This window comes from Silurus meridionalis, chromosome 17 (genome assembly GCF_014805685.1).
Source record: "Silurus meridionalis isolate SWU-2019-XX chromosome 17, ASM1480568v1, whole genome shotgun sequence".
NCBI lineage: Eukaryota > Metazoa > Chordata > Actinopteri > Siluriformes > Siluridae > Silurus > Silurus meridionalis.
In genome coordinates, this window is record NC_060900.1 from 14,070,709 (window position 1) to 14,192,604 (window position 121,896).

Sequence of the window (121,896 nt, forward strand, 5' to 3'; positions counted from 1 at the left end):
TATATATATATATATATATATATATATATATATATATATATATATATATATATATATTTATTTATTTATTTTCTGCCAGCAGTTTGATTTACAAACAATAGAAATGCTTTTATTAATAGAGTCACTGCTCCATATATCCCATGACGATACACACGATGCACAGAGCAGCATATCTCTGCTTGCAAAAGAAAAAAAAAAAATCCTAATTAAAGTTTACAGCACAAAGACTTTGTTTCGCTTACTAAACATTTTCAGGTACAGCAAACTTTCAGTAAGCTTTCTTGAAGGTTAAGTAAAAAACTTATTTTTAAGTTAAATCTAATTTTGATTTATACTAAATTTTTGACTATGTTTACATTTGATGGCTATGTTTTGAGGTATAGTGAGCTTGTGTAATTAGGCACATTAGAATTAAGCTAGAATAATTAACAGTTCTGACAGTCATAGTCCAGTACACTTCCTGTTTAGCGGCTAACGCAAACGCTATTGATTCTTTAGCGTTTTCATTCTCATGTGCAAAACAAATCTTATTTCCGGTACGGAGTGAGTAGCCAGAGTGACATTGCACTAACTCTAGTTTATTTTTTTTATACAACTGCCATTGTTGTGAATGTTTTCAAGTTTAATAATATATTTTTAAAAATGCAACCTGCCACCTAATACGTTCTTGAGGAACGCAGATTTGACCTATGTTTCACACGTAAAAAGGATTGCATTCAGTACGTGTGCTGAACTGAATGCCTCCCTTACATCACCCTTACACACATACCATTAACTACATGCTAAGTTTATGGTATTAACCCTGATTCTCAACCTCTGTTCGAGATCTCAAGAGGTGAGGACTTACTAACCGAGGTTTGTCCTTTAAATAAATCTAATATTGACTGTCTGATGTATGTAAAAAAAACAAGAAGTTTCTGCGTCAAGTGTCAAGTGTCAGCATAGTGATGGGATTTTACTGGTACTCATGATATCAAAAAACATGATGTTGTTCACAAGAGTGTTTGAAGTACAGATAAATTATGTATAATACTAATAATATTCCTTTTCTTCTTCTTCTGCCTCTAATTATTATTAATATATTAGTACATGATGTTTATGATCTGTGATGTATCTGGACAGTGTCATTTGGTACCCTGAAAGATTCTTAATTCTTGATTATTAAAATGAATGAATTATTTTGAATAGAGGCAAAATATGGTTTAAGACACATTACTTCACAAACCTTCACCTCAGTGTTCTAATTAATATTATTAGCATTTGAAAGCGTAGCTCAAGAATCATAAAAATAGATAATGTTAATCTCAGTTGACCTCTGGTTAATGCTCTGGACTTATGAGATATCAAACGCTAAAGAAACAAAATGTCAAGCACATGCTAACAGATTTGTATGGCACTTCATATTTTCCAGAATACTACTGGCCGATGCCACTGAGCTGATCTAGGTGATAATGTGACTTAGACCAATGTCGAGTACAAAACCAGGCCATTGTCCAGTGGGTAACCACAATAATAAATCTCAGGTGTTGTATCTGTTTCTATGCTTGGGCTTGCCTGAGTTTAGAGTTGTGCTCACTTTCTTGTTAATATTTTCTGTTGTAAACCAGTTAGACTATAAATTGTGTTTAAAGGGCTTAAATCACTATTTTTAAATGACATATGCAACATCCCCAATGTGATACATTTGCCCCATTCAAGTAATGCAATAAGTCCAGGAAGTGTCTAGATATTAATCTTTGGCTGTAAACATCAACCTGATATAGACATCAGTTGTTCAGCCTTAGTAATAAGATCCAACGCAGCAGCGTTGCTTTGCTGCTTGTGTATTCTCATTTGTCCTGCCAGCTTCTTGTGACATGATGTGCATGTACAATAAAAGCTGATGCTGAAAATCTCTTGTGACACTTAGCAGAACATGCAATGCTATCAACCCTGATACTGTACAGTGTACATAACTTTGTGGCACCTGTTGAGTACCGTAATACTGTTATGGGCTTTCACTAAACTAAGTGTCAATGGATGTAACACACTGCACACTGGGAATTTGTAGCATGATTCCACTGAGGCTTCCAAACATATCTCAATCATTTTGTTCCTTTGCACAGTTGATTCCCTGCGCAGTCAATAAATACACTTCTCTGGGAAAAGAGCTTAAAAGGTAATCTTTTGATTTTAGAGACACTATTAGAGATATTTGTGGTTACACAGGATAATGAGAGCAAGAGCGAGCTAGTCATCATAAGTTTTATCTAATTCTGTGTTACTTTGCTGATATTAACCAGCAATAAAAAAAAGATTACCGGGTCTAGCGAAAACCTAGAGTTAACTTTGCATGTGGAAACGATTTTTATAGTTTAGTTTATATAGTTAAACGTTCGATTTGATTATTTGATTATTTTTGCTTGTCTCCAGTGTCTCAGGAGTGCAAGATCCCAAAACCGAACATGAGTGCAGCACTAATCCATGACAAATTATTTATCAAAGCATATTGGGAGAAAAAAATTTCAAATCATGTCCAGATCACAGAGAATGAAGAATCTAGGATGAAGAGTAGTGCTCTGTCAAAGTAAGAACAAAACTTTCTACATTTGATATTATAATATATAATATGTAAAAATAAATCAATTATAATTACATTGCTTTTCATATTGATTTATTTATTTTCGAATAATAATAAGTGTTTAACAGCGTAGAATAAAGGATTTGCAAAACATTTTTTAAATATATTTTCACTTTTATACTTATATATAAAACTTTTCAAAATTAGCATACTAATAATATGAAAGATGCTTTGTAAATGCTACGTATTAAACCTTGTTATAGTAATAATAATAATAATAATTATTATTATTATTACTGCTACTTCTACTAAACTAATCCAAGAAACTAATCCAAGAGATGTGAAAATTAGATGGTGCCTGTTACAGTTCAATAAAGTTTATATGTTTGTAATGTATATTATTTTAGAATAATTTCAGTTGGCTATTCATATTATTTTGCATTCTGTCATTCTGTCACTGGTTGACAACATATGTCCCCTGGATAAATGCGACACCACGACGTAAATGTTTATTCTACTTTGTGTTTATCTAGGCTTCGTGACGAATGGCTAATGAGACTTGAGAACCAAACAAAACATATCAAGAACATCAATGACACGCAGGCCATGTCACCAAAGGTCAAGCAGCATGATCAGGAATGATTTAAGATGAGCTTCCCTTTACACATTACTCTGGATTACTGGCTATGGAGCAGATAACAATATAAAATAAAAGTTAATTTATTCATACATAACATGTTGTTTATATTATTTATTGAATACGTAAATGTTAGACATTTATGTTTGTTAGTAAATGTCTGGTGTTCTAGCTGGTTGGGCTGCTTTCAATAAACTGGTACACAAGCATCTGCTCTCTATATATATCTTGACAGTATGTCTGTGGCTCCTACCTTTATTTGAAATCGCATTCTGAATAAACTGGCAGCACATTGTCTTACAGTCTTACATTACATTTTTTAGACCTTAACAATAGTTTCAACTATTTTCAGATGTTAAAGAAAAGTAATGTGCTTTAAATACATCTACCTATCTATATTTACCTATAAACATTTTAATAGAATGCACATCTTTCAGTTAAATTTGTAGACAGAATTGATACCTGGCTTATATACTTTAACAATAAAAAGATTACCACTACTGAATAGATATGAAAGATGCTTTGTAAATGCTACGTATTAAACCTTGTTATAGTAATAATAATAATAATAATTATTATTATTATTATTACTGCTACTTCTACTAAACTAATCCAAGAAACTAATCCAAGAGATGTGAAAATTAGATGGTGCCTGTTACAGTTCAATAAAGTTTATATGTTTGTAATGTATATTATTTTAGAATAATTTCAGTTGGCTATTCATATTATTTTGCATTCTGTCATTCTGTCACTGGTTGACAACATATGTCCCCTGGATAAATGCGACACCACGACGTAAATGTTTATTCTACTTTGTGTTTATCTAGGCTTCGTGACGAATGGCTAATGAGACTTGAGAACCAAACAAAACATATCAAGAACATCAATGACACGCAGGCCATGTCACCAAAGGTCAAGCAGCATGATCAGGAATGATTTAAGATGAGCTTCCCTTTACACATTACTCTGGATTACTGGCTATGGAGCAGATAACAATATAAAATAAAAGTTAATTTATTCATACATAACATGTTGTTTATATTATTTATTGAATACGTAAATGTTAGACATTTATGTTTGTTAGTAAATGTCTGGTGTTCTAGCTGGTTGGGCTGCTTTCAATAAACTGGTACACAAGCATCTGCTCTCTATATATATCTTGACAGTATGTCTGTGGCTCCTACCTTTATTTGAAATCGCATTCTGAATAAACTGGCAGCATATTGTCTTACAGTCTTACATTACATTTTTTAGACCTTAACAATAGTTTCAACTATTTTCAGATGTTAAAGAAAAGTAATGTGCTTTAAATACATCTACCTATCTATATTTACCTATAAACATTTTAATAGAATGCACATCTTTCAGTTAAATTTGTAGACAGAATTGATACCTGGCTTATATACTTTAACAATAAAAAGATTACCACTACTGAATAGATATTATTGATGATGGTGGATGTTTCTCAGTGCTGCAGTGTCACTAACTGTTAATGTGTGGTTTTAGATCACAAAATTGTGTTTTATTTAAAACAGTACTCCTACAATGTATTTAAACCTCCTGGACCTCACCCACTACTATTTGAATCACTGTGATATGAATGATCCATCACACTAATAACATCTGTTCAGTACTGATCCTATAGCAGACACTGATGGACTGACAACAGGGAAATTTACAAATTGTGTACAGTTCAGTTGTATAAATGTAATTATAGTAACATGCTCTCAATAATCGTAACTTACAAATGGCATAATTGTATACATGAAACCCAATAAATATTTCCTCCTGATAACTTTTTAAATGAGAACTTTCGCAAAAAAAATTCTCTAGTCACCAAATGGGTTTTAAAAAGCCAAAATGCCACAAAGATCATGCACAAGATTACGATTTACCACAATTATAAAAAAAAATATATATTTCTGTAAAAATCTAATGTAGCCAAACCAAATGAAAATGTAAAAAAAAAAAAAAAAAGTGTGCATAGTGTGTGTATATTTTATATATACACACACACACACACACACACACACACACGTTTCATATTTGGCTTCTTAACAAGAAGAAAAATCAGATAATGGGGAAATAAAAGATATTTACTCAAACAGCTGCTGGTGTATTTTATTTTTATTTGTTGCTCAAAAAGACATTCATAGCTGTATGAACAATTACTCTACACTTGCAAACAAAGCCCTTTCTATTTTGCTTTCATTTGAAACATGTTTAATACTTCAATTCAAGCACTAAAAGTTTAAAGGTTTTCAAATAATCTTGGGATTTTGCTTATAAGTTTTTATCATAAAATTATAATGTCAACAAAGATTTTACACACAGAAGTGTTCTGGTCTGGTCAGTACTGGCGAGACACGCAAGAGAATCAAATACAACTGTAAAGACAAATCTTCAAGTTTACATGTAAAGAGTTTTTTTTCCTTCGGGAGCATACAACTACTTCTTCTTCTTCTTTCCTTTCTTTCCTCCTTCTCCTTGTTGTGCTCCTGTTTCATTTCCTCCACTCTTCTGTGTTCTTGTTTTTAACTTTGGAATCATCTCAGCCACGTAGAACATAATATCGTTTTCTGAAAAACAAAGTAAATATCACATCACCATAAAGCACAGACAGGAAGTGAAAATCCCTAGATCCACCTTAGTAGCACTCTTACAGTTACAGCGTTTTGCACAGGTAACACAGACCAAACACATTTAACATGGGATAATCAGTAAGAGCATTTCCCTTGTTGGTAAGTGGTAATAGATACATGCATAAATTTGGTGTGATTTATAGAGTTTTGGTGTAGATCTTTAACTAGCATTAAAAATAACACCATACTAACAGAACAGACTCCATTCTCATAACATGGATTACATAAAATGTTGGTAACATTCCTTCGAGATTCTGGTCATGGAGACATGGTTACTTCATGGCTTTAATACATGTACATTCATGCTGCTAATCACCCATTCTTCCACATCTAAAGGGTGTTCTTTTAGTTTCAGCTCTGATGACCAGGAGACCACTGAAGAACTCAGGAATCATGGTCATATTCATGGAACTAATTCAAAGTGACTTTTGCTTTCAGACGATCGTGCTGAAATTAAAATGGGTAAATTGTGGGCATGATGACATGCACATGGCCAGCGACAATATTTAAATAGTCTGTGGCATTCAAACAATGCTTAGCTTGTGCTAAGGGGTGCAGTGTGTGCCGTACATCAGTACACCACCGCCAACCATCCAAACTGTTGACACATGGTAGGCTGGGTCCACGTTGATGCCAAATTCTTTTGCAGAAAGTGATATTCGCCAAACCAGACGACATGCTGTTCTCTCTGAAATGCTTTGATTCTTACTATAGTAGTCAAGAGTATAATCTTTGTATTGAGTTCAAGCCAAACTCTGATGTGTTATCCCTTCCTAGCAGTTTGTTTGGGACACAGCAAATTGAAACAATTAAAAAGGATTTTAACCATGAGTTAATCATACCAATGTAGCATTATTTAAAAAATAACCACGTAAAAACAATCAAGCAGAAATGTCGTAATTGCAGCCCAAATTAGACATTTACACAAAGATTCACGTGAACTACTGCAAAACAAAACAAAATTTGTCACATCTAACTAATTGATTTGCATCATAAGCTGAAACTACCATATACAATAAACCAGTGTTTAAGGAAGCTACGGTCACCCTGTGGTTAGAGTGACACTTAAAAGGGAAGCTAGTAGAAATTAGCATTTAATCCAATGCAACAGGCTGACAAACTAGTATTTTAAGCGAATTACAAGGTTTCGGTGTAATGGCATCTTCATATGGATGTATTTACAGGTCATTATAATTTGTTCAGTTCTGATACTGGGAACTGTAGTAAGAACAGTGGTAAAAACCTTCACAAATGTAAACACAAACCTGATGCTTATATAATGCAAGGCAGGATATTATTACCTCATCAATCAGAGTTTTGGCATATGCAACTGATTTTTCACAATACCAAGTCGAAATAAAAGCTGGATAAAATACTAATATACAGAGGGGTGTAAGTAATAATATAGTATTATGCTAGATTAAACACAAGCTGCATTGACACTTACTAGAGGTGAATTTCTCCTGACACAAACGTCCATCCTCATGTTTGATTTGAACTCGCACTCTTCCTCTGAACTGTACGTCTCTATTCCATTCTCTTGGATACAGTTTGTTCTGTATGTGGGAAACCCAAAGAGAAAAAAAGAAAAAAAAGATCCTGTAGATTAGATTACAGAATGTATATATAAATAACAACTTAGTACAGAGAGTATATCTTAATAATAATAATAAAAATAAATAAAACAAAACGTTGTGTACGTGAATAACCTGCATACAGTACCTCAACTCTGACATTCATCCCTGCTGCAGTTAAGACATCCTTGATTTCAGCACAGGAAGGGTTTTCCACAGCCTTGAAGAGAATTTTGATAGATTAATATAAACCAAAAAGTTACAAAATCCAGAAAGATAAAATTTCTGACAAAAGAAATAATAATGTACAAAAACATATGTGCTTAAGTATATAAACTTCACACAAATTTGTGAAATCTAACCACTGCTTAAAGAAAATGTTTTATAAACAACCCCGCATACAATGATGCTTAAACGTTTGTGACCTCTTTAAAAAATATCTGAATAAATATCAGATTTTCAGTACCCAATTAAACAAATGAGACAGAAAATATTATACTTGGTCATTTATTTACATACAATATTACATGTGAATTGTAAAATTTAAACTCAGGAAATGGCAGTTAAGTTGTAGGTGAAATAAAGGTTGTTTGAAGATTTTATCAACAGGATGACAATCGAGTGTGAATGAACATTTACCGTAATTTCCGGACTATATAGCGCACCCTTGTATAATAATTTTACAAATATTTATATTTAACATAAATAAGCCGCACCTTGTGTATAATGAACTTTACACAGGCTTTACCGAAAGAAAGTGTCTGTTACACGGTGTAACGGGTGAAATATGTTGTGGCTCCTTTAAGAGCAGAGCGGCATTTTGGGAACAGCACGTCACTGCATTCTTCCGGTGTGTGCGTGTGATACTGAGGATTATGTGCTCATTATTTTCTGATGCTCATTTCTAAGTTTCTTTGACTAACCCGTAACGCTGTAGCCAAGAAAAATAAAAAAGCATGAGTTTTGGAAACCTGTCTGTGCTTATATGATTTCTGTTGCAACTGGAGTTAGCGAGCTCTCCCTTCACCCAGACTCAACACGTTACAACGGCTTGTATCTAAATAGTAGCCGACCAAGAAAGTCATTGTTCACTGTCTTCCTCCTTCCTTTCACAACTATTTCTCTCAGGAGTTTATCGTGTGCGTTTAAAAATCACCATCGGTGGAAGTTTTTTTCCTGAAGCCGTGCAGCTCAGAACACAGGTGAGGTGCGTTTTTTCGTTTCCTTTCGGAAATTTCATTGGTCTATTGTTATGGGGTTCAGTTTTTTGGCTTGAAGTTTGTGAAACCGGGAAAAACCCAGTAAAAATCCATAATTTAGCCGCTTCGCTGTTTAAGCCGCGGGGTTCAAAATGTGGGAAAAAGTAGCAGCTTATAGTTTTAAATTTTTTTAAGGAACAAGGATCTATGATTGCCTGATCTTTCACAGGTATGTGGACTATTGGATTTTTTTTTTCATATAATTTTTGTCTTTCATTTGCCCATTTCTGGGTCTTTTTTGTCTACTTGGCACCATATCTTAAAATGCCTATATGCACTGTTAGGGAAATAACGATGTGTAGAATAGGGCAGTATTTATTACCCCATGAACAGTGAGACGGCTAGTCAGAGACAAAGTTACAAAAATAGTAGTGTTTCAAATGTGCAAAACAGATAAAATGGTAGTGTTTGGGGGTCCCCAATGATCTGAATATACAATTCGACACCACATAACCTCTATGAAACTAATTATCTGGAAGGCCTGCCAAAGTAAATTTTCCTTGATCTGATCTGATAATTCAAGTGACTTTTTTTTCTTTGAATCTCGTTCATCAAAATTAACCAATCTTTTTATGAGTCATTTAGTTCATTTCATTCCTTTGATCAAAAATGAAATAAAAATGTTACATTTTTAAAAAGATGATTCCCCCAAAACGAACTCTGACTATAATTTCAATAATGAATATATGCATGCATTTTATATCTGCATATCGTATATAAGTGTCCCCTGAGAAAAGATCGAACGACTCGTACTGGAAGAGTTGAGAACTAAAACTACTCCATTCTGTTTCTTCTACATAAACTACAGAGGTCCTGCGATGCTTTGCTCATGCGCGTAAAGTGGGAAAAATGAACGAATCACTCTTTGGGACTCGTTCTCCTGAGTCACATTAAAGACTCGTTCAAATTCAACGAATCGTTCACATGAATCAATCACAGACATCAAAAATGACAATAATTAAGAAGCTGAGTATATTATCTCTGGGTCTTACCTTCTCAACTGGTATTCTTCGCCCCTCTGCTAATGTCTTTTTACTGTTAATGTAAGCTGGGTATAAACACAAGTACCTGCAAGAAAGAATGGTGATTTTTAGTCAAACACTAGCACGAAGAAAAACACACACACACACACACACACACACACACACACACACAATCTGTGTTTCAACTCTGCACACAGACTTTCCATTTTCTGAATGTTTTTGCTAGCTTTTAAAACATTTAAAAAGAGACACTTTGTACCACACATGTCGCCTGTGTTTTTAGCCCATTTTCATGTGAACAAAAAATTAACGCTGCATATGTTGTATTAGGATCTTTTCTCTGTCAAATCAACCTGCTGATAAATTCGCTTACCTGGTTTCATCAGCAGGGTTGGTTGTTAAATAAGCCATCTTACGTTATATTAGGTTTCTGGTGTAAAACTCTGATATTGGACGAATATGTTGCCGGAGCGACACGCTCACATTTCTGAAAAGCTACATATACCTCATCATTACAGAAACAGGAAGCGGCGTTGCTTCTGCACGCTTCCTCTGCTCAGTCCACAGCGCCTTTGCTGGCCAGGAGGTGGTATTGCGCCGGGACAAAGGGGTAGACTGTGTATAGCTTTGTATAGCTAAACCATTCCAAACATTAGCTGACACAACTTAAACTTAAGGTAGGTTAATAGGGTAAAAGGTTAGGTTGATAATAACTATTTATAAGGTTTGTAAAACGGTTGCTGTGTCAGCAATATTTGATTATGACAGCAGGCAAACCCTAACTACTTCAGCTGTGTATGTAGCAAGCTAGTTACCTTGCTAGCTAAGCTAGTGCAATAAGACTGGATGTTGAAGAAGCAAAATCATATTTAAATAAAAATGTTGTGTTTGCAAAATAAATATTTCATGACTATTGCTTTGCTCTGACTTTAAAGAAGAAGCTTCGGGATTGAAGGAGACGAGAGCTGTACAGTGATTGGATGGATGGATGTGTGTTTACACTATAGAAGTGACCAGAAGAAATCGAGTGATTTGGTGTCTATATGTGAGAAGGCCCTGGAGGACTTCCCTCGACGTGTTTTGCCGTCATTTACACCTTGGTTTCCTTCTACTAATGACAGAAACTGTGCACTTAAACCTAAAAAATCTCCACCAGTTATTACATTAAACCAGCAGGAATGGTTTGGAAATGCCCCTCATCAACCAGATGTTTTTTCTTCAAATCGCTGTATAGATGATCAAGAAAAATGTGTGAACACTAGTAAGAGGAAATCGATATCATTGCCAGTAAACGTTGACACACACTTCAAGGCAGATTCTGAAAATGTGGCAAAGAGATGTAAACGCACATGGTGTGTCTTCCCACCAAAAACAAAAACACCTCAAAAAACACAAGACCTCTCTAGAGAGTTCCACAAAACTGTACAGAAATATGGACTCGACCTGCACCAGAGAGCGAAATGGATCATTTCTGAGCTGAACTGTGCTACACAGAGCATTGAAGAGGTTTGGTCTAAACTCAGCCATGCTGTGAAGCACTCCAGACTTCCGACATGCAATGCCAATTATCAAAGAGACTTGTTCCAAATCTGGGTGTACTGTGACATAACATACTGTGAATATATAGGAAAGTTCTTGCTAGAAAATTTCCAGCTCTCAGGGGAACTCACTTTAGCTGTTCATAAACTAGGAGACATTTTTAAACTGTAATTAGTTAAACATGATATTTTATTAGTACAAGTGATGAAAACTAAAACATTAACTCCACATTTGTGCATTCGTTCAAATAAAAACAAACAAACAAAAAGCAAAAATGGTAAAATTAAAAAAGTACTTTTTAATGCTCCCGTTGAGAGCTTTATTATAATGATATATGATATATTTAAAGCATGATGCTGGGTGGTACATCATCATATCCTTTTTTAAAGCAGTTTTAAATTCCTGATTTACTGTATTGTCTGTCTGCTATGAATTGTAAAACATTTTTAATAAAAATTATTATTTTTTAAAGATCTTTTGTGGAACTTTGTCTCTTTGTGGATCTTTTGTGTTTAAAAAACACCTGCAACAATTCAGAAAATTAAAATAATTATATTATTGGGAGATCATAAATTGAATAAAAAGACTGCTTGACTATCAATCATATTTCAGAACACAATGGCTTAAAAAAAATTACATAAAGTACAATACATAATTTGTGATTTTTTTTATTGGATCTAAATTAGAACACATTGATGCTGGGCAAAAATGTATTGATTATGGTTTAAGATGGTAAAAAGTGACAAAGCTGAACACTAGAATTTGCATTTATTATTGTAAAACTTGGCAGACACCCACCGCGATCAATATACATTTTGGTTCATTAGTTCAAAGAGTAAGAAAAGGAAATATATATAAAAAATTTAAGGACGTTTGGAAGAGGTAGGTATTTAGATATCATTTGTAGACAGCTGGTGGCTCAGCTGTTTAGATATGAGAGAGCACTGTTTCCCAACCCGGGGGGTTCGCGACGCCCACTAGGGGTCGCTAAAAATGTTCAAGGAGTCGCCAAGCGCACTCTTGATTTATTGTCATTTTTTTTGTAATTAATTTGTTAATTTCAGTTATACAGCAAAATAAAAAAATATTTTTGTGCATACAAAGTTATTGTTGTGTTTTAACTGATGTATGTTTTAAGTTTTTAGAATACAAAACAACAAGTACAATAATGTATTAATTCTCTGATTGAATGATATATATTTTTAGAAATGAGCAAACTGCTCTGTAGCACTGTATCTGCAAAGAATTTGAAGTAGAACTGCCAATTTGAATATTAAATAAACAACACGTAATATAATATGACATGAGCTGTGAATGGATGAGCCAAAAATAGGTAAAACCTGTTTAAATGTGGGGGGAGGGGGGAGCACTGTGATAGACAGAAGGACTGTGATAGACAGAAGGCATACACATATCCACTTTCATAATGTATTTGATTTTACAGTCTATACACTCTTGAGAACAAACTGTCTATTGATACCAGTAAACGGACCAGAACTGGTGCTGGCACATTGGTTTTGCCTTGCCTCAGGTTAGGTCCTGCAGATGCATACCAAGTTCTGTGTATATGTGGAAAGTCTTTGCAAGTTTTCTAGGCATTACCCTGAAAAGACATATGCAATTGGACAAATTTGTTGGACTAGCAGAAAGAATAAGAATTAACAAAGTAAAATAAAAAACAGGGTGCTGTTTGAGACAAGAACAAGAGACGTAGAAGTATCTTTTTCAGGATTTATTATGCATCATCAGAATGTGCTGTTTCATGTTAGAGTCAAGGCTAACTAATGATACACACATTAAGAGTTTATAGGCACTGAGTGAGCAATCCTTAAATGTAGGAAAAATAGAACTGAAAAGCCAAAAGTCCTTAAAGTGTCTTACCAGGTCCGATGCAATTAACATAATAATATCAACCTCAGGCTACTTAATTCACAATGGTTTCAGAAAGCAAATTAACAAAAGCCCATCTAAGAAAAATGATGATAGATATAGGACAGTGTTTGCATACAGTTGGATTGTATCATCTTTATCTTAAATGCACACAATGTATGTCTCTTTGGTGTTTCATGTGACGATATTGAAAGAACAGAAGGTCAACTCATTTTAAAGTTGCCTTAGAGTTTGCTTAGTGCCTATTCACCGTCAGTGTTTAACCCTCTAATAGGAAAAGGTATGCTAAGCTATAATGCTTAAATACTTTAAAACAGGGGTCACCAACATGGTGACTTTTCTAAAAATAGCTCACCATAGTGCCATTTACCAGTGAGCTGCATCTAATTTTCTTTGTTGCTATTCTTTTTTTTAAATCACACTTGCATTGGTATGAAGTTTTTTATATAGTTATATAAGTTAATATAAGTTATATAAATAAAGCTTTGCATATTGATATTTATTTGTTTCTTACCCTGTTAAATCATTGTTGACAATTATTGTGAGAAATTATTAACATGATCGGTGTCTTCACATAGATGAATATCATTAATTATTAATAATAACATATAATTAAAGGTAAATTGAGCAAATTTGTTATTTCAGAAGTGTGTATCAAACTAGTAGCCCTTTACATTAATCGGTACCAAAGAAGTAGCTCTCAGTTTCAAAAAGGTTGGTGACCCCTGCTTTAAAGGATGTTACTTCACCAGTCTACAACGATCCACAAAATCATGCCCCAGTCTGCCACACAGTGGCGCTACAAATGGTTTTAACTTTTAAGACCTTAAGTGTCTTATATCACTGAAATCCTTGGCAGTCCTTGGCTTCATAAGCGGAAAAAGCATATAAACATCGTTATGTGTACAATATTGGCTAACTGAAATGTTCCCTAGGTGTCAATGTGTGAGATTTATGCCTGTCTTGTGCCCAGTGTTCTTACAAAAACACAACAAGCTTTTTAGCATAATAGCAATCAGGTGCACTTTGAAAAGAGATTATCACAGGATATGACACGTTACACCCTCTTTTTTGGTAAATAAGGTTTTTATTTTAATTACATTTTTATGTTTGTTAATTATTTTCACTAAATTGTTAAAATGGAGCTAAGCAACAAACAAATCATATTGTAATACATAAAGGTAATTGGTAAAACAAAAAATGTAAATACTGCATATAATTAACATTTTTAGAAATAAGCAAACTGCTGTATCTACAAAGCATTAAAAATGGAACTGCTAATTTTAAGAAAATAAACAGCTCAAAATAACGTATGACATGAGCTGTAAATGGATGCGCAGAAATGGGTAAAATCTGTTTTCAAAGATATACAATGTGTCTGCAGTAAAAAAAGGGTCACTCATGTACACATCTTCCAAGAAATATTAACATTTTACCTCAAGAGCCGATTTTAGTAAATACATGTTTATTTTCTTTGAGACTTACATTAAGTGTGCTGGTATTCAACTAACTGTTCAATGGAATACTATGTTAGTTGCATATCACAGGATCTGGCCTCTAGAATGAAAAGTCATGGTCTTGATTCAAAATTCTTTCTCATGAAACACGCAATTCACTGTAATTGAGCAACACTCTAACCGTGCTAACCACTGAAAGTTTTCAACAACTCACTCATTACCGTTGTCCATTTCTTGGCTGTTCCACTCCGGATGTCAGATCATAACAAGTAGGGCAAGTAGTTTTTTTTTATTTCCTTACCTTTTAGATTAGATTTTCTAAAGCGTTTTTTTCTGGATATTTTGTCTGTTGGTAAATACGGAAAATACAAGTTTGTACAAAATATTTCAATCGTTTAATTGTTCTTTGTTTACAGATGAGTAAAATGTCTTTGTGTGTATAAATTGCAATGAAAACAACTCACTTTTGCTGTTTTATATGTAATTTTGCAAGGAACAATTAAAAAAAAAAAAAAAGTGCTTCTAATTTCTTAACTTTACTCTTAACCTTAAACTTATGTATGTAATGTCATAATGTTTATGCCACAAACTTATTATTTCTTTAAGGTTGCTTTCAGTGCACAGGAAGATGTGCAGATGCACTTTCGGCCTGCTCTTCTGCATCTTCTCTCTATATCAGTGTAAGCAATATAGTACTGAAACTAGACAAAAAAAAATACTTCAATAAATACTATATAATATTTCAAGTCTAATTCTTGTATATTTGGAATAAGTAGATGGAGTTCCCTTAAAGTGGCATGGAAAAGAACTTACACAAAATTATGCAGGTAAACACTTATAAGCTCTGTAAGCTCTTAGTTAACTTTTGGATTGAAATTCAGGTCAAAAATTCAAGCAGTGTTTTAAAAAACTGAAACATCTGAAGAACTTGGAACTTAGTTTGATAGAGTATAATGTACTATGGCAAGAAATGTGTTGTGTTAAAGACAACCGTGCAGCAAAAACACAATGCAGGTGCTAACACGCGTAAATACAGGTAGACTGATGTGTAACATGAAAGTAATTAAATAGTATTTAGCATAATACACAATACACTCAATTTAATGAATGATCAACTATGTACACAGAAATGTACAAATATATATTTCCAGGCATTATAAGGAAATTGCAAACAAAAGTTTTGGGGGAAGTTAAACTCTAATTGGTGAAAAGTGTAAACCACTTTGACATTACAGCAAATGTTGTTTTACAATAGGCTAAATATATAGATTTTACCAGATGATGTGTTCTGATCTCATAACTTAGATGATTTGTAATTCGTTTCTAATGATATAAATACCCAATGTGCTATTTCTTTAGCTTTTTGAAATGGAAGAGTTTAGAAGTAATTTTAAAATGTAACTACTAGTTATGTTAATGTTATGTTTTTATTGTTTAAAGAGCTTACTGTGAGTGGTAAGCACCTGAAAAAATGCGAGAACCACAGAAATGTGTGCGTTATGGATACAAAAGACTGTGCTTCAATAACACCACATGGGCAGGGTAAACAGTTTTATTATTCTTGATATATATTATTAAATGTACAGTTTACATTGTGTGTTTTCTTGTTTTGCTTGATAAATATCATCAGTATATTATGATTTATTTTGTGATTTTGTTAATTTCCCTCTAGGCTGAATATAGTGGCCTATCAATCAATCAATCTATTTATTCAATCCAGTTAGAAGTACAGTACTGTAGTTATAAAGGCTGGATTTCATCATTTTTTTATACTTGAGCATGGATGTCATACAGTTGCTCAATTGTATTTTCACTCCACCTCAGACAGGTTTTTGAATACATCATGCCGTTATCATGTTCTACAAAGATCCTTTGGCTGCAAATGGATTTATTTAAATAAACGCAAAGCCAAAACAATAAACTCATTGATTTTCAGTCAGTAAGTATGTATTTCGTTGTTTACCTTCTGAATGTTATGTTTTGTGCATCTGTCCCACACTGTCTTGTGGTGTCTGTCTGCACTGTTTACACTAGGTTTTACACGATGCACTTTATGTGGCAAGGACACTTACTTTAGTCCTTGCTCTGTGTTCTGTTATGTAACTTTATGTTGTGTGATGTAGCTCTATGTTGTTTAATGTAGCACCAGGGTTCTGGTGGAATGTTGTTTCATTTCACTGTGTACTGCGTCAGCTATATATGGTAGAAATGATGATAAGAGCCTCTTGACTTGACTTGAATATGTGATACATACATACACAGGAGCTGAGTGTGTATTTCATTTTGGGGAAAAAACATTATTTTTTTTTATTTTACATATTTTATTCATAAACATCTATCAGAAAAGAATTCATTTTCAGAAGCTTCTGTATCTATGCTTTCTATTGCCATTTTTCCATTTTTAATATCACTACAACCAAGAAAATTTACAAAATTTGTTGGCTTCTTTCAGACGTAAAAACTTCATACATTGTCCAAACATTTTTAACCCAGTTGCTGCTTTTAATATGAATATAATATCAAAGGATATCATCAACCAAATACAGTTCATCTCAGAAGCCTACGCAGTATCCCTAAAAGCAATAAGTAAGTTCACGATTCTTATAGTTGCACTGAACATATCTCATTGTGTACTCATTTTACTCATATTAATTTATTTCTGTCAAATAAATGTATAAATGTATAACAAATGTGTGTTTTAGCACAAGCGCCATGTCCTGTCATCACATCAGTGAATCCAGCAGTAACATCATTAAATGTAACCTGGAACACAGGTCACTGGCACAGCACGAAATGCCAAATCCATTACAAAAGCTCCACTACAGAAGAATGGACAGTGGTGCTTTTAGTACTAAAGGTAGCTGAACATCTTGGCAAAAGAAATATACAAGAAATGCAGTTTGTTGTTCTAAAAATGAAGATTTTTTTAAATTATCAGACCTATCCATTTTCAGGATTTACACTCTATCAATGACGAAGAAGAAGAATATAATTTTTCATATGTAATCGATGGCCTGCAGCCTTTTAGCCAGTACAGCCTTGCTGTTTCCTGCAGTGGGGGTTATGGGCTATGGAGTGATTGGAGTGAAGAATTTCAAAGCAAGACATTAGAAGCTTGTAAGTAGAAAAGGAAATGTTAAAACCAAAAATAAACAAGAAGAAGTTGCTCTAAAAAGTTGATTTTTGTTTTTAGTTCCCACTGCAGCACCTTCTGTCAGTTTTTATGTGGAGCCCACTGGCAACAGATTTAGGCGTCAAAAGCTGACACTTATCTGGAAGGTAAGTTCAAGCTACACTGGGCCTCATTTATTACTCAACTTGTTTGAAAAAATTTGTTGTTCAAAAACAATATCTGAATCCCTTGGGAGTTTGTATACATTTGCATATAAGGCTTTTATGTCACATAATTGGCACAAGTTGCTGCAATTGTATTTCTAAATTGCATTTTAAGTTTATATCAACTGCACATATACATTTGATAAAAGCAAAGTGTAAAACCCAGTAGACCCTGTAATATTGTATTAATTTAATAACTATTAAATATAAAAAAAAAGCATGGATGCAGAATAACACAAATTAAAACAAATATGACTAGTCATTCTTTTATGTGTTTGTACTGTATATGCAAAGGCACAGCTGATATTGGGTGGTTAAAAAATTATTAGGCTTGGCATTATCTTTTAATGCTGCACAACACGTTAGAGCCAGCACTAATTCAAAAAGCAATTTAAGCTATTTGCCAGTCTTTGATTCCAGTATAAATTACCCTTTAAACCTCTGGTTTGTTGTGTGCCATTAGCAGGCCACTGAAATTGCATTGGGAAGAGAGAGCTGCTTGCTAGGTCATTTAAACATAGCAGTTTTCTTATGTAATGCTCATGATCACTTGATTTGTTTCATTTTTATTTCACTTAATTCACACCAAATTAACATTTGTAAAAATAAACTCCATATTTGATCATGTATAGGTGGTAATATGGTGCTAAATAATATTTTTAAATCACTGGCATAGATGTGATTCAAAATAACTTGATTTTGTGCTTTCAGCTTTCTGTGACATTCGCCTTTTATAGAGTTTTGTGGCTATCGTTAATTACAAATCAATTGTGTGGTGAATATGCTTTTAACTTAATGATCAATTCCCATTCATAACCCAAGCATTAAAGCAAAAAGAAAGTCAGTGTTACAAAAATTTAAATCAGGCAGTATCCTACTGTATTCGCTGTATCCTACATAAACATCTTCACAAAACATTACTACACAAATGTTGACTGAGGCCCAATTTGTGTAAATGGGATTACAAGTAATAATAATAATAATAATAAAATTTTCACTACATGTTTAACTATAATATGCTGTTAATCCCTGTACATTAGGCTTTGGAGATAAAGGAGGCCAGAGGAGTTATTCTCGAATACGTGGTAACCTACACACCTACCAAACAGCCAGGTATGAAGAGAACAATTCGTACTACGGATCAGAAAGCAACCTTAGAGATGACTGCAGGTGATTATAACCTGACAGTAGTGGCCTGTAATAAAGCTGGACAGTCTCCTTCAGCTAATCTTCAAGTCAGTGCTGGTGTTTTTCAAAGTGAGCCTTTTCCTTCTCTAACGATCTAAAAAAACCATCACATTTTAACACATAAGGTTACTTTTCGGTTTCTGCAAAAGATGTTAGATAAGATCTTTAACTGCCTTTTAGAAGAAACAGCCCTGCTTCCTGTTTATGCAATACAGTGTCATGAATGTTATGTGCCTTTCAAAGGGTACAGGATTACTTTCAGTTTATATTATGGTTTATAATGTAAATTGAAATTGGTCCTTTCTGATTTACCTAAGTATTATGTTCTAAGCCACTGAAAATTTATGAAACCAAGTTCAAAATGCATGCACACTATAAACAAACAAAGAAAAGCAAAAAAATAAATAAATAAATAAAATTATAACAATATTACTTATAGGTCTGCCTAAGGTAAAAGGACTCTGGGCCAGTGGTGAAACATTTTCACTGAAGATTCGATGGGAGACAACAGCTGTGAATGTTAGTGAGTTCGCCATTGAGTGGTTCTCTTTTAGTGATGTTGCCTCTAAACAATGGAAAAGACTAAACGGCTCAACGTTTTCAACCGTTCTGACAGGTAAAATCTGCAACTGATAATTCAGGAGTACACCAGGAAGATGAGTGAAAATATTTTTTTATGAATAAATATGTGAATGTGCGCCAATATATAACCTTGATACCAGCACGATTAAGCCAAAATGTCACAATTAGGTGCAGTTGCTGCAATCAGATGCTAGAAATTACATCCACTGATACAAAACACAGTGTCTTCTCTGCATCTTTACATACATAAGTACAGGTGTTCATTTTGGAACACAAAAATAGTACATAAGCCCTGTAAGGAGAAAGAAATAGAAATAACTTATGCCTACCAAACAGTCAATTATTCTTGCTTCAGCATGGATTAAATTTATAGAATTTAATTGGTAAATAATCATAAATTACATAGTATAATTTGTTTTACTTTTAAAGGTTGTGGTAACTGAAATGGGTTCAATATCTATTTCTGCCTCAAATTGTATTTCAGGTAACATCAAGCCCCAAAATACCTACAGCATCAGTGTATATTCACTTTTCGGGACTCTGTGTGCACCTCCAGAAACAATTCATGCCAGTGTAGAGAATGGCAGTAAGTAAATATACACATATTCCAATACTATATTATGTAATTTTTACTAAATTGTGATGTGCTAAATATTGATGAGGACATTGAACATAAAACTACACCTACAGTACCACCAATGATCCACTTGATTAGACTGTCAAAGATTTAAAAAAAAAAGCTAATGTGCCAACTCCTTAGTGTGTGTGTGTGTATATATATTATTATTATTTGTATATATTGTTTTCTTTCATAATACTTACAAAAATGGTCCAAAAGAGCTATGATATTTTACAAAACATTTAACATAAATGATTTCATACAAATATAATGTAATATATGTTCCAGAATTGATTTATAAATAAAAAAAAAAAAAAATAATTATTTATTTTGTCAGATGTTGTTTCATACAAAGATTATTATCACATCTAATAATCTTTTTGAAGTATATCAAACAAGTAGCCTTAATATTCTTTTGCACTTCTGCAATCACTGATGTATAGACACATTTATTGTATTTTATTTTTGTCTTTTTTGTTTGTTTTTGCATTTTTGACTCTTATATAAACTACTAACATATTCCAAACACCCACTACATCTGTAAAATATACAATATCATGTATACTACTACTATTATTATTTTTAATAATAATAATAAAAATAATAACAATAATAATAATAAAATGTATACAGTATAACTTGCACTATTTCCAAACCTATGTACATAGCATGCACACACATTTTTATCTATTTCTTTCAGCCCTTTTGGACATTGGTCACCTGCAACCTGTAAAAGTGACAAAAACTTCTGTAACTGTCAAGTGGGTGTGGCAACAACAATCCCTAACCACAAATGTCCTTCATTACAGACTTGTGTTAAGTGGTGCAGATGGAACAAGTTGTAAGTCTGTAGATGCAATATTTAATTCAAACTTACATCCTAATACTGAGCAAACTGCGTTAAAAATGATTTTATTCTTTTATTTAGCAATAACAGTGTTCCCACATCAGTGGCAACATTCATTCCAGAACCTACAGACAAATGCCAAGTACATGGTATCTATTTATGGCAAGACTACATTTGGTACCTTTTTAAAGGCAAATGCTGAATTTACAACACCTCTTCTTGGTGAGTAAATCCTCTATGCAATGGAGCAATGTTGGTAAAAACAATACATTTGATTATTTTTATAATAAGTGCGGTTGCATTTTTATGATTGTTTTCAGAAACTGATGAAATAATAAAAGCTACTCTTCCAATAGTAGTACTTATTATTGCATTTGGCATTTTCTCAGTTCTCTCCAGATCCGTGTAAGTAGCCTATTGTGTTTAATTAATTCATGCTTTCATACTTATTCAGTCTTGTTCTCTAAATCTGTTGATTAAAAATTTAAATCTGTATTTACATATTCTAACATTCTTTCTCACAGCTATAAAGATTATTTTTTCCCCAAAATTGCTAACCCTGGACATAGTCTTATTGGACACTGGCTGCTAAATTCTCCTCAAAAGGTAAAAACTTCTTGTGTTCTCATTTCATCTACAGCAGTGATCAATATTATATGAATTGAACTATATGTTCTCTCTTCTGAGTTTTGTGTATGCATGCTTTTTTTAATCACTTGAGGCAACTTTACTGTGGTTACAGACATCTGTTCATTTAATTTGATTTGTTTGACAGTTGGAGGCTGTGGAGAATGTGCTGAAACTGGAGGATTTCTCACTGAACAGTCACCTGATTGAAAAAAGCCATATTCAGATAGAGCCAAAAATGTCCTTAGATAGAGAGGAATTTGATGAAGACATGACCATATCCAAGATTTCCCTTTCAGACAAGAACCCAATTGAAAATGAAGACAGTTTAGAGAATTCTATGCCTGGTTTTACTGAGTACGTTGACATGCCTATGCTTCATGCCAAGTTTGGTTATGTTAAAACCTGTGAGATTCCAAGAGAAAACAAATAATTGGGCAAAAGCATTACCAGCAGTTCAGAAACCTTATAGCCAGTTATCATGGCTTCTTATTATTTTGAGACAGGTTTGATTTTATTTACTCAATATTTTCTGTATATAGCCTCCCATATCCATTTTACTCTCACTTTGTTTCCCATTCTAATTTGTATAATATCCATTTAATGCTATACATTGTTAATATACTACATGAAAATGCAACTACACTTTACTGAGTGTGCATTATCACATCCCAAAGTGTTTTATTTCTGCTATACCACAGCAAGTTACAACTTTACAATTTTTAATAAAAATTATTTACAAACAGTATGTTGTTTTTTCTCTTTTATAGATATTGATAATTTTATAGAACAATACTGTGGTTATAATACTACATTATAACAGCTACAAATGATCTCTAATTACAGATCATTTCTGCATAATGATTTATAACACACTGCTGAGTTCTCAGATATGAAGGTGTCAAGTTATAACACTAATTGTGAATATAAAACATATAAGATGTATGTAGTTTTTTACATTTAAAAATAGTAATCCCTGGAAAACTGCTGTGGTATGTGCACATTCACATATGCTGTTATAAAACAACAATCAGCTTCAGACTGGTAATTTCCCTCCGCTTCACAAAAGGATACATCAGTCAATCCTTATAGCAGCATATATTACACAGTGTATGATGTATACGTTTCAAATGACCTCAAGTTTTCTTTAATGATTTACACATCACATGACATTAAACAGTATAGAGTACACACATTTGCATCCATTTGGAAAAAAATATTTAAAAGGTAAAAATAACTGAAATAACATAGTGAAAAAGAATTCAGGCCCATCCTTCATCCTTTGCTGTCAAACTGACCATAGTTGGAAAGTGAAGAAGATGGGCATCTTGGACTATAGTGTTGGCAAAGAATTCTGGTTTAGAATTCAGGACTACTTTTCACAGAGTCACCATGAGTCAACATCGACTCAATGATAACCAACAACAAAGCTGTATGTATCGCTCTATGTCCTGCAAGTGCCAGTGTAGCCACTAATGTAGCCACTAATGAAAAGATACAGCATCAGTTTACACCAGATCATAAAAGTAAAGCAGAGTGGTGTAATATTCTCCTATAAAAATTTGTAGTCTTCTCAATTATTCATGGCCCACGCAATGTACCACTCATGTTCAGTCAGTGCTACAGACCAGTACACTCAAATCTCGTGAAATTTCTATGTAGTATACTTATTTCTAATAGATTTTTGGAATAAATGTCCTAAGTGCAGCAGTAGAGACAAGACATATGATATCAGTGTGTAACATTCTCTTACAGGCTATGCTTTTTCTTATTTGTGTAATAAATTGAACAAACAGATTTTCTGCTACACTGCCATGTTTGTTGTCTAAGATTTCAAACGGAATCTTTATCTTATCTTTCTCACAGTCTCTCCACAATCCTTGTCAATTTCACCTCCTTCCTCATTTTTATAATTGATGTTTATTGTTCATTTATGTTATTTATATTGTTATGGTTTGTATCTTTATTAAAATGATGTCTGAACTCATAACCTTAGACCTATTGCTTGTTTTACAGTTATTTAAAGTAGCAAATCACAAGGTGTCTTCAGGGTTGAGGGAGCAGTGCATTGTGGCCTAAGCAAACTCTGGTTTCTACACATAAGTGCTTGTTAATTATATCTGTACATGGTGGAACAGCCGAGTCATTTGCTTGAGTAGCTGTACTATGGAATGGATTTCGCCATTTATCAGCTGTTAGAGGAAGTTTAGTTTTGACAAGGCAGACCCTATAACCCTATCAATTTACAACCTCAACTCCTTTATATCAACGAGTTATAGGTTACCTTGTCATGATTTCAAGAGATAACCTTGCTGGTAATACCTTGGAAGAAAATGAACAAATGCTAATTTTAAGAGAAAGCTGTAGTGATTTTTAAAGACTTTTAAAAGGATAGTCTGGTCACTTCTATTTCTAAAGCAATAATACAATTTAATTTATAATTATTATATGAATTTAATAGAGATTTGGTTTAAGATTACGGCTGTAAGATGCACTTTTAGGTCCCATCTCCCACTCTCATACTACACAAACATAAAAAAAAAAAACCTCACTAAATTTCATTCATTTCATTCTGTTAAATTTCACATTAACATTTAGTTCAAAGGTTTGAGTTCATACCAATCCAGTGTTTCACGAGGTAATGGGCAATAGCTTGTCTTGGAGGCATGGAAAAAAATGCTTGTTTACCATTCACAAGAGCGTCTATTACCTGCAAAATGTAATATGTTAATAAGTTTCTCAAATGTATAAAAATAAAAAAGTCAAAAATTCAGACACTTACCTCTTGCCTTGTGAACCAGCGAGCATCTTCGATTTCATTGTTGTCCACCTTTATGTCTGTGGATTCTGCTACTGCAAAGCAACCGATCATGAGCGATGAAGGCATTGGCCATGGCTGACAGGAAATATATTGGACAGGGCCAACAGTAACTCCACTTTCTTCAAAAACCTCTCTCCTTACTGCATTTTCAATGCTCTCACCTGTTTTAAGAAGAACATCAACCTAATCAGTTACAAAAAAACACCAGATGTGGTAGTTTTTCTGTTTTCAGGTCTGGTGTCATTACAAGAGCGACATCTAGAGGCGAATCATCGCGTGCTGCCTTTTTTGTTTTTACACGCGAGACTACACGAAGAGCGCTGTATATTATATTTGTTATTTATAATTTTATCATTTAATAATTATATTTATTAATTTCTTCTTCCTCCTTCGGCCCAATTTTCACCGGTACCCTGTTGGCTAACAATGGTATTTATTAATTTATATATTTTTATAATTCACTAAGTTTTGTTTTTTTTTTGTAATAAAGTTCAGCACTATTTTACAAGGAGTGTTTGTTTTTTATCCAGAATCCATTTTGAAAACTATTGGTTGATTTTTTTCGGTTCGATCTAACCTAGCTATCGGTATCAGTAAAATCCACTGTCGGTCTGCTCCCTCAAAAAAAAATACTTAATTAAAAAGTAACACTATTGACTCTCCCTGATTTTATAATAAGTATTTTTTTATCCCATTGTTATACTTAAAAGAGAGTCCTACATTTTGTGTTTAGTGCAAACTTCTGATTTTCATCTACCTGGTTCAATGAACCCAGCAAGACATGAAAACATTCCTGGAGGAAATGCCTTCTTTCTTCCTAGTAGGCACCGATTTCCATCTGGGTGAAGGACCAGCATGATCACAACAGGATCTGTAGTAAAGAAGCCGATAAATCTAGTGATTATTTCACTAGTGAAGATCATGATTTTTGCTAGAGAGAAGAAACATGGAGGTTACTTACCAACTCTAGGATAACAGGTATTGTGGATTCCCTGGAGACTCCTGCAGCCTTCTGTTAAGCAAGTTCTTTTGTAACCTCCTTCATCCACTTTGGTCTTACCACCACATGTTGGGCAGAAACTGTACCGGTTGTGCCATGCAAGGACAGACCTGGCTTGTGCGATGATACCTGTGCATGTCAAAGAATTAAATGCAATGATGTGTGGATTAAAAGAGAAAACCAAGTACAGGAGATTCAGATACATGGAATTACAATTTTTCAGAAGTTACTGCTAATATTCGATCTTCAAATGTCACTTATAAAGTAAAAAAAAAAAAGCAAGATATAAAAAACATTTAAAAAAGCATGTAGACCTAATCAAAAAGATGGCCCACCTGCTTCATCTTCATTTAGCATTAAGAGCCTTGGCATTGGTCCTGTAAGGAAGAAGCTGTTTGAAGCTGTGACTTTAAGATTTTCTGTGGGATTCTCCCTGGTATTTAGAGCAAACCACGCAATGAGTCCGTCTTCCTTCAACACCGGCGAAGAAGTAGTACACTCCCGCTTTTCTACTCCCAAAAAAACAACCACTGTGTCACTTTTTTCGAGAACATCTTTCACAGAGTCCCTTCCAAACCTGTAAAGCTTTAACTTGGACTGAATTTCATTCATTTCTTCTTGCTCTGTTTTAACAAAAGGATCCAAGTTATAAAACACAATGAACACAGTTTCAGAAGAAGCCTGTTTAGCCGAAAGCCATTCTGTATCAGTCCTTTTATCACTCATTCTGTTGAGATATTCTCTACTGAAGTAACTTTCATTCTCTGGAGGTTTATTGCTTGGTAGAATTCCATTAAGCGTGCCATCTCCACTGCTAGATAAAAAACGAGCAATGTGTCGGTGTCCCCAGAATTTCGCTATGTCATGGGCAGTCTGGCCAGACTTATTCATCAAGTCTTTATTACACCTGTCGACAAGAAAGGTTTATTTTAGTCAAGGAACTTTACACTTAACACTATCATTAAATGTTTACACAGCTGAGAGACTCTGCCTATCTAAGATTTATATATATATATATATATATATATATATATATATATATATATTCATCTGTATATTATGTTTTATATATTATATGTATCATCTTGGTCCAGAAGGAACGTTGTTTCGTTTCACTCTGTACAAGTTGTGTCGAGACAAAACTTTAAAAAATCCACTTTATATTATGTTATATGCCATTTTTCTTCAAGCAGTGTGATGGCAAGTGAGGTTTAGGTCCTTGCGTTACAGTCTCTCTGGTAATGCTGAGACTACACACATACCTTTGTGTCATGAAACAAACGATTATAAGGAAACATTAGAAAACGTACCCATTTAAAAGTAGCGCTTTTACCACATCAAAGTGTCCGTTTCTCGCAGCCAGCATTAAGGCTGTCCATCCTTGTCTCCCACTTTCATTGAGTAGCTGACTGGAGTGAGAGATCATACTGGAAATTGTGGCCAAGTCCCCCCTGGAAGCATAATCCAGGAACTGTTCAAGCAGCTCATCCTTAGCACTCATCTGAACACTTGTCATGTCTTAAGTACTGAAACAAAATAATAAATAATAATTATAAAAAACATTGGAGCATACATAAATGGATGTTTAATTGTATGTTTATATATGCTTAGTAGGTTTTAGGCATAAAGTATATGCAAGAATATGTTTAATATTATTAAAAGTTAACCGTTAACCGTTCAAATCTGACTCCAAAGTCGCAAAGAATGTACTATGCACCATGGTATAGGGTTGCATAAGTAAGGTGGACTGTTTCCGTCTGAAATGGTGCCCTACTCCCTATTCCCTACAATGTGTTTACACTATAAAGGTTATTGCTTGGACTCGAACCTATTTTATTGTGTAAATGTAGAAATGTAAATAACGTCACCAGATATTCTCCACAGTGTTTTAGACGGGAATCAAAACAATGCACAAAAGTCCACAAAAAGTGCACTATGTAGTAAATAGGGTGTGATTTCAGACACTTGTAAACAAGAGTCGGCCGCCGCATGTTGATGACGTACACATCACGTGACACATTGGCCTGGCAAGCCAGTTCACATGCGGACCCTAGTGGTTGAGGCAGGGGTCTGACATTTTTTTTTCTGTGTAGTCCATCCAGATGGTCACGTTCAGGGGACACTAACATTTTATTATGATTTAAAATGCATTTATTATGCCTCCTAATGCTATTATTTTGTTATGCATCGTACAGACAAATAAACATTACATATAAAATGTATATATATATATATATATATATATATATATATATATATATATATATATATATATATATATATATATATATATATATATATATATATATATATATATATATATATATATATATATATATATATATATACATATATCTTAGAAGAGCATTATTACTCTGTCATAATGACATTTTTCTTATTCATTGCTATGAAAATCAATATAAATATATGTGTGTGTGTGTGTGTGTGTGTGTGTGTGTGTGTGTGTGTGTGTGTGTGTGAGTGAGTGAGTGTGTGTATGTGTGTGTGTGTGTGTGTGTGTGTGTGTGTGTGTGTGTGTGTGTGTGTGTGTACAACAAGTAAATAGTTATAAGGCAGTGGCAGTAAGAAAATGATAACTAATAATAATAATAATAATAATAATAATAATAATAATAATAGTGGATTTTACCGATATCGATAGTTAGGTTGGAACTTTATTAGAAAAAAAATAATAATAATAACACTACATGAAAATGTGCTAAAGAATATAAATATGAATATATTCATGAATAAATATGATTATATAATTATTAATGAATAAGGGAAATTCAAGCTTGAAAGCCAAACTTTATTATTAAATACTGATATTATATGAGTTGAAAATTAAATGTTCAAAATCTATCACTGGCATTGTTCAGAGGGCCGTGGTTTTGGTCCCCTAATGTAAGGCACCAGGGCACATCTACTTCATTAAGACACAAACATGTTTTAATCAAGAATTATATACAGTATGTACATATCTGTAATGTATTAGAAAATTAAAGGACAAACTACAGTATGTGTAGACCTTATAAACAATATTTAAAAAAGCATTAAAGCATAGGTTACATTAGAAATATCTCAATTAATAAAACACATACAATGTTCACAGTCTGTTTTAGTGTTATAAATCTATCCTTGCGTTATGAATGCATTTTCTTTCATTTACATAAACATAAAAGGAATTGGAACCCTCACTTTCACCTTTACACAAACAAGGCATGCATTACAGTGTGTGGTATAAATTAGGCAGACCAGCATTTCCAGCATAATATCTTTCTACTGACTAATATACAGTATAACAACATGACATCTGTCCTTATTGACTGCATAATGGGGATTGACGTTATTGCTCATGGTGTTTTGAACAGCTGAACAGCGTGTGAATCAGAGAAGTCACAAAAGAACAAACAAGCTCATTGAAAGCAAAGTAACAAGCCACAAATCACATCAAATGTCATCATTAGTATGCACAGTATCAGTAAAACCTCTAACCTCGTTAATAAGACTTGATTAGACACCAGTGTTTAGGGATAAGAACAGAAAAATCATGTCTCTAGAAAAAAACAAAATCATTAAAAAAAAGCCTAGTTAGATGAATCCAGATTCTTTTTTATTGTATGAGAATGATCAGAATTTGGCACCAAAAATTAAGTTTATGGCGCCATTTCTGGTGTGTACTAGCCAGTGCTGACAGCTTTTAATGTTTTTCTGGCAAACATTTTCGAGTGAAAATGTTTTGCTGTAAGACATTTGGACCCCAATATATTTCGAAGAACTTCTGAATGAGACACAAAAAAAATAATGCCTTTATTTTACACAAGCAAATACAGCAATGCAGTCAAATTCTTTTCTTCACATACACTAATTTATTAGAAGGTTGTGGTTAGTCATGATAATGACACTTGGAATAGGGAAGGTTAAGTGCCTTGCCCAAGTATACAACATTAGAAGCTCAGTATTACTGGGGTTTGAACTTCTGACCTTCTCCTCTGTAACCCGGAGCCTTAACCCCTGAGCTGCTAAAACAGACTTTCGCTTACAGATGGCCACAATTATTTAGTGCATATGTGTCTAACTCAGCAAGTTTTGTTGTGGCAGAAGAGAAATCAGAGCCAAATCAGCTGGGCCATTTACAGAGGGAGAGTTTCTCAAGAGCTGCATGATGAAGGTGTGCAACGTCTTGTGTTTGACAGGAGATATTTCTATGGAGAGCAAAATATTTTAAGTTATTTCAAGTTTAAGTTGATTTATTCTGGAATAATATCCCTGTCTTTTTTATTCATACTCATGTATGAGTGTTCAATAAATGTTTATCCTGCTCGGCCCGTGACCTAAAGTGTGCTTCGAGTTTTGGCCCCCTGTGCAATTGAGTTTTTCCAGCCAAATGTGTGTTTTCTGTACTTAGATGGGGTAGCATTACATTTCTTTTCGCTTAAAGTAGTAGACCCAAACCTGTTGGATGACCACATCAACAGACATTTGACACAACGTTGTGCCTCCAACTTTGTTGTAACAGTTAGGGAGGAACCATATATGGCTGGAAGAGTCAGGTGTCCCAGTACCTTTCTCCATATAATGTACATGCATCCATCGTAAAGAATGTCACTATAGCAACATGTTTATGCCCAACACTGTGTCGGCACAGTGAGGTAACTTTTTCAACAATTGGGAAAGTGTTGATTCTTTATAGCCATAATAATGTAATACTCCACTATATTTGTGTAAATGAAAACATCTATGAAATGTGACTAATTCTTAAATAATAAACAAAATAAATCATAATTGTTGTCAAATTGCTTTAGTATAAAGAGAAACTAAACTCTCCAAATATGATTCTATGGCAAACTTTAAGTTGGTAATGGTCCTCTGCTTCTCAGCAAGTTTACATATTATATGTAATGTATACTATATATTACAAACCATATATATTTTGTATAATAAGGACATATGTAACTCAAGATATCCTTGGTGTACTCGACATGTACTGAATGTGTGCCAGTGTATGTACAGAGAGTTTTCAGACCCTACAATCTTTTTGCAGAAATGTAACCTTTACCCACAGTAGCCACATCATTGTTTGTCATTTTAGAGAAGCAAACAAATCACTTATTAACTGACCGCATTTGGGTCAGAGACCTCCCAACTGGCTTAAATCTAATAACACAAAAGGGTCTTTGTAAATAAATGCTCATGAAGGAAGAAGAATCATTTTATACTTTTGGGGATGGAAATACCTTTTAGCTGTGCAGATTCAGTCCTCAGAAACAAAACGGATTCAATAAGACCAACATGTTCTGTTTTACCCAGCCAACAGAATGAGCACAAGCTGCAATGGTAAGTTCAGATAATGTGTTTGATTTGACATAACTATATATTTTTAAATGTATTATAAGGCAAAATCAACCAATTTCACAAAGCAAAGCTACAACAAATGGTAACAAATCTAATATGCTGTGGTCTTGCTGTAAAAAAAACATCTTGTAACTGAATTTAAATAGCGCACAAAGATCAATCCACACCACTGTATTTGTTTTCTGAAATAAAAATCTAAATTTTGAATCAGAACTCTAAATCTAAATTTTAAATAAAGCAGACACTACAAGACCCACAGCCACTAAATGTTTGTTAGAGGTGCTGTTGGGAGAGCCCCCCTCCAAAAATTTTTTTAATTGTAACTAAAATTAAAAATACAATTTGAAATCACAGATTCAGCTTCTTATTGCAAGTTTTTCATTTTCAAACAGTTTATATTAGATATATTAATCACTTTTCTTTTTATCATACATACTGCAAATGTGTATGCTTAATAAAGAGGTACAGCTTCTGTTCTTTTCTTTACCTAAGTCATAATACTGAAAATGGAAGAGATGAGAACTTAAGGAAAATAATCAAATCAAATGTGCCCATGTCAGTGGACTCTCAATCTGAAATCTTGGAAAGAAGAGGAAAACCAACACTAATTAGGTATAATGTATATATGACTAGTTTAAGTAAGAACAATATCATTATTTTCATCTAATGCAGCTCCTATTGATTATGTATCATATTTTTAAAAAATTTGAAATAATGCCTTATAATAAGACATATGTAATTTATTCGGTTTGTTTCCTTTTTGCAGGTCCAGAACATTTGATCCCTCATTATTGTCACATGGCCAAAGTGACACAGAGTCAAAGACAGAAAGGAAAAAGCAACAAGGTTGCAATGTGAGTGACCGTGTGTATAAATTATGGTGAAAACGTTAAAAGTTAATAAAATACTTTTTTTAGTACTCATATTCAACAAGTAGGTTTGTGCACTTGTCAAATAACTTTAGATGGACGCTGGGATTCAGATCAAATATTATCATATGATGTTTCAGTTTCCTCGGACAAACACCCAATACCATAAAATTTTCAAAGACGTTAGTGAGAATGAGCTGCTGAAACAAAGTAAGCAAACATTTTTTATATTGTTATTAAAGTTCACCTACTTGCTTCATTTTTATGTAATTTTTTAAATGGTCAAATTTGTCAACATCTAGTAAGTATTGTGTCCACAGGTTACACATGTGCACTGCAGAAAGATATTCTCTATCAAGGGAGACTTTTTGTGTCTGATAACTGGATCTGTTTTCATTCCAAAGTCTTTGGTAAAGACACCAAGGTATTCAAATACCATTCGCTGATAAGTTCTGCATCAAGAATGCATCAGAATGTTAGATTGGTTTATATTGGGTTAAAAATTTGAAAGTCTTTATTAGTTTTGTAGTATACGTTTTATTGCATTTATTTATTTTTATACATTTTGAAAGATTAGGTGTCTATATTTTTATGTAGTTTGATAGAGCTTTTATCTTAAATTTCATGTGTTATTATTTATTTTATATTTTAGGTTTAATTTTAAGTTTTTTCTAGTCCATGGCATGACCTTGATGTGCAGTACTTTGGTAAATATCTCATTTGTTGATCTATGTTCAGTTATATAATTAACCTTTACTCAATTCATTACATGTTCCAGATTGCCATTCCAGTTATATCTGTATCAGAGATAAAAAAAACTAAAACTGCCATCTTAGTACCAAATGCACTGATTATTGCCACAGCACAAGAAAGGGTAAGTTTGCTTTTATTTGAGTTGTAAATCGCTAGTGAGGAATGAATAATAATTAAGTTTTTAATGTTTTCACAGTTTGTTTTTGTGTCATTCCTGTCCCGAGATACAACATACAAGGTTCTGATGTCAGTGTGCTCCCATTTGGATGTAAGTGTCTGAAACAGCATATTTCATATTTTGTTTTAATTCCATACATTCAATATATTGCTGGTTCCTATAATCAGGGTAGCATCTCATTTGCTTATTTTGTCACAGGACAAGTGTCTGGGAAGCATCGCTATTCATTCCTCTGTAGATGGCAATTACACAATGTTACCTTCCAGACTTCCCATGGTACTTATGCAGAATATATTTTTCTAAATGTGTAAAAATTTCACTTGGTACTTGTCAAATTTCATTTCACACAGTTGTCTTGCTTTTGGATTTGTCAGAATTTCTCAGCAGATTTGTCAGATTTGGATGGTCCAGTGGTTCAAAGGAGACAAGAAACTGGATATAGCAGTAGCTCAGACTCTCCAGATTCACCAGAGTATGAGAAAATGCCAGGTTTGTTTTATTATTTTAGGTCTCTAAAAGATTATATTGATGGAAATTCTACTTCTGAGTAACATTTAATATGGCACCTGAAAACAGCTATAAATATTTTAAAAGTTGTAAAAATATTTATCAGACATAATATGAGAGATGTAATATTAAAGGAGTTTTTTATTGTCATCTAATAACATTTGACAATTCAGACAAACGCAATGATCAGCTGATAAATGTATGTTTATCTATATTTTTAGAACTCAAACAGAAGGTTTATGACAGTAAAAGACTGAGACCAAGCTTACTTAACATTCTTCTGATGGTGTACCTATTGCTGTGAGTCATATGCCTTATTATTCAGTTTCTGCTTCAATCAGTTAAAAAGAAATGTATAAAATTATGTAAAAATGTATCAAATTATATATCAAATTAAAGAAGGTTCATTTACAATTTTGGTTTCTCATTCAGCATCTGCATTTTGGTTTTATCTTCGTGTTACATGGCTTTCAAGATCGTCTCTTTGGAAAAGACGTTAAACTCTCTAGGCAATATGGCTGAATTTACTTATGATGGGTAATAAAATAATTCCAATTATACCCAATTCTATAATTAAGATGAAATACATGTTTCTTGATCAATTGGATGCTATGTGTCATTTACAGAGATGAATACAACAACATATACTCTGAGGATCCATCTAGGATCTATTCTGCTGTTTCCAATAACCTTGTGAAGCTGGAAAAGGTACATAATTGACCTAGTGAAAAAAGTGGTTGGTTCTCCAAGAACTGTATGGTCTGCAAAGTTTTGTGTGAAAATGTAGCCTTTGCTAATAAAAGTGGTCTTAATTTTCTCTACAGATTCAGAGAGGCCTACAGAAACTACTGGATACAACAAAGTGATGCTCGATAATTCCTCAGATATCAGTCATCACTAAGTGCTAAGGTCTCTGTGTATTGGTATTGCAAGTCTGGTACTGTCCAAATATACAGTCTAACATAGTGAGTGTTTTTCTGTACATAAAAGCACAACAATCAACTTTGTTATACTGCTCACAACAATGTTGTTGTTCTTTTCTTATTATAAATGTTTTTTTGTCTCTGAAAAGCATGGCAAAAGCAGGATTGTTTGCATGCACAAAATGCTTTGTAGGATTTTGGTTTAATCCAGGAAATTATCATTTTGTTCATGCATGTGCTAGAGATACACAATGTTAGACCAAAGTGGGTTTTATATATATACCACTTCACCATTGAATGTCTAACCTTAACAGCTGGGTGGGGAAAAAAGCATGCTATACAATAATGCATTAATATATACTTTAGACACTTCCTTAAAATATAGTAGTGCACCCATACTATTGAAAAGGGACAGATTTAGTTATAATACGGTGCAAATCTATAAGGAAATAATCTACTCCGATAAAATTACATGTACATCGTATTTTTCCTTCTTTGTTTGGATTTTTGTACTATATAACATATTGTGTAAATGTAAATATATATGCCGTGTCAATATGTTGATTTTGTCTTATCGATGCTAGAATCAGTCACAGTTCAATTCCCAGAATGCAACACAGCCTACAAACTTGGACACCGCGAGCAACAACACCTAAAATACGCATACTCGTGTTCACTGTTACCATCTTTATAGTCACACACTTGAACCAATCATGAACCATACCATAAATCCACACACAGCCCTAAAGCTAACCGTAAACAATATGATGAATCTGATATATAGAATTTTGATCCTGTTTGTTTTTTTATGGGTTTTGATTCTTACCTTGCATTTGCTAATCACTTGGCAATTACCTGTTTCCTGTTATGAGTTTGCATAGTGATTTGGATCTGTTTTGAGTTTTCTAAATGAAGCTCATGCTTTCATCCTTGCTGCCTGACAGATTGAGCTGAATTCCTGGAAACTCAGTACAGTATTTTAGCGGCTTAATGAATACTTGGACAGAAATAGCCATAAATTAAAAGAAGTCATGTTTATCTTGAGTAGGTGTTTTACTGTAATAAATGTAACCACGTTATAAGAATTGGTTATTCAGGTTCCGTGTTTCAATATGTAATGTACATAAAGCATGTATACAAGCTACAGAATCCAGTCATCCAAGTGTCATTCTTCTCAGATCACAGCTTCCTACAAATACTGTATCACTGAATATCAACAGTTGTCAACAAATGACATCTATTTAGCTATTTTGGGGGCATATCATCTGTCAAGAGGTTTACATCAAAAAGACCTAGATAAAGGTGGCTTATCCCCAGCTTGAAATGCTACAAAAGATTTCTTAGATTTATCAATTTCTTATAAATAAAATAAACCAAGACAGTCATTTGGAAAAAAGCCATTTAGGCCTTTAAAAATGTAATTGTCTAAAACATAAATTTGCACACAACAATGTCAATAACGAGTTCTGCTGTAACGATGGCTGCATACTTTGATAAGGTTTGGGTACTTTGGCATTCAAAGAACACAGTAGGTGGTGATTTATTGTGGGGTAAAACGTTAAATATTAATAGTCAGGGAAATTGCTAATTTTAAATTATCAAGTCCAAAACACAGTTGCCTCGAAATCATTAGTGATACAAAATGCTAAAATCACAATCTAACTCGATGGTAATCATCAACCATTGTTGGTAACTTAGCCCTCTTACCCAAACCATTTAGCCATCTTGAAGCAGAAGGTTTTACAGCATGCGTCAATTCACTAAGGACAATTTGAGGGCAGTTTTCCTCTTTATTGATAAACAAATGATTAAATATTAAGTTAAGCTTGAACCATAGGCAATGCATTAAATGTAGAATGCTAATATCTCAGGCTCCAACAGTTCCTATGGTCCATTTATTTTGTAGGCAGAATATGTACAGATATATTTATTGTTTTACTTTATATATTTCCTTTTAACTCGTTCATTGCCTCCACAGGTATGACATCATTTTAAGGCCCTATACGTCATGGTTGGGGCACTCACAGATGTACTGACTACTGATTAGTGAATAAAGCACAGTAAGCAGATATGTGCCGCAGTACATATATGCATTCAGCAAGCCATTTGACGTCAGAAGGCCCACGCTGATTGTGACCAGGACAAAGGAGGTGGTTGTCGACATGTAAACTAAGACTACGACTCCATCCAGAGACGTGAAGTTCAAGTTTTTTGACCAAAATACTCTCCTAAAGACCTGTTTGTTGCCCATGAAAAGCATACTTCTTTGGAAGTAGGAAGCTGTCTGTACTATATGGAAGTTTGGGCAGGCTAATAGCCTTAGGGCAAGTTTCTGAGAGGTATTTGATGACATCCTTAAATCTCAATACAGGATGTTTTATGGGTTTTTTTTTCAATTATGATTGTGCTTTACATGCGTTCAGACTCGGCACTGAAATATTACATCTAGATATGTACTAACATCTGTTGATAAAAAGTTTAATAAAAATTGTCTAATTTCGCAATTAATTCCATGATTGTCATGAGTTAACTCATGAGTAATCGCAACTTTTTCACATTTTTATAACATTGTGAATAAATGTGTGTTTCATTAAAGGTTTTAATTTTGCCTCTTTTATATTTTATATACATTTTTAATTTTTTTTAATAAAAATAGTCAAACAGAAAAGTGCACTGCATTAATCACGAGTTAATAAAATTAGTGGCATTAATATTAATTATTGTTAACGCATTATTAACGATTTAATTTGACAGCCCTAATTGATACATATTAAAATATATCTATTAAAGATCAGTTCCAGTTCTGTTTGGAAGAAAGGCTGAAAAGGAGTGTTGTGCTCGATGGTAATGGGCATTTGTGTCATCTTCCCTCCGTACAGAAAACAATTGTATTCCTCTGACTTGCAAATGCAAATGTGAGAGCACGTGGGAAACGTTTAATGTTTCTCATTTCTTTATTTCGTATCAGGATGGAAATAACTATTAAGTTGTTCATATGGGTTTCATTGAGGTAAACTGCTAAATGAGATTGTGTGTGTGTGTGATGAGGATGCACAAGTACGCACTTAAAATCCCTCTTTTAGCTACATGGTAAACCTTTAAAGATCTGCATGCTATCTTTAAATGCAATGGTGTTTTTACTTCTGATGACACTGGAATTTGAATTTAATGTGTAATTTAGCATATGTTCTTAATTTAGCATTTAGCAATTTTCGACTCTCTTGTTGAACTTGCTCACTGAAGTAATTTGGCCTCAGTGTGACCAAGTGCGCCTGCTTGATGAGTCACGAGCTTATGAATTGCGTCCTTTGCAGAGAGCGGATGCGCGCGCGAGCTCCTCTGAATCCATGCGTCGAGGTCATTCAGCATAGTGTGCGCCAGGAGTAACCACAAGTGCCATCTAAATAGGCTGTTTCATCATGTCAGGTCCACCATCATCACCTCCGTCGGGCCAGAAACCTGCTCTGAAGTCCACTGGAACGACCAGCAGGTTTCAGGTGGATCGCGTGGCAGAGGCGGCTGCTGCTGCTGCAGCTGCTGCAAGCGGATCTCCAAAAACTCCACCAGCTCAGAGATCTGGTAAAGCAGCGGAGGGGTCGGCTACTGCAAGTGGAGAGGAGGCCAAGGGTCGATTTCGTGTCGTGAACTTTTTGGACCCGACAGGTGCTCCTGCAGATGGGGGGTCAGATGTGGCGTTTGAAGGCGATACGGTGCGCAGCGAAGCCAGTCTGCACTCCTCTACAGGGGGTCTCAGCCATTTCTCAGACACACACTCCAGTACATATTATATGCGAACCTTCGGCCATAACACCATCGATGCCGTACCAAATATCGATTTCTACCGGCAAACGGAGGCGCCTCTCGGAGAGAAGCTTATTCGGCCATCACTATCTGAACTTCATGATGAACTTGATAAAGTAAGCAATCTAATAACTCTTCTTCTTAATTTATAGCTGGATAGCTGGAGAGTAATTTGCAAAAATGTACATGAACAAACAAACAATTAAACAGATTAATACAAACTTTTAAAAAGTAGTTTATAAATTCCTATCATAAACTTGCCTTGTTTCTTTTTTATCTCATTAGTTGCATTGCTTCAATGTACTCTATAAGTATGTGTTATACAATATCAATAATACCCCCATTTCACAATATTTATCTGTTTAAATATAAGAATGAACCAAAAAAAAGGATTGGAAATGACGATTCTTTCTTATATATTGCCATAATGCCTTCTGTCTCTCTATTTGTTTATTATCATGCATGTTTGTCCTCAACTGAATGGGTTGTGTGATGTCAGAGATCTTACCCACACGCTTGTCTTTAGACAATAGTCTTTCTTCCTAAACCCACTCCATGCAGCACCATGGACGTTTGGCCAGAACACAGGAACCCATAACAATAACCCTATGTGTAACCAAAACGCTTATGTCAATGGCCTAGTGTCTCCTTGCTGGGGACAAATGCAGTGCTCTCCTGTGGAGATAATGTGACTTCTTTAGGGTGGTGGCAGGTTATCACATGATCTGACTTGATGTGACATATTTTGCTTGAGGCAAACACATTTAGTATGCAATACAAATGCAAAAAAAAGCTGGATGTAAACTGTTCTATGACTGTTGATATTTTTCTGCAAAAATAAAAGACTAGGCTACCCAAAGACTGTTATGCACATGGATGATATAAATATATATAAATATATAATATATTTATAATATATAAATATCATTGTGGAGTCATATAGATTATTTAGTAAAATTAAAAAAAAATTCTGTGAGGGCAATACACACATAAACAACATTTTTAAAGTAGAAAAACAAAGTAAAATATAATTTTAATGTATCATTAAAAAGTTACCTTAATATTCAATATAAAGGGGGACAAACAGTATTTTCATAACAATGCTTCTTTTTTAGTTGCATTACTTTAATTTGAAAAAAAGTTAAAACTTTTCACCTCAGGTGTTTCAAATTGCCTTTCTTTTTGCCTTTTACAGGAACTTTTTGAGGATGGCTTAGCAAATGCGGAGGAGACAGCGGCTGCAAATGAGGCCACGTTAAAGGACGTGCCCGAGTCCAAAGGGGGCACAGTGAAGTTTGGGTGGATAAAGGGTGTCCTTGTTAGTATATGTTGGATGATTTGTAGTTCTAAGATTCCAGTCTCAAAAATGAAGAGTATAACTAAATAACCATAGGTTTAAGACACTTAAGGCACCTAAACTTATATGTGAAGCAGTGTACATCCTGTGGCTGTCTGACTACCATTCATGTTAAATATATGAATTTGCTGTCACTAGTGCACTACTTTACCTGCTGAGATTTTAACGGGGTCACTGAGCAATAAGGGGCAAATAAATACTCAAGGAGAAAGACTGATAAACAAACAATGTGCTACTTTCTTCTTTTGTTTAGATTAACACTGATTATCTGTAATCCTTATAGGTACGATGTATGTTGAACATCTGGGGAGTGATGCTCTTCATTCGAATGTCATGGATTGTTGGTCAAGCTGGCATTGGTAATCTTTTTACTGACTAAAAGACATCAGAAATTATTACATTTATAGAATTGTAAGGCTACAAAGTTTAATGTGAAACATTTTTTTTCCTACCCAGCTCTGTCATGTGCTATCGTTCTAATGGCAGTTTTGGTGACTACTATCACTGGTCTTTCTACGTCAGCAATAGCCACCAATGGCTTTGTGCGAGGAGGTTAGAATAGTTTTGTCTCAGATATTTTGTACATGTACTGTTCTTGTGAAAGATGTAAATGATGTTAGCGAATTAACATAAACTAGAGTCTAGAAAATTATCTTTACAGGTGGGGCATATTACCTGATATCTAGGAGTTTGGGTCCAGAGTTTGGTGGATCCATTGGCCTCATTTTTGCCTTCGCCAATGCTGTTGCTGTCGCCATGTATGTTGTGGGTTTTGCTGAAACTGTGGTAGAACTCCTTGATGTGAGTATGCAAAAATATATAGAATCACACTATAGAATCTAGACATCTGTAATTGTTTGATTATTGCTATATTTGGTATTACAGAGTGTAGACGCTCTCATCACAGATGAGATAAATGACATCCGTATAGTTGGCACCCTAACCATCATCTTACTGCTTGGCATATCTATGGCAGGAATGGAATGGGAGGCTAAGGTACTGATAAAAATACTTCATGTTTTTAATTATGTTGTAAATCATGTCAACCACAAAACTGTATATGAGCAGTCATGACATTTTGTGATTATTGATCCATATCCATTAAATATCATTAAATCTCATTAATGCTAAATATCGACCCAAGTCAAGTAAGCACCTTTGGGATTTTCGTCATGGTGTGATTGATGATTGTTTTCACAGGCCCAGATTGTGCTGTTGATCATTCTTTTGGCAGCAATTTTTAACTACTTTATCGGTTCATTCATCCCCATGGAATCAAAAGAGCCCCAAGGATTCTTTGGATATAATGGTTAGGACTATTTTAATTAAATTAGATTTTAGGAAATGCAAAGGTGTTTTTTTATGTCACTGTAAATAGAACTGACTTTTATTTGAATTTTCTCCATTTAAGCTATAGTGTAGAATGCAAAATATAATAAAAGGTCACCTTTTTTCCTTCCTTACAGCTGCAATTATGATGGAGAACATGGGTCCAGATTTTAGAGATGAGGAAACATTTTTTTCGGTTTTTGCAATCTTCTTCCCTGCTGCAACTGGCATATTAGCAGGAGCTAATATCTCAGGGGATCTCTTAGTAAGCTTGAGTATTTCTTTTTTTTAGACCTTATGCAGAGTGTGGTATAAAATGTCTCACATGTTATTTATTCATTTTCATGCAAATATAATTAGTGTTAGAGTACAATTCTGATAAAAAAAAGTCATAAACTATAATCTTATAACCAGTTCTGATAAGTGAGAGAAAAAATGTGTTCTGATAAGGTGTAGCCAGAAAGTTTTTGCATTTGAAGAATTTACCTATAAAGGAAAAGGACAGGAAACCAACCAGGAATACAAGAATTGTAGGTCATCACTGCCTGAAATTATTTAGAGATTGCAATCTATATTGAAATTAGAATTAATTTTTGAATTATTAATATATAATATAATACAGTAATGTGATTTCAATTGAGGATTTTCTTTTGTCCAATCAGGATCCACAGTCTGCCATTCCAAAAGGAACCTTACTGGCTATTCTCATTACTGGGATTGTATATATTGCAATCACTGTGTCTAATGGTAATAAATATTAATAGAATTATACTCCTAATTTAAAAAAATAATAATTTTAAATACATTGTTATTTTGATCTTTGTTAATCTTTTTTTTAAGGTTCTTGCATTTTACGGGATGCAACAGGTGATGCAAATGACACCATGATAGGCTCTCTTGAGAATTGCACAGATGCAGCTTGTACACTTGGTTATGACTTCTCCATTTGCAAAGAAGGGGGCTGCAAGTATGGGCTACAGAATGATTTCCAGGTACAAGCTTTTCAATTCATACCCAATTATCTAAATCCATCTTCTTAGCTCAGTGGTTAAGATTGTGGGTTACTGATCAGAAGGTCAGGTTTGCCAGGCTGCCACTGTTGTGCCCCTAAAGCAAGTCCCCTAACCTTCTCTGATCCAGGGGCACTGTACCATGGCTAACTCTAATCTGACCCCAGCTTCCTAACAAGCTAGGATTTCCAAAGAAATAATTAATCCTGAATATATTTGAGTATATATATATATATATATATATATATATATATATATATATATATATATATATATATATATATATATATGAATGTTTGTGTGAGCAAGGTTTTAGGTCACAATATTCTAATGTTTTAGTCACAATGTTTTTTGCATTGTTATTATTATTATTGTTGTTATCGTTATGCTTTGCTTTATTAAGTCTTATAAACAGAAGGGAATAAATAGCTGTCTTTTCATACAAATCTGGTGTTAATGAGAGCAGTATAAAAGGCTTGTGACCTGTTTGTCAAGCATGACGTTTAAAATACACTTGCTGTCTCAACTTATAGACATATAAGTCGAAAGATAAAGACTTAAAGAAAGAATAAGACGTTATATTTTATGGGCAATGTGAAAGGTGTATAGCCAATTTTTCAGTTTTGAGATCCTCTTGGATCCCAACAAAAAAATTACAAATTCTGAGATATAAACTGCTTATAATTAGATAAAGAAAAAATAGTTGTTTATTTACATACATATTTACATACATTTCTGTTGTGATTATTAGGTCATGAGCTTGGTGTCTGTTTTTGGACCGCTAATCACAGCTGGAATCTTCTCTGCCACTCTCTCATCAGCTCTTGCATCTTTAGTCAGTGCTCCCAAAGTATTTCAGGTGACAACATCCATCTTCATGTATTAACATTGACCTGTTAAATTACACACATTGTTCAGGTGCACTTTGCTATTGTCCTGTCAAAAAAAAGCAAGTATTGTTAGTTATGTTGGCAAGCAAACAATTAGATGGTGTCATTTAATGAAGATTCAGATGGATGCAGGTGCAGTTTGGCAGTTGTAAAAAAAGAAGCAGACAGATTCAAAATATGAATCAAAAACAGAGTCAATCACAGGTACTTGGGCAGGCAGATCATAAAACAGCATGAATAGAACCCACAAAAACAAGAGGCCACGAAAGAAAACCAAACTATTTAACCACAGAATAACAAGCTTTGTAAAAGCTAAAGGCAAGGCAGACAGAGTGTATTCTTCAAAGTAATTTACATACTCTGGAGTGTTTGTGTGTGTGCATAAATTGAGTAACAGAAATTTTGTGAAAATGAGCGCAGGAGTGTGTGTTTTGGGTGTCATAGTCCCATAGTGGCCATGTTTGTCGACTACGCTGGCTGTTAGGACTTGTAAAGTAACCTGGTAGATGCGTGACATGTTTTACATTATATATTTCTTAGAACCATCACTTGCATTCATGGAGATCAAACCATGATAACATTGAGATCTGATTTGCATTATACAGTACATACAGTATTTTGACCAAACATTACAGAGCAGCTATGGAACTAATAAAAAGATGGTATTGTGTGGACATTCATTTTGTGGCCAGCAACAAATTTCAGCAAATTGTAAAAGCATTTATGGTCAATGCATAGTTTAATGGCATCCTCATGTAGTATGCTTATTACCCGCTTTCCACCCAAGTAAAAAAATGTGGACACACCACATCGATGAGTAACGTTTTGCCGAAAGAGAAATATTTTATTTAATTAGGATTATGGTTTTGTATGTGCTTCCAGGCTTTGTGTAAGGATAACATCTACCCAGGCTTACGGGTTTTTGCTAAAGGCTATGGCAAGAACAATGAACCCCTGCGTGGCTATGTCCTAACTTTCATCATTGGTCTGGCTTTTATACTAATTGGTAAGTTTCTCTAATGCAATAATCTAATTGAATTGATTATAGTTTACATTGGACTAATTAATCTGACTGTTGTGTATTGCTGTTTCTTTAGCTGAGCTAAATGTCATTGCTCCCATCATTTCCAACTTTTTTTTGGCCTCTTATGCCTTGATCAATTTCTCTGTCTTCCATGCATCGTTGGCTAATTCGCCAGGTGAGTGCAGAAAAGCAAATTTGCTAGAATGATATCTTTCCTAACTTTTAACCAGCTGCTATTTAAAAGTTACAGGAATATTTGTTTCAGTTAGTAATTGTTTTTATGTGATAGTATGTATGTGGTCTTCTGGCATTACTGATTTAGCAACTGACCAGAATAAACTGTTCATCACTTTTATGGTTGTGCCTGACTATTGTGTTCTGTTACCCTCAACATAACCTACCAGGATGGCGTCCAAGTTTTAAATACTACAATAAATGGGTATCACTGGCAGGAGCTGTGCTGTGCTGTGTGGTTATGTTCGTGATCAACTGGTGGGCTGCCCTCCTTACTAATGTCATTGTTCTGGCACTCTATATTTATGTAAGCTACAAGAAACCAGGTAAACCACTTGTATATAGAGGGCAGTCATTATACAGAATCTATGAAGTGTATGCAGTTTTCTGTTTTACATGTTTCATTGGTCACTTGGTTAAAAATACGTATTTATGAATGCTAATATTAGATCAAATATATTGATTATTAGCAAGGCTTTCTTTACCATAGATGTAAACTGGGGCTCATCCACACAAGCTCTTATGTACAACCAGGCACTGTCACACTGTCTGCATCTCACTGGTGTAGAAGATCATATCAAGAACTTCAGGTAATCATACTGTAAAATACATTATACTGTATCCTGTGAAAAGTAAAGGCACACTGACAGTTGTTTCCATAATTGTCCCATAGACCTCAGTGTCTAGTAATGATTGGTGCCCCAAATGCAAGACCAGCACTACTTCATCTAGTGCATGCTTTCACAAAAAGCATGGGCCTAATGATCTGTGGCCATGTTCGTATGGTAGGCACCAAAAACACAAACATTGACACTTAGTTGAGTTTGTAAAGTTAGAAATTTCAAATATACTCATATAAATAATGTACATTATATTTCTTACTATTTTCTCTAAAGGGTTCCAGAAGACCAAACTATAAGGATATTATGAATGACCAAGTGCGTTATCAACGCTGGCTTCTAAAGAAAAGGATCAAGGCTTTTTATAATCCAGTGTTTGCTGAGGATCTGAGACATGGAGCCCAATATTTATTACAAGTAAAGTTTTACATAGATTTGTTAGGTCCTGGTGAAAATAAAATGTTATTGCTGAACTTATACAGAAAGTTTCCCAGGCACTAGACATTTTACATTCTGCTTACTCAAACTATTCCTATTTACTGGGTAATTATACAGCTCTTTATGAGCTGAGACAAGTACACTCTCGGGCAAATAAAATTGTCCAAGCAAAAATGGCAAAATTATTAAGTATTTAATGGTCTTAACAATAAATCATTGTCAGAAAATTACAGTAAATTAAGCAAATACTCTCCTGAGACCTTTGCTAAATATTAAAAGTTTGATTCAGAGTGGTTCAGCAGAGCTGTGTGGAGTCATGAATCACAGTTGAATGCTCCAGAGAGGTGTCTTTAATGATCTGGTGAGAAATATGATTAATGCATCAACCAAAACCAAGCATGTAGGTAGAGGCATCATTGTGTGGGGAGCCTTTTTAGCTGCTGGTACTGTTAAGTTGTTACACTGTGATTACAGGAGAATATCACAGATATGTTTGCATCTCAATTAAAAAGCTGCTTTCTAAATAGTAGTGATTCGATTATTTTTCACAAAGGCAATGCTTTAAAGACCACCAGAAAGTGGCTTGAGTACCAGTATATCACAATCAGGACTTGGCCTGGTTAATGCTAAGATTTGAACCCAATAAAAATATTTGGTCTCACATTAAACAAAAACTACCAGGAAAATAGTTAAGATTAACACTCTTTTTTTTTCTATAAAATTTTTTTTTCCAAATTTACCCATAAGGCTTTAATGTCTAAAAAAAATCCAAAGGGATAAGATATTTCATACTAAGTTAATTTATCTAATTGTTTATTCTTTCTCATATTTGACCAATAATTTGTTGTTAAGATCATTAAAAGCTTTTTATTGTGCCCAATAGTGTCTTCAAACAAAAAGACTTAGAGTTAGCAGTGTATGTGTAAGTTAATAGTCAATGAAGTTTGATTATTTCCTAAGGCTTCTGGTTTGGGTCGTTTAAAGCCAAACACAATGATACTTGGATACAAAAACAATTGGAAGGATGGTGAAATGAAAGATGTGGAAATATATATCAACACCATTCAGTAAGTAATTTCAGATCATTCATATCAATTTTTATACTTTAGTTTGATTTGTTTTGTTTTAGCATTTAGGTAAAGAGTTTAACAGTATCACTAAATATGTAAATCAAAAGTATGTAAAGTAATTGATATTTTTCTTATTTGTTTTAGTGACGCTTTTGACCTTCAGTATGGTGTGGTCATCTTAAGACTAAAGGAGGGTTTAGACATTTCCCACATCCAAGGCCAGGGTATATCATCCCAATGAACTTAACTAATCATATTATTATTATGCACTAAAATATATTTTTTAAATAATTGCTTTTCATTGTTTATTAAAATTTGGATTATTCTCATTTTCACACAGATGAATTTCTGTCTTCCACTGAGAAAGCACCTGGGATGAAGGAAATGTTGGTGGCTATTAACATAGGAAAAGATACGGATGATTCATTGAAACTATCATCCAGTGGTCAAAGCAGTCCACTCATTATCAAAGGTCAACTCTCTCTGAATTTTCTCTATAAATATGGCAGAAACTGATCTTAAACTGTATATAGTAGTTAATTTACATACACCTTTGCTTTTGTATGTAGTTACAATTGCAGTATACAAAATTCATAGTTAAAAGAAAGTGATGTGCGTGATCTTTAATTATTTTTTATGGCTGCCTAACATCTTTTTGCTTTGTTCTAAAAATACTTATCTCTCTTGGTATACATTCAGACACCAAGAGTCCTCCGGGTCAGCTTAGCATTGCAGATGAAAAACTCCTGGCAGCTAGTCAGCAGTTCAAAAAGAAGCAGTGCAAGGGAACCATTGATGTGTGGTGGCTGTTTGATGATGGAGGTAGGATTAAGAAACAGTGTTCATGTGTTATATTAATTAAATGTATATTGCAGAGTTTTCATTTAATACTTAACCTCCAGTTCCTGCATTTGGCATTGCTAAAAGAAATTTAAATTGCTCTTTTAGGGCTGACATTGCTGATACCATATTTGTTGACTAACAAGAAAAAATGGGCGGATTGCAAGATTCGTGTCTTCATTGGTGGAAAGATAAACAGGATTGATCATGACCGCAGAGCGTAAGTTGCCATAAAATGTGTAGCAGGAAGCTAAAGCTTGTGGACTGTTTTTAAGAAATCATTATTAGCACTTTATAAATATAACCAAATCGTCTCATCAAACTGCAGACATACTTTGCATTGGGATGTTAGTCCTTCATACAATAAACATTACAAACAGTCATTCAAATAATAGTGATGCTTTTCAAGCACCAATAATGATTTTCGTTCAAATTTATTCAGATTTGATACAAAAAGGTTGTCAGATTTGATATAAAATTAATTAATTCTCATATTAACTTCTCTCACTACCCTATGTGTAAAACTGTTGATAGCTTTAAATAATTTTTGTGATTAATGTAAAGAAATTGCTTCAAGGAAAAAACAATCATTCTTAGGCCCCACGGCCATGGGAGATAAAAAATAAATACAACCTAAGATAATTTTATTGATATAATCTTAAAACATACATAGTCATGCTGTGTTCATGTTTATAGCCATTTGCAAAGTCAATGAACTGAAGCAACAATGTAAAGAAGAGCTAGCCAAAATGTATGAACAATGATGTGAAAGACTGATCAGTTCCTACAGAAAACAATTTAGTGCTTCAACTTATTGCTGCCAAAGGTGGTCCTACAAGCTATTAAATCATAAGGTGATTTTTCACACACGGCTTTTACCTTTTGACTTTACTTTTATAAAATAAATAATAACACTGTCTCATATATCGTGTTGTACACCCGAGGATGTATTCACTTATTTCTAAGACCTGCTAAAGACCAGATGATTTTCAATGTCCTAATAAGTAAAAAAGAGGGTGTACAATTATTTTCACATGACTGTAGTTTAGAATGTACTATTTCTGATTGTCCCTGTAATAGATTTAAGCATTGTAGGTCAATCAAACAAGGTAAATAATTCTGATTTTGATTCCAGAATGGCAACATTACTGAGCAAGTTCAGAATTGACTTCTCTGACATTACTGTTCTTGGAGACATCAACATAAAGCCACAGAAACACAAGTAAGCTGGAAATGATTATCTGATGCCGAACCAACAAGTGTACAACTTATAGCTGCTTGACAGCTGCCTAATGTCCCCTTCCTTTTAGTAAAGAGAAATTTAAGGAGATGATTGAGCCATACAGACTGAAGGAGGAGGATATGGAGCAGGAGGATGCTGAGAAGTTGAAGGCAGAGGAGCCATGGAGGATTACTGATAATGAACTAGAATTGTACAAGTCCAAGGTGAGGCTGAATGTTCAACATGTATTGATTCTAGTTTGTTTATTAATAAATGCTGTTCCTATTAGTAATTATTATAAATAATAATTTCTTATAAAGTGCTTGTATCTCTGTATATTCATACATATTTTGTTTTCAAATTAGACAAATCGCCAAATAAGATTGAATGAATTGCTAAAGGAGCACTCAAGCACAGCAAACCTCATTGTCATGTGAGTAGTACTTTTATAAATGCTGTTTGTCATTCTGAATCTCTTACTTTCAGGCAGACATTTACATTATGTAGATTAAACAACACGATGGAGCAGATTTCATGTTGTTGTCTGAATTATCTTTAAATTCTCAAACATTAAATGCTTACATTCCAAAAGTGTTGATTCTGAACAAAATGAGATATTAACACCCATCCTTCAATACCTCTGTATTGCCTGTTACTGTTCTATTCCAAAACAATGTGTCTTATACACAGCAGTGTAACTGTTCATCAATTAAAGTTAAGAAACAAAAAATAGTTTAAAAAAGAAGACCATCTCTAAAGTGAAAGAAATTACTATTTTCTGGGAACATTGAAGGATTCTTGTGCATATACTTCAAACTTACTAATAAGCTGTCATTAAAGTAAGTCACATATGCAATCTTTTTTAACCCACATACCTGCCAGAGGCTGAGATAAACACATACAGTAGATAACCAACAGTATCTACTAACAGTATCTTAAATAATAGCCCTTAATATTTAATACTATTAATATTACCCTCTCCCAGAATATTTACAGTAATCTATCGTGCCTCCGGTTTATTTCGCGGAATTGCATTTGCCACAAAACTAATTTGTTTAGCTGATAGCACGATAGACAAAAACATATAGGGAATTGTTTTTATGTAAGTTTATGTTGAAATAATAAAATGTATTAATAAAAATATAATTATTAATTATAAAATGATGTAAACTGCTAATACAGTACAGTATGGAAAGTAAAGAATGCAGTGACGTGTATCTTTTACTTGTTTAGCCTCTTTTTGACATCATAGAACACTTCAACAAGCAGAGAAACTACGCATAGGCTACGCTATTAGAGAACTGTATACTGTACAGTACATGTACCCACTATAAATGTGATACAGTGTACTGTATTTCTACAGATTTACACAAAATACATCTCGCTATATTCTTGCAAATGTTGTCTATGTGTGTTTAAACTGTGTAGGAGAATGATTTACGGCTTAAACAATTTAAAAAAATATGTTTTGGGGTTTTTCGTTTATCGCGGGCAGTTTTGGAATGTAACCACTGTGAGAAACGGGGGATTACTGTACATTGCTTATTTTATTTTTCATCTGTTTAGTTCTTAATATTAAAATTTTTTCATTTATGATATTGCTATATTTTATTACTATTTTTGCACATTGCCTTTTGCACTTATGCACCTATGTTCTACCTGCTAGTTGTTAGGTGTTATATAAATAAAGTTTGAATTGAATTGAATTGAATATTTCCTGAAGCAGCACATTTGGCCCATGAGGAGGGGATACTGTTTCTAAAGTACACTGTAGGCATTTGGATTTGAGATCAAATAGTGAATATGAGACAATAGATAAGAATGTCAGCTTCCATGTCCTGGTGTTGATATCTACATGTGTTAAACAGTGGGGATTTTTGATTGAACATACCCAAGCTTATATATACAGTGCCCTCCACAATTATTGGCACCCCTGTTTAAGATGTGGTCGTGGACTTCTAAAAATTCTCCTTTTTTTTTAAAACAACATAGAACCCAAATGCAAAAAAAGAGAAAAATCCAACCTTTCATTTAAGTACATAACTTTGGTGGTAAAAAAAATCATACATTTAGAAAAAAAAAAAAAACTTGAAATCATGTGTCCCACAATTATTGGCACCCCTAACAATTCCTCTGAAAAATTTAATTTTTTTTTTTTATATATATTTTTCTGTAGTTGCTAAGGTTGGTCAGGGTATCTAGGGACTTTTAATTAGTAATTCATGATTTCCTGTTTCCCTGGGGTATAAATATCACGTGACACAGAGGCCTAATTCTCTTACCCATTTGTCAACATGGCAAAGACAAGAGAACACACCATTCAAGTAAGGCAGATGTGTGTCGACCTTCATAAGTCAGGCAATGGCTACAAGAAAATAGCCACTCGCCTTAACTTGCCGGTATCTACAGTCAGAGGAATCATTAAGAAGTTTAAAACAACTGGAACAGTGACAAACAAGGCTGGAAGAGGTCCCAAGTTTATCTTGCCACAACGCACAGTGAGGAGGATGGTAAGAGAAGTAAAAAAATTTCCCAAGCTCACCGTCACAGAATTGCATCAAAGAGTGGCATCTTGGGGTCACAGAGTCTCCAAAACAACCATCAGACGCTCTCTACATGCCAACAAGCTGTTTGGGAGGCATGCAAGGAAAAAGCCTTTTCTCACTAACACTCACAAACGTAAACGCCTGGAGTTTGCTAAGCGGTACTGGGACTTCAACTGGGATCGTGTGCTTTGGTCAGATGAGACTAAGATGAGCTTTTTGGCAACAAACACTCTAAGTGGGTCTGGCGTCATGTGGCAAAATCTACACAAAAGTGGTTCAGCAGTCACAAACTCAAGGTCCTCCCATGGCCATCTCAGTCCCCAGACCTCAACCCAATCGAAAACCTGTGGGGCGAGCTAAAGAGAAGAGTGCATAAGAGAGGACCCAGGACACTGGATGATCTAGAAAGATTGTGCAAAGAAGAATGGTCAAAATTCCCTCTCTCTGTGTTCTCCAATCTTGTGAAATGTTATAGGAGGAGATTAAGTGCTGTCTTGTTGGCAAAAGGAGGTTGTACAAAGTATTAACATCAGGGTGCCAATAATTGTGGCACACATGATTTCAAGTTTTTTTTTTTTCTAAATGTGTGATTTTTTACCACCAAAGTAATGTACTTAAATAAAAGGTTGGGTTTTCTCTTTTTGCATTTGGGTTCTATGTTGTTTTAAAAAAGGAGAATTTTTAGAAGTCCACGACCACATCTTAAACAGGGTGCCAATAATTGTGGAGGCACTGTATATATATATATATATATATATATATATATATATATATATATATATATATATATATATACAGGAGTGCAGAATTATTAGGCAAGTTGTATTTTGAGGATTAATTTTATTTGAGGATTAATTTGAACAACAACCATGTTCTCAATGAACACAAAAACTCATTAATATCAAAGCTGAATATTTTTGGAAGTAGTTTTAGTTTTAGCTATTTTAGGGGATATCTGTGTGTGCAGGTGACTATTACTGTGCATAATTATTAGGCAACAACAAAAACAAATTCATACCCATTTCAATTATTTATTTTTACCAGTGAAACCAATATAACATCTCAACATTCACAAATATACATTTCTGACATTCAAAACCAAACAAAACAAATCAGTGACCAATATAGCCACCTTTCTTTGCAAGGACACTCAAAAGCCTGCCATCCATGGATTCTGTCAGTGTTTTGATCTGTTCACCATCAACATTGCGTGCAGCAGCAACCACAGCCTCCCAGACACTGTTCAGAGAGGTGTACTGTTTTCCTCCTTGTAAATCGCACATTTGATGATGGACCACAGGTTCTCAATGGGGTTCAGATCAGGTGAACAAGGAGGCCATATCATTAGATTTTCTTCTTTTATACCCTTTCTTGCCAGCCACGCTGTGGAGTACTTGGACGTGTGTGATGGAGCATTGTCCTGCATGAAAATCATGTTTTTCTTGAAGGATGCAGACTTCTTCCTGTACCACTGCTTGAAGAAGGTGTCTTCCAGAAACTGGCAGTAGGACTGGGAGTTCAGCTTGACTCCATCCTCAACCCGAAAAGGCCCCACAAGCTCATCTTTGATGATACCAGCCCAAACCAGTACTCCACCTCCACCTTGCTGGCGCCTGAGTCGGACTGGAGCTCTCTGCCCTTTACCAATCCAGCCACGGGCCCATCCATCTGGCCCATCAAGACTCACTCTCATTTCATCAGTCCATAAAACCTTAGAAAATCAGTCTTGAGATATTTCTTGGCCCAGTCTTGACGTTTCAGCTTGTGTGTCTTGTTCAGTGGTGGTCGACTTTCTGCCTTTCTTACCTTGGCCATGTCTCTGAGTATTGCACACCTTGTGCTTTTGGGCACCCAGTGATGTTGCAGCTCTGAAATATGGCCAAACTGGTGGCAAGTGGCATCTTGGCAGCTGCACGCTTGACTTTTCTCAGTTCACGGGCAGTTATTTTGCGCCTTGGTTTTTCCACACGCTTCTTGCGACCCTGTCGACTATTTTGAATGAAACGCTTGATTGTTCGATGATCACGCTCAGAAGCTTGGCTATTTTAAGACTGCTGCATCCTCTGCAATATATCTCACTATTTTTGACTTTTCTGAGCCTGTCAAGTCCTTCTTTTGACCCATTTTGCCAAAGGAAAGGAAGTTGCCTAATAATTATGCACACCTGATATAGGGTGTTGATGTCATTAGACCACACCCTTCTCATTACAGAGATGCACATCACCTAATATGCTTAATTGGTAGTAGGCTTTCCAGCCTATACAGCTTGGAGTACTTAAATAAAAGGTTGGATTTTTCTTTTTTGCATTTGGGTTCTATGTTGTTTTAAAAAAGGAGAATTTTTAGAAGTCCACGACCACATCTTAAACAGGGTGCCAATAATTGTGGAGGGCACTGTATATATATATATATATATATATATATATATATATATATATATATATATATATATATATATATACAGGAGTGCAGAATTATTAGGCAAGTTGTATTTTTGAGGATTAATTTTATTTGAGGATTTAATTTGAACAACAACCATGTTCTCAATGAACACAAAAAACTCATTAATATCAAAGCTGAATATTTTTGGAAGTAGTTTTAGTTTTAGCTATTTTAGGGGATATCTGTGTGTGCAGGTGACTATTACTGTGCATAATTATTAGGCAACAACAAAAACAAATTCATACCCATTTCAATTATTTATTTTTACCAGTGAAACCAATATAACATCTCAACATTCACAAATATACATTTCTGACATTCAAAACCAAACAAAACAAATCAGTGACCAATATAGCCACCTTTCTTTGCAAGGACACTCAAAAGCCTGCCATCCATGGATTCTGTCAGTGTTTTGATCTGTTCACCATCAACATTGCGTGCAGCAGCAACCACAGCCTCCCAGACACTGTTCAGAGAGGTGTACTGTTTTCCTCCTTGTAAATCGCACATTTGATGATGGACCACAGGTTCTCAATGGGGTTCAGATCAGGTGAACAAGGAGGCCATATCATTAGATTTTCTTCTTTTATACCCTTTCTTGCCAGCCACGCTGTGGAGTACTTGGACGTGTGTGATGGAGCATTGTCCTGCATGAAAATCATGTTTTTCTTGAAGGATGCAGACTTCTTCCTGTACCACTGCTTGAAGAAGGTGTCTTCCAGAAACTGGCAGTAGGACTGGGAGTTCAGCTTGACTCCATCCTCAACCCGAAAAGGCCCCACAAGCTCATCTTTGATGATACCAGCCCAAACCAGTACTCCACCTCCACCTTGCTGGCGCCTGAGTCGGACTGGAGCTCTCTGCCCTTTACCAATCCAGCCACGGGCCCATCCATCTGGCCCATCAAGACTCACTCTCATTTCATCAGTCCATAAAACCTTAGAAAATCAGTCTTGAGATATTTCTTGGCCCAGTCTTGACGTTTCAGCTTGTGTGTCTTGTTCAGTGGTGGTCGACTTTCTGCCTTTCTTACCTTGGCCATGTCTCTGAGTATTGCACACCTTGTGCTTTTGGGCACCCAGTGATGTTGCAGCTCTGAAATATGGCCAAACTGGTGGCAAGTGGCATCTTGGCAGCTGCACGCTTGACTTTTCTCAGTTCACGGGCAGTTATTTTGCGCCTTGGTTTTTCCACACGCTTCTTGCGACCCTGTCGACTATTTTGAATGAAACGCTTGATTGTTCGATGATCACGCTCAGAAGCTTGGCTATTTTAAGACTGCTGCATCCTCTGCAATATATCTCACTATTTTTGACTTTTCTGAGCCTGTCAAGTCCTTCTTTTGACCCATTTTGCCAAAGGAAAGGAAGTTGCCTAATAATTATGCACACCTGATATAGGGTGTTGATGTCATTAGACCACACCCCTTCTCATTACAGAGATGCACATCACCTAATATGCTTAATTGGTAGTAGGCTTTCCAGCCTATACAGCTTGGAGTAAGACAACATGCATAACGAGGATGATGTGGTCAAAATACTCATTTGCCTAATAATTCTGCACTCCCTGTAGTGCTTTTTGAAAAGGTTTGCTGCAAACAGTATCCACATTTTCTCGCCTATAAGATGCATAAGATGACTATTGACAATTCAATCTAAAACAAGGGTTCAAAACTCTTGAGGGATTGGCAGGTAATATTATTCATTTACTAACACACCATCATACATTCACTCAAAAATGTTGTCTTTTTTTTATGATCATCAGAAAATAATCAGTGAGACTACTGCTATCCCAAAATAAAAGACTTATTGGTATCTGGAGAATGTACTAGGGCATAAAACAGATAAGACTTTATTATTTAATAAATAATATCCAATAATATTCATTGTGCAGAATAATTGCATATAGACTATAAAATATCTACTATAAAGAGATTCTGGCAAAGCTATTTAAATAACTAAACCATAAACATGAACTAGGGACTAAACAATAAAATAGGAATGTGCCGTTATTATAGATTTGCATAGTATACATACATTTCCATATATTATAACAAAATGATTAATTAATGTGCACCCTTTCCTTTTTTTTTTACAGGAGCATGCCTCTTGCCAGGAAAGGAACAGTGTCTAGTGCTCTGTACATGTGCTGGCAGGAAACACTGTCAAATGGTCTTCCACCAATTCTGCTTGTAAGAGGAAACCATCAGAGTGTCCTAACTTTCTATTCATAAAATACAGTCATGCCTTTACCATTTTACAAGTACAAAGAAAAGGACACCATTACAATCATTAGAGCGTTGTAGTATGGTGCACGCTGATTATGTCCAGTGTTGCAAAAGCTTTATTCATTTTTACATAAAAAATGTGAAGACAGTTTAACAAACCAATATTCTATTTTAAATGTTTTTCTTATTTTTTTTGTTGGGTCACATTTTGAAACGATTTTTGGTAAAAGCTGATCAGGTGCCTGTCTTGAGGCAATATTAGGATCTAGACTGAAATGAAAAAGAAAAAAAAACTATCATTGAAATGTTTTGCAATGCCACAAATTTTATTACACTGAATTTACATAAAAGATAGAGTTTAACCATTATGTCTACATACATTTTCCAGGATGGTAAGCAGAATACAGCCTGCATTCATGCAGTGGTGGACAGAAACAATATATATATATATATATATATATATATATATATATATATATATATATATATATATATATATATATATACACATTTTTAACTTAATTACATTGTTAAAAAAGTCTTTTTTTTGTTAAAAACAAATCTGTTCTTTATCTGAGGTTTAGGTTGGGAAACTTTTATTTCACTTCATTTGAATGCATAATAACATAAAAGTTTAGTTAAATTAAAAAGTTAAATTGTAACCTGTCCTGAGACCACAAGCATATCCAATCAGGTGAGAAAAAACTCTTCTTGAAAAGGTATGATGTGCAGGAGAATGGAAGATTGAACTAATTTTCATAGATCGGTACTTTTACATTTAATACTCAAGTCCATTCAAAAGCAGATACTTTTGAACTTTTACTCAACCTCAGTAATGGTGTACTTCGTCCACCACTGCATTCATGTGATAATTCATTTTATTCTGCTGCTGCATTAATGGTTTTTACACAATCCCTGATACCAACAATGTCATCTAACATTCAGCTGTCAGTTACAACAGCTTTACCGATTTTGTACTTACAAGACATAACAATTATGTACATGATGACTTTCCAAGAAAGAGCACTGCTAAATGGATATTGTTTGTATTTGCAACACTGAACTGATTAAATAATTGTGTTTATTTTAACAACATTACTGCCTTTGTGTGATGTTTTTGTGTTTATTGCATAATTGGAATGCCATTTAGCTAAGAACAGTCTATAGAAATTGATCTGCAATCAATAGTACCATGTCAAAGACATTTCTAAAAATAAGTGTGACTTTCATAGACAAGACACTCAGTATTGACCTGTGAAATATAAAAGAAATGTGAAAGATTCGGTCAATATTGACATCAAACATCAGAAGAGAGAGAATGTGATCTCAGTGGCTTTGACCATGGCATGGATGCTGTGGTCAGACAGGTTGGCCAAAATAATAATAATTTTTAAAAAACTTTTTTTGCAAATAGCCATGAGATTATGCTTTATAGCTAACTTACAGCTCTCCTGTTTAAACTGCATAGCTGCCGGCATGATCCATCTAGAACTAGTGCCAGGTATGAGTCAGTATGTGTTAACTGATCTGTGCCATTTTCACTAAAATGTCAAAAACAGAAAACTAATCTGTGCATTGTGTAAATTTACTCTCTTTGACTTTGTATATAATAACTATAGCACATTAAAACAGCACTAATCGTGGTAGCTACTGGTGAGTACTGGTCCATAAACATTTGTTTACAACAATAATTCAGACATGAGAATGTAAGATGTAATTGGAGATCAGCTAACACTCCTAAAATAAAAAAAACTCTGGCAAAAATGTTTTGTCTTTTTGTTTGTTTATGTTTTTGTTATTGTGATCTTGATCTAGTGGAGCATCAGTTAATTCATAAACATGGATAATTCACCATTTGGGATTGATTGAGAGTCAACTGTTAGGAATGGGCAGACAGATCTTAAAGTATCTTGGATTACTGGTGATATCAAAATTATCAACTCTCACATTACAATACTGACCATACCTGGGATTTTAGAGTAGCAAGTTTAATATTTGCTTTACATGAACAGCTGCATTTTCTTATACATTTTGAGACAGGGTTTTATTTATGTATGTATGTATGTATGTATGTATGTATGTATTTATTTATTTATTTCCAATAAAGCATGAGAGTTCATCAGTTAAAGAAGAAACCGACTCAACATTTTCTTGTTCCTTCACCAAAAAAAAAAAAAACCTAGAAAGAGGAGGGAAGGTTTATATATACCGTTATCGGTATTGGTAAATATATCGACGATACTGATCTTGAACGTACTTGATATTAGATCAAGAAGAAAACAAGTGCTCTCGCCCATCCCTATTGATGATATTCTTTATGCAGTCGTATTGTTCATTGCATTTTTGTTGGCTTGTTAAAACAACTTAACGTGAATACCGCCACCTAGTGAACAGGAGTACAAGGATTGTGATTGACAATTGAAAAAACAAATCTTCGGGCAGGGGGCACCTGGGGTGGCCCATCATATTTTTAGGAGAAGGGGGGGCAATGCCACCCCCTTAGTATTCTAAAAATGTACAAACAAAAAGTGAGTGACTTAAATATACCCATGCACAAATTTGCACGCGCGCAGAAAATGAGCCATAATCATAAATGAATGATTAGTAGTAATGTCAGGTAAACGCTGGCTCAGGTGTGCAAAGAAAAGTGGCATGTGCTGTATTTTACGGTGAAACAATAATGAGTGATTAAAACCTAATACCCTCCCATCCTGTTGATTTAGGACTCATCCCGCTTATCTGTCAGATATTCAATGTGGAGAATGTCAGTCACTTCCTTTGGGCTAAGTAGTAAAGCAAACGGAGTTGACGCGTACGACAGCGGCGATGATTGGGAGATCGGACTCGGCGATCTGATCATCGACCTGGAAGCCGATTTGGAAAAGGATCGCCGGAAATCGGAGATGAAACGCATTCTGCATTCCGTGAAAAGCCCCGCGGACGAGCTGCCGTTCGCTGGGGCAGCTGAGAGCGCCAGCGCCGACGCGTTCGATGGCCTCGCGGGTCCCGCCGCCGGTTTCTGCCCCGAGGTGAGGCGATTCAAAGAGAAGCGGCGCAGTTCGTGCGCGAGCGACGGCGGCGACAAATCGCGCTCGCACGTGCCGCCGCCGCCGCAGCCGCGCGCCGTCCCTAAGGTGTGCATCGCCAAGCGGCGTGACGCTCAAGGACGCCCCGGAGAGGCTTTCGAAATGAATTCGAGTGATGCAAACGCTCCTTGCGCCAAAGGCAAAGAAGGCAAGAGAGGAAAGCATCAAGGCAAGGGACTTAAAAAAGAGAAGGAGTGCGTGCGGACGCGGAAAGACAAGCACGGAGAAACCTACGAATTCGAGAATGCCCGTGCGTTCGGGAGGAACGACGAGAGCGCGTACTATTGTGCAAACGGAGGCGCGGCGGTCACGGACAGGGACGAAATGGACGCAAAGGGGATAAGGGCTGGTGCTTTTGTTGTGGAGGAGGATGCAGGGAGCTGCGAGCGAGATCCCAACCAGAAAACGGTAAGACAGCCGGAAACCTTGTTACGATGCTTTCTTTGCGCCATTCTCCGCAACACGAATGGCGTCTGTTTGTTGATAAGCATAGAGAGGGGGAAAAACACGTTAGGGGTTTAGATCGTGCCGTCTGTCACATCTCATCCGAGGCTGCTGATGAGTGTGATCGATCATTCAATCCCGCAGGCTGATATATATATGATCATTACTGGTGAACGACATCATCATAAAAACCTGTCATGATTTCAATTTCAGCGTCAAATACGCTGCAGGATTTGAAACAAATGTAAAGGTGTGTGTGTGTGTGTGTGTGTGCGCGCGTGTGTGTGTAAACTGTCATTAAAGCAATCTCTCATGAGCAAACACAAAATGCTGTCTGCCAACCAAGCAATGATACGGTCATTTATTATAGTCATCTTCCACATGTAGATGAATATAGAAAGTACAACACAAATCATCTCTATTTTCCTTATTCATCAAAAAAAAATTAAACAAGGGGGTTGTTGGTTATAAATACATCACTTCTAGGTATTCAATTGTTGTCAGCCATTTCCCTGTGTATTTTGTTAGACATCCCTTTAGATTTTTTTTTTCATGGCTGTTGCTATTGGAGACCTGAGCAACATCACTCCTTCCTATTTGGACAAAAGCACACTGTGTGTGTGTGTGTGTGTGTGTGTGTGTGTGTGTGTGTGTGTGTGTGTGTGTTTGATGGGATTTCATGTGGTATTTACTGTTTTAATATAGAGAGGAGTGAGAAGCCCCCCCTCCCTTGCTCATTGCTTTCTATTGTCCCTCAATATCTACATTGTTCTGATGTTTATTTTACATCCTTTATCTGATTCAAGATCTTGGCACTCATATATATTTACATGCATGGTATGAGGAGGATTTAGTTAAGGATACTGCAATATCGACTGTGTACCCGCTCTTTTTTTCTTCTTATCAGTTAAGTATAAAAACCAGGTCAGTGGGGACCAATACACAAGAGGCTGAAAGAGCTGTTGAGTCGAACTACATGGAACCATGTCAACCAGGAACAAGTGTAAACCTGGAAGGGATTGTGTGGCATGAAACAGAGGAGGGTAAGCATAAATACTTGAGCTCCTGGATGGCAGACAATGCTGCATTACCTTAAAGGTACCACATAACGCGATAGAAAATAAATAATAAATAATTTTATACCATCTAAGTAACTATTGTTTAGCTGAGCCTTAAATAAAAGAATACCTTTTCCAATTTCCTATGATAGGTGTAAATTAAAGTGGAACGATATGATCAATTATTTTGTATTGTGCATTTGTGCTAAATGCATGTATTAGGGCAAATGACCAGTCTTGCCATAAAACACAAGCACCATTGGGCTCCATTTACGAAGCAGCTGGGAGACTGAATCACCTACTAAAGCGTTTAAGCATTCGAGGGCAGCGGAGACACTGGTTGCATATTGATTGCGCAAATTAAAATTTTAGAACACCATCTTAACAACTCTGACTGAGATCAATCTCATAGGGAATCCAGATAACATACTATAAAGCAGTCACTTATAATGTAGGCTGTATATCATAAGATGAGAAAAATAAGTTAAAATATAGAAATATGAGAGCTAAGAACAATTATATTGAAGGGGTTAAATGAATATGTTGTGTTTCAACAGTATTTTAAGTGGGTGTATTTGTCTTGGCTATTATACAAGTGTGATCAATTAAATACAGAAAGGACACATAAGGCATAGCACATGCATAATACATTATTATGCAAAACTGTTTCTACCTTTTGGCTATTTATGTAAGAGATTTATGACTCATAATCTGTTTTTTTGTTGTTGTTTGTTTTTTCTCATTGCTTGACTTCAGGAGTACTTGTTGTGAATGTAACATGGAGAAAAAGGACCTATGTTGGAACTCTATTAGATTGTACCAAGCACGACTGGGCTCCCCCTCGGTAACACTTCACTATTATCTTATAAATACAAATAGATCTTCGATGTAATTCTCTTTTTAGATTAGGCTTAAACAAATACTGTGTGTTTGGTACGGTTTTAATCTCTAATGCAAATATTCTTATGTCAAATTTTATTAAATAGGTTTTGTGAGTCTCCAATGAGCGATTCTGAAATGACATGTGGGCGTGGACGTGGTAAACGGATGAGACTGGCAGTGTCCGATCAGCCTGTGACAGAACCTGGTCTCTCCAAGATAAGAGGACTGACGCATAAGAGACGTGGTGTGGGCATAGGCAACAAAGGGAGACGAGGAAGTCTAAACTTTAGTACATGTAGAACCCCCACATACTTCTCGGTAGAGGACATTAAATCAAGTTCACTTATGTGTGGCAAAAGGATAAGCAAAGCTCCCCCTGATCTAGATTTGACCTTACTTTCTGATGACATTAGGAATGGAAATGGAAAACGAATACGCACCAAATCCAGGAGTGCTCCATCCACTCCGCAAGGGAAATCTGATCCAGTGTTTTTGGACCAAGTGTGTGCCTCACCTATGCTAATTGACTGTCCACACCCTAACTGCAACAAAAAATACAAGCATATTAATGGGCTTCGCTATCACCAATTGCACGCGCACTTAGACAGCAACAGCAAACAAGAGTTTGAGGCAGAGAGCGAAGACCGACTCTCTGATTATGACGAATCAGTTAGCAACCTGCCCCTTGATTCCAGTGAGACTGTCGATATTGTTTCCAAGAAGCCACGAACAATGTATAAGCTTAATTCTAGTGGATCTTTAAAGAACAGAAAGTTATTACTCGCCAGTGATCACAGTCCCACAGCAAACTCCAAGCAACGCAGGAATGTGATAGGCAAAGAAGGGCCCAGTGATGACATAAACAACCTGCCACTTATTTCAAATATGTCTGTAGTCCTTGAAAACTGCCTTATAACAGAACGTAACTCATCTATAGAGATGCCCAAACTTGAAGCTGAGGGTGCCCTTGATAAGAGGGATGTTAAAAAGGAAAATGGAATCGCTGAAAGGTGTTCAGCGAAAACTAGGACAAACAGGTTTATTGTTTCTACCCCTGCACCTCCAAAACTGATTGCTATCCCTACATTTCCAAGTAAAATCACAGATGGCTCCTCTCACCAACCATCACCATCTGTTGCTCTTACAAAAACTAAGAATCTTTCACTGAAACCCATTAAGCCAAAAATGGATATTGTCGCACAAGTTAACATGGCAAATGCAGCCATAGTGGTAAGCAAGGAAAATAGGAGAAAGGAAAAGCACAGGCTAAAGGACAGGAATTATAAAGATTTAAGAAGTCCAAAAGCTGATCCTGCTTTCATAAAAGCAGATGACATGAAAAATATAGGAAAGGACTTACCGGTTAGCTTGTTGAAAGAGCACCTGAGCAAGCAGGATGTTGTTAATGGTCTTAGTGAAACGCAAGAAAGCCGAATGGCTAGTATCAGAGCTGAGGCTGACAAGGTGTACACTTTTACTGACAATGCACCCAGTCCCTCTATTGGGAGCTCTGCAAGAATGGATTCGGGCACACTTTCGAATTGTGATAGTAGCACCACTAAGACCAACAGTCCAGCATACTCTGACATATCCGATGTGGCAGAGGATGGTGGATTAAATTCCAGATCAAGGAGAAACTCGGCTCCTGATTCCAGTCTGAATGGAAATATCAATCCCAAGATTCCAATTACTTCTGTCACTACAGCCCTGGGAAAAGATACTCATGCAACTCACAGTCATGGATATGAATCTTATGGTCTTCCTAGTTACATGACCTCTGGACAAGGAAACTCTGCTGCTTTTCTAAAGGCTTCGACATCTTATGCTAGAACTAAGGAGGATGTTCGAGAGTCAAGTGAGGATTCAAAATCCTCAGAATCCAGTGCTGATACCAGCTCTCCGTCACAGCTTCATTTAGCGATGACACAAACACAGACCGCTCTGGTTCAGTCCTTGTACTATGGACAGTACACTCGTAATGCGGCAATAGATCAAAAGGTTTTGATAGTTCCGAACAATCACAGGCAGCAGAGTGAGACATGCTGTGATGATGTGCAATGCAGCAAACATAGCAGAGTCCAAGCTAGACGTGGACCTGAGCAGAAAGAACGAACAAAAGAGGATGCAAAACAGATGATAACGTCATCCACGGCCATTCATAAGGGAACAAACTCAGTTAAAATCAACTGTGCAAAACCTGGTTTCATTTATGTAGAGTTGGACAAACAGTTATCTCTTCAGCAGCCCCAGGTGAAGTCTTCTGTTACATCAATAACAAAAGACCAGGGGCTTAACAAGGAGTCTGAAGACTTCAACTCAGAATGTCAAAGTGCAAAAACAAATGTGGATACAAATGTACCATATCTAAATGTAAGTCTCTGATATTACTACACGTTTTCTGAAAATGTGCTTTTAAAACACTTTTAGAAATGTCTTTGATTTAGGTGTAATTCCTCATAGAATTTGAACATTGTGTATGATTTTAATACATTTATTATTTTGTCCTGAGGAACCTAACTGGTGTTGTAACTAATATTGAATTCAAAATATCAGAACCTTTAAAACTAATAATCACTATTGTTGTATGACAATGGAGTTCCCTTTGTAGATGTTTGATTGCGTTGGTTGTAAAACCATAAACTGTTTGACGGTAGATGTTCCTCTGGGTTTAGGCTTCAGAATCACAGTCCTGGAGCCACTCATTTCAGTCCAAATATGTGAAGCAACAAAATCAAGAGGTAAACAAGGTCTCTCAGGAAATAGGCCCAGACAAGGGGAAAGACTGGCATGTGCCTCCTGAGCCACAGCCCAGACTGGAGGCTGAGCTTCAAAATGTACATTGCGAGACATCTTCTGAGGACATCGAGGAGAGTACCAGGGCAGAGGTGGAAAAGACACCCAGTGAGACTTCTGAAAACCCACAGAGCACAAGAGTGGCTGTGTCATCTTCACAACAAACTTACATACAGTACCAGCACTCTTATCCATACCTACATCTGTGTGAGACAAATAACACATCATTTAGTGTGATGTCGCCAGCATTGGTGCACAATTATCCAGGTAATGTTGAAGGGATTTTCTTTTTGCATGCAGTTTATTCTTACTAAAAAAAAACAAAAACATTCAGAACATTTATGCTCGCTAGGTTTCCATTATCCTCTGTATGGGAAGACGCCTGAGAGGGAGGATTCAAGTGGGATACAGCACAGCAAGACAGTTTCTGACCCTACAGACCTTGAGTTGCTTCCACATCACACCCATCCATACCATGGAAAATGTCCTGTGGTGAGTGTCTTCTGAAAGTTATTACTAAAACAATCTATGTTGTTATGTTGATTGAACTGAGATTTCATTCAGAGTGTTTTTCAGCCTGGGGAGCCAGGAGGCACTGAACAAGAGGACAGGGATACAGAGCATGAAAGAGAAACTGTTCCATTTGCTCACCACCTTCACACACATCATCATACCCATCTGGGCATGAGCTACTCTCTTGTGTCAGGACAATATGACCAATTTCAAGGTGAAAAGAAAAGCTAAACAAAACCGTGGTAGCACTTAATATTCATAAAAGACATAAAAGCTGGTTGCCATGTGGAAAAAAAAAAAAATAGGATCACTCTATTTATTTATTTATTTTTTGGTTTAACCATCTTCAAAGGTCTGAGTACAGTAGCCATGTGTGCCAGTCAGCAAATGGCAACCACACAGACCACTTCCTGTGGTATGTATGGTCTTACTGCTTGACTGGAAAAAGCTACTGTCTGTTTAGTAGGTGTTTTGTAAATACTTATGTTTCATTTTACAATTGCAGAGAATGATGGGCAGATGTGAGTTTAAACTACATGTTCCTGGCTCACACAAGGACTCATAGACATCAATTCCATGGTGTTATTCATTGCCTCCTTGTGAGGCTACTTTCATTTTTGTAATGACCGAATGTAATATTAGAGGTAAAATGCAGTGCTAATAATATTATGTAATACTGTATAGATATGTAACAGCATTACCCTAGTGAAATACAGTTTTGTAAAATATGCTATTTGCTTTTTGGGTGCCTGTAATAAACAATAAACATGTAAACCTATCTGTAATTACTCTGCCTGTACATGGCTACATCTAGCTGGTAGAATGCACATGTATTGCTGTGTACCATGATATTGAATGTATTTGATATTTTATAACCTCTATGTGCTAAAGGATGATTTGCAGTAGATTAAAAGTGACTGTACAGTGGTTCTTTCCGCATTAACCTATTAACATGAAATTGCTCTGACCATAGCCATTAAGCGACTGTATCGTGTTCAGTGAAAAGAGTTACTCGACATGTCTCAGTGCCATATTGTACTATTGTGATGTACATTTTGTACATAGTTTATTAAGCAATCAATACTTACTTATGTACAGTTGTTTTCAGTGCAATGTATGGTTGTCTATCCAACCTCACCTACATGGATAAAGTAGTACTCTTTATTACTTGAATCGTGCTGCATTACCTAAATCTGTTTACAAGCACATCTTTGGAAATATATGTCAATGTTGTAGTTTGGTTCATCCTTTTAGTCATGAGGTTCAACTTAATGTAAACTATACTGTACCATGAAATTATGTTGCTTTTTTATACTGTTCTTGCCTTAACACGTTTGTCAACCCAAATAAAGGTAAACATTGTTTGTAGATTTCCTTAGTCATTTTGCTGCGTTTAACCCGACCACAGAAAGATTCACCTGCATGTTTAGTAAAGTTTGCATATGTCACATTTTACACTGCGATATACATTTCCAGCTAAATGTTTTCCATGTCACCCACAAGTCATGAAATTAAAGTGTATAGTGATTATCATGAAGCAGCAGCACATAACTTCTGGATAGCTACTAGAAAAGTGGAATGTCCTAGTAGAGGCTAAGCATCTAGCCCATCACTAGGCTAAGGCCATTGGTAGACAGTAATGAAGTAAGTGTAATTTGTTACTGTAATTAAGTAGCTTTTTCACGTATCTGTACGTTACTGAAATATTTCCATTTTGGAAAAATTTTAACTTCACTACATTTCAAAGTCAAATATTTTCAGCTGTATTTAGTGAAATTAGTTGTTCCTTTTTATTTTATTGAATAAAAACATAACTTGTCAACCATGTATCAAGGCACCAATCAGGGTAGAGCTCTCACGCCAGTAAACTTTTTTTATTTATTTGATTGCTGCTTGGTGGTTTCTACTTAGCACCAACATACAGTTCAGCATCAGATCAACAGCAAGAACAATGTTTTAAGAGTAATAAATGATGGAAGAAGCTCCTGACTTTAACTTGCCACAACACTCATAGCCTTATTAGCAAATTTTTTTAAGTAGTTGAAAAAGACGGTTTTGGGCTCATAATAATTCTAATAGACATCAATCAGTGTTTGACAAATTAATTTGATTCTATTAATAGATTGATGTGCTAAGTAACAGAGTCTTATCACATAAACTAAGTTGATGAGCAAAAGACTAAGCAAAAGTCTTGCTTAAATGAATGATAATAGGAACATTATAGTCATAAGTAATCATAGTACCTTGGATTAAATACATCTGATGGCAAATACTTTTGTACTTTTACTCAAGTGAAAGTTTAAAGAGAGCACTTTTACTTTTACCGGAGTAATATTTTACCTACTATATCTCTACTTTGTCAAGTACATAATTTGTGTACTTTGTCCACCACTAGCTAAAGCCAAACAGAAATAGTCAATGCACAGGTTCCAGGTAATAATGTCCATTTGCAGCATTACCCTGTTTGCAGAATTTCCACTTAAGCACATACATGGCCCACATGTTAAGGCTCCTGTGTCCTAAACTCATAAATCACACATATCAGCAAGCAATTTAGTCAGAGAGGCCAGACCTACAGACAAGCGATTTAAATGAGGATGCCGTATCTTGTTTTATGTTTGGAAGAACAATGAATAGGCTGCCATTGTGCTTTGTAAGCCTAAGAAAGCAAGTTGACTGTTGTCGAATTGTGAATTCTGCTGAATTCAGTATTAGATTAGAAAAAGTGGTGAGGCCATTTGTGTGGTAGGGCATCCTGTTGTAACAGAATGTCCAGCTTTGCTAGAGAAAATCACAATTAACAGTGTGCTGGTTTACCCACAAAAGTAAACCAAAATTAGGAAACCAGGTGGAAAAAATATAAACACATGCAGCACTACCTTTATTAACAATAACTTGATGTAAATGTGTACTATTGAAGTTTAACAGTCTTTCACATCATTTTGAAGACATTTCGACCCATTCTTTTTTTATATAAAATTATTTTTATTGACCATTAAGGGTATTTGTTTATGCACAGTTCTTGTGACAGCATCTCAGTTGGTTGAGTTGCCTTCTTGAAAGCCTTCTTTAGGCATTTAAATGTTGATTTACTGGTATGCTTGTAACTGTTGTAATGCTGCAGAATCCAGTCTAATCCCATCTTAATCTGTATAACATTTGACTCAAGAGCATTCTGATGTAAAGTGATGTTAATCTCTGTCTCAATGACTTTCTGGGTTCTGTAACTGTAAATACTAATCAGTCCAAATCATCCCCCCATTCAGCACCATTCTTGACAGGAGGTGTTTATGCTTATATGCTGTGTTTCATTTTGTGTATGATGATCAAACATCTCCTTGGACTCTGCAGCTCAACGGATATTGTTCCAGAAATATTGTAGTTTGTTCAGATGCAATTTTGCAAAGTCATGCTGCCATGTATACTTTTGGAGGCTTTTTACTAACCTCCTTCCATTAGACTACTATTAGACTATAACTAGTTCAATCTTTTTCTGACACAAATTGTGACATGCTTTCTTAGCATGATGCAGGAACATCCCTGAATGCTCCAGAACAACAAACTGTGTCGAGGTATAGAAAGATAGAAAAGGTCACACTTCTTTGTGATTAATTAATCTTGTGTATTTCATTAGTGACACCTAACTGATAATTGTTTTTTGGGATTGTTAAAGTATGATGTGTGTGCTTGATTTTTTGGTTTCAGAATGTTGATATACTTTTTTGGGAGGAAAATCACTCTCGCTATAATAATTGTTGAGCACTATATTTATTTTTACACAAGTTAATTATAACAACAGTAGCAGTACTTTTACTTAAGTCTGCATGTTTCATACTTTATCCAACACTTCTAGTAACTTGTGACAAATCTGTGAAAAAGTAAAAAAAATTGTCTGGGAAGTCTGGGAAGTATGGTCTGAGCTAAACCCACACTGTTACTTCTAGGGTTCAAACTTAGGTCCAGTGATGGAGTCTCATCTCCACAACTTTGGTATTGTCTGCTTTTTGAAGGATTACTAGTTTGCTTAATTTAACTCTGTGACCATGACCATTATGCACCCATAAACAGCTAATCACATTAACTAACAGTGCTTGAGTAATAAGTTTGTCACCTATGCACATGACAGCGAACATGATAAATGCTGAACATGCTGAAAAGTCAGAAGTCAATCCAGATTGTGTGATATGTGCCACCCAGTGTGTTGAGTGTGTTTGTGTTTATTTCCAGCCCTGGTGACCCACGCTATGAGAAATTAGCTAGCTAAGCAAATTCATACCTGTTTCATAAACACAATAAGATTTACTGATGATTTAGCTAAAGATGAACTCATGCAAAAAAGACATTAACCACAGATGAGATCGCAAGGCTTCACCTTTTTATTTATTAATAACATTCACATCAGTGTCTTGTTACTATTGCTTGAAATACTACACATTCTAACTAAAACCTATTTACTATTTCACAAAAATACATGAATCATCTTACACAGCCTTGTTGTGTGTGTTGTTGAGTGACAGAGCAAGACTTCTCCACATCTATCAAAATGGCCATAAGCCCAAAACCATCTTTTTAATTACTTAAAAGAAAATTTGTGCAAATAAGGCTACAGGTGTTGTGGCAAGTTAGAGTCAGGAGTTTCTTCCAAATTGTAATAGTTATTTTTAAATGTTCTGTTTGGTGTTAAACTGTGTGTGTGTGTGTGTGTGTGTGTGTGTGTGTGTGTGTGTGTTTGCGCTCACTCTTTTATGCTTTAGTTAATCTAAACAAAGCTGGTAAAAGTCAAAAGTAAAATATTTGACTTTGAAATAAAAAAGCTACTTTAGTACTGTAACAGATTAAATTAACTTTGTTGGTTGCTGTCCACCACTGCAAATTACACAGTAGGGACTGTAATTAATATGGATTGATTGCTTCAATGGCTTAGGACTACGATTGGCATGAACTGTTTTGCATTTAAGTGTGTATCAGATGGGACTATAATGAATGGGCATTCTGTGCCCTTCTGGGTCTGGTTCCTCTCAAGGTTTCTTCCTCATACCATCTCAGGGAGTTTTTCCTTGCCATCCTAACATTGGCTTGCTCTTTAAAAATAAATGTATAAGCACTTATATTATATATGATATATAATATAGCATAACCTATTAATCTCTTTAAGGCTGCTTCGGGACAATGTACATGAGCGCACTGGCTTGTGCAACCCTAATGGCTGGGTTGTACATTGTTAATAATACAAATAAACCTGATTTGAATTGTATTAATATATTACACGCACATCCTGTACTGCAGGGGGCGCTGTGGCCCCGGCTACGGCTTTCACATACAAACATACGCCACTCAGAGCCACAGGTTTCGTTGACGTTCGGATTTAAACAAGGAGCGGGGTGTAAACACTGGTGCCGAACGGGCAATATGAGCATCTTTAGAAAATTACGAATGCGTACAATATAAAATTGGTCACGAATGTCATGGCCTCGAAATCAGACCAACTTCTTATCGTCGTTTCCATTCTTGAAGGTTTGTGCAACTTGCATCCATAATCCTTTGCGCGCCTGTAGCTTTGTTAGCCTGCGAACTAGCCAGTTGCATTAAAAAAAATAGTGTAAAAGTGTGGCAAATATGCTTTAACTACATTAAATATGTGTAGTTTTCTGTATATATATTTAAAATAAATAAGAATCTAACAGCGCTTACTAGTTACATATCTAGTTAACTTACTTCACTGTCTAATCATGTGACAGTTTAAACGGCTTGTTGTTGTATCCAAGCAAACATGTGAAGGAACAAACCTACTGTAACCCAGACCCTGTTTTCTGAGCACAATAATGTCCAGTTAAAAACTAACAGCATCTTTTAAATTTATGTTTAAGCACCTAATATATAAAAATAACTTACATCTATTGTAAGCAGCTGTAACTTCTTGCTGTCATGGTTGCAATAGTATTGTCGTAATACAAATGTATGCTTTTTAGGGCATCATAGCAGTCTAAATCAATGTGTTATATATAATTCATGTCCTATGTTTAAAAAAAACGGTGAAGAAGCTAGTTCATTTACTTTTTTTTTCTTCAAATATATAAATATAACAATATTTAATATGGTTGCTGTGGTCTACACATAGAATTATACAATATAATGATGAATTGTTGTTATTCTTTTCCTTTTTACTGAAACAGGTCGTCATTTTCCCAAGAGACAGCAACAAACTTTGGTCGTACAAGCAAAGTTTGATGGGGAGCAGCTAGAGACAGACCCTGTGGATCATAAAGAACAGCCACAGTTTTCTACAGAGCTGGCATGGGAGCTCGATCGCAAAACGCTTCACCAGCATAGGTTGGTTCTGTGTGTTTATACTCTTCAATTCGTCAAATTATATATATTTTTTTTTTTCTTCATTTGCTCATGTTGTGTGGTTTTTATGTATTGATGGATTTTCTGCTTTCCAGACTCCAGCGGACACCCATCAAGTTACAGTGCTACGCAATTGATTTGAATACCTCGGCGAGAGAATGTGTCGGGTACATCGTCTTGGATCTCAGATCAGTCCAGGAAGTTAAGCAGGTAAGTCTGGCGGGTAATGTGAACAGAATTGCGATTCACATGCAATCGAGGAACACAAAGTGAAATCTCTTTTGAATTTTGCCCATGATATTTTCTGTCGGCAGCCTCCGAAATGGTATTCCTTGCTAAGTAGTAAGTACACTAAACTGAAGCCATCATTGCTGTTGAGCCTGGTCCTGGAAAATGACACCAAACAGGCACCTGAACAATTGAAAGCAAAGAAAGTGCCACCGAGACCAGGTAATTATTTATTTATTTATTTTTAAAAAAGGGAAAAAGTAAAAAATTGTTGCTTTCTATTTCCATTGCTGCTCTCTATTTGCAATGGAACTGCAATACATGCAGCTACACAATCAAACGTCCAACTGAATGCAGGATATACGTGGCGGCCATCTTGCTTACATGTAGGCAAAAGCATGAACAAACCAGGCCTATTATTGGCTTATTGCATATTAATGATTACTAGGCACCATGAATGCATTCCCATTTAGTTTTCTTTTTTTCTATTTTTTTTTTAATTGTTAGTTAAATTTGATTGTCTGTTTCTTGTTCCAAATTTTTTTTTTTTCGATGGAGCAAAATGATGTTAAAGAACCTTAGCTATTGCAGTACCTTTGTGTGCTTTGTTTTACAAATGCTACATGTAACCATTAATTTGCCTCAATGCTCTACAGGGTCTCCAAGCATGACAAAGCTCGAGTCAATAAAACTAGAGGTGATCCTGAACGAAGATGAAGGATATCATCAAATTGGGCCAGCAGACCTTTGCAAAGACCTGTTCGTTCTGTCTGTAACAGTAGCCTTTGCATCCAGACTGGAACAGGTAAAATTATATTTGAAGATGTGACATACACCAACCCTTTAGAGATTTCTTCTGGAACCCTCATTAAGCTAGAGTTATTTTTACATGGAAGTACTTTTAGTGATTCCTGATAATAGGTGTTTTATATACAGTAAAAATCAGCAATATCATTTATTATAATAGTTATGTAGTGAAGGTCTTTTGTATTTGGTCATTTCCAGAGCTTTCTAGGAAATGGCTTAAATCAATCCAACATTAATGTAATAATAAAACCATGGATATAGATACTGGAGTGAGATGTTTTTGAAACTGTTTACAGATTACAGTACTGCATTTTTATGTCGGAAATGGTTAGTCAAATACAGTGGTGGACGAAGAACATTAACTATGTAGTTGAGTTAAAGTAGAGATGCCCTCGGTAAAATATTACTCCAGTAAAATTTAAAGGTGCTCCCTTTAAACGTTTACTCAAGTAAAAATACAACAGTATTTGCCTTTAAATTTACTTAAGTATCCAAAGTACTATGATTTATTATGGCTATAATGTTCCTATTACCATTTTTGTCATTTCTGTTTATGTGAAAAGACTGTAATGTTACTCTCAGCACATCAGTCTATTAATAGAATAATAATTTAAATCAAAATTCAAACACAGAGTCAAACACTGATTGATATCTATAACAATTATCATGAGCCCAAAAATTATTTTCTTCTACTTCAAAAACAATCACGCAAATAAGACCCTGGAGTTGTGGCAGGTTAGAGTCAGGAGTTTCTTCCATCATTTATTTACTCTCAAAATGTTCTGCTTGCTGTTGAACTGACGCTGAACTGTATGTTGGTGTTCAGTAGAAACCACCAAGTGCCAATCAAAATAAGTTTAAAACAGAAAGCACTTTACCCTGATTGGTGGCTTTCTGTGCACTTGACCAGTTAAGTTTTTATCCTCATAAATAAAAAGGAACGACTGATTTCGTAAAATGCAATTGAGTAAAAGTAAGATATTTGACTTTGAAATGTAGTGAAGTGAAAATAAAATCTACACAAATGGAAATACTTTAGTAAAGTACAGAAACGTGAAAAAGCTGAATAAGTACAGTAACTAATTAAATTTACTTAATTAGTGTCCACAACTGGTCAAATACAGATAAATTACTTTACTGAACCAGTAAACCTAATAAAGCTGAATATTACTTATTATTAATTGTGTGAACTGTCTCTGTAATAGTACAGCATGGAACCTCTGTACTACAGTGTCATTAATTTCTTTTGTTTGTGTGTGTGTGTGTGTGTGTGTGTGTGTGTGTGTGTGTGTGTGTGTGTGTGTGTGTGTTGGCTCTCTCTTTTTATTTTTATTTTATTTTATTGCTTTAGCTAATCTCCAGTTCGACAAAGCTGGCAAAAGAAGGCTCTGAGTTTTTTTTCTTCTACACTTTGCTGGGCAATGATGTCACCAGCGAACCCTTTCAAAACCTCATGAATCCAAACTTTGAGCCAGAACGAGCCTCAGTTCGTATCCGCAGCAGCGACAAAGTCTTACGAGTTTTTTTCAACCAGCAGCATAACCTTCAGGTAATTCTGCAGCTCATTGATTTGAAATGTTTTCTGGCTATGGAGAGGTGTTCTGTATTTCTACACATGTATTTAATTTGTCACTTTAACGTTTGCATATAAACACTGATCTTTATGTATAGATCCATCTCTGCTGTGGAAACCAGTCTTTAGGAAGCACTGAGGTCTCCCTTGCTGCACTCATGAAGAATAGTTTGGATCTGGTCAAACAAGTGGCCACTGTAGAGGGAGCCTTTGTCTTGAAACCACCAAATCGCATTCAACAGAATCGTCAGGCTGTTCCAGAGGATTTACTGCCAACAGTTGGAGTGGCAGTGACCTTGAGAAGAGAAGTCGATGCTGAGGTATATAATGGGCCTAAGTCAGTGGTTCAGTCGGAATTAAAAGCTGATTAGAATCAGATTTAAATGAGTGGCCTATCACAAGCAGAATTTACCTGTAAATCGGTCTCATTCTAAAATGAAACAATCTTTATTTTCCTCTGAAGATTAAATGCCTTTAGCCATTATTAAACAAATTATATAGACATGGTATGGTATGTTATTTAAAAAAAGTAAATTAATTAAAGTAATGAACTCCACCTGCTTAATTAAGCAATATTGTGTGAGTGTAGTTATGCAGAATATCGGATGTGATTTGACTGTAGTAATTACATTTGTGCAAGTATTTAGTTTATTCTTTCTTATATATTTCTGCAGCACTTAAATTTATTTTTTTGGCAACTTCCCTGGTTTTCTTTTTCTTTCGTCAGTTTTGGAAAGACCTGTTCTGGGTAATGTTTCTGGGGTGTACTATTTTCTTCATTAGTTGATCATTTTATATTCAAATTATTTTCTGTCCCTGTCCTGATTGATGCCTTTTGACAATGATCTGAGGAACATGCAGCTTTTTAAGCTCTTTGAGGTTCATGGCTTCAGCAAACAGATGAAATCAAGAACATGAGCTTTGCGCATGAGATTGAATCTGATTGGTTAGTTCTGAGAAGTCACATAAACCCTTATTAAATGGTATGTGCACTTGCGTAACCATGTTAGTGTAAATTCTCAAACACTTGGCTAAAACTGTATAGGGCCTTTTCTGATTTCAAAACAACCTCAAAGCTTCGTGGTGTGACACTCCTTAAAATGATGGGAAAATTTATTCGAATTTTCTTTTCATTTGTACAAAGATCTGACATGATATCTCTTGGTTAGATTTTTTTTACATGACAGAACCTAAAGTTTTATTGCAGGTTTTTTTTAAATAACCACTGAAAATCTGCTGTTAATGTTATGATCTGTTTTTGATAAGCTGTTAGAGCGGCCCATGAAGACTCCAGTGAAAAAAAGTCCGGCCGTGCATTTCCTTCCCGAGTCAACCCCATCTGAGCCAAGACAACGTAGCCCATCTCCTGTCCTGTCCCAAAGGTCTCAGTCACCCTCCCCTGAACATCAGAATTCAGAGACTGAAGCTGAGAGTCTGCCTGATGATGCAAGGGAAGCCCAGCCAGAACAATCTGGTGAGACTGTTGGCAGACTTAATAATTCAGTTAAATTATGTGTATTTTCAGTGAGATGCTGACAGACTTTTATTCCAATGCTTGATGTTTTTGCTGTTTTAGATTTGCCTGTGCCTCCATTGGCTGCATCTGAAAATGTGCTACCAGAAAGTGAACCAGAAATTCTATCCTCTTCCATTGCTGTGTCTGCTCCGAAGATCGCCATTCCAGCCTCAGCACATCATTACTGCTTCTCCATAGATTTGCGTAGCGTCAGAGATCTTAATGTGAGCTTCCCTGTGAACTGCATACTGAGGTAGTGTTAATTTATGTTTCCAGTTAAAGGTTGGCTTTTCTAGTAATTAGGTTGATAAACTCATTGTAAAATTCGTCACATTTGCATGTAGGTATGCCTACCAGTTCTTTGGGAGTGCAGCCCCGATAATGACTAACCCTGCAGTGGAAATTAAGAAGAACACCGAGGTATTCCTGCCTCAGTCCTACTGTGCCTTTGATTTTGCTGCACCGCCCAATCAATTACAGGATACATTCTTGAGGTGACTTCACATGTATTCTCAAAATCACATTTCATCACATGTAAATGTTTTGAATATGAACAGAAAAGGGTTTACAAAAGTAATTTCACTGGTACAGCGTAGAGTCGCCTTATTATACTGGTTCTTTCAGGGTTCCCCTGCTGGTAGAAATGTGGCATCGAGACCCTGCTGCTAAAGATGTCCTACTTGGCATGGCCAGCGTTCAGCTTTCCCACCTCCTCACTTCTGAGAAAACCCGCTTCCTTGGCCATTCTGGACAGCAGCACTGGAGACAGACCTACTCTGAGAGGATAGCTGTTAACAGAACAACGGGGTGTGTATAGTATTTAGGTTTCTGCCACTTTAGCTTTTATCATGCGAAGTGAATGCTGTGTATTTCTTGTAATTTATTGTGGTATTTTATTTGCATTACCATAAAACTACCTCTAGATGGCAGACATGCAGCACTTTAGTTATACTTAAATCCCTTCTATTCCCCAAAAGATTCTTTTAAATATAGCTTCAATATTTAAAAACAACATGCCACAGTTTATGGAAATAATGACCACTGAATGATGTGAATTTACAATGCTCATAAATACTGATGAAGATGAAAAATTCTGCAAATGAAGTATGAATTGAATTGTTCTGGGTTTTATTTATCTCAAAACGCTATTTGGCATATAAAAACTAGTTTGGCCCCCACACTGGTATGTTAATAATCAAGAGAACATCCAGGGATATGTTTTAAGAAGCAGAACTTTCAATTGGTGTTGACGAATAATTTTTTTTTTTTGCTGACCATTTAAAAAAGTATATCAGTATACGAGTACCTGATACCTGATCTTATTCTATTTTATATAGATCAAATGAGAAGGTGGCTGAGCTTAGCTATGTGGCAGTTCTGGAGGATATGGGTTTAGTAAAAGCCCAGGCTGTCCTCATATCTGAATCCTCCCAGGTAAAACTTGATTAATGTTTGATTCTTTTCCCCCAGTCAATAGTGATTTTAGTAAATACCTTTTGATTAGGTTATGTTTCCATAAATTCCATATATCGTGTTATTGATTTGGGTTATATTGGGTTAAGTATTGATAGTCTTTTCATATTACAGAGTGCTAATCAGGTGTGCCATAAGCCAGCAGCTCCTTCTAAGCCTTACGGTGGGAATGAGGTAGGGACGAAACCTCGGGAGACCCTGGAGTATAGAGCAGCAATGGAGCTTGAGATGTGGAAGGAAATGCAAGAAGATCTATTTGAAAATCAGGTTACCTCTTTTTCAAGAATGAATCTTAAGAAACATTATTATAAATATCATTAAAATATTTGTGTACTGATTTAATAACCACACTCCTTGCTGATTTTGAGAGTAAATTTGTGCATTATAACCTTTCATTAAGTCGGGGACTGCTGTGGTTTTGATATCTGTAGCTGAAGCAGAAAGAACTGAGCCATATGCAGGCCCTGGCAGAGGAGTGGAGGAAAAGAGATCGGGAACGAGAAGCACTCGTTAAAAAGAAGGTACTCCTTATGGGACTGAGGTTGATTTGTATGGTTTTTTTCTTTTCTTCAAACAAGATTGCCAAGATTGTTTTTTTCTCTCTCAAGGAGATGGAGTATAATCTTTTGGAAGAACAGCTTCAGAAGGCTCTAGCTGATCTAGAAAAAAGAGAAAAAACTCTAGCTCATGCAGAGATGGAGGTTGGTTTATTTGATTTGTTGTTGTGGTGGTGGTGTGTTTATATATTTATTTTGCAGCACTATACAGAGATACTGAATGTGACGGGGCATGTGTATTATTAGACACAGAGGCTGCAGCGGGAAATGCGCGTGGAACATGAGTTCCTCAAGCGGGAGCTCCAGGACAGCACCAGGCGTTTACGCGAAGACTGTGCTCACCAGGTGGAGCTGGAGAGATCAAAGGTCAGGCAGCTTGAGGAGGACCTTGCAAGGCGTCAACAGCAGGTAGGCGTAATGGAGGTTGTGCAGCAAGTTTTGCTTTAATAGAGGGAGTAGCATAGGAGAAAGTGCTGACCTCAAGGTCAATGGGGCGTAAGATCACCCCTCCCCCTTCTCCTGCAGCCTGATTAAAAAATTAAGTACTACTAAGGCCTGGATTGACCAAGGGAACGCTATGGCTTTAGTGACTACTGTGTATTCTTTCTCACAACACAGCTTAAGTAAAGAAGAGAATGAATGAGCTCATGCTCCCAGTTTTACTAATGTTTTATTTGCTATTCTTGGGCTTTTCTTTGTTTTATTGCATTATTGTATAAATAAACTAAAACAGAATTGTCATTATTTTTCAGTTGGTAGTTGTTGCCTAGTAGTTAGAGCTCTGGGCTTTTAATCATTAACAACTTAACAACTTAAGCTGCAATTATTGGGTCAGTCATCTGCCCTATTAGCTGCTTTGGGTAAAAGTATCTGACCGAAATGTAAATGTAAAATACAGTGGAACCCGGTTATCTCGCCCTCGGTTAACTCGCCAACCCTATTAAGTCGATGTTTTTGAAGTGGAACCGCCAAATTCTCGCTTTTTCTACGCATTTTTTATCGGTTATGTCGACTTTTTTAATGTCGCCGAACCCTAATATCTCGAACACAAGGGGGGAAAAATTAGAAATTTTAACGTCAGTTATGTCGATCGGCGCTGTGCAGCCGCAGAAGAACTCGCGAAAGTGGTGGAAAAATCAAACCTTACAGATACTACAGGTGTTTGTATTGTATACTGGTGAATCTCTGCTGTTAGTAAGTGCACATATGCATTTTTTTTGTTAAATGTTATGCGATGAACGGGAGCGCGGCGCTCCCAGCTTCAACTCCTTACCGAGCGCGCGCGCATCCCTCCTTACCGAGAGAGCCGTGCTCCTTACCGAGCGCGCGGGCGAGCAGGGTAAGGAGCATGGCTCTCTCGGTAAGGACTTGAAACCGTGAGCTTCAGAGAAAGCGGCCGGCACCTGCCACGCCCTTCGGCCGTTCACTTTTGAGACTTTTCTGTCGTTTTTGGTTTCGGGTTCGGTTTTGGATCTTCCGGGTTTTTTTTCCGGCTTTGCGCCGTGCCGCCGGTCGCGGTATTTTTTAATTTCCCTATTTTTCCATTTACAAACTCTCTCTCTTCTATTTACAAACTCTCTCTCTCTCTCTCTCTCTCTCTCTCTCGCTCGCTCGGCTTATCTCCCCCTCGGCATCGCAGACGTAAGTTTTATCGGACACTTTGCTTTGTGTGTTTGTGCGGATTACTTCAGCCTGATGGTCATAAGTTTTCAGAAACTTAGTTACTGTTTATTTTTCTTTTCTTTCCACATGTGGACTAAATGTAAGACGGCACTGTGCAGCCGCTGTTTTTTTTTTTTTTTGAGCGATCTGTGTGTTTATGATGTTGGAGAATATAATAAAGGTTTGTATGGAGAATGGACGGTGGTTTGTATTGTATACTGGTAAATCTCTGCTGTTAGTAGGTGCACTTATGCCTTTTGTTGTTAACAAACGTATGTACATTTTTATAGCATGCCTTCATCAAACAAATCGCGGCAACGCTGTTGTGTAAAAAAACCCTCCAAAAACACGTGCATGCACATTCTCATTTATTAACGCACATCATGTACATAGAAATTTCAAGCACGTTAATATACTGCCGCCATTTTTTTTTCGTTTATCTCGATCATCAGTTACCTCGATGCTTTTTGGCGACCCCCTAGGACATCGACATAACCGGGTTCCACTGTACTCTGGAAGATGTCCTTGAATGAATCACTCCAGAAGGCCTCTGATTTACACATCATATAACAGGATGCATGATTCTTATTAGCTCTATATATATATATATATATATATGCGCGCAGAGAGTCAAGTGACTTTCTTCATTCTCCTTGTCATTAAGGATTTTCATTTAGAAAACAAATCATCTGAGCCAGTGAAATCACTGTGGCTCATGTAGTGATTTGCGGTGCTGGTAGTGAAAATGCATGTTTTTAATATGTTTCTATATTACAATCAGTGCAAATTTAGTCTTAATTCACATTGGATTTAGCATTAAAATAAAGGTTTTCCATGCGGGTAATGTGGCATGAAGAAAAATCATACCTTAAGTAGAATTGCAAGCACTTTATTCACTCAGCTTTTACCAGCCACAAACATGTTTCTACCAGAGAATCTTTTCAGTGAGAACTAGGGAAGAAATTGCTTCACTGGCAGACAGACTCTTGGCAGCACTGAGCAAAACTTGGCTTTCTATTTTAATAATCTTGAATGTTACACGCAGTATTTACTTGAGCACATTTTTATCATTGATCTAATTAATCATCTGACCAACAAGTCCTTTTTAAAGCCTTCAAACTTGACTTGTGCCAGACAGTGTTTCTGGAGTTGTTTTTTTATTTTTTTTGTGTGTGTGTGTTTTTTTTTTTTTTTTTTTTTTCCCATTTTCCATTTTCCATTTTCCTCTTATGACCATATTTCTCAAGGCTTTTTTTTTCAACAGACAAATGCTTCATGTCTTAACCAGACTCGCGTCATGCTTTGCACAGACAGCCCACCTACTGAAATAGTTCAGTCTGCCGTCTCATTTCTTTCCCCAAAACATCTGGACTGGCCCTGGATCTAACAAATCAACCAAAGTAGGTTTCTGACATGCGAAAAGGAGAAGGGCCTTTGTGATGAGAGATCCTCGGCTGAAGTTGCCGCATGTCTCTATATCTTGTCTTCCCTCCCGTGTCAGGAACGTGTAAACATACATTTGTCCTGTGTCAGCACACACTAACTAGTTTATCAGACCAGAATTCTTCCTGCCTGTTCTGCTGGACACTGCTTGCCTTGTGTCAGACTATGCTATTTTGTGTGTGTGTGTGTGTGTGTGTGTGTGTGTGTGTGTGTGTGTGTGTTATGTTATGTTTTTTGGTGTCTGGTTTATATCACAAAGGGAAGACTGGAATGGGGAAAGCTCATTGGGATTTAGTTACAATAGATGCTGCCTAGGACCCTTGAAGTGCTGTGCCTCTTGAGTGTGTTTTGAAGTAGTATCTCATTAACTGAGTGATAAGCTGTTGTTTGCAATCAGAAGTGTTAAGCTCTATGTACAAATGTGGAATCAGATATGCATGTGAACTTTTTTTTTTTTTTTTTTTAAAGCATCCTGACAATTCTACCTTTTAGATTACACATGCACACAATTCTTCCTGCTAGCTTGTTGTCAATAGATACAGTAATGTTCAATAGCTGAGCAATATTTAGTGCCAGGATGATGATCCATTGATTAGCTCATTTTCCACCTGAGTAGAGACATGCTTGAGGTCCTGTAATTCCAGCTTTATTTTCCATTACTGACATTTTTGCCAGTTTTTAGATAAAACAATATCAACATTTTAAAAGTGTTTCTTTTATATTACTCTTTTTATTTTTTATTATTTCAGCATGCAACACAACATGTTGCATCCTTAAAATAGACTTTTAAAACAATTTACTGTTTTTATATATTTTTTTTTTATTTAGCTTTTGTTTATGTTGAGTGTGTGTCTTTGTTTCCATCAAAAGGTAACGGATGCTGAAAAGAAGTACAAACTCCTGGAAAATGAATTTCAGCATTATCGTGACCAGCAGAACGTTCGGCCCGAAATCCATTTGCAGTCTGAGATTAACTTGCTCCGATTAGAGAAGGTTAGTAAATGATTAGTAAAAGTGACCTGTAAAGTAGTATTACCCACCACTTTTATACCATTGATCTTATACCATGGCTTAATCAGAAATTTGACTTGGGGAACAGAAAACATTTTATATGCATTAGTAACATGTGAAAAGATTATGGATAGGTGTGCTGGATATTACTTCTTTTTAGAGACAAACTGCTATAGATAAAATATCTATCTATCTATCTATCTATCTATCTATCTATCTATCTATCTATCTATCTATCTATCTATCTATCTATCTATCTATCTATCTATCTATCTATCTATCTATCTAATGTACTTTTGGTCTGTACTGTATATATATATTATATATACAGTACAGACCAAAAGTTTATATATATTATATATACAGTACAGACCAAAAGTTTATATATATTATATATACAGTACAGACCAAAAGTTTGGACACACCTGCTCATTCAAAGAGTTTTCTTTATTTTCATGACTATGAAAATTGTAGATTCACACTGAAGGCATCAAAACTATGAATTAACACATGTGGAATTATATATGGAATTATATACATAACAAAAAAGTGAACTGAAAATATGTCATATTATAGGTTCTTCAAAGTAGGCATCAAGAGAATGCCAAAAGTGTGCAAAGCAGTAATCTAAGCAAAAGGTGGCTACTTTGAAGAACCTTCAATATGACATATTTATAGTTGTTTCACACTTTTTTGTTATGTATATAATTCCACATGTGTTAATTCATAGTTTTGATGCCTTCAGTGTGACTCTACAATTTTCATAGTCTTGAAAATAAAGAAAATTCTTTGAATGAGAAGGTGTGTCCAAACTTTTGGTCTGTACTGTATGTGTATGTGTGTGTATTTATGTAACTTTATTTTATTATTATTATATATTTTTTTTTTTATTAAAGTCTGAACTGGAACGAAAATTTGAATCAACAACAAAATCTAAACTTCACTACAAGCAGCAGTGGGGCCGTGCTCTAAAAGAACTGGCAAGATTTAAGCAGGTAAGCCATTGTAAATGCTTTAAAACACAGTATAGTATGTTACCATGATCTATTTGCTTGACCAAAGTTTATGGTATAAAATAAAGGTTGTAGATTTGTACATAGTCTTCGAGTAACTACGCTGAATTTGGAAACTCCATGTTGTGTATGTACTGTGTGTCTTTCATCATAGCCTTAGGTCAAAAGCAAAGGAAAGTGAGGTGTGTTGTATCTCACGTGAGTAGCTGAGAATGTAGGTAAAGGCAGCTCAAGACAAATGTGTATTTTCTTAGTGCATTTCCTGCCAGAAGTATATTATAATTTTCCAGGGTTGAAGAACACTTCTACATGGTGCTCTGAGAAGTAGTAAGGCAGCCTCTAACTTGTGGTGTTTGCTTTGAAACATTGAACTCCTTCTCAAGTGAACCCTGTAAAGACTAATACCAATGTAAACAGAGCAGACGCAAAGAGCTTATCAGGCCTTACTAATAACTGTTAAAGACAAAGTCCAGCTGGAAAGTCTGAGTTGTCTTTTTCCCCCCTTGCCTTTTTTCTTTCTTCTCTTTAAGTGCCAGATATATGTTAAGAAAACATTGGTTGATTTATAGTGCACAAAGGGGTCTATAACTTAATATGAAAGAGACCTATAAATCAGATCTGTATTATGCTAAGCTTTAGCCTGCACAGTAACCAGCTGAACATTTTTGCTTGTTGAAAGATCTTAAGGGTGTGATGCTTGCATTTACATGTTATTACATTCATCTAAGTATTCACATGTAATTTTTGATGAGCCGGTTTAGCGAAATCCCTGTCTAGAAACTCACTGATGGGTTTTAGATGGGTTTTATAAATAAATAAGCAAATCTAGTATATTTTGGAAGCCGTAAGTGAACAGATGGCAGAATTCATTAAAGTTACTTAATACTTAAAAAATTGTTAGCCATAATGCATTTTTCTCACCCACTGAGGGAATATTTTCTGTCTTTAGCTGCTCAAAGGAGCAGCCCTGCCTTTTTAAAAATTACTTTAACAATATTTTTGCCAATTTGAAAAGCTGGGAAAACTTAAGCCATGAATTCCCCAGGTGCTTGTCCTGGTCTTGTCAACTCAGTCTTCAGCAGAAAACTGCAGTTGAGCTGCAGTCTGGAAGCCTTCTCCACTCCGAGTCCTCTGCCTGACCCCCTCTGGAGGAAAGCCACAGGTCATTCATTGGCCACTCAATTGCTTTTTTTTTTTTTTTTTACTCCTCCGTCACCCCTAGGCCAAGGAAACCCAAAATACGTTTGTGTACACAATTTGTCAAGGTCTTAAGATGGTTAGTTGGGCCATCCTGCTGACATGCACCTTTTTTACTGTCAGTTTAGGGCTCTGGAAATATTTAGTTTAGCCATCAACCTCAGGTAGCAAAGGAAACACTTCAGCCCTAGGGACCTTATGAAAATCTGCAGGATAATTGTTTCAGTGTTTTTCTTCACCATTTGCTTGGATTCAAATGCTATGTCTGTGTCTTGGTGGATTTGTTTTTCTTGTAATTTAGATTCTTGCAAATGTATTACTGGCCTCTAATGCTCCATGAGAAGACTAAATTAAATTAGATTATACATAAACATATCCGTTCATGATAAAATTAAACCAAGTCATTAAGCTAGCTATTATGGAAGAGCTTGTTAAATTCTCACACAAGCTTTCTTCTGTCAACAAAGGATCCAGAATATTGATGTGTGGTTACTTAATGGTAATGTAAGATCATGGTGCCACTTTTAACCTCCGATTTCATCAGTTTCTCCTTAACATGCTATTTCTAAGGGTCAAATTAAATTAAGTGACAATTAGAATTAGGAATGTACAGTATTTCCGCAAAATAAATAGCTGGCAGTGTAACTAATGTGAACTAATAAATTATACACACTGGAATGTGTCACCATGTTGTTTATTTATGATAATGGATATAGATTATATATAGACAAATCTCATGTTATTTGGCAATTGATGCATTCCTGTTTTGTTGTTTTTTTATTTATTTATTTTTCTCTACATGGAGGCATAAAGGATTTGTTGAATCTCTTATTTTCTCTTGGTTTTCTTTTGGTTTTTTTCTTTTTCTAGAGAGAACAGGAGAATGCTATGACACGGCTGAAGAAGCAGCAGCAAGAACTGGAGCACATGAGGCTACAGTATCTGGCAGCCGAAGAGAAGGAAGCTGTCAAGAATGAGAAACATGAGCTCCAGGACATCCGCAATGAGCTGAACAGGTGAAAGCTACCATGACCACCAAAAGGAAAATAATCCAAACCATCAGTAGCATCAGCATCAGTAGCTGAAAAAAAAAAATCACAAATTAATTCATGAAAAATCTAGGTTTCTTAGTATTGTTATTAATAATAAATAATAATAATATTATTATTGTGTGTTTAGGTACGTGGGTTCAACAATGCAAAGTAATAGAGAGTGCGTTAGAGAAGTGAAGAAAAGAGTGCAGGGTGGAGAAGAGGAGTGATTTGTGATAAGAGTGAAAGGGAAAGTTTATAGGACTGTGGTGAGTCCTGCGTTGTTGTACGTTTTAGAGACAGTGGCGTTGACTAAAAGACAGGAGGTGGAGCTGGAGGTAGCAGAGATTTTCATTGGGAGTGATGCAGATGGACAGGATTAGAATCGAGTATATTAGAGGGATGTTTTGGAGACCAGGTGAGGGAGGTGAGATTGAGATGGTTTGGACATGTGCAGAGGAAAGACATGGGGGATATCGGTAGGAGAATGCGGAGGATGGAGCCACCAGAAAGGAGGAAAAGAGGGAGGCCAAGGAGGAGGTTTATGGATGTGGTGAAGGAAGACATGCAGGTAGTTGGTTTGAAAGAGGTAGATGTAGAGGACAGGGGGGTGTGGAGACGGATGATCCGCTGTGGCGACCCCTAATGGGAGCAGCCGAAAGAATGTTATTAATAATTATTTAATAAAAATTATTATTGTCATTATTGTTTGTTTGTTTATTTATTTATTTCATAAAAATTTTATATGAAAAAATCATTCATTTCTCTGTCAATTATGTCCAGGCTGAAGCAGCAGGACGAGAAGAGAACATGGAAGGAGCCAACAAGCATGTCTTTAAATGAAAGTGCTGATGAGCATCTGAGCCGCTTATTGGAAGAGAGAGACACACTGCTTCGTACAGGTGTGTACACACACGAGGACCGTATCATTGCTGAACTCAACAGACAGATCCAAGAGGCTATGGCTAACAGAGTTTCAAACTAAATTATTATTTGGTGTTTCCCAATAAAGTACAATACTATGCTTAATATGCACACTCAATGATGGAACGGCTGAGTGTAGAATACATTGGCACATTAGAATTCATAATGCATTCTAGGCTTTTCTTATTTTTATAGTTTTTTTTTTTTTATGTCCGTTGTAATGAATTGAAAATTATTAACGGTTCACCATGCACAGTAGTGTGTGTGTGTGTGTGTGTGTGTGTGTGTGTGTGTGTGTGTGTGTGTGTGTGTGTGTGTGTGTGTGTGTGTGTGTGTGTGTGTGTGACAGAGATGTGCCAAACAGGGATTTGTACCATGTATTTTCTTAACTGATTCCTGTAGTTTTTGGTGAAAGAAGGATTTCACCAGGTGGCACTATCTCTCAAGAAATGGTAGCAAAAATATTACATACCCTTTTTTAATATTCCTGAATTTCTTCTTCTGTGTCTATTTATTATATGACTCTTATTAATATGTACTGTTACTTTTATATTTGCATCAGTCCTAATAAATTATTTCTAATGTGCTATTAGTTTTTTTTTGCTAGCAGTATAAGTATTAATTAGCTATTGTTGGTTTTTATTTTTTTTTTTAGATACATCTTTTACTGAATATACAACATGCACTTTACAAGATTGATAAAACATTCGTGGATGTGTATTGATAGAACATAAAGATTGGGATGGCAACAGTAGCTCTTTTTGACATCCTGCATTTTATTTGTATATTTTTTCTATGTAAGAGTTATGAAAGTACTAAATACTTTTACACTAAAGATAACAAACATTTGTTATGCTTTGACATTTTGCAGAAATATATATACATTTATATACACAAAAAAGAAAAATCATGCCGAATGTAAATTGATTAGCAGAATTAATATACATGCATACTTGTCTATGTACATGTCTACTTGGATTAGTTGCTGCTGCTTATACGTGTACTATAATATGAGCAAATGTATGTGGACCATCACACCCAACTGTGTACATTAATCAAACTGGAAGATGTCTTAAATGTCCATATATGCTGTAGAATTACATACTCCCCATATTCCCTTCAATGGGTCTAAGGAGCCATGCAATGCCTTTTAAAGTGCCTGATCTCATTAATACTCTTGCAGCTGAAAGCCCAAAAGTCATATTCCAAATTCTTGTGCCAAGCCTTCCTAAAAAAGCGAAAGTTATTATATACGACAAATAGTGTACACTAGGGAAAAGGTCTGCATTGTTTAAAAAGCCGCTGCGGGTATGATGGTCAGGTGTCCACAAACTTTGTTGGCCCCATTGAGCCATTGTCTTCTTCAAGCTGAATATGGTTATATAGTTGCCATTTATTTTTAGCCCAAGAGAAAATGACACATGATGTTATACTGGATGCATTCTTTCAAATCTAGCTCATTTTTTGAAAACTGATCCTGTCCTTGAGGAAGAATTTTAACTTCCAGCTTTTAGATAAATGCAGCAACGTAGCAGAGCAGAATCTCCTGAAAAGACGGTAGGTAAAGAGATACAAATGGAATCGTGTGTTTTGATATATTTTTTTACCATGCCATATGCAGTTGCAGGATAATTAATGAATAAATTGCACTATGTAGTGCACTTTATCTGGCTGCGAAGAGCATCACTCAGGAGCAATCCTGCCGCGTGAAGCCATTTAAGCAGATAGTGGCGTAATGCTTGTTTTGGGCACTTACGAGGACAGTCCATCAGCAACAGTTTGCAGAGCGGATAGACACACAACCCTATCTACACATGTAGCCTTAACTATAGGTTAATGCTTGTCTGACACAGTGAGCAGCTTCATACCCCTTCAAAAGGCCATAATGCTGAGCTTTGTTCTCAGTTCTTCAGCTCGCACACATTCCATGTTCCAGTTTCCATTGCATCCTGTAGGCCTAGCTCCTCTGGCTCTGCCAAGCAGGTTATAATGTACTGCCTCGGACAACAACAAATATGTCTTTCATGAAAAACTAAATCAGTCAACTTATTTTTATTTTCATTTTCCGTCTTCCTCACAGCTTTAAGCATCCAGTTCTCGTCGTGTTTGTACAGACATTGCCTGCGACTGACGTTTGTCGTTTGTATATACTATTGTCAACATTCAGACTATTTTCTCAGGCTTCATTTTTACTGGCTAATAGCAAATGAAATATGAATGCTGACAGTGAAAGTGCAATCAGCTGCTTTATCTAGGCACAAAAATGCACTTGAGCATATTTTCAGCATTATAACCCTGCTATGTGGTCAGATTGTTGACATGGACTGATTTAATAGCTTTCATGCTGAGGTTTGTGAACTTGTGGCCTCGCATGATGTTTTTGGGGGCACATCAACAAATGATCGAAAGCATATGACCTTGAATATCTCAAGGTGATTATGAACTTTTGGTTGATTATGAACATTGGTTTCACTCGACAGGCTCACTACTGTACATGGTCTACTGAACACTTGTGCAGTTGGTTCCAGGATATTTAGAATCCCACTGTGTTTCAAAAGATAAGTTGGTGTTAATGGCGCACTAATGTGATAAAGATGAAATGTACTGAAATCAAATACAGTCCAAATAGAACAAGGATTCTTCAAACTTTTGCAAAGCAGTGCATGTTTCCAATTAGAATTTCAAATGAGAAAATTTAGTTTTATTACTAATTGCTTCTGAAAATGAGTCCTTTGTCCGTTTAGTGTTTCCAACTGCAGGAAATTCCATAGAAAGTGGACCACTCACATAGAAACCCTGATGCTTTGTGTATGTTTTTAAAATAATGTTTCATTGGATTATTTGTGGAGCCTTTGGGCCATGCAGCTTTTCACAGGTCGAAGTTCCCACGGCGAATTTTTGTGATTGATAGTTAAAATTTGAACTATTTGTTTTGTAAATTGCTAATACTCCTTTGGGGCAATTTTCTTCTGTATCAAATCTGTAGCGATTTACTACGCAAGAAAATCAGCCGAATTTTTCCTTGATCAAAAACTAAGAATGAGTAAACCAGGCACTTCAGGGTCCTTGTGAACTGTGTTTGTTCACATCTGGTTTGTCCAGCTAAAGATAAATATGCAGCATTATGCATGTTACCATAATTCAGTGTAATGGAATGTTCCCATGAACATAACTTCTTGTCAGCTATGTAAAATGTCACTCTGAGTTCTCAAAAACAAATTATTACAGCCTTCTATAGCAAGATCGGTGTTTATTAGAGCTGTGAAAATAATATGAAAATTAATCACTAACTGGCAGAGAATATATATTTGTGTATATGCAATCACTTTTAACTTGGCTGTCAGAAGCCTACATTGAAATATATGGCTGAATACCCTATTGAGATTCATAGCCATCTCACTTGTAAGTGAATATCATCAAATAAGCCAAAATAAACAAGACTGTGCCCCAAAAAAGTACAAAGTGATGTTTATTCACCAGTTTCCAGTCATTTTAGCTTGATTGTCAATGATAAATGTCAAGCAATAGTTTTACAGTACTAATGTGTGGCTAGCAGATTAAATGGTCTGAAGACCAGACCAGGGGTTTGAAAGAACTTCACTTGAAAGGTGTGCATATCAAGACGTAATAAATCAGAGCCGGAGCGAGTGAGCAGCGCTGAGTTCATGTTCAGATGGCCAGATCCATAACCCCGCGACAGTTGCCTGAACCGCAGAAACAGAGGCCCACAGGGACGTGACCTTTCGCACAGGCACCACAGGGGCCGGGGCCTGAGCGCTAACCTACGACGCCACACTGATACATCACCAACAACCAAAGATGAATTTCATGCTTTGAAGAACAAAAAAAAGTGTACAAGCCCGAATGTGCCTCAATATAACTAATAGGACAACAGGAAACAATAAAGAAGAAAAATACAGTATACCAGGTGAGTAACACAATATACATATGATTTACTCGTTAACATTTAATTCATTGATATAAATGTTTTTTAATTTTCAGTTGTGATTGATCAAGATTCAATATTCTGGGGCTTTACAGCATTATCAGTATATTTCAGTATATATTCAATATATTTTCATTATCACAATACAGATTTCCATATTGTAATATTGTCATATTTGTACATTACCAAATGTAGATTAGTATAAAATGCTCTTATTCACAAAGGAAAAGTGCTATGAAGGGGAAACACAATTCATAAAAACAAGTAATAAATATATAAGTACATGCCATTAAAAAGGGCTGTCTTTATCTACCTTAACGGTTCATTTACGAGGCAAAATCTGTTTATTGTTTCATATTTTTTATTTAAAAAGGCAAAATCATGCAAACAGGAATCAAAGGTGGACAAGACTGAGCTCATCACACTTTCCAGAACTTAACGTATTTTGAGACACTGTAATGATTATCATACATGATTGACTTTTTCATTCAACTTAAAAGACGAGTTCATTAAACAATAAGCTGCAGAGGTTTTATAAAAAAAGGTACCTGTCTTTGATTGAGCTGCTTTGTTTCCGAGGTAAATCATTGTGATTTCTTTCTAATATTTCAAACCTTTTTTTTTTTATATTCTGAGACCAATTTGATCAGTCTGTTGTGTTTTTAAATTAGAAAAAAAAAAAAGTGTCAAAAACCTATATGGTATATGTATAAAGTTGCAATCAACTTTATATTCAAACTTGCAATATTCAACTTATGGTTAAGTGTATAGGATGGAATCGAAATATACAAGTCTCAGTAAACGAAAAAATAAGCCAAACAAATTAAACCTTTAATGATTTGTACAGGAAAGTTTTATTATTTGATATGTTTTTCATTTAAACTCAAAATTTAGTTGGCCATGTGCACTATTATTCAACCCCTAACCTCAGTACTAACTTGTGCATCTTTTTGCTCTTTATAACTGATTTTTATAAGTGCTGATAGCTCTTATGTGGAATTTGTGCTCGTTCTTTGAATGCAAAAGCTTCTAGCTCATTGAAGTTTGATGGCCTCTGTTCTGCAGCTGTTTTCCTTATATCCCACCAAACGCAAAAAAAAGCCAAGACGAAGACATTCCTAGACTGATCGTAACCAAGCTTTGGTTGATTTGAAAGTGTGCTTGGGACCATTGTTCAATGGAGAGTCCAATTATCACCGAGATTCAAGTTCACCACAGAAGAAATTACATTCCGCCTCAAAATGGCTTGGCATTTCTGTGAATCAATGATGCCTGACACATGGTCATGTCATTCTTACAGCAGAAAAACATCCCTACATCATCCCTGACCCACCTCCATGCTTGAACATGGAGATATTATTCTTCTGGTCATATGATTTGCCTTTTTTGTGCCACACAATCTGGTGATCAATGTGGCCAAACAGTCCCGGGTTTGTTTTGTCTCCCTATACAACTATATACCAAAACTGTAAATTCCTCCTTCTATGGTCCAGTTGGCCCTTCTTCTGCTTCTTGTTTGAATGACATGCCTCCTGGAGTCTTGTTTTTTTATGTATTCTTATGGTGGTCACAGACACATTTGTGCCAGTCATCATCAGTCTTTTGCATTAACTCCGGGTTTTTCTTCATTGTCCTGTTAAGATGGCTAAAGGCCTCTTGACAACATTTTGGGATTCTAGACTTTCACACTGTCAGACAGGTTTGATGCTGTGCTAGACGTTCTGAACTTCTGTACAATGCGCTCAATGGTGTTGCTGAGAATGTTCAGGATCTTCAAAATCTTACACCCACTGCCTTTTTGGTGCAGTGAAAAATTCCTTAGCTTTTGCGACAGCTCCTTAGTCTTAATCATGGTTTCAATACACCTTTAATACATCCCTTAGTGGTGAGAAACACACCACAGCTGAAGCTAAGAGTTGTTATCGTGTTCCCAATAGGGTTAATCCGTGCTTTAACCTAGATTTAGGTCATATTAACTAGCAATAGGTTTTATAATCAGCAATATTATATGCGGGTTGAATAATTGTGACAGGGTAGTATTGATTTATCCTGCAACTATTCATTTTAGTTTATTTGTTCATTTGCTGTATCATTCAACTGATTAAAAGCAAACTATCTCTGTAGAGAAATATCCTCACTTTCTTTTAGGGGCAGGGGGTTGAAAATGTCTGAAAATTGCAACTATACCAAAGTATACGCAAAACTGTAATGTTTACCTTAGAAATGGTGTTTAACATTATTTTTTATTTTTTGCAGCAAAATGCAACATTCAATGGCCCCACTAAAATAAATGTGGCCATAAAAGCAATGAATGACATGACAGATACATTCTATGTATTGCTTTAAAACTCTGGTTCTTCATTTTATATTTGGTAACAAGTTTTTTTGGTTTGGTTTTTTTTATTTTGCATTTTCCCTTCCATCCCAGTCATATTTAAATAATCTCCATCATCACATTCAGAATCATTCTTTAAATGAAATATTAAATAATATCAGTCAAAAGTGCCAAAAAGCATGATACGAGAGAAATATAATTCAAAATGTACATTTTATACAGAAGCTTTTTTTTTTGTGAATACAAATGTTTCTCTCAAAAAATCCTGCTTATTAAATGGTGCAATTATACAGATATTGTGCATTGTCAGTTTGTGGGGTATGTCCCGGCACCCCTTTTAGTCTTCTACCTTTGGTATTATTGTACAATGTACATGACTAAGATATAAAGCAATAAGCCATGTTTTTGGTATTTCATGAATAAATAATCTTGTCCCTCCCCCAATCCCAACCCTCAGTACACCCCCACCCCAGCCACAACCAGTCCCTTATCTGTGTCAGAATCAATATCTTTTAACATCTTACTTATTTTATTACTGCTTTTGGTTTTCTGGGGCTGATTGAGAGTTTCTCAGAGGAAATCTTTGGTTTTGCTTAAGTGTCCGTGACATTTAATCATGACTTTCCCTCGCCGTTTAATTCCGGCATGGTCAATCAACTAATCCACCTCAATTGATTCGCTGCTCTCGCTGATGGGTTTGCACTCGTTGGGCATCCGCTGGTGTCTGCTAAGCTGTGTGGCTTGCGTAAAGCTCCTCTCGCACCGCTCACACCTGGACAAACACGAAACACAGACAGCATACTTAGCGAGGGCCATCAGACGTTGCGAATCATCTGTTGTTGCCTTAATGACAAGTGACACTTGAAAGTGGTTGGGAAGCTTACTGGGCCAGAAAGGTGTAATTGCTGCCCACACCTAGGGGCCTTGATGCCGATGATGAGCGAAGGCTCAGACGCCTCTCAACATGTGGGCCTGTCAATAATCTGAGAAGAAGGGGTGCCCCAAGAGAGGCCTGTCTAGATAAGGGCCCGCATCATTGTCACTTACAATAGATAAAGAACAAAAAGCGAGTTTTGGGAGGTTGGATATCAAAGACGAGCATCTCCTGATGGCTTGGTTTTAACTGAGCTGGAAGCAGTTAAAGCCAGAGCAAGGTATGGGGCTCTATATCAGCTGAACTCTATCTAGCTCATACAGATCCCTGGATTCAAATTTGTTTAGGAAACATCTCTCAAAATGTGATGAACCCTTTGATTTTGAAAACCAGGTTTTAATTACTTTTTTTTCCCCCTCTTTATTTTCTTTTTATTTATTTTTTTATTTTTTTTACATTTTATAAAAAATGTATAAAAAATGTATATATTTAGTCACACATCACATTGGGCAGTTCTGTCCCCAACATTATACTATGGACAGCCAGATATTATTGATTTAATCTAACAATAATTAAGCATCAAAGGCTTTCACACATAATATTCCCAAAATGAAGATTAAGAACTGTTCTGCTGATACAAAACATTTTGTATTCATTTTATGTCAAAAAAAAAAAAAAAAAACTTCAGCATTGTCTACAAACAAAGAAAAAAATGCCAGCCTTGTCCTATCAAGCACATCAGCTCAATAAGAATAACTCAGGCATATTGATTGACTAAAGATTTCTGGGGAGTTTCATTAATGTCTTTGTGTGCTTCTTTCTCTCTAAAGCTCCTGAAGTGCTGATGACACATTTGTGTATCACTGATTGCTTATTAGATAGTTGACTTGTTACTGGATTGCTCTGCTCCCGAAAGCTCACACTAAAATCACTGTGCGAGATGATGCGCCATGGTCCTTTATGAGACTTGTGAAACAATTAAACTTTACAACAATAGCCGATTTGAAATAAACGAAAAGCTGGGAACATTCATGAATTATTGAGATAAAAGTGACAAGGCGAGAGCATGAGGAGTTATCAAAACTTTATGACTTAATTTGTATGAAATACAGCCAAAGCACACTTGCTCATGAACTTTGTATAAATTAGATTAGAGTTACTGGTCTATGTCAGATATGTCACATGAAGAGCAGCTGCCTAAAAAAATAAGTAAGTGTGTTCTTTCTTTCAAGGCTTGGGGCTTGCCAAAAAAAGACCACTATGAGAATATAGAACAGAATATTTAGGACAATTTGTAAATGAATAATGTACAGCAATGGTATACAGGAAAAATGTTTAAGTAGCAAAAGACTCCAAAAGACCCACAGATTTACTCTATCACCTAAAATTAGTATTCATCTAATTTATGGGGTTCCTTTTTTTCTTCGGCATTTTTATTCCAGGGTAATCATCAGTGAAATGCCAAGTCAAATATTGAAACGGCATTTTTTTATTTAAGCTAATTTGTTTTTAAATAATTACCTTCTGCTCAGATTTCTACGAAGCAAATTTGGTCTAACTGTGCACATGATATTTAATCAAGCAGCCATGACATTTACATTCAACCCTTTCAAGTAAAAATTCTTTCAATTTTGAAAAATCTGCTGCAGTTGAAAAACGTAACCTCTATTTAATATGGAGTGGGAAAATGAGCTAGCGTCAAAAGGTCACATGTGACTAACATCCACTGAATGCTGTTCATGCTCAACTTGTTCGGTCTTTTTTATTTTTTATTTTAATAGAAATCTGTGTAGCTTGCATCTTGCCTCCCACAAATCTGGGCACTTCAGACAAAATGGGAATTCCAGACCTAGACAATAATATTTTGCTCCCATAAGCCATGGCTGAAAGAATGTCAGTGTTGGAAATACCATTATGGGCCAAACTCAACCGAACTGTTATACAAAAATTATAGTGGTTTACACTCCTGTAGTGGGGGGAACTGGCAAAGTGTGGTTAGTGATATATTCACACTATTTCAAAAGCTGTACTTCAATAAATCATTCATAGTATAGTTTGTGTCACTCAGTGTTTAACTTTTTATTTTGGTTCTAATGTTTCTGAGCACCAGCACACTTTCTGAAAGTTGTTGTTATTTGTGTAGTGGTTTCTTTTTGCCCGTTTAAATATAACATGGCACCTTTAAGGAGCTTGTGCGTGTGTATGCTTGGCTGGTACTGTAAAAGATTTTATTTTTTAAAAGATTCAAATTACATTTGTTTAGATACAATAAATTTGTGTGTGTGTGTGTGTGTGTGTGTGTGTGTGTGTGTGTGTGTGTGTGTGTGTGTGTGTGTTTTGTCTCACTGTCAGCTCTATTACTAGCTACATGCTTAAACTGACCTTATTTCCAAGTCTATAAAAGCATCTGCCAAAAAAAAAAAAAAAAAAAAATTAAACTATAATCTTATAATAATAGACCTTATCAAGATATTCCATATTCGTATTATATTCTAATCATTTTACCTAATATTGTTGGTCTGTATTTAATTCCAAAAACATGAGTGCATGTCTAGAAAGCAGTGGTACTCACTGTTACTTACTTGAATGGCTTCTCTCCGGTGTGGGTGCGGATGTGGTTGTTGAGCGTCGTGGCTCCGGCGAAAGCTCGGCCGCAGTAGCCACACTTGAAGGGCCGGTCACTGGAATGTGTTACCACATGGTTACGTAGTTCTGAGGGTTGGGCGAAGGACTGTGAACAGTGTCCACACTGATATGGTCTGGAAACACACATAGGAGACACAGACACAGGAGAATATTAGTGACAGCCCACCGCTGTTACCATGGCAGCATGACCTCTCATCAACAGCAGGGCAAAGAAACACAGTTTAGGCCATCTATCAATATTTCACTTGCTCTGATGGTTAGGGTTTCCTCTGCTGTCCAGTTCACAAGTGCGTAGCTGCAGCCGTAATGACCTCTGTTAATTATTAGCCCAGTTTCAGTTAATCATGGAGAGCTGATAACAAATCACGAATTTATTGACAATTAGGGACAACAAAGGAAAGCACTTACAGGTGTAATTAGATGAATTGACAATTCAACAGTGCCATCAATTACATTATGTATTTGGAGGGAGAGAGATGGAGAAAAACAGAGACATTGGCTCAAACATCTTGCGTTTTACTGAAATTTGTGACTGAAGTTTTTCTGTTGGGAGATGCATTGACTGTGAATATTTTAACGTGATAAATGTTTGGCGAGTATTTACTACAGCGGCACTTGTGATTAATGTCAACATATTGTTTATTGCCGCACCGGGCCCTGGCGCAGCACAATATTAGAGATAAATGGCCCAGTGAACTAACTCTGTACTGAAAGCATACACAAGCCTTATGTAAACTTGGATATTATTGCATAGATAATAAAAAAAAAAAGTATTACTGTAGTCTACCTGAATGTGCACAAGGATTGTGTCTGTCCGGCGACAGGGCAGAGAATTTGATGCTGGATTGGTTTGGATTTCATAAGAATTTGTGTTTGGGTGTTTATGGTGCAGATCAATACTGTAATTAATGGCTCTATGAAAGGCTGTGCTTATTAAAGGAATACAACAAAATTAGGACACAGAAATGACTGGGTCTTGTTAAACAAAACAAAACAAGAAAAAAAAACTTTCTTTGTGGTTTACTCAGCAACATGTAAGCAAAGCTCAATCTTTCATGACAGTATACCCAAATAATTTATCCACTCTGAAATGTTCATATAGAACAAAGATCAATAAATATGTATAGGCCAAATCTCATAAAGCATATCTGAGAGCATTCGGAAAAAGGTTCCCAGGGTCATTTATGGCACTTGCTTCAACTCCAAATACCAACAGATCCAGATTCCCTTGTTCAGCTAAATTTTATCTGCACCCCAGGGTCATAAAGTTTAATATTGACAACCCTTCACATCGACTTCAACTCCTAGGGTATCCCAGCAACATTTTTCTTGTCTATGAATATTAGTTTATTGAATAAGTGGCATCTGTTTTCCTCTGCATCACCGTTAGAGTGGGTATTTCTTTGTGACAGCAGCAACTGATTTATAGGTTTGTATGCACCCAAGAAAAATAGTGCTAAGCAAAAAATTTCCAATACGTCCTGGACCATATTTAATTAGGTTTAGAGATGTTACACACAGTAAATTCCAGAGTGGTCAGCGATGCAAAACTGTGTGTAAATTGTCGATTCTCTCCCCCTTATACAGTGATGCAGAGAAGTTACATTTATTCTATTTCCTACCATCCTCTCAAATATTGCGCTAGTCAGGAACCCTCTAATGAATGCCCATAATTATGGTACATGAACATGCTTACGTAGTCTTAATGCCCTGCGCTTCTTAAATACATGTTCAAGAATAGCAGCAGAATTCCACTGCACAAAATAACTGAATAAAACCACAGGTTTATATTGAAACATATTATTTTTGGTTAGGGTTTGAACCTAATCATACACTTGTACACTTTTTGTAATTTATATTCTTAATAAACATGGTGCATAATAGCCATATGTCAATTGTTTTATATCCAAATTCATATGAACACATTCAACCACATGTTCTTTACCGTTAAAAACCTTTATGTAGATAAAACTTTTAAACCGTATATTGTTTTATTTCCTAATAATAATAATTAAACTTCTCAACTATATATATATAGCGGCATGTAAATACAATTTTTATAGCAGAAAAAAGGTTGGATGTAATATCCAATTTCAAGTTCTTGATATTTTGATAGTAAGCTCCATTATATATGTTATATAGGTCAAAGAATGTGATTATTTTCTTCAGTTAAACCAACCTAAATTGATTAAAATCCAATGTGATGACGGAAAATTCAATGGAAGTAATTATCATGTTAATGGTCATGAGGGTCATGCAGAATATTTGGCTTATAGTATAACCCCCAGGAGGAACCACAGCAAAACATGCATTCTTATAAAATCATTAACCTACATGAGATTGTTGCAAATTGTACAGTATATAGTAGATTCTACATTGCATAACTGATCATTTGTTTGGGGAGTAATGTGAAGAACATACTATATTGCATTCAAATATAAAGTCTAGTTTAGTGCTCTTACTATATGTCTATATTCATTCATTTTAACAAATAATAAAATACATAGATCTTTCCTTAGAAAGAAAGAAAGAAAGAAAGAAAGAAAGAAAGAAAGAAAACATATATATATATATGACTTATATATGTATCTGCACCATAGAGCTAAAAGTTGGTTATTTTAATGTTTTTTATTTTAAGTTATTTAGCTAAAATCCAATTTAGCTAATACTGGTTTATGTTATTTATAATGTTGAATTATTTTGTTATTACTGAACAACCACTGCCTTCTAAAGGGTGTAGGAATAAAGTACCTGTCGGGGTTCTGTGTGCACACATGCATTTGTAGAAGAATGCGCTGTGTGAAGGTCTTGAAGCACTGGCCACACTTCCAGAGATGCCAATCGCTGAACTCACTGTTAAGCTGGCTGGTGGATGTGGGACTGGCCAGCACCCGCTGGTTCTTGGTGTTCAGCTGGTTAAAGCCAGACTCCATGTTCCCCACCTTGTCTAGAAGAGAGAAGCTCCGTGAGCAGGGTGAGTGAGGGAAAACCAAGGAGCGCTGCAGTATGGCCGGTGAAGAGGATTTGGATGTTTTCCCGAAAGGCTGCAAGCTTTCCTGTCGGGACATGGCCTCGATTACAGTAGATGGCACATTCACTGTTCAAAGAAGCAGAAATAATAGCAAAGCTGATCAGTCAGTATTCTGTGCTCATTATTGTTAGTTACTGAGTTCTTTCTGCATCATATGCCACTAGCAGATTCAACATGACAATATGACATCAAACAGAACAAATGCAACACTTTTTTTTTTACAAATATTAGGTTCATATTAAAGTTTATATTAAATAGGGCAGAACTAGTTATCTCATGCTCAGATGATACCATTTTCCACATTCTTTAGTAGTGCAACATGCTGTAGACACAAATAACATTACCAAACTGTAAGATGAGAAGAGCTTGGGTTTCTTATTTAATAAAGATGTATCCAGTCAAAATTCAATGTTGGATGATGAACAAAATAAAGCAATGTGATTAGAGTTACCATTAAAGTTGCATTTCTCCTGCAAAACATCTGGATCAGTGTATCACAGGGGTTAATGTAAGATGCAGAAGTCACTCTTGATCCTTTAACCATGTTCCAAACTATTCTATAAGCAAAATATTTCTATTCAGCTCATGTAATCATTTGTTCATCCGTATGTTTTGTTTTTCACAAATGAAACGATTTGAGACAAGCCACATTTGTCTGAAAAATTACATGTGAAAGTTCATTGTGAAGACAATGGTTGCTAAGTATAGGTTTTATTAGAACTACATTTATAGGAATCCAAGCCAAATTACATCTTATAGTACTGGATTTTGCATGAGATCAGGTTCTTTTCATGATAACTGCACATTCATAAGTTACATGCATTAAGTATCATTAAGAAATAATTTAATTTAGATAAGTAATGTATATGTTTAGTTCAAGAAAATACACAGTAATCGTCTCTCAATTCTACTTTTATCTGTACCTTATATTTGTTTAAATATAAAATGTTATTCATCTGTATTAAAAAACTACTACAATGGTGTAGCAGCTGCACAGGGATTTGGCTTTATGGTGTTTTCTAGCAATAGAATGATCAAATCATACTGTACACTCCTGAAAACAGTTTGGAGGAAAAGAAAGTTGTTTAAACAGAACAGCAACCAGACTAAAGCCATAAAATGTCTCTCATGTAAACACGAAACTGTCAGACTCTGTCAGATATCCAGGCGTTTCACTCGCCAGTGGGCTCAACAAATACAAGGCCTAACTGTATGCGGTAAACGTTCATTTATGCAGAGAAAATAATATTTTATATCACAAGTACTTTCAAATAAATTATGGAATGTACAATGAACTTTGGAGGGGACTTAAATGCAGTTACACCAACCTCATATGCACAAACTCTAATTCTTTCGAACTATCATTCACATATGAATTATAAAATTTTTAATTTAGATCGCAGGTTTAAAAATGAAGACATGCAACTAGAACTCTTCTTGAGCTAATCTACCATGAAGTCATTAAAAAAATACAAACTGGATGAACTTTAACTATAGATTGAGTACTAAAGAAATGCTAAGAAGTGGATAAATAAAAAGTGATTACATAAAATGATTTCTTCATATTCGGTAAAATCCAGTGGTGTGGATTATCTCCTATTAAGCTTACCAAACAAAGTATGTAGAGTACTAAGTTCTTATTACTTAATGTATCCATACAATGTTATCAGCACTGCAGATTTGAAATGAGCGTGCTTATAAAAACGTATAAAACTTACAGTTTTCATCCTGTGCGATGCACTGCAGGGGGATGCCAAAGAAGGAGGTGTAACTGTCATTGTACCAGACCAGAAGCTCTGTTCCGCGTGGAATGTCCATACAAGCCCGGTAGAAAATACATGATCTAAAAATATGATTTAATTTTATTTTTAACTGGGAGGAAAGAACTGAACAGAATACTAATAATAATAATAATAAAATAATAATAATACAATAATAATAATAATAATAATAATAATAATCTCAGGCAAACAGATGAGTAAAGGCCATCAATGGTTTTTTGGTAAGATTTGAATTTACAATGATTTGATCATGAACTTTGAATCTTAAGCATGAGACTACCAGGGTCCAGTGAACCGTTAAAATTTTTGTCAAAATTCCTATTTTATGTTTCTGGCATTTGGCAGAAGCCCTTATCCAAAGTGACTTAAATTTTTCGCATTTATACGACTGAGCACATATGGGGGTTAAGGGCCTTGCTCAGGGGCCCAGATCTGGTGTGGCTGTGATTTGAACTCATGACGTCTAGACCTGAAGTTCAATGCCTTAACCACTAAGCTACTACCTCACATTTTCTTGTCTTTTTAATAGCTTGTTAGGTTTAACTAGATTAAATCTATGTGTAATATTACACATATCACATTTTCCCAGCAGTCAGTGGGGGCACGTCACTACCTTTGGTCACATTATAATGCTTTATTTGTATGTTAGTAGTGCAAAGAGTAGTATTTATTTACTCTTTGGTTTTTATACTTTAACTTATAAACATTTGTAATATGCAGAGAATTTGTTCTCACATGTTCAGAGGGGCTCTGGACTGGGAATTGGGGTGCACTACAAATATTTGATAATAAGCTCCATTGGTCTCTGTAGAGCTGCAGAGGCCTGTGAATTTTATTAATTCCTTTCACCAAGACACCAAAATAAAACAAGAGGTGAGCCCATAAATCAAAAACATCTTGCAACCCACAAGAGAAAAAAAATACACTATACCATGTACTTTATACCCTTGTAACAGTTCATCTCTCAGTTTGGCTTCACTTAACATAAACACTGGAGCACACAAATAAATGTACTCACACTAAATGACTCAGTTGGCTGCTGAAAGAGGGCTGTTTTTGGAGCGATGGGTGGTCTTGCGCATTTTCAGAGGAGGCTGAACAAGTGTAAACGAACACCATCTCTTACAACGCTGCCGTCACTTCCAAAACGTGCACAGAACTCCACACTGGCCAAGCACATCAAAGGCCATTTTTTCCCCTTCGTCTTGGATAACATTTCCAGTGCTGACATGTATTTAGTATTGTGGTTGGATGAGTCATAAAGACAACGGTGGGGCGTCCCCAGTGCAAGTGAAGTAAAGCACATGCCAATGGACATTATTGTCAAGGCAAAACAAAACAGCCAGCTCAGGGTTGATCAATCACAAGACGCTTTGAAGAGAATTCCATCTAGATATTGCAAATCATAACACTGGAACTCAATCCAGCTGACGGAGAGGACATTCCAATATGCAGTGTGCACAGGATTGGAAAAACTCCTAACAGCAAGAACTTGTATACACAATAGTGTATGAAAAAGGGGAGTCTCACCTCTGAAGTTCGCTAAAGCAGTGCTCTTGAGTTTACACCTATTTAGAGCACTAAAGGGTCACTGGAGCTTAATAGTGAAATGACACCATGCAAAGTACTGTTAAAGTACACACTTGAAACACTTGAAGACACAAAGTGGCACTGGGTAAAGCTAACTCCCCCTGACGATTGTAGCTCAGAAGTACGATAATTCCACATCATGGCCCCAGATTTTCTACTGACACTACACAGTCACCAAAGCCTCAAGCTATAATAATAGAGGCACTAAGAGTAGAGCAATAACACAGCGCATGCTTATGGTTATCAAAGCAAAATTATACACAGCCCTTACTGCTTATAGTCTAGACAGACACTAAGCTATTCAATATCAACCTGGATATAATACACAGATTCTTAATCCAGCGTGAGATCCGCTATACCATGGGAAATATCAATATGGAAACTAGTAGCTCAGTGGTTAAGGTTCCATGTTTCATGACCTCTAGGTTTTCAGTTCAAATTCCAGGGCTGCCAGACAGCCATTGATTATACCTTTAACGTCTGCATACACACACACACACACACACACACACACACACACACACACACACACACACATACATACATACATATATATATATATATATATATTTATAGATAGATAGATAGATAGATAGATAGATAGATAGATAGATAGATAGATAGATAGATAGATAGATAGATAGATATACACACACAAACACACACGTGTGTGGGGGTGTTTGGACATCATACAGAATGTGACAAAAGTCTGAACATTACCTGTACTGAACCACTGTCATATTCTGTTCCCCACAGTGTCTGGCACAGCGGATGTACCTCATCCAGCTTGACTTGCTTGGATCATTGCCATCAATAAAGTGCTGTAGCGTGCCCTCCTGGTCATAGATCTAAAAAGACAAATGAAGACCACAAGACACAAAACCAATGTAATCAAAACCAAAAACACTTCACATGCAATTATGCAGCATGTATGTTGTTCACATAATACTCCAAGAACACATGCACACACACAGACACACACACACTATGAACTATTTTATTTATTTAGTTAGTTATTAAAACAAATAATGCACATGATACCTGGTAGCCATGACATAAAAAAAGGTTGAACAGCCAGAAATATCAGTCAAAATTTGATGTGTATTTCTGTTAAGAACATGAATTGCACCAGGATGAAAAATATTTAATTATTGTACCTTTGTGACATGCAATGGAATAATTTTTCAGACTGCACAGAAAAAAAATAGCTAATTTTAATTTTTCTGCTAAGGAAAAATATTAATTTGAATTAATGTTTTGTATTGGGTGTAGCTTTGGTTTTAGGGGCGGCACTCTTTTACTATAGCTAACTTATATTTACTACTAGGCTAGTCAGTAAATATTTTAGCTAGCAATATATTTTTTTCCACTTAAGCATTCATATTTCAAATAACACATGAAACACCCATTTTATGCCCAATTAGCTGTTGAAATTTGCATCAGAACAGTTTGCAGACTCCCACCCATAAATATAATAATGTCCCATGAGACAAAAGCGTTTTGGAAAATCAGCGGTAAATTGAATGCCTAATGGGTTTTTTTAAAACAAGTTCGTATCATTGTCAATAAAACAATAAATATGGTTTTGCTTTGCAAAACAAAATAAATACAGTGTGTCAAATTGTGCAAAATGTTAAGTTACCAAATGGAGGGTCTGGACTGTTTCCTTTCACTTCAATGTGCTCAACACTGTTAAGTGTTAAATACTGCCAGAGGTTAAAAATGTTCAATCTTCAAGCCATGCTACATTAGAGGAATTGTGTACAGTGTGAACATTTTCTTCAGATAAAGGCCATTTCTAATATTAAGGCCAAATGAAAACAGAAAATCACATCTCTAGTCATGCTTTCAGCCATATCTCAGACTCTCTATCTAAACCACTACCCATCCATCTCCGAGTACAGAAGTAAAAGAGACCTTCTGCCTTGTCACTGAAGCCGGCCTGAATGGATGGGATTTAGAGACCCCTCTGACCCCACTGAGCCCCTGACATCCAGTTTGTCTGCACTCATTCCCCTTTCTTTTCCTCATGGCTTTTTAGTGAACCTCCACCTCCTCTGACAGCATGATAGAATGCTTGGACACTGCTTACAGCAAAGCAGTTTGTTACACAAGCCCTGAGCCTAACCTTCCAGCTGCTTTATCGAAAAAGAGACACTTTATTTATGGATTGTTTAGCTCTGACTAGATAAATATCACAACTAATAGAAAAATATCAAGTATGATGCAAAAGAGCAAGCTTATATTGTGCAAATGTGCTGTTAAAATGCCAACATGCTATTTCTGATACGGTTTGCTCTAGATCACACACACACTATTCATGAAACCTTTTTGGTAAGCAATACATTGTAAAATTGTGATTATTTAAAACATATTGCTGTAACTTATGATGTCAGACTAATGTCTTGCATGCAGGGAAGAAAAGAAAAGAAAAGAAAAGAAAAGAAAAGAAAAGAAAAGAAAAGAAAAGAAAAGAAAAGAAAAAGAAAACTGGCCAATTTTAGCCATGATGTTCTATGATGTGTCTAAAACATTTAGTCATTGTGTGACATTTGGTAGCTCTCTGCAGCATGTTTAGGTTTGTGTGGTCATACTGGTTAAACAATAAAAGCGTATTATAAAATCAGTCCAGGCCACAACAAAATGGTTAGCCATCAGAAGATGCCATTTTAAATTACACACATATACATACATACTGTGTCCTAGTGAAAAACATCCAGTTATTTTTCAGCCACTGTGCTGGCCCTTTGTTGCAAGATATGCTCCAAATTCGCCTACAGAAGAGCAAAACCTTTTCCCCAGAGCAGCAAAAGAAATAAGACAGAGACCAAATCGTACAGTCGACAGTCTGTCTATGACCATTTAAAGGGAAACCTGGTGGCTCAGGTGTAGGAGGAACTTTTGCTTCCATGCTTTAGAGTTCACATGCTCGGTTAGACGGAATAATCACCTTTATCCTTGATAAGTATGCAAATTAACTGCTTAAAAACACGCAAAATCACGCACTTTATATTTATCTGCGGAAAAAACACGCAAAACACATTAAAGAATTCGGCGCAAATGACTAGCGATTATCTGCGACATGCGTGGTGCTGAAAATGTTGCCAGGTGCGTGTTTTTTCATTAAACCTAAACTACATTGGAATTGCCAGTGTTGTTTATGTTTTATTCATGTTTCTAGATTATTGTGACGAAATAATCTAGAAAAAAAATTACATGCTCGTCCAATGGCCTCTTGTGTCGCCCATATCTGGTACCATTTTTTTATTATATACATACACTTTCATTAATTATCTTTACATTCAGTGCATAAAACATGATTTTTATTTCGAATGTCCTAAAGAAAAATAAGGAAAACTGAGCAACTTTAGCTGAGCAATGTGAGCTCCTCGTTTCCATGAAAAACAATTAGAAAGTAAAAAGAAGGGTATTAGGGTAAAGGGTATTATTCATAATCTTTACCCTAGACCCTAGAGTCACCACATGATGTGCATCATATCAGTTAAAATATTGTATTCGTTACATGTATTTCCATTTTATTCCCGGACTTTAAAGGCTCACCTGTGAATAATCTCACAGCGTGTGTTTAGATCGTTCTCCCAGGCGTTGGAAAAGCCGATGGGCTTACCTTTAAAAAAATTCCGCAGCCCACAGGCGCATCTTGTGACTTTATCATGTTGCGCTCTGTGCGCTGCGCCTCCTGACGAGGACAAGACACATGGCTGTTTTTCCTTTAATCCCGTGTTTATCAATAATCTGAAATAAGACGTCCATTTGACACTATGCGGATTCATTCATTCTGTGCACATATTCTGACAAAGTAGATTTGCATAGTTTTACTTAAAAAAAGAAATAAAAAAAATATGCATTAAAGTCAGTCCAGAATGATTCAAACTCGTCTGACTTGAATTAGATTTGCATTTTTTTTTTTTTTACTTTTTGGTTATTTTTGTAAGCTGCTGTTAGGCCACTAAACAACTTATCTGCTAATTTTTTATTTACTGACAACCAGGAACATAGTGGCACATGCAATAAAACATAGAAACTCAAGATTAAAGAAATGTTGCTCAAAACCAAGATGCAATATTTATTATTTGGATTATATCATCTGTATTCATTTCCTTTCCCATCTGTCCACACATAGAAAGTACTCTTGATTTTTTGGCCCTATTTCTTTTTACTCAGCTTTCAGTTGGGCAGTATCACTCGACCAGATGCATTGTTTCACTCACAAAAAATGTTTGTGGAATGGTTTGTTTATGTTGTCCTCTTACTTCATAGCATTAAAAGATTATTTGTGCGTGGCATTGTATTTCACATTTCAGTGTAATATGTTCATCTGGGTTTCATCAGAATGTGAACACAGTGACTGGCTTTTTAGTGCACTATTTTAAATTTACAATTGTACATTCCTCATTCCTTTTTTTTCGCTAAGCTGCTTATAAGCTCTTGATGTTATAAATAAAAGAGGTAGCTGTGGTTAATATAAGTCTAGTTTTACAACATGGATTGCATTTGATATAATTTAATTGATTGCTTTTCGCGTGTTGACCCAACGAATGCGTAATTTATGGCAAACCAGAGTGGAAAACACACTTTGATTGATAGCCATCATTGTGCCCTAATGCACTGAGTGAAGTCAGCTTGTTACAGCTTAAAATAAGAATTACAGTAAATGCCCTATAAAAGCAATTTATGTCAACCTTAGTCCTGCCTCTGCATCTGACTTTGCTCCAGCTTGGCCATACTCTAATTACACATCAGAAACGCTACTAACTACCACAAATTTAAGTGCACAAATCAGTGATACCTGGATTAATGCAAAGATAAGTGTCAGATAAGTAAAAATAATAAATAATAAAAATAAATGAATAAAAAGTTCAGCCTTTTTTTTGTTTGTTTTACATATGATCCTCATTAAATGGTCCTCATTAAATGTAATTAAATAAATAATAATAAAAAACATTAATTTCTACACATATCTGATCTCTGAATGTCTCTGTATGCTAAAGAGCCTCTGGTGTAATGACATTATTGAGAAGGGTCGGTTCATTGCAAAAGCGAACTGTGTCAATAGCGTTGCTGCAATTGTCTATAACTTGCGGTGAAATCAATTTTGTAAATGATTGCAATAATCAGGGAAATTGCGTGGTTTATAAATATCCTCGTATGGGATTTTAATGGGGCTGAACAGGTAGTCCTAATAATCTGTCTAAGAAGTCTAAGAAAAAGTAGTTTTGAATGGAACAGCATGCATTAATCCTAAGCAGTTTAACTGACAGGCACTGATGTGCTATAATGTATTTAAATTAAAATATAGGAATGCTTTTGGTAGGTGGTAGCAGAAAAAGAGAAAAAACTAGCAATAAAAAGAAGACAAAGAATGCTTTAGGAAAACACACACACACGCACCCACACACACACCAAATGACCAACAAATCTAAACGCTCTCTGGGTTACTTTTACTCTTGTGGTATTACTACTGGTCTCTGTGTTTAGTTCATCTGGCCATTGATTTGGCTGGTGGTGTCCTGTCACTCCCTTACTTACTGTTCAGTGTCTTTCGGGCCGACATTTACGGCACACTGATTGGACCCTGTCACTGACCAAATGCTGTAAATCGTCCTTGAACAGCTGTTCATCGATATCCAAGCCATGGAGAAAGATAGCAGGAGAGGTAGAGAGACACTCAGGCCCAACTAATCCTTGCTAAAAGTCGCTTGACCTCATGCCCTTATTATGGTGAGTAAATCAGGGCCCTCTGGCCATTAAGCTCTGAGTTGAGAGAGCCCTGGTCCCAGTGGCACAGGCTACACTGAAAAAGTCTGTGTGAGCCTGGAGCATGGAACACTTTGTGTAATGGAACTGGCATGCCTTATCTGAGGAAACACTTAGCAGCCATCGGCTGAACGGGATGAGGGCATGTAAGTGGTACAGCTGAGAAGAGATTCAGTATGTCTGCGATAGTGTGGTTCTGGTATGTGCTTACAAAAACACCTTCTGGTAGATGTTAAACTTCAGGTTGTCCTACAAGCTCACTTTTTTCTCTATATGTTTCATAATAAGATGTAAAAAATAGTTTCACAATCGATCTTAATAAATGTATAATAAGGATGCAATAAGAAAACTGGGAAATTAAATGCAGAACTACACGAAAGAATAATAAAGTGTGCTTAAACTTCTCTTTGCAATCATGCTATTATACATAAATAGGAAAAAAAGTTTTTCGTGTCAGTTATTGCATGGTGGTTTTTTCCACATTAAGCTCTCTGAATAAATTGCATCTGAATTACTGGACGGAGTACGAATGCTGTAACTAGGGGGTTTATATTCCAGAAACTAATGTACTGATATTTCTTTTTACAGTAGATGTACAATATATAACAAACTAAACATTTTTAGTTGACAGTGTATCAACCCATAATCGCAAGTCATTATTAAAGCTAGTAAAAGAACAGACTAGAAAAACCTAAGAATAGAAAGAAAAAAAACCCAAACAAAACATTCTAATCTAAACACTGTAAGAAGTAGATAGATCACTTTGTGTTTTTATCCCAGAGGGAAATTAATGAAAAAATAAAATAAAAAAGTAGTGGTAATATGTAAACTCATTTCTGGCTATGGTGGGTAAAATAAAAAGTATGAATGTAAGGTTGCGCTGTTAAACATACACATCAGCATGTTTTACATCTAAATGACACGTTTTCAGCACCTATTTGCTGCTGTTGAAACTAAACGTTAAAAAATGTCTCTAAAAGTGTTTACCTTTTAGATCCGGATACATTTCAAATGAAATTGTTCCACCATCAACGTGCTTTCTCACACAACAGAGCCTTGGATCAAGGGGGAAATGAAGCATAAAATAACTTCAATGACAAATTATGCAGCTTTCTATGTCAGTGAACCGACATTAAACATGCCACTCCTCATTCTGGCATACAGCAAATAAAAATAATTATCCTGGCCTGTGGCCTAGGCACTTTATTATTACTCTTGAACACCCACTGGTGCCTGCCAATGATGATATCATTGTGAACCGTCATGTTCACACAATGATAGTTCATACAGGGGTTTTGCCAGTGACCCCCTGACCACTAGTGCAAAATATTATTCCTATCAGTTAATCCCTCAGCACCTGGACTGATCAATCTAAACAAGTCCTAATCTGCAATATTTGTGTCTACTTCAACTTACTATTTTCATACATTAATCTGACCCCTTATCATTTCAATGGTCTTGCGTAAATATTTCCTGTAAAAATGCTCAAAGTATTTCCATGTTTCAAGATAACAGGGCTTTGTGTATTTTATACTGATTAACAATATATAGTTCTAGCAGGTGTTTTTTTAAAAACAGAAGATTCTGTTTAGGTAATGCATTACTTAATTTAGGTTTATTGTTCATTAAATATAACTTGTATTTTAGACATTGTTCTCATCATCACTTACAGCAAGTGATTTTAAAGTATGAATAGCTGTAAAAACAAAAGTATGGCTTTGAGTGTTTCCCGACATGCTGAAATAGTTTACTTAATTGAAAGCTAAATTTGATGACCACACTTAACAGAAAAGAAAAGCAAAACACAAAGAGTTATGACAGAGCTTCAGTGTTCTAACACTATGCGGTGGTGCGCTATTTTAAATACGTAATAACAACATAGATGTCATAATTTTTTATGAGAATTAATTGTTGAATGATTTATCCAACACCTCACACATACAATTACATAACACTGTATAGTTGACAACATTTTGAGGTTTTAACTAAAAGTAACAAGGTATCGGCGAAATTAACGGTTGCCAAAATCGTTCAAAACCAAAAATTATAGTAGTTCTAAAATCTTTGTTTAATATTATTTGATAAAACATTTTTGCACTTTGGCATGGACATTCCACAGACAAGTCCCTGAAAAAACCTGGGTGAAGCAAAAGCTGCTGGGAAATATTACAGGCTTATAGACTGCAGAGAGTACAAACATCAAAACGCCTCCAGTATGAACAAAATGAAAATACACAAGAACCCAATGTTTTTAATATAAAGAGATATATTAAGGTTCTGCTCAACACAGGCAACCCGATCAAATTCTACAAAAAGATTTGAACACTTACTGTGTGATACAAAACGTATAATAAAGTTGAAATGTTTGTATGAATAAAAGAATAAATAGACATATGTCATTAATAGATTACACATAAAAATCACAAAGTTATTTAGTACAATATCAAGTAAATAAACTTTTAAAAAGCTGACATGTTTTTAAAAAAAAAAACAGTGTCATATAATGCAGCCAGCATTTGTAGTATGGTAAACCTAATGTGAGGCCCACACATGTTTCAGTACTACATTATAGTTTTTTTAGACTATACTATACTACAGTATACTATACCATGCTTATTTTAGAAATGTCTGACAATGCGAAACTAAGAAATATTTGAATTGGGTCACCAAAGATAAATAGAAGTATTTAAGTATTTAAGTCAATTAACTTATGCTAAAAATGTTAAGCTGGAAATGCTCGAACGTCCAATGCACTACAAGCAAATTACTAAGCACAGCGTCCAACACCATTTCACCGTTTACCTCATGATTATTTTTCCACACGGCTAAAACGTTTTAATATTCAACTGTTTCTGTCGATTTTTTACATCAAAAACACAAAATAATAAGGTATAAGTAATTCTGCATTCACAACAAAGAGTGATTTTGCAGTGTATCTGTGGTAAAGAGTAATTAAATAGTTTAACACTGTCCTTAAATAAAAAAGGTAACAGAGACTATAGAAGGGAATATTGGGTTAGTTTCTTTCCCTCACCCACCTCAGTTCTGTTTAAGCTGCTGGAATTTTTACAGCCCTCCCTGGCCAAGCAAGTGTTTAAAATGGCGTCACACAGAACATATATAACAAGTAATAATGTTCCTTTCTGTCTGTGTGGGCCTCAACAAAAGCAGGCCTGTATTTAAATGGAGAGAGCCATAGCACACCAATAACAAACTTTGCACCAGTATCTCAAAAAGCAGCCTCCTGGAGGTAGTTGCCAGCTTGTGTTGGGTCTATATTAGAGATTTGTTCTCATGTTGCAACTACTTGACGTACACGAAGATACATTGTATTCGTCCATGTCTATAATTAGAAAATCTAGGAAAGGATAGCTTGTAAACGTGTCTGAGCGACGATAGTTTATGTCTCTGCTAAACCACAGTTCTGGATCCTCTGCTGAATGGCAATTCACTCTCAGTATCTCTCACTCTCTTTCTCCCTCCTTCTCTGCCTCATCTCATGTGTCGGTTGGTCATCTTTAAAAGCTGTGACCTTTATTTCTTGGTGTGTGCATGGCCTTTTTTTATTTGAAACCCTCTTTTCACTGTGCTGGTCGAATTCCAACATTCAAAGAATTTTATTAAAACCAGTAAAAACAGCATGGATACATTTTCAAGTTTCTGAAAATTCATTTGACTCATTATTTATTATTCAGTCTAATTAATCCTATCTAGAAAGCTTTTCAACCATTGAAAACATGTCTATTACTTTTAATTCAAGGCGCCTGAATTGATCTAATGTTAAAGATGTTTTGCCTCTCGCCACTTCAAAGTCAGCAACATTTCTCAGCAATTTTAGAAAAAAACAAAAAAAGAAAACACTAACCTCCCATAAGTGTCTTGTGTTGCGCACTGCTCCGGACTGCACCTTATCCAGCAGCAGAGAAATACCCTGAAAAGGCCCAATCCAAGTGCCTTGTGGTATGCGCTGGGCAGCACAGATACCATAGCCAAGGCCAGGTACTGTGCTTGTGCAGAGGCAGACTTCGCGGGGTAGGTCACGCAGCCACTCGGGAACCTCGGGAGGAGGCACAGCAGTGGATGCACTACTTGTCCCTACCAGGCGCCGCAGCGAGTGCAGGGGCCCGTGCATGGGGCACTCGCCGTTCCGGTTATCTGCACACATGTCACAGCCTGCAGAACAGTGCAGATCTCATGTAAGAGACTGTTACTCATCCCAGAACCCAGATGGGACCCTTATAAAAGTACTACACTTAATTACTACTCCAGCTACTTCTCCCTCTAACATTGTAAAATGGACATGAAAACGTTTGTCTTCTGGGGGTCAAACACAGGAAGTCACTCAAAATCAACTGTTTAGGTTTAAAATAACATAAATATATGTTTAGTTGATTTTATTATTATTATTGTTATTATTATTATTATTATTATTATTATTATTATTATTATTATGATTAGTATGATTATTATGATTATTATTATTATTATCATTATTATCATTATTATTATTATTAATATTATTATTGAAGCCTTTATATCATTCTATGAAATCCACACCCATTGTTATTCTTATTGAAGTTTAATCCTAATCCCTTTGCCAATATTACATTATTCCACTATTTAGGTATATTTTTTTGTCTATGATTGTGAATGAAGTGAATTTCCAAATCCATTCAAAGCAAATGTCATGTGCAGACCAGTGTGAAACGAATGTTTAATTCAATATTTACTCATTACGGTTTATCTACCTTAATAATGACAATAATTGCAATTAGCACAACGTCTGGGATATTAACGCTCCGAATCTTCTCCGTGTCTCAGAGTGATTGACATAAACCGATCTGAACATGTATATAACACAAATTAAGGCACGTTTTTTTTTTTATGCATGTTCCCTCTGTAATCTGCGCTCTTTATAAATGAGCCCAGGCGATGTGAAATATGGGAGAGAATAGCAAATGTAGATAAAGCAGTCCTGCTGGCCCCCGGGAGACTCCCATATAGCGCGGTGGGATGATGAATAGCGGCCGATGGGACAGATCGATCTCTGATCCACACTCACTCCACTCTCTTCTACAAAACTATACAGCAATTAATTGTGGCTTGTCCCCCCACCCTCCTCCTCCTCCATGCCTCATCTCCTCGTGGCACGTATCGATGGAGATTACTGCTGATGGGCTGTTTTATCACCTTAAATAAACAGTCACCACCTTTTCAAACTAATATGGTTATTTCCAGCTTTGTGAATGTTAGAATATAAAGCCTGTTTTTTTTTTTATAACTGATTGCATACTATTAGAATATTATAATCAACCTACAGGAATGAATGGACTGCTATAATACCGTACACATTCAGAAAGATTCGTTTTAATAGACGGAAAATGCAAGTGCTTTAAATATCAACTAGTGATGAGACTAATCAGTTTATCATTTAATAATTATCAGTCCATATCAATTTCATTTATTTTATTTTTAGGAAAAAAAATTATATTATGACAATTTGCATATAAATGAATTTAGGGATTTCGGGACATAACAATTATATTTTATTAATAATTAAAACCCTAAATGCACCAAAACACAATGTTGAATCGTGCATGTGTTTATTGCAGATGTTATTTTAGAATGGATGATTTTAATATACAGGTTCTTAACATTCAAACAACTTTCTTTCTTGTTTAATGACCTGCTAAATAAAAAAAATCAACAATAAATCCTGTAGATTTTTTAAATCCAAAAGATAGTATTCATCTTTTGATGTAACATAATTTGCACGTAATTAAAATGTTTTCATTACGTCACATTTAGCAGCCATTTGGGCTCCGTTTATGAAATGATCAAATAAAAAAAAGAATAATTTGATAAAAGTTTTTTCTGATAAACCTAAAGCGTTGCAAATGAGCCAGATTTAGAAGTGAAGACCACGCAGCAAAAAAACTAAATTGTGGAAATGATTATTAGTGTTCACACACGAGTTTCACTGCTGAATTTGATGTTTTATTAAAAACAAAAACTTTTACAACATTTAGGCTGCTTGTGTGTAGTTAATCTGAATATTTAACGACACTGGAGATATTGCTGTTTATATGCTTTAAAATGTGACTGTGGGTAAATATCATACTCTTGTGTGTGTGTGAGTGTGTGTGTGTGTGTTCAGATAAAGCGCACACTTAAAAGTGGGCATATTCTTTTTAAAATTACGTACGGTTATTGAGATCACTGGTGTGATTGTTCAGTGGGATTATCTCCATCCTCTGCTGTCCGTATAGATAGTAGTCCAGTTCCTCTGAGGTCAGCTTCAAGCGGGACGCTTTAACATTAAAGTTGGACTGCAGGCAAAGTTCCTTCGGCTGAGACGCGCCGCTGTGTTCGGCCGGTGCGACCTCGGTGCACAGAGTGTGTCCGAACAGCGCGAGCTGCGGCGTGGAGAGCTGCGTTAACCCCGCGAGCGCGGACACGGCCGGAGCGCACGATGAGCTCGAGGACGGCGTTAAAGCGGCCGGCGCACTGCTGCTGCTGTTGGAGGAGGAAGAAGAGGAGGAAATGAAGCTGGGTCTCTGTCGGAGGCTTTCCACAGCTCCAGGTGCGCGATCAGGGACCGGGATTTGCGGAATTGCGCAGCTCTTCAGCTGAGTCTGAGGGAAAAGCTGCTGCCAGTGCTGGAGGTAAGTCGGATCCACTTTGAGAAAAGCAGAACCGCTCTGATCCCCCGGTTTCAGCATTTCCAACTGCAACTACAAACAAACAAATAGACGAGTACGCTTGGTTAATGTGTGTGATATATTCATCTACCTGCTCTAGGGTTAGTTAACAAATTCACCTAACTTTCCACCTGAATGAAATGTGTGCAATCTGCTAGTTTACAAAGATGTTTACACAATAAAAAACACAATGTATAGGGGATTAAAGCTATCGAAGTGGGCTTTGATGAATCGATGCTAATCGTCCCGTTCCTTCAAAGCAGCGCAAAAAAACGTCATAGCACAACACTTACCTTATTAAGCCCAAGTGAGTGTGTCAGAGCCGACCAATGTCAACTGCGATTCCTGGACTTTTACACCATACCGGTCCTGGCCGAGGAGACACTTCGTAAAGTCTGCGGATGGAGAAAAGAAAAGCAGTCATCTCTCTCTCTCTCTCTCTCTCTCTCTCTCTCTCTCTCTCTCTCTCTCTCTCTCTCTCTCTTTCCCTCCCCTCCTTCTACTGTGGTGGAGCACGTGGGTTAGACGTGAGACCAGGGCAGAGGGACAGCAGGGGGGGGTCGAGATGGCACCTAAAAATGAACGCACCACGTATTAGTGAAAGTGTTCCCTTCATCAGGCCTTAGACGCGCAAAAAGCCTGGTTTTTAGTTTCTTGTTCGAGGAGCAGCTGCGATCAATAAATGAATGTTCATCTGTTTCCAGTTTGGGACTGAGCTTTTTCTATTACTAAGGGTCAGAATGAATAGAGAGATCATCTCTTTTGCAGTTACTTTGAGAAGTTGGGTGGGCGCAAATTGTTCTGCTTATTAATACACAAAGCAAAAAAGAACAACAACACCCCCCACCTCCCCCACCCCCCGCCATGTCCTCTCGCGTGGTCTCGATCCAAATAGAGTGCGTAAAGATAACGGAGCGCACCGTGTTGTTTCTGCGCCTCGATGTCCAGCCGATTCGTTCCCCCCCCCAGACTCTCCGAGACGCTGGAGAAAGTTATAGCTGTTTGGATAGGCTCTACATGTCTACACGCAGGGCATTTTACACGATTTTCACTCCAGAGGGGTGGTCAAATGTTTGGGCTGGCGTCATTTTGACAGGGTCATTCATCATACCGGGGTCTCTGTAGATTGATAACGAAACCCAAACAAAAACATAATCGTCTGAAAATGAATTCATGGCTACAAGTGCTGTTTCTGCGGGGAAAAAAAGCATGCGAATAATAATAACGCACACAGAAATGACATTTATTTGAACCCCCCCACTTCATCCCACGCGAGAGCAATAACATAGAAAGCTAAGATTCTAATAAAACTTTTGAGGTCACGCCTACTTTAAAAAACAATCGATTAAAATTATTTGAAATGATTATACAGACATTATTATTATTATTATTATTAATTATTATTATTATTATTATTATTATTATTATTATTATTATTATTACTATTATTATTATTAGAGCATGGCCTGACAATACATTCCTCTGCTTTCTCATCGCAGGTCATGTTATTACACAGGTCAAGTAATCACGCATTACACGGCACGTGACAGCGCAGTGGCTCCACGCGTAATGTTGCGCATTCTTCAGTGTGTTGGTGCTGTTGATAAATGACTGTTGAAATAAAGTGCACTCGAGAGGGGACAGGGGATCGATACATTAACTGCTGAAATGTGTCATTTTTTTTGGCCGAATAACGAATTATTAAGGCTAAACGGAGCATGCATGAACTCTGCTTCATTCGGATTATAGCATAAACTGTGACGCGCCCAAACACGCGCAGCACTGCTTTAGCGGCCACTGGCACTTGGCATTCAATTAGGACGTGTGTGTTTCTTGTTAATTAATTCGCCTGATGCCTGAAAGACGAATGAACGGTCCTCTGTGACAGGAGGCCGATAAAGAATTTAGCCACCTCTCCCTGTGCCCCCAATAACTCATCTTATGGTTTTTAAGGTCACGCTGTGTGAGAGTAGATACTTCATTAACATAGACATATATTCAGAAAAGAGCTGCTGATTGTTATAGGTTAATGATTTTTCAAACACGTGCGTACATAATAATCGATTCTTTTTTTTCCTTACTGAGAAGGAATAAAAGTAAGTTTTGAGTTTTCACAAATGCCTAAAGATTTTTTTTAAGCAAAGAAAATGCATTATGGCAGGTAACGTTTTGTAACGTTCATTGCATAATTATTGAATTATTGGTATTATCTTAAAATTTCATTTCTTAAAAACAAATACAGAATTTGAGATGGATTAAACGCTAAAAGGTAAGAATTGTAACTCTGTTTTTTCTAAAAATAGGGACACAGATCCTGTTCTGCTCTGTGTTTATTAAGCAGAATGTTAATCTGTCATTTCATCAATGCATCTTAATCTACAGTCTCTTAGGTTGTCCAGCTGATGGCACTGAAATGTTTATGTACTTTCATTTTTTTTTTATTAATTATACAACTTGCTGCTGCATCTTATCTACAGTTGCCTGAGTTCTTACCTGCATTTACAATCACATACATATAAACATTATTTTATTATTTTGCAAAGTTTTTACCTCGTTATTGCACCTTAATCTGCAATTCTCAGATTCCCATATTTTTTTACAATAATTTTACCCCTTTCTTATTGTGATTGTGATTGTGTATTTGTTATATGCAAATGTTTTATTTGATAAATTCAAATAAAACATTTTATCTGTCAGTGATTATTACAAGATGACAGCATGCAGCAGCTTCTGTTTGTCTCAGAGATCATTAATGGCAAACAAAAATGACAAGTGTCAAAATTAAAGATCTACAATATTTTTTCCTACATCTAAAATTAGAATAAGCATTTACATTTAGCATTTGAACTCAACTGTTAAATAAATTGAAGCTTTTTGCACATTTACAATAGTGTTTTAGGAAGTTTCATTTCAACTTTGCAAAGATTCAGTGCAGCTAAATCATTAGCAATGAATAAACTCTCAAGTGTTAAACTGGTTCGGATTTACACGAGCCCCCGTTAAAGAAAAAAGATGTTGATCTTACCCCAGGCAAGTGTTTCTAGTGAAAATTTTGTGGGTTTCTTGTATATATTATACAGAAAAATATGAGGTTTGATATCCCAGAGCACTAAACCAAAATAGTCGAGGAAACATGATACGTTCTACCACCAGAATGATTATAAAGCACTGTTTTACTTAGTGACAGCTTAAGGTTATAAACAGAAAGCCTTACAATCCTGCAGTTTTTTTCTTAATTTTACACAATGTGAACAAAAAAACTGTAATAGAAAACATTAAATAATCCAACAGATGGTTTTATTAAAAAAAAAACAAAAAAAAATAACATAACTGATCATGATTAAAAAAAACATTCAACAGGACAGACCTCACTGGTTGTGTACACCCTACAAAAGGTCATTAAATGAATAGCATTAATGTCAGCAGGTGGAACAGTAGGCAAAGTCATGAGATTTTCCTGAGAAGAGGGATAGGAGAGGGTTATAAATGAATAGTAAAGAAATCAGACAGCAAAGCAGTCACTTTGAATTGAATTTAAAATGACAATATTTTTCCAGGATTGTTTATGCCTTAGCTTGTACCTGTAATGAGAGCTTAATGAAGCTTGTAGCCGACATATGCCTGATATCTGTTTGAAAAATCAATAGGGTTAAAGGGAAGAGCGAGATGGTGCAACCTGGTTAGGGAAAACATTTTACATGTTACATTCTACAAGCATATATTAGTATGTATTTATACATTAGGAGATGCATTACAGCCCAACAATCTGTTGAGAGGAAAAACGCAATGGCCAGTTTGAAAAAGTTGTATTTATATTGAACTATTTATGTAAACACTCTAAATTTTTTTAACTAAACATCATTTCTTTTAACGAGCGTAAGTTTAAACCGGTTTCCCAATACATTTTCCATGTATGTATCAAAATATACCTGTGTATGCTTTGCCTATTACAGCTCTGAAAAGCAAATGTATTGGTGTACAATATTGAGTCTTCTTTTACGAAGGTTTAGTTTTGAAATGAAATAATTCCCACACTATTGTGGTCCTTACAACCATTGTTTATTTGTTTTTTGTTTTTTTAAGTATGATAAGAGTAACCACAAAGAGAAAGTCACCACTTGTCATATGAAGCATGGTCCACACTCAGTCTCTCTTAAAAAAGCTGAAAGTTCTCCACAAGAGGCTGCTAATTAGCAGTGCAGGCCAAAAGTCACATTTACAGCCAGGTTTCAAACCTTTTTGAGTAATTAAAGTGTTTCAGAACCGTTCTGAACAAGCACTGCACAGTTTCTTTAAAAAAAAAAAAAGCCTGGGTTTTTTTTGTTGTTGATCCCTTTTTAACATTTTTACCACACTGCAGAAACATGACCATTATATAAAATAAATGTTTTCATTTCAGCATGCAGCAAACAGAGAGCCAAAAGGTTGAAATTAAAATTGCATTGTTAAAGATATCTAGATTTGTGGCATAATGTTGCCACTTGAATGTAGTGTTTTAAACAGTCTGCACCACAATGTACCATTTCTTGCAACATTTCACACTTGGCATAGTTGTTGCAGAAACAACTTGGTAAAAGACAAGTAACCACTTCACCACACTGAACAACCGGACATTAAGGGAAGAATTAAAGTATTGGGGATCAGTTAACACTCGAGGTTGTATAGTCATTGATGTACAGCCTACTTAATAGTTTCTACACCATATAGAGCATCTATGGTTTAAAATCATCCCAGAATCCTTAATCATAAAACCATGTAAAAAAAACTCCAAATTTGTTCTTATATATGTGGACACATCTAATTCTCACATCTCATTCATTAAGGCATTTTTGGTTGTTTAACACCTGCACACCGATCTGCCTTAACATTACTACCTGGTCCCACTGATGCTACCAAAAAGCTTTGACCTGTGAAGGCATGAACTCTTACCTTGGAAGATGTAACATCCACATGAATACCAAGACCCAAAGTTTCCAGCAGAACATTGCACAGAGCATGGCACTCCGTCTGCTGGCTTGCCTTTTTACCACAGTGCAACTTTATGCAATCTCTTTTAGAAGTAAGTGACATACAGGCATCCAGCTATCAACATTATGTAAATAAAAAAAATTAAAAGCTTTTTCAGACCCAGGTTCAGGTCTGTTGTTCATGTGCCCATATTAAGTGCTTTTGGTTGACCAGGATCATCGTGGGCTATGCAGTCCCATATGTGTGTTTCTTCTGACCCCTTTATTATAGCCAGCATTATTGTTTTCAGCAATTTGTGCTACAGTTGACTGAGTAGAATGTGCTTTAAACACACATGACAACTTTTGGTAGATACTAAGCACTGCATATCTTAATTAGGGCCATGTCAAAGAAGCATCCATGACAATTCACTTTGCTGAATGTATCCCACACTTGAAAGGGGTGCCATCTGTAACGAGATAATCAATGTTACTAACTTCACCTGTCAAGTTTTTAATGTTATGGCTGATTAGGGTATAGAAAACATTCTTTATAATAGAATTATAAAGACCGATCAAAGCTACAATCTGAGACAAGGGTCCGATTAATTAACACTACTCAATTCTCTACGTAGCAAATTATCCTGTATTTAACCTTATTGGATATATAATCCAAATTAAGCAGTCAATATTGCATGGTACACATACACACCAATCAGACATAAAATTATGACCAGCTGCCTAATATTGTTTTGGTCCACCTTTTTCTGCTAAAACAGTCCTGACCCGTAAAGCATTAAAGGCATTACCTTCTTCAGCAATTTAAGATACAGTTGCTCGTCTGTTGGACCACACGGTCCACACAGGCCAACCTTCGCTTCCTGCATCAGTGATCCTTGGTCGCCCATGACCCTGTCGCCGGTTCACCACTGCAGATCGGGAACACCCCACAAGAGCTGCAGTTTTTGGAGATGCTCTGACCCAGTCATCTAGCCATCACAATATGGCCCTTGTCAAACTGAAATCTTTACGCTTGCCCATTTTTCCTGCTTCTAACACATCAACTTCGAGGACAAAATGTTCACTTGAAGCCTAATATATCCCACCCACTAACAGGTGCCATGATAAACAGATAATCAATGTTTTTCACCAACGGGTCATAATGTTATAATGTCATAATGTTATGCCTAAATAGTGTACAGTATTGTGTTCAAATAAAATCTAGTTCAGAAGAAGAATAGTGGCTTTTTCTAATTGTGAATTGGGTTTTTACAATGGATTACTCTGCATACAGCTTGTATGAATGTGTGCCTGAAAAGATGTTTGCTATGAGATGTGTCAAAATATAACAGTAACTTGTACTGAAAGACTAGCTATTATGCACTCCTACCAAGAAATAGACCCTTCGGAATATGCTGAGCACTCAATCTCTGTCAAGAGCAAACTCTGTCAGAAGCTCCTCATTGTCAAAGATTGCCACAAAAAAAAGGATGTCCATGGCAAGTGCAAAATCATTCTAATGAAAGAGTTTTGTTGGGAGTGGTGCCCCATTGGCGAGAGAAGGGGTCCTCAGACGTTTATTTTACTGGCTGGGAACTTTAACATGACCCCTAGAATGTGATCAAAACACATTAAGCAGCAGGAATTGAGGGCAAGGGATCTGGTCCTCTCTTCTGAGATGTTAGCTCTTTCAACATAGCATTGGAGCTCCTGTGATGAGCCCATTTTTGTTCAGTTTCACCAACAGCTACACTGTCTGTTGTGGTCCTGGAACATGCTGTACCACGACCGACCCACATCTGTACCCAGAAATGGTGTCCCAGATCCAAGAAACAAATTGTTGCTTAGCAAAGCACAGATTAGATTAGATTAGATTAGATTAGATTAGATTACATTCAAAAGATTAATCAATATGGATGTTAAGACCTCTTTATTTCACTGATGACTACTAGATGTTAGACCATACTGGTATTTCCCCCAAAGCAAATCTGCAATCCCAATTCGATCAGCCAGGTCTCCTTTTACTCTGTGAATTATACCCGAATGCAAGAATCCCTAGTAAACAGTCCTTGTAAGTCATTAAGTGGAATCTGCTCTAATATATGCACATCATTGACTTTAACTGATTCATTGCCCAATTCCCAAAATACTAACTTAACATTATTGAAAAGCACCTTTGTACAATAAATGTATATATGATGGGGATTACAGCACACTAGAAGACCATGGATGACACCTGCCTGTGAGTTCATAAAACTGTTATAAGCATTACAATTATTACAGTGTTTTCCCAAAAGCTTGGTGTGGGAGCTACCCCTTCTGCTAAAATACTTTAGGGCCCTTCTTTACAAACGCATATAAGTTGCTGAACTGAAATAGTCTATTGAAAAAGGTAGGAGATATGTATGCTCTATAACCTTGTCAAGATGCCTCTGGGGTTATCATGTGGGTGTATCAAAGATTTCTGCCCAAAGTCAAATAAACCAAATTTATAAATCAATAGATTGATTTTGCACAGTATGTCGAGATATGACCCAAAGTGCTATTTACACCAGGCAATGGCCATTCATTCTTTAGATCAACTGCATATCTATAATACAAAAAAGGCATAAAAGGATTTCTTATAAAGGTATACATTAGCCGGGGGCAATTTTACCTTCATGCAAGGAATGGATAATCAGATATGAAGCTCCTGGGGAAAACAAAGGAAGGTTAATTAACATGGAAGCACACTGGAATCTGGAGGTTGCTCACACAGCACTGCACAATTCATTTACTAAATTCATTCTTCTATAGTAAATGCTTTATTCTGATCAGGGTTGTTGCATTTGATTTACTTTTTTATTTTTTCTGGGAAACAGAATCAACTGAGTTTATTGCAAAAATTTCAAGCAGGATTAGTGTTGCTTTATATTGATGTAGCGTTCTCAAATTAAATGCATGAAACACACTTAATAAAATCAAATGACTCAATCAATCTGCATTCTTCAACGTCAAACCAAGATCTAGTTCTAGTGCTTACAATATTTGTAAAATAGGCAATGTTATGAACACTTAATGTTTATGTAGTTATTGCAGTTAGTGCTCAAGTTCCTGATTCTGACCTGCTCACCTAAAAAAATATCGCATTCAGGTGTTATTATTGTTCACTAAACATATTTGTTTACATGGGTAACATGCATTAGCAAATGTTTATTTTTTATATTTAATGGTTACTGTATATTAAAAAAGGTCACATGATAAATTGTCAAAGAAAAACACTTTTTAATTTAGTTTATTGCCATTTATCTTCACAAGTTTTGCAGACTATAAAATAAAACAGTGACTGTAGTTAATGACAAAAACAAAATGCAAAAGTGCTCGCACAAAAAATGATCATAAATCCACATGCTATACTGTATATTGCATTTTAAGAGGGATTTTTTTAGTTCTAAATAAATTATATAATGTCACTATATGTCATTATAAAATGTTCATACGATATTTGAATTTGGTGATGAGAAATATAATTAT

The 121,896-nt window shown here is 35.8% G+C and overlaps 10 protein-coding genes across 28 annotated transcripts; 7 read left to right on the forward strand and 3 right to left on the reverse strand.

Annotated features, from left to right (window-relative positions):
- The first annotated feature begins 2,056 nt into the window (after positions 1–2,056).
- Positions 2,057–3,378, forward strand: LOC124400385 (protein FAM240B). Its single transcript, XM_046872180.1, has 3 exons — positions 2,057–2,158; positions 2,413–2,566; positions 3,094–3,378. Exons 2-3 carry the CDS (start codon positions 2,445–2,447, stop codon positions 3,200–3,202), a joined length of 231 nt encoding a protein of 76 aa, XP_046728136.1. The 5' UTR covers positions 2,057–2,158; positions 2,413–2,444; the 3' UTR covers positions 3,203–3,378.
- Positions 3,379–5,306: 1,928 nt separating this feature from the next.
- On the reverse strand, positions 5,307–10,189 carry srp19 (signal recognition particle 19). The gene is made up of 5 exons (XM_046872399.1): positions 10,029–10,189; positions 9,665–9,740; positions 7,562–7,633; positions 7,287–7,395; positions 5,307–5,776 (listed from the first exon to the last, which is right to left on the reverse strand). The coding sequence occupies exons 1-5, from the start codon at positions 10,064–10,066 to the stop codon at positions 5,646–5,648; spliced, it is 426 nt and encodes a 141-aa protein (XP_046728355.1). The 5' UTR covers positions 10,067–10,189; the 3' UTR covers positions 5,307–5,645.
- A 6-nt stretch (positions 10,190–10,195) lies between these two features.
- zgc:101664 (uncharacterized protein LOC450064 homolog) lies at positions 10,196–11,665 on the forward strand. 2 transcript variants are annotated; one of them, XM_046872397.1, is made up of 2 exons: positions 10,196–10,332; positions 10,591–11,665. In XM_046872397.1, exon 2 carries the CDS (start codon positions 10,640–10,642, stop codon positions 11,363–11,365), a length of 726 nt encoding a protein of 241 aa, XP_046728353.1. In that variant the 5' UTR covers positions 10,196–10,332; positions 10,591–10,639; the 3' UTR covers positions 11,366–11,665. The 2 variants fall into 2 exon arrangements, with proteins under 2 accessions (XP_046728353.1, XP_046728354.1); XM_046872398.1 differs by having other exon boundaries at positions 10,208–10,332; positions 10,594–11,665.
- Positions 11,666–14,221: 2,556 nt separating this feature from the next.
- Positions 14,222–24,075, forward strand: LOC124400084 (interleukin-6 receptor subunit beta). Of its 9 annotated transcripts, none has more exons than XM_046871659.1 (17): positions 14,222–14,815; positions 15,148–15,221; positions 15,315–15,368; positions 15,982–16,083; positions 16,366–16,480; positions 16,994–17,127; positions 17,244–17,398; positions 17,496–17,658; positions 17,735–17,820; positions 18,918–19,134; positions 19,505–19,681; positions 20,132–20,233; positions 20,967–21,107; positions 21,195–21,335; positions 21,434–21,518; positions 21,638–21,719; positions 21,889–24,075. In XM_046871659.1, exons 2-17 carry the CDS (start codon positions 15,170–15,172, stop codon positions 22,171–22,173), a joined length of 2,091 nt encoding a protein of 696 aa, XP_046727615.1. In that variant the 5' UTR covers positions 14,222–14,815; positions 15,148–15,169; the 3' UTR covers positions 22,174–24,075. The 9 variants fall into 9 exon arrangements, with proteins under 9 accessions (XP_046727615.1, XP_046727613.1, XP_046727617.1 ...); XM_046871657.1 differs by having other exon boundaries at positions 14,222–14,810; XM_046871661.1 differs by having other exon boundaries at positions 14,223–14,815; positions 15,318–15,368.
- A 99-nt stretch (positions 24,076–24,174) lies between these two features.
- nudt12 (nudix (nucleoside diphosphate linked moiety X)-type motif 12) lies at positions 24,175–27,549 on the reverse strand. 4 transcript variants are annotated; one of them, XM_046871670.1, is made up of 8 exons: positions 27,236–27,406; positions 26,872–27,087; positions 25,897–26,468; positions 25,523–25,690; positions 25,319–25,432; positions 24,523–24,722; positions 24,360–24,450; positions 24,175–24,262 (listed from the first exon to the last, which is right to left on the reverse strand). In XM_046871670.1, exons 2-8 carry the CDS (start codon positions 27,075–27,077, stop codon positions 24,258–24,260), a joined length of 1,356 nt encoding a protein of 451 aa, XP_046727626.1. In that variant the 5' UTR covers positions 27,078–27,087; positions 27,236–27,406; the 3' UTR covers positions 24,175–24,257. The 4 variants fall into 4 exon arrangements, with proteins under 4 accessions (XP_046727626.1, XP_046727624.1, XP_046727625.1 ...); XM_046871668.1 differs by lacking the exon at positions 27,236–27,406 and adding an exon at positions 27,430–27,549 and having other exon boundaries at positions 24,175–24,450; XM_046871669.1 differs by having other exon boundaries at positions 24,175–24,450; positions 27,279–27,405.
- Positions 27,550–30,713: 3,164 nt separating this feature from the next.
- Positions 30,714–35,295, forward strand: LOC124400136 (GRAM domain-containing protein 2B). 3 transcript variants are annotated; one of them, XM_046871748.1, is made up of 13 exons: positions 30,714–30,898; positions 31,385–31,528; positions 31,683–31,770; positions 31,926–31,995; positions 32,106–32,209; positions 32,564–32,659; positions 32,735–32,806; positions 32,915–32,992; positions 33,091–33,205; positions 33,445–33,523; positions 33,656–33,760; positions 33,850–33,931; positions 34,048–35,295. In XM_046871748.1, exons 1-13 carry the CDS (start codon positions 30,789–30,791, stop codon positions 34,087–34,089), a joined length of 1,185 nt encoding a protein of 394 aa, XP_046727704.1. In that variant the 5' UTR covers positions 30,714–30,788; the 3' UTR covers positions 34,090–35,295. The 3 variants fall into 3 exon arrangements, with proteins under 3 accessions (XP_046727704.1, XP_046727703.1, XP_046727702.1); XM_046871747.1 differs by having other exon boundaries at positions 31,409–31,528; positions 31,881–31,995; XM_046871746.1 differs by having other exon boundaries at positions 30,715–30,898; positions 31,881–31,995.
- A 1,790-nt stretch (positions 35,296–37,085) lies between these two features.
- Positions 37,086–56,291, forward strand: LOC124399762 (solute carrier family 12 member 2-like). Its single transcript, XM_046870925.1, has 27 exons — positions 37,086–37,156; positions 37,461–38,063; positions 39,143–39,265; positions 39,588–39,663; positions 39,761–39,856; positions 39,966–40,105; positions 40,190–40,300; positions 40,505–40,613; positions 40,771–40,898; positions 41,296–41,380; positions 41,474–41,625; positions 42,395–42,502; positions 43,416–43,539; positions 43,631–43,732; positions 43,962–44,117; positions 44,282–44,381; positions 44,465–44,576; positions 44,688–44,828; positions 45,810–45,916; positions 46,064–46,143; positions 46,260–46,391; positions 46,619–46,741; positions 46,868–46,979; positions 47,895–47,981; positions 48,070–48,205; positions 48,347–48,414; positions 55,067–56,291. Exons 2-27 carry the CDS (start codon positions 37,566–37,568, stop codon positions 55,200–55,202), a joined length of 3,342 nt encoding a protein of 1,113 aa, XP_046726881.1. The 5' UTR covers positions 37,086–37,156; positions 37,461–37,565; the 3' UTR covers positions 55,203–56,291.
- A 1,445-nt stretch (positions 56,292–57,736) lies between these two features.
- Positions 57,737–65,334, forward strand: znf608 (zinc finger protein 608). Of its 3 annotated transcripts, XM_046870921.1 has the most exons (9): positions 57,737–58,690; positions 59,634–59,769; positions 60,541–60,628; positions 60,771–63,036; positions 63,339–63,726; positions 63,812–63,951; positions 64,036–64,186; positions 64,325–64,387; positions 64,478–65,334. In XM_046870921.1, exons 1-9 carry the CDS (start codon positions 57,950–57,952, stop codon positions 64,495–64,497), a joined length of 3,993 nt encoding a protein of 1,330 aa, XP_046726877.1. In that variant the 5' UTR covers positions 57,737–57,949; the 3' UTR covers positions 64,498–65,334. The 3 variants fall into 3 exon arrangements, with proteins under 3 accessions (XP_046726877.1, XP_046726876.1, XP_046726878.1); XM_046870920.1 differs by having other exon boundaries at positions 57,738–58,690; positions 64,325–65,334; XM_046870922.1 differs by lacking the exon at positions 64,325–64,387 and having other exon boundaries at positions 57,738–58,690.
- Positions 65,335–69,306: 3,972 nt separating this feature from the next.
- Positions 69,307–85,342, forward strand: LOC124400436 (centrosomal protein of 120 kDa). The gene is made up of 20 exons (XM_046872267.1): positions 69,307–69,486; positions 70,146–70,302; positions 70,416–70,530; positions 70,635–70,770; positions 71,205–71,353; positions 72,707–72,904; positions 73,027–73,248; positions 74,195–74,402; positions 74,505–74,697; positions 74,789–74,938; positions 75,069–75,251; positions 75,782–75,878; positions 76,032–76,184; positions 76,349–76,438; positions 76,526–76,618; positions 76,721–76,882; positions 80,450–80,572; positions 81,487–81,585; positions 83,671–83,816; positions 84,615–85,342. Exons 1-20 carry the CDS (start codon positions 69,438–69,440, stop codon positions 84,814–84,816), a joined length of 2,925 nt encoding a protein of 974 aa, XP_046728223.1. The 5' UTR covers positions 69,307–69,437; the 3' UTR covers positions 84,817–85,342.
- Positions 85,343–89,073: 3,731 nt separating this feature from the next.
- prdm6 (PR domain containing 6) lies at positions 89,074–114,139 on the reverse strand. 3 transcript variants are annotated; one of them, XM_046870464.1, is made up of 9 exons: positions 114,026–114,139; positions 113,731–113,832; positions 112,942–113,470; positions 110,602–110,909; positions 101,679–101,806; positions 99,306–99,430; positions 97,308–97,653; positions 94,493–94,669; positions 89,074–91,808 (listed from the first exon to the last, which is right to left on the reverse strand). In XM_046870464.1, exons 3-9 carry the CDS (start codon positions 113,456–113,458, stop codon positions 91,694–91,696), a joined length of 1,716 nt encoding a protein of 571 aa, XP_046726420.1. In that variant the 5' UTR covers positions 113,459–113,470; positions 113,731–113,832; positions 114,026–114,139; the 3' UTR covers positions 89,074–91,693. The 3 variants fall into 3 exon arrangements, with proteins under 3 accessions (XP_046726420.1, XP_046726424.1, XP_046726421.1); XM_046870468.1 differs by lacking the exon at positions 114,026–114,139 and having other exon boundaries at positions 91,680–91,808; positions 94,483–94,669; positions 113,731–113,892; XM_046870465.1 differs by lacking the exons at positions 89,074–91,808; positions 114,026–114,139 and adding an exon at positions 94,230–94,317 and having other exon boundaries at positions 113,731–113,892.
- Between the last annotated feature and the right edge of the window lie 7,757 nt (positions 114,140–121,896).

What these genes read in the sequence shown, in the direction of transcription:
- LOC124400385 (XM_046872180.1), top strand. Translation starts at nt 2,445, where the DNA reads ATGAGTGCAGCACTAATCCATGACAAATTATTTATCAAAGCATATTGG. An exon ending in AAGAGTAGTGCTCTGTCAAA is followed by an intron (nt 2,567 to 3,093) that starts GTAAGAACAAAA and finishes GTGTTTATCTAG; the next exon opens with GCTTCGTGACGAATGGCTAA.
- prdm6 (XM_046870464.1), bottom strand. Translation starts at nt 113,458, where the DNA reads ATGCTGAAACCGGGGGATCAGAGCGGTTCTGCTTTTCTCAAAGTGGAT. An exon ending in CATCGCACAGGATGAAAACT is followed by an intron (nt 97,654 to 99,305) that starts GTAAGTTTTATA and finishes TTCTTTGAACAG; the next exon opens with TGAATGTGCCATCTACTGTA. An exon ending in ACCGGAGAGAAGCCATTCAA is followed by an intron (nt 91,809 to 94,492) that starts GTAAGTAACAGT and finishes GTGTTTGTCCAG; the next exon opens with GTGTGAGCGGTGCGAGAGGA.
- srp19 (XM_046872399.1), bottom strand. Translation starts at nt 10,066, where the DNA reads ATGGCTTATTTAACAACCAACCCTGCTGATGAAACCAG. An exon ending in AACCCTGCTGATGAAACCAG is followed by an intron (nt 9,741 to 10,028) that starts GTAAGCGAATTT and finishes TCTTTCTTGCAG; the next exon opens with GTACTTGTGTTTATACCCAG. An exon ending in GAAGAATACCAGTTGAGAAG is followed by an intron (nt 7,634 to 9,664) that starts GTAAGACCCAGA and finishes ATTCTCTTCAAG; the next exon opens with GCTGTGGAAAACCCTTCCTG.
- zgc:101664 (XM_046872397.1), top strand. Translation starts at nt 10,640, where the DNA reads ATGGATGTGTGTTTACACTATAGAAGTGACCAGAAGAAATCGAGTGAT.
- nudt12 (XM_046871668.1), bottom strand. Translation starts at nt 27,077, where the DNA reads ATGACAAGTGTTCAGATGAGTGCTAAGGATGAGCTGCTTGAACAGTTC. An exon ending in AAAGCGCTACTTTTAAATGG is followed by an intron (nt 26,469 to 26,871) that starts GTACGTTTTCTA and finishes TCTTGTCGACAG; the next exon opens with GTGTAATAAAGACTTGATGA. An exon ending in GCTAAATGAAGATGAAGCAG is followed by an intron (nt 25,691 to 25,896) that starts GTGGGCCATCTT and finishes TGACATGCACAG; the next exon opens with GTATCATCGCACAAGCCAGG.
- LOC124400136 (XM_046871746.1), top strand. Translation starts at nt 30,789, where the DNA reads ATGGAAATACCTTTTAGCTGTGCAGATTCAGTCCTCAGAAACAAAACG. An exon ending in AAAAGCAACAAGGTTGCAAT is followed by an intron (nt 31,771 to 31,880) that starts GTGAGTGACCGT and finishes AAATAACTTTAG; the next exon opens with ATGGACGCTGGGATTCAGAT. An exon ending in CAGTGTGCTCCCATTTGGAT is followed by an intron (nt 32,807 to 32,914) that starts GTAAGTGTCTGA and finishes ATTTTGTCACAG; the next exon opens with GACAAGTGTCTGGGAAGCAT.
- LOC124400084 (XM_046871657.1), top strand. An exon ending in ACTTACACAAAATTATGCAG is followed by an intron (nt 15,369 to 15,981) that starts GTAAACACTTAT and finishes TATTGTTTAAAG; the next exon opens with AGCTTACTGTGAGTGGTAAG. An exon ending in CAGTGCTGGTGTTTTTCAAA is followed by an intron (nt 19,135 to 19,504) that starts GTGAGCCTTTTC and finishes TATTACTTATAG; the next exon opens with GTCTGCCTAAGGTAAAAGGA.
- znf608 (XM_046870920.1), top strand. Translation starts at nt 57,950, where the DNA reads ATGTGGAGAATGTCAGTCACTTCCTTTGGGCTAAGTAGTAAAGCAAAC. An exon ending in CACGACTGGGCTCCCCCTCG is followed by an intron (nt 60,629 to 60,770) that starts GTAACACTTCAC and finishes TTTATTAAATAG; the next exon opens with GTTTTGTGAGTCTCCAATGA. An exon ending in ACCATGGAAAATGTCCTGTG is followed by an intron (nt 63,952 to 64,035) that starts GTGAGTGTCTTC and finishes AGTGTTTTTCAG; the next exon opens with CCTGGGGAGCCAGGAGGCAC.
- LOC124400436 (XM_046872267.1), top strand. Translation starts at nt 69,438, where the DNA reads ATGGCCTCGAAATCAGACCAACTTCTTATCGTCGTTTCCATTCTTGAA. An exon ending in CGTCGTTTCCATTCTTGAAG is followed by an intron (nt 69,487 to 70,145) that starts GTTTGTGCAACT and finishes TTACTGAAACAG; the next exon opens with GTCGTCATTTTCCCAAGAGA. An exon ending in CAGTCCAGGAAGTTAAGCAG is followed by an intron (nt 70,531 to 70,634) that starts GTAAGTCTGGCG and finishes TTCTGTCGGCAG; the next exon opens with CCTCCGAAATGGTATTCCTT.
- LOC124399762 (XM_046870925.1), top strand. Translation starts at nt 37,566, where the DNA reads ATGTCAGGTCCACCATCATCACCTCCGTCGGGCCAGAAACCTGCTCTG. An exon ending in CAATGGCTTTGTGCGAGGAG is followed by an intron (nt 39,857 to 39,965) that starts GTTAGAATAGTT and finishes TTATCTTTACAG; the next exon opens with GTGGGGCATATTACCTGATA. An exon ending in GAATGGAATGGGAGGCTAAG is followed by an intron (nt 40,301 to 40,504) that starts GTACTGATAAAA and finishes TTGTTTTCACAG; the next exon opens with GCCCAGATTGTGCTGTTGAT.